This window comes from Lethenteron reissneri, chromosome 10 (assembly GCF_015708825.2).
Source record: "Lethenteron reissneri isolate LAM-NWPU_2019-01 chromosome 10, ASM1570882v1, whole genome shotgun sequence".
In the NCBI taxonomy this organism is placed as follows: Eukaryota; Metazoa; Chordata; class Hyperoartia; order Petromyzontiformes; family Petromyzontidae; genus Lethenteron; species Lethenteron reissneri.
Genome location: NC_083788.1, coordinates 10,634,209 through 10,737,662, shown reverse-complemented (window position 1 = coordinate 10,737,662; position 103,454 = coordinate 10,634,209). Strand labels below are relative to the sequence as shown.

The 103,454-nt window shown below is 51.9% G+C and overlaps 5 protein-coding genes across 6 annotated transcripts; 1 reads left to right on the top strand and 4 right to left on the bottom strand.

The window, feature by feature from the left end:
• Positions 1-332: 332 nt before the first annotated feature.
• Positions 333-14,241, bottom strand: LOC133340589 (cerebellar degeneration-related protein 2-like). Its single transcript, XM_061548939.1, is given in 6 exon segments — positions 333-1,890; positions 1,892-2,444; positions 3,091-3,246; positions 4,044-4,192; positions 7,661-7,773; positions 13,877-14,241. Coding segments are annotated over 6 exon segments (1,692 nt in total). The 5' UTR covers positions 13,959-14,241; the 3' UTR covers positions 333-1,251.
• A 2,945-nt stretch (positions 14,242-17,186) lies between these two features.
• On the bottom strand, positions 17,187-21,131 carry MRPS7 (mitochondrial ribosomal protein S7). The gene is made up of 5 exons (XM_061549030.1): positions 20,999-21,131; positions 19,937-20,140; positions 19,235-19,298; positions 18,957-19,124; positions 17,187-18,460 (listed from the first exon to the last, which is right to left on the bottom strand). Exons 1-5 carry the CDS (start codon positions 21,085-21,087, stop codon positions 18,239-18,241), a joined length of 747 nt encoding a protein of 248 aa, XP_061405014.1. The 5' UTR covers positions 21,088-21,131; the 3' UTR covers positions 17,187-18,238.
• Positions 21,132-24,280: 3,149 nt separating this feature from the next.
• LOC133340553 (uncharacterized) lies at positions 24,281-70,568 on the bottom strand. 2 transcript variants are annotated; one of them, XM_061548853.1, is made up of 41 exons: positions 70,496-70,568; positions 69,113-69,387; positions 67,515-67,537; positions 66,731-66,746; positions 66,172-66,199; positions 64,015-64,102; positions 62,793-62,963; positions 61,494-61,708; positions 60,153-60,247; positions 59,366-59,484; positions 56,177-56,332; positions 55,568-55,785; positions 54,822-54,913; positions 54,198-54,316; positions 53,582-53,752; positions 53,112-53,311; positions 52,132-52,217; positions 51,614-51,735; positions 51,345-51,497; positions 50,736-50,938; positions 50,282-50,367; positions 49,900-50,033; positions 49,125-49,246; positions 48,278-48,422; positions 46,845-47,060; positions 45,992-46,168; positions 45,533-45,679; positions 43,996-44,051; positions 43,145-43,259; positions 41,224-41,318; positions 40,309-40,438; positions 39,044-39,222; positions 38,688-38,778; positions 37,827-37,968; positions 36,938-37,122; positions 34,631-34,780; positions 33,497-33,627; positions 32,824-32,966; positions 30,867-30,964; positions 28,831-29,881; positions 24,281-25,202 (listed from the first exon to the last, which is right to left on the bottom strand). In XM_061548853.1, the coding sequence occupies exons 2-41, from the start codon at positions 69,162-69,164 to the stop codon at positions 25,099-25,101; spliced, it is 6,024 nt and encodes a 2,007-aa protein (XP_061404837.1). In that variant the 5' UTR covers positions 69,165-69,387; positions 70,496-70,568; the 3' UTR covers positions 24,281-25,098. The 2 variants fall into 2 exon arrangements, with proteins under 2 accessions (XP_061404837.1, XP_061404838.1); XM_061548854.1 differs by lacking the exon at positions 70,496-70,568 and adding an exon at positions 69,746-69,812.
• An 11,087-nt stretch (positions 70,569-81,655) lies between these two features.
• Positions 81,656-92,137, bottom strand: LOC133340642 (synaptogyrin-2-like). The gene is made up of 4 exons (XM_061549035.1): positions 92,005-92,137; positions 84,519-84,759; positions 83,892-84,022; positions 81,656-83,367 (listed from the first exon to the last, which is right to left on the bottom strand). The coding sequence occupies exons 1-4, from the start codon at positions 92,110-92,112 to the stop codon at positions 83,173-83,175; spliced, it is 675 nt and encodes a 224-aa protein (XP_061405019.1). The 5' UTR covers positions 92,113-92,137; the 3' UTR covers positions 81,656-83,172.
• A 2,742-nt stretch (positions 92,138-94,879) lies between these two features.
• LOC133340680 (guanine nucleotide-binding protein G(I)/G(S)/G(O) subunit gamma-13-like) lies at positions 94,880-101,794 on the top strand. The gene is made up of 4 exons (XM_061549078.1): positions 94,880-94,987; positions 95,112-95,216; positions 98,863-99,018; positions 101,469-101,794. The coding sequence occupies exons 3-4, from the start codon at positions 98,906-98,908 to the stop codon at positions 101,572-101,574; spliced, it is 219 nt and encodes a 72-aa protein (XP_061405062.1). The 5' UTR covers positions 94,880-94,987; positions 95,112-95,216; positions 98,863-98,905; the 3' UTR covers positions 101,575-101,794.
• Positions 101,795-103,454: the final 1,660 nt, after the last annotated feature.

Here is a 103,454-nt window from a genome sequence, read left to right as displayed (position 1 = left end):
GCTCCCCCCCCCCCCCCACAAAAAAACCTTATAGCTGCCTTACATTTTTTTTATGTTCCGGTAGAGAAGTGAATGCGTTTTGTCACCAAGGTGGTCCGCGGAAATGTTTGCATCGGGTGATTGGGCCGCGGGCCAACACAAGTTTTAAGAAGCACCGGCCTAAAGGTGTGATTTGCACGTCATTTGAATCAATCTTTAAAAACAAATCGTCTTTGCACGCAAGATTCGCTGTACGCATCGCGAGAGTAGGAGTCGGTTTCAACGCAAGCGTCTACGCTCCACGTCACCAGCGTGTGCGATCCCGCGTGCCGCCCCTCCACCGCTGCCACCCAAGCCACTGAGAGAAGTCCAGATATGCATGACACGAGACTCTGCGCTTTTATACATTTATGTTTATAGGCAGTGTACACAGTAATAATTTTTAAAGAACCTCAAATTATTCAACTTAATTTACTTTCACACGACGTAGCATTTGTTTGTTCCTACGCATGGTCTGATGCTGTTCATGTTCATTACAAGTCTGCAGATAAACATTGCTCTACAAACTTGAAGAAATACCTGCATTTTAATTTCACAATAAATTAATACAAATAAATTACTGCTTTGTTAGACATTTGCATTCGTTATGAATGAATTAGTGACCTGGTTGGTTTCAACACTTGGTGGAAACCTTTACCGCACTTTTTTAAGTGTCAAAAATAACAATAACAAGTAACTTGATGTCTGATTTTGGTTCACAACACAGCAGGGGCTGTGTGGGCAGTACGTGTAAAGCAAAAATCTAAAGTCACCACCATCAGCAGCAGCAGCAGCACTGCCTTACAACAGAACCACGCTGCAGAGCTTTCGTTCGGTACGGAGAAGATTCACCCGCCCGCCCGCCCGCCCCGGTATTATTTTTGTTTGCAAAGGAAGGCCTCACTTTTCCAGGAGGGACTTGCCAAATTTTTGCAGTCGGGGCAATGGTTGCCATGTGTAATCCCAAATTAATCATTTGCAGTGTTAATTGTTCAGTGTTGGGATACCTTCTTACATCACTGCTTAGAAATACAGTATAAACTGGATATAACCACAACTAACATGAGCAACACATGCTTACGTTGCACTGGTTGGGGGGGGGAGGGGGATGGGCAACTTCTGATACGAACCCACTACTTCGGATATCAGCTCCCAAGGGCTGTGCTTATATCCAACCTTTCACAGCATCTATCAATGCGCCACCTTCGGTTACACCTGAATGGAGAGACAGCGTTATGAGTGCTGGGGCCTGGGAGTGCCCCTCAAAGCCTTGGCAGCACAAATGTCCTCCCTGGTTTTCCGAATGTGCATGAAAATCTCTTGGAACAGTGCCTTGTACTCGGGCTGTTCGCCCCGCTCCGCCCTCTGGACGTGTTGCACCACCACGTCTGCTGCCGTTCTCTCCGCCGGCTCCCCGCGGGCACCGCCGCCGGGACAAGCCTCGCCCGCGCTCCGGCTGCCATCGCTTGACACGGCGCGTCGGCGAGGACCGGCGGGCGTGTCGCTCCGGGCCTCGCGCTCGAGGGCGCGAGCGGCGCCGTGCTCCGCGCACGGCGCTGCCGCGCTGCCGGCTCCTGCGGCATCAAACGCGGCCCTTCCGCTCGCAGGCTCTTCGCGGCGGGGGAGTTCGTCGGGACCGTGTGAAGCACCGCAATCAGCCGCCGTGCCGATGTCCGCCCAGCTTCCCGGGACGTCCGAGGTTTCGGCGGTTGCCTGGGTGGCGGTGGCGGCGGCAGCGATCTCCCTGTTCCGCCCGACCGAGTGGGCGGAGCCGGTCTGGACGGCGCGGTGCTGCAGGCTCGCATTCCGGTCGTGCATCCTGGCCAGGAGATCCTCGTAGCGAGCCTGCAGGGCTGCGTACTGCTCGCTCACCTTCGCTCAGGATGGACACGGGACCCCTGGCTGTGGGACCTGGCTCGTCCACGGAGCCGTGGGTATGGCGCGCCGCGGTCTTGTCCCCGTCGGTGCCGTCCCCCAGCTCCCGGCAGCTCCCGGCGCTGGACCCCGTGTCGGCTTCGGGGTGTCCCAGCAGGCTCTGCAGCTTGGCGATATCCATGTCGCCCACGCCACGGTCCCCGTTCAGCAAAGATTCGGCCGCCAGTTCCGCCGTCGCCAGCAGCCGCTGCAGGCGTTCGCCCTCGGACAGCCGGATCCGGCTCATCTCCAGCAGCTCCTTCTCCAGCTCCTGGGTGCGCTCCAGCCAGGGCTCCAGGTCGACGAGGCGCTGGTCCATGTCGGAGTTTTCCGCCAGCGCGAGTGCGAGCTCCAGATCCAGGTTTCCGCGCCGCTCCCGCTCGCGAGCCAGGCTGGCGCTGAGAGACTTGACCGAGCGCTGCAGGCGCTGCACCTCGCTCTCCCGCTGGTCGGCGCCGCTGTCCTGGCCGCTCGCCAGGATGTCGGCCGACACGCGCTCCGTTCCTAAATACCTGTCGGTGGCAACAAACGGCGGACGATCATCACCGTTGTCATCAAAATCACATTGTAAAAAAGATCCAAAATAGTCCTCGCGTTCAAGTTCAAGGTCATTTATTAGGTATAGCCCTGTGAGCCGTTCGGCTCTTGAATCGGGTGCAACCGCAACAAACAAAAAACAAAAACACGAACAAAAAACATCTTAAAGTGACTATGTGACTAAGTGCAAACAGAAAATCCAAGAAAAGACAGCAAAATATTGCAGAAAAAAAATCACCGTACACCAACGCTGTGTGCAAAAATCCCAGTGGGATGCAAGTCAAACAACCAACAACAACCACAAGACAACTTAGATAAAGACCATCAGTCTAACTCTGTACTACAACAAATAAACATGGCTAAACCAATACACTTTTCGAAATCACCAAAATAAAGCCATGAAAGCAATGAAACAGTGATCATAGGAACTGTGACGGAATTTTCACAATAAATGGCATAAACAACATGTACTACCAAAACCCTGCAGCCATAGCTGGCTGCATGAGTCACTCCACAACAGCAGGAGCATCAATCGGAGTATGCGCGTGTGCGTTGACGTGTGCGTGTGCGTTGACGTGTGCGTGTGTGCGTGTGCGTTGGCGTGTGCGTTGGCGAGCTTGCCTCCGTATGTCGTGCATCACCGGCACGCCGTGCACCGTGCGTCGGCGCTCGCGCTTCTCGCGCCGCACGCTCGCCTCGCCGGACCTGCGCAGCTCCTCCAGCTGCTTCTGCAGCTCCTCCACCTGCGCCTGCAGGCCCTCCACCTGCTCCGACAGCCTGCGCCGCCGCCGCCGCACACGCACATACGCACGTCACGCGACGGCCAGGTACTCACTCTCTAGGGCTGCGGGGATGAGTCCATCAAGTTGATTCCTTGACTAAAAATTGTCTACAACCGATGCCAAAGGACCAGAACTCAGGTGGCCAAGTTCACAATGTAGTGCAGAAATCATTGTACTGCTGCTCCACCCCAGAATTAATGAAACTGTAGAGCTGGGACTATTAAATTATGAGGTCAATAAATCGACGAAAAATCGTAAATCTACTTTATTTGTGGTTGATTACTTGAACCCCTTTAACAATGAAGGCCGGAAACCCCCCACAAGCCATGCCCAGCGTGATGAGACTGATCATGCCGATGACATCACCGAGCCCCACCCATCACCTCCTGTCAAGCGGCATGTGTGTAAACAGAGGCTGAGACTTTTTTTTTCCCCCAACTACTTGTGTGCCGAGTAACTGAACCGATAAATATAATCGTTAGAGTCATCGATTACTTCACAAGTCGAATTCTTAATCTGGTGGTGGAACAAAACTGAAAACATGATTATCATCATCAGCGACAATAGATCCACTGCTGGACGAAGACCCTCTTCCCAAGTGGTTGTGACTGCGAGATGATGATGATTGCGATGATTAAGATGACAATGATGACGACAACGATGACGACGACAATGACAATGACGACGACAATGACGACAATGACAACGACCGCGCGGTTTTCCATTCGCGTTGGAGCATATTGTGCCACAGCGGTGACGACAGGTGATGATGGTGACGGTAGCGGTGCCTACCCGGCTATCCTTTGCTGCGAGTTGCGTCCCTCCAGCAGCAGCCGGCGGTTGGCGAGCTCGAGGTCACGTGACGCCACGTCCAGGTGCTCGTACACCTGCGCGTGTCGCTCGCCGTTTTCGCGCAGAAGCTCCAGCTGCCGTGTCAGGTGCTGCACAGGCGATTGGTCAAGCAAGGGGGGTGGGGGGGTGGAGGAACAGTAGTCAGATTGGGGTCACTGTGCCCCCGGCTTCACCCCCCCCCCACGTCCCACCGCATCTCTCTCACTCATACAGGCTGCCCGCCCACTTGTGGATCGTGACTCTTGCTCTCACTCGGTACTTTTAATAATAATTAATTTATAGTATTTGGCTGTTAGAAATTTCCACATAAGCCACTTCGTTGAGCTATCATTTGTGATAGTCAGTGGGCCTTACCTGGTAAAAAATAAAAGTTTAGTTTAATAATTATAGTTTAATTACCCAGGAAGCCAAATCCGAGTATGAGGACCCTTTCTTTAGGGGGGGTCCTGCATTTTGTGTTAAGAGTTTTTAGCCATGTGGGAGGAGACCGTAGGGCAGCGAGGAACAGATGAAATGAATCCAAATTTGCTGTACACCACCTTCTCTTGGGCAACCAGGGAATAGGAATCCCGACGCCCCAATAGGAAAGGAGAGTCGCAAAAATGTGCGTGATCCATCCGAACCCTCGCTGCCTCCACAATGCCAGGTCACATGCGCACGCGACACCACCGTTGCCGTCTTTCAAGTCACGTAAATGGATGGTCGTGGTTCTTAACCGCGTGGCTTTCACAGGGAGCCACAAGCACAGACGGAGGCTACAGAGGAGATGAGCCCGAGCTCATCGTGAAACTCCGGCTGCTCGTTAAGTGACCATTAACGAACTGCTCAGACCAGAAAAAATAATAATTCCCCACCCGCCAGGTCACCGTGGCAATGGCGAGGCCGATTCCCCAAGTCTTGCATGATTCTCAATTATTCATTTGCTAACACAATGGTTTCACTGAAAGCCGAGCGAGGTCGTTCATAATGAATGCTTGTCCTGGCCGTGACGACTGAGACCATTCGCTTGAGAGAACCGCATAATGCCGCACAGATTATTTTATTAAAGCGATCCGTAAACTCACGCTACGCGCATCATGTCATACATGTAAGTATCGGTGATTTACTATTTATTAAAATTGCATGTAAAAGCTATGCTCATTGGTGCCTTTTCAGCTAATGCAGGAAACAACATTTTCATTGTCAGCTATGATTAATCCACTATTAGAGGAACGCCTCCCCCGTTCCGCGATGCAACGATGCACCCAGGACCTGCACATGAGCAGCTCCCACCACTCCCAACTCCACGGGAGACCTCCTCCTTTAGCTGCCACATAGGTAGTTATTCTCACCCACTGGCCATCAAGCAAGGTTGGCTACGTACGATGCGAAAGAAGTTCAACATACATATCCCTTCGAGAGATGTGTCCTGCCAAAACCCACTTATTTTAATTAACAGTCAAATATTATACCTTTACTCTGCATGCTTCTAAAATCCACGCTATGCTCTCTATATATCCCGGTGTAACACCAAGCTTGCAAAGAAGAAGAAATTTGCTCCATCCTCTTCATCATTGTCCACATTTCTAATCCATATATTATAGCAGGCGAGACGCCACGATTGAAAACTTTCCTCTTCAAGACACCCTGTGGTGATGCTTTTTATTCAGTTCGTCGGCTCTCATCCACCTTTTCATTTCAGTATTTTCATCTTGGTCTCCCTTCAATAACGAGGTACGTGTATTCTCCTGTGCATTCCAGTTGTGTCCCTTAAACAGATATCGATGATTGTTTAGCGAACTTTGTGCCGGACAAAACAATATGTAAAAAAAAATTTTGATTCTTAAATCGAATCGAGACCTCTAAACGTCTAAACGTGAACATTTATCGAGCCACTGGGTGGTACAGGCTGAATAACTGCATGCCTAATCAGGGCCATGGAGAGGTTCCTGGAGTCTCAAGGCCTGGGGGCTGGAGGCTATGTGAGGCCCCCTAAATCAAAAGCAACAAAAAGAAAACAGGTCCGTTGTCAGGGCTCTCTTTTGTGTGAAGCCTGGGGCAAATTGCCCCTTCTGCGGCTTCCTTCTCTTCTGCCTCCTGTGCGCCGAACAGTTGTGCCAACACGCAATCAGGACGATGTATTTTGTAGGATGGGGCGGCTCGTTTTTTTCCGCAACAAGCAACCAATCTGAAGCAGCTTCAGCTCAAACTTGTTTCTGCAAACGTGACAATAAATCCCCCTAACCTTCCGCACAACGACGGACTTGGGCGCTCTTCCCAAAGCCGAACGGACACCGTGGGGGACGCAGGAGCCTGGGAAAGGCCGCAATCTCCACGGTGCAACCTTCACCTTGGCCCCCCCATCGCACGAGCACACCGGTGTTCACCAATCAGTGCCCTTTGACACCCGAATTGTTGCCGTCTGAAGCAATAAAATGTCATAAGCGATAAAAAACCCCGGTGTTTGCACTTCACGTTTGACGGCTCGCTTATCGCCGACGCGACTGTACACACACACAGACATGCACTGCTTCCCGCGCGGCTCCACCAATGCCTCCTCCCCTTGTGAGTGAGGGTAGAACTCGCGCCGTTGAGAAGTTTTACTGCTGCACCGAGCGCTGGCAGGGTGCCGCACGCGGTAAATATGAAAGCCTTGGCAAGTTTGGGCGATTTCCATTTAATGAGTTTGTCATCTTGCGGGAGAAAACTGTCGTGTCAGGAGAAAACCTACCCGTAAGGTGGTACTTCTCTCAACCAGGCTCGAGACTGCTTAGCCTCCCAGAGCTGATGATATCGAACGCACTTTGCATGCTTTGCTCAAAAGCACATCACGTGTGCACTGTATACATACTCTCCACTTGTACCTGGTGAAAACCGCATCAGTGAAGGGGATGGTAGAACAGTAAGTAGGTTTACGAAACCATGTGTTTGGGCTGAGAGAGTGATCTAATCACATTATGAGTGGACTTTTTCTAGGTACTCCGGTTTCCAGCCGCACATAAAACTAGCCAAACATCCCAATGCAGGACCCTCCTCCTGAGTAGGAGTCCTCAGACTAGCTGCTTATTAGATGGTCAATTAAATGTTACTGTTATTATTATAACGAACCAAGAAGATACCTCAAGAAGCACTTTTTGCAATTTTACTGGCTGCAATGTTCATTGAACATTTCTAGAAATATGTTTTAAAACACCTCATTCGAGACCCAAATATCACACCTCCTGGCTTTAACATTCTTCCTACACCAACTCTCTCCTAAAGCCCTCTTGTCATGGCCAGCAGACTTCGACATTGGCATCTGAACATATTGCTGCCATCACCCGCAAGAATAGTGCAAAAATAAAACGAGAAATCACGAATCCACACAATGTGGTAGATTTTGCCATGTGAACCGACACCTTTATCACGGCACACCTGGGCTTGACAGACACACACACGCAGCGCGACAAGACGCACAGCACAGCAGACACACGTACGGCGCGACAGACATACGCACGGGGCGGCAGACACGAACAGCGCAACAGACACACGCGTGACAGACACGCGCACGGCGCGACAGACACATGCACGTTGCCCACCTCGATCTCCAGCACGTGGTCCTGGTTGGTGATGTACAGCTGCTGCAGGGAACACTCCAGCTCCTTGTTCCTCTCGAGCAGCGACTTCCCAAGCTCGGCAGCGAGCTGCAAGTCTGCACACACCAGTGCATGGAACACACGAACGCAACACGCATGCACACACACACACGTCCCGTTAGCGCCCGCAGGTGTTTCACAACTGAGCGCGAGCGCGCAGTAGCGTCTACCCATGATGCTTTGCTCGGCATCGCCGGCTCGGCGTTGGGATTGGAGCCTCTGCGGGCCAGCACGTCCCGTTAGCGCCCGTCGGTGTTTCACATCTGAGCGCGAGCACACAGAGGCGTCTACCCACGGTGCTTTGCTCGGCATCACCGGCTCGGCGTTGTGATTGGAGCCCCCGTGGGACTGAGCATCGGTCCCCGGCGGGGGTTTAGCGGCGTCATGCGAAACAGACATTTCACCGTGCGGAATGCGCTCCTCTGGATCAATACAGCCTCAGTGTGATTTTATTAGCAGTGAGGCCAATAATGAGTGAGGTTGTGTTTGCAAGAACAAAGTTGCACTCTAGATGAGTTGTATGCCAACGAATAGCAGCCAACTTCACAAACTCGGGGAAAGTGGCTAAATTCGTTTAACTCACTAGCCCAGGGGTTGGAAATCCAAATAATTCGGTAAATAACTCAATATTTTAAGAGCCGCAATGCATGTGAATAACGTCACGAAGCAGTCCTTAAAGAGCCGCATGCAGCTCCGGAGCCGTGGTTTGCAGACCCCTGCACTAGCCGACTCACTTTCACCGCACACAGGGAAAGCGTCGCTGACGAGCAATGCAGTATCGCTGGGTATTTCACTCGAGCGCTCGTTAGTGGAATTGGCCACACGTGCCAATGCAAGAACCTGCTTGCTGAAAATGGCCTTTGAGGCTCAGTGAGACTTTCCTGTATTGCGAGTCCATAATGCAGATTCTGGTTGAACGTGTTGCGTTGGGAAGGCAGAAACTGTTATGTTTACATCCACGGCAGTTGGCAAAAGAGGACTCCTTCAAACATGGAATTGGCCAAAGCCGACACAGCACAGGCACCTCGTGAAAAAAGTGTCTTGAGACTTGCCGAGCCTTTCCTTGATAAATATTCTCGAGGATTATAAACACTAGTTCGGGGATTACTGAATGAATGGACTAATATTCAGGCTGGTATGTTAAGTAGTTGCACAATCACGAGAACGGTAATTTAAATCCCACAGGATTTGTCAAATAACAAAACGAAAATCCGTCTTTACAAATGGCCAAGCGCGCTTGGATATTGCACTGGAGTGACTACGACTGTCCCTGCAGATGCTGCAAATAAACAAAGTTCTGGTTCGGTGTTGGTGTTTGAGGTCTGGGTTTGCAGTTAGGATTCATGGTTAGGGTTTATGCTTAGGGGCAGTAGTAGGTAAAACTGTTTTTCTTGTCCCACATCTGCGGGGACAGTAGTCCTATCGCATTACATGAACACAAAGCCAGTTAAATACACAGTGTTTTCTGGAACGCCCCAGTGCCGTTAAGCACATGTTACACAACGCTCGCAAATCAAATGTCAATTTGCCAAAAGTGCCCAACAATTGGCAACTTCCAAAGCAGTACCCCCGCATGACAACGGTATATTATCATAATCATCCATGATCAATCCACTGCTGGACGAAAAACCTTCCCCGAAACAGTCACAATCTCGCGTTGTTTTATCACGCATTGCTCTCCGAAGCACCTGCGCAAAGTGCCGATTCCATCGCTCCATCTCCGTGGAACGCATCGCCCCCCTCTCAGGCGTTCCCCCTCCCTCGGCTGCCGCTCCATCGATTTTCAAATTGAGACTCGGGACTGTATTTCAGCTGCCAAGGTCCACCGAACTAAACCGGCTCTTTTACAAGGAAGACCACAAGCCCAAGGACGTCGGCAGTGATGGCAGTTACCGGATGTCACACGGATCGGAATGTGCAAACGAACACGAGCAAAAACAACAAAATATTTACACGAAACCCACGCCAAAACTTACTGCAAACAGGATACAACATTTATAAAGAACGTTGTGCTTTGATATAAATCCTGTCACACTTGTAAATAAGCCGTGTACAACAGCCTCGGGCATAACTGAGTTTAGTTAAAGCGTTCATTGAAATTGTGACAGGTAATTTGGCAGGAAGGCAATAAAACCGTTACATTTATATGTGGTGTGATGTATGCTATCCCACCTAGACTTTCTATACTATCACAGCTAAGATTGTCACTCTTTCCACAATAAAACACATTTCTCAGGTCAGCTTGGTAATATTGTCAAAAATGTGAAATATATTGTCATAAAGTTCAACACAATAGCACAAGCTCTGGGTGCAAATCAATCCCTGCCATTGAACAAGGTTATTGTGCAGCGTTGTGCGACGCATAGGGGCCCAGTCGGTCACCAGGAGGCCCCAAATCAACAGATAAAACTTTAAAAATATATATATTAATAAAAAAAATACCTGCGGTCTACTATGTACCAAGCACAATTAACTTATCTGTGGCTAGCTTATAAATTTAGCAGCATAACGCTGTGAGACAATCCTAGACCGATGGAACTGGCATGAAAGCAAAACGCATAAGTTAATTGTGAGTATTGTACCTTTCAATATATATATTTTATTAATACTGTACTGTCACTGTGGTGAGACTGTCTTCCTCTAAACCCAATACACTGTGCAACTAAGATAACATAGTTATAGCCTACGTACTATTGCATACGGGTCAAACACATCCGGAGCTATTTCAGTAAAAGGGAGTCGGGAGGAAGGAGAGAGGAAGCAGTCGTAGCTTGCATACCCCGGTTGAAAATAGATCCTTGCGTCCCTGTACGTAGAACTTCCTTCGTACCGTACGTAGCCAACCATGCCAATCGGAGGACGTGGGCCAACATTGTGTGTACACTGTGCGTGCTCGCGGCTAGGCAGGCAGTGGTCTCTTCGTGCGGTTTCGTTTTGTGCGCCCACATTTTTTTTGGCACGCATCTACTACCAACCACCGCATAAAGCGAGGGAGGGAGGGGGGAGGGGGACCTGTACAAGATAATATATCTAATTCAGGGCCAGTCATTGTGACCGCGTCGAGTTATTTGAGATATGCGCCTGCCTGTCTCTGCCTAGCCCTAAAATCCGGAATGCACCCTCGTCACTAGCGAAGCATTCAACAATGACCCCAATGACAAAGAGGGGGGGGGTGGCCAGCAACACACGCCCGGCCGCCTTTGTCTCCCGAGTGGCGATGTTTACTACGCATCGCACCAGGATAATCATTTGAGGCCGAGTCGACCTAGGGTAGAGCCCAAGGACCGGTTCAGATAATCGCCAGCGGTGTTGGTGGCCGTGATTGGGAATGGAACACGGGTGGCCGAATTCGCTCCCCACCACCACCATCACAACCAAGGATCTTTATTTAAGTGAGATGACACTGGATGAAACCGATGAGCTATGAAGCAAACGATATGGGGGTGCAAAAAAATGTGAGAAAATGCCATAAGGAAATGCACTAAATATAGATACACAATACGTACATTTAGTCCGATTTATCGCGCTTAGGCGAGGCAGCAAATAGCAAAACAGAGCACACCACGATAACGCCACAACAGTAGATGTCCATCAATAGCACGGCACATTAACGTCGATCTATCGATAACGCCACAACAGTAGTAGCCCCTCAATAGAATGGCACATTAACGTCGATCTATCGATAACACCACATCAGTAGTAGCCCCTCAATAGAACGGCACATTAACATCGATTTATCGATAACACCACATCAGTAGTCCCTCAATAGAGCGGCACATTAACATCGATTTATCGATAACACCACATCAGTAGTCCCTCAATAGAACGGCACATTAACATCGATTTATCGATAACACCACATCAGTAGTCCCTCAAAAGAGCGGCACATTAACATCGATTTATCGATAACGCCACACAGCAGAAGTCCCTCAATAGAACGGCACATTAACATCGATCTATCGATAACACCACAGCAGCAGTAGCCCCTCAATAGAACGGCACATTAACATCGATCTATCGATAACGCCACATAGTAGCAGTCCCTCAATAGAACGGCACATTAATATCGATCTATCGATAACACCACAGCAGTAGTCCCTCAATAGAACGGCACATTAACATCGATCTATCGATAACACCACATCAGTAGTCCCTCAATAGCGCGGCACATTAACGTCGATCTATCGATACAATGCCGATGCGCGCCATCGATTGAACGGCCACCGACGATGGCACCAAAGCGACCGAGAGGAGACCATGGGAGCTGGATGAGGTGCGCTGCGGCAGGGGGAGGGAGACGTTCATCCAGCAGGGGATCGAGCATGATGATGGTGGTGGTGGTGGTGATGGTGGTGATGGTGGTGGTGATGATGATGGTGGTGGCGGTGATGGTGGTGATGATGGTGATGATGGTGGTGATGATGGTGTTGGTGATGATGATGGTGTTGGTGATGGTGGTGGTGGTCATGATTGTGGTGGTTGGTGATGATTGTGGTGGTTGGTGATGATGATGGTGGTGATGATGGTGGTGGTAATGATGGTGATGATGGTGGTGATGATGGTGTTGGTGATGATGGTGGTGGTGGTAGTGATGGTGGTGATGGTGGTGATGATGGTGATGGTGATGATGATGGTGTTGGTGATGGTGGTGGTGGTGATGGTGGTGGTGATGGTGGTGATGGTGGTGGTGATGATGATGATGGTGGTGGCGGTGATGGTGGTGATGATGGTGATGATGGTGGTGATGATGGTGTTGGTGATGATGATGATGTTGGTGATGGTGGTGGTGGTCATGATTGTGGTGGTTGGTGATGATTGTGGTGGTTGGTGATGATGATGGTGGTGATGATGGTGGTGGTAATGATGGTGATGATGGTGGTGATGATGGTGTTGGTGATGATGGTGGTGGTGGTAGTGATGGTGGTGATGGTGGTGATGATGGTGATGGTGATGATGATGGTGTTGGTGATGGTGGTGGTGGTGATGGTGGTGGTGATGGTGGTGATGGTGGTGGTGGTGATGATGATGATGGTGGTGGCGGTGATGGTGGTGATGATGGTGATGATGGTGGTGATGATGGTGTTGGTGATGATGATGGTGTTGGTGATGGTGGTGGTGGTCATGATTGTGGTGGTTGGTGATGATTGTGGTGGTTGGTGATGATGATGGTGGTGATGATGGTGGTGGTAATGATGGTGATGATGGTGGTGATGATGGTGTTGGTGATGATGGTGGTGGTGGTAGTGATGGTGGTGATGGTGGTGATGATGGTGATGGTGATGATGATGGTGTTGGTGATGGTGGTGGTGGTGATGGTGGTGGTGATGGTGGTGATGGTGGTGGTGATGATGATGATGGTGGTGGCGGTGATGGTGGTGATGATGGTGATGATGGTGGTGATGATGGTGTTGGTGATGATGATGGTGTTGGTGATGGTGGTGGTGGTCATGATTGTGGTGGTTGGTGATGATTGTGGTGGTTGGTGATGATGATGGTGGTGATGATGGTGGTGGTAATGATGGTGATGATGGTGGTGATGATGGTGTTGGTGATGATGGTGGTGGTGGTAGTGATGGTGGTGATGATGGTGATGATGATGATGATGGTGGTGGTGATGGTGGTGATGATGGTGATGATGGTGGTGATGATGGTGTTGGTGATGATGATGGTGTTGGTGATGGTGGTGGTGGTCATGATTGTGGTGGTTGGTGATGATTGTGGTGGTTGGTGATGATGATGGTGGTGATGATGGTGGTGGTAATGATGGTGATGATGGTGGTGATGGTGATGATGGTGGTGATGATGGTGTTGGTGATGATGGTGGTGGTGGTAGTGATGGTGGTAGTGATGGTGAAGGTGGTGGTAATGATAATGATGGTAGTGATGATGATGGTGGTGATGATGGTGGCGATGATGATGGTGATGATGATGGTGGTGGTGATGATGGTGATGCTGATGATGGTGGTGGTGATGGTGGTGATGATGGTAGTGATGATGGTGGTGGTAGTGATGGTGGTAGTGAAGGTGATGATGGTGATGATGGTGGTGGTGATGATGGTGATGATAATGGTGATGATGATGGTGATGATGATGGTGGTAATGATGATGGTGATAGTAATGATGATGATGGTGGTGATGGTGATGCGCTCCCTCACTCACCACGCTCCAGGTCGCGCTGCTCCATCCATCGCTCCTGTCCCGCGGCGCTGCTGCTACTGCTGCTGCTCTCGAATGTCTCCATCGGACAAGATCCCCTGTGGGGGTCCCCTGTGGGGGTCCCCGCGGTCCCACTTTGCTGCCCGTCACATGAGACGACGGTCGGAGACGATCAATTACATTTGCCAATTTCGTTACAGGTCCCAATGAAACGCACTCGCGCGATCTTTATTGTTACGTCAAACTCTGCAGCGCCGCTGTGAATGAAATAATGATCGAACCCCGGGGGTTCTGGGCCCGCTTCGCTGAGACTCTGGTCCGATGTGACCCCAGTCCGATGATACTCTGCTCGTATCTGGTCCCCCTCTGCCCTGGTACCCCCCCTACCCTCTCGTATCGGTGCACAGAGACCCCGCTCCGCCGTGGCCCCGATCCCCTTGCGGTCTCGCCGTAGTTCCGGCACGGCTCTGTTGCCGGCGTGGGCCTCCTCCCCCTACACACACTGTGGCCCCGGTCCGCTCGGCGTGTCGCTGTGACCCCCCCAGGGGATCGGCCGCCACCCCCCACGCGACTCCGACCTGGACCCTGAGGGCGGCGCAACGTGGCAACGGCCTCCGCCCCCAGCGCGGTGACGTCAGCACGCACGCATCTCCCCCCCCCCCCCCCCGGAGCGAGATGGGCGATGACGTGATCGCGTAATAGGAGCTACCCTGCGTGATGATGTCATCACGCACGCATCCCCCCCCCCCCCCCGGAGCGAGATGGGCGATGACGTGATCGCGTAATAGGAGCTACCCTGCGTGATGATGTCATCACGCACGCTTCCCCCCCCTCACCTACCCCCCCGGAGCGAGATGGGCGATGACGTGATCGCGTAATAGGAGCTACCCTGCGTGATGATGTCATCACGCACGCTTCCCCCCCTCACCTACCCCCCCCCCCGGAGCGGGATGGGCGATGACGTGATCGCGTAATAGGAGCTACCCTGCGTGATGATGTCATCACGCACGCTTCCCCCCCTCACCTACCCCCCCCCCGGAGCGGGATGGGCGATGACGTGATCGCGTAATAGGAGCTACCCTGCGTGATGATGTCATCACGCACGCTTCCCCCCCCGCCTTTCTCCGAAGCGGGATGGGCGATGACGTGATCGCGCAACACGAGCTACTCTGCGTGATGATGTCATCACGCACGATTCCCCCCTCCCCCCCCCCGGAGCGAGATGGGCGATGACGCGATCGCGCAATAGGAGCTACCCTGCGTGATGATGTCATCACGCACGCTTCCCCCCCCCCGTTTCTCCGAAGCGAGATGGGCGATGACGCAATCGCGCAATAGGCGCTACCCTGCGTGATGATGTCATCACGCACGCTTAACCCCCCCACCGACCCCCCCCCCGTTTCTCCGAAGCGAGATGGGCGATGACGTGTTCGCGCAATACGAGCTATCCTGCGTGATGATGTCATCACGCACGCACGCTTAACCCCCCCCCCCCCGTTGCTCCGAAGCGAGATGGTAGATGACGTCATCGCGCAACAGGAGCTACCCTGCGTGATGACGTCATCACGCACTTGCGCGATAACCGCTGCTTGGGTGCGTCATCGCCCTTGTCGGGCAGCTGTGGCTGGATGAAGGCACCTGGGTGGGGAAGGAGGGGCTGGGTGGGGAGGGGAGGGTGGGGAGGGGCTGGGTGGGGAGGGTGGGGCTGGGTGGGTAGGGGAGGGTGGGGAGGGGCTGGGTGGGGCTGGGTGGGGATGGGGGGAGGGAGGGTGGGGAGGGGCTGGGTGGGGAGGGTGGGGCTGGGTGGGGAGGGGAGGGTGGGGAGGGGCTGGGTGGGTAGGGGAGGGTGGGGAGGGGCTGGGTGGGGAGAGTGGGGAGGGGCTGGGTGGAGAGAGTGGGGAGGGGCTGGGTGGGGAGGGGCTGGGTGGGAGGGGTGGGGCGGGGTGGGGAGGGGCTGGGTGGGAGGGGTGGGGCTGGGTGGGGAGGGGCTGGTCACCCCGTAGTGCCCTTATAAAACTCAACGTTTAACCTACTCACGCCGGCTTGTGCCCACCCTCACAGTCGGGCATATTTGCAGAATACACCACGCCGCCGTTGACCCTGGCCATTGACCGAGCAACCCAACGTTCCTACCAGCTCCCTCCGCAGGAATGTGTTGTCTTCACGTTTCGACAATGACGCCAGCAACACACGGCTAAACTATTTTTTTTTTATCAAAACAGCATCCCGCAGTGTAACTAGTCACAAGTCCACGCCTGTGTTTTTATTAGTCATGGGAATGATTCGAGCCATATATCTAGTTAAGTCACATTCCATCATTGTATCACACATAACGTTTTCTAAAAACGGCAGGATGTACATGCATGGTGTGTGTTGATTATCCCTTGAATAACCCAACCGGTAATGTATATCCATTGTAATTTATATGCATACCTTAACCACCCCCCCCCCCCCCCCCATTGGCTCACAAGTGACATCACATTTATATCTCTGGCTGTTGCCTGATGATGCTAGTTGTAATTACTGGCAAAACGTCGTACTCGAATTGTAAATGTTGTGGGTTTACTCTCCAACACACCGGGTGTGCCGAACGAGTAACGAATTGGCATGTTCTGTTTACGTGACAAACCTTCGTAATTGGCTGTGTCGGGTGGTGGCGGGATTAACGACGCATCTATATTTCCGTGATCTAACCCAAACACCTCTTATGGATAACGTTGGTCGCGAAAGCCTGCTACGTGTTAAACCAAAAAGGCAATTGGAAAATCTGCTCAAATATTTAATGCTTCCAAAGTACCATCACTCCCCACTCCTCTTAACATTCGACGCCTAATGCTGCACAAATAGTCATGTACAACGCTTGTCGTAATCCACTGTTGAATGAGGATCTGCCAACCGCACACCATGCAAGTCGTGGGGGTTATTTCACCATACTACGCCACGCTGGTCAGTTCAGACCATTGAAGGTGGGGAGCGTAGACTTTGGAGTATAGTAGAGTACAAGATATTGTTGCACCACCCCCCTGTTTTAAACATAGCCCTTGTACTCTCATCCAACGTTAAATGTTACAGGTGCCTTCTGGATATCTTTAGGTAAACTAATTTAAGACTCCATTGGAAATCTAAATTAATGTCAAGTTCATCTGTAACTGAATAACTAAATACATGTCAATAATATTAATTGACAGATGCTGAATTTTTGTTGTTCTGCGTGTGCACCAATGCCATCGCAGCAGCAACATCAGCAGCATGAAATAATCTGTTTAACCGAATAAGATGGATACTGCACCTTACAAAACACAAAAAAAAGATCTTTAAAATTTTCCCGCGTTTTATTTTGGTAGAAATTTATAATCCACAATATAACTTGAACGCGTGAAAACAAAACGCGGAACAAGGTTACATTAAAGTACACAAAATATCGACCGTAAATACAGAGAGGGCACAGGGCAGTCGTGTTGCTGCTGATAACTATTAGGAGCAGAGCGATTATCTCGCCGGCAATCCACTCTATTATCGCGATTCAGGATTGCGATTCGATTATATATATTTTTTTACAATGTGATGAACGTAGCGGCATCGAGCAACTGCAGGGGATGATCACGTAAAACTATTACATGCATGTAGGAATCGAAAACACCTCGATTCTTAGACACGTTATTCGATTAAATGAATCGCACGTTCAGAGAACCGATCATGAATCGGTGCACAATTCCAACCCATAACCACCACGCTTTGGGACGGGCGGCTCCTGGACAGTACCGCATGGCCAGGGTTGCCACCCGTCCTGGTTTTCCCAGGATCGTCATCGTTTTGAGGTGGCTGTCCCAGATAATGTCTGCGTCTCCCCGTGACATTAATAGTCCCAGAATTTTAGCAGTTGTAGGCAATAATACACCACTCACATAGCTCTCCCCTCTTCCAATATTGTGAAATATTCCGCTTCCCATGATAGGTCCCGTTTTTTTTGGAACTCTCAGGTGGCAACCCTGCGCACGTCAGTGTCTGTTCCCATCGTTCAGGTCGCCGCACAGCCGAACCCCGTGATCGGCGCATCCTCAAGCGCCAAACTACTGGAGTTACCATCATAGCTAAGGTCACTTGCCACAACTGTCACACGTGCAGCCTGCGTGTCAAGCCACTGCCGGATGAGGGTCTACCCGCATCATGGAGGCAGTGAGGCTTATTTAACCGGACTTCACCGTGCACTGTCAGCGCAGATTGATGAAGATGGGGGGGGTGTACAGAACAATGGACTTTGCTGCACTGCTCCCTTCTTCCCACAACACTCGATGGCGGTGGCGGTGCAGAGACGGAGAGAGGGTATTGGTGGGCGGACGAGTGGTGCTCGCATTGGCACCTTCCCTACCACCAGCGGTAGTGCGCGAACGCGCGGTTGCCTTCGGCCATGCGGTGCAGGTCATGCTTGCGCTTGATGACGTTGCCCTCGTTGGTGAACGCTCGCAGGACCTCCACGGACAGCCGCTGCTGCATGAGCGAGCGGCGCGCCTTGTTCTCGCGGCACTCCGTGATGAGCCACTTCATCGCCAGGAATCGCCGCCGGTTGTCCTTGAGCGGTGTCGGCACCTGTGGGAGTGGGAGAGGATGGAGAATGATCATGGCACAGAGGTGGGATGCGACGGAATGATTGATGTAAGCAGCTTCCATCTTTTGTGCAAAAAGAACGTGGTAAATTACTTAAATCGGACGAAAGCTTGTAAATGTGGATGTATTCTCAGCTTGTATCTTATTTTTGTTCCTACACCCCAGCACTGCCTCCCCTTGTTATACTACAATGTTTTCGTTATTATTCAGAACTCTCGCAGTTTGTAGCACATCACACAACTACTTCTGAAATCACATCAAAAGGCCTCTGTTGCATGCTACGGACACAATCTATTACATGCCCTGCAAACAGTATTCAGTACATGCAAATCTAACTGAACATTTTAAATTCTCAATCCAACATTGAGTTGAATTACGTGTATACAAAACATTATTGGTTCTCATTATGAGTCACTTGTGACCAGGTTCTCAGTGGTGTCAGCTCGGTCCTCTGACATGGTATCAGTCGAGCGCTCACCTGGTAATTTTTTCCTCCCTTCTTGACCGTTACGAGGCCGATGACCGGTTTGCAGTTTTCCATGGCCGTGTGGAAGATGGTGTAGGGGTTGCACTCAATGGCGTCTCGCTCGGGCTCCGGCGTCTTATAGTATGTCTCCAGCTGCTTGCGCTTAATCAGCTCCAATGTCTGCACACAACGGGGGGAGTGCCATTTGAATCGTCGGCGCTTCCCGCTGGCCTCGAGTCTTGGCGTGCGAGCGTGGTCATTTCTCCGGACTGTGGCTGTTGCTCCCTTACCTCTTGCATGATGGATCTGGCCAGCACCTTGTTTCCACCCTTCATCAGCATGTTGATGAATTTGCTGTGGATCAAAGTGAATCGCAGATGTCATTAAACAGAGGACAGAGCGTTTCTCCAGTTACACACTCTCATCAGAAAAAGGCAGCACAGAGCTCTCCAGATGAGGTTTTGGGGCTTTGAGATATTTATGCCCCAATTTTCACACGATTATAAGTGAAATGTCCCTAGAGTGATGAGAAATCTTGTTACACAAAGCAATTTGGATTTACATAACATCTCCATGGAACCGTATCTCAACACACAACAATTGGGAATACTTGTTATGGAGCAGGGTGTCCCCTAACCCAGGGTGGTCCCTAAACCAGGCTAGTAAGGGCAGGAGCCCAGCAGTCTTGAATGGGGGGAGTGTGAGGGGTGGCGCCACACCAACATTGTTGAAACCTATCGATTTAAAGAAATATAGTGCACCAAAACAAATACAAGCACACAATTAGTTAGTAACACTGCCTTCTTGGAGGAAAACAGACACGCGTTAAATACTTTCCCCCATTAATTTTATGCGTTAAATCATAAGTGTACTCGCTATTTCTTTATACGACATCTTATTTTGTCAATCTCGCCTATACTGTCTCACCCGTACGGTATATGTCTTCTCTCTACCGGCGGCGGAGGCAGAACGTGACGGTGGTGCTTGCTCACCTGACCGTGTCATCGTAGAACACGGAGCTGGTGAGGCTGGCCGGCGCCGCCTTGATGGGCCTCACTGCCTTGAGCTGGTCGAGCTCCCGCTCCTCTGCGCTCAGCTCCGCAGGGGGCTGCTGCTGCTGCAAGCGGCTGCGCTCTCCGATGGGGTCTGGCGGCAGGTAGTGGGGGTTGTACTGCGAGCCACGCACCTGCATCAGCCTGGCCGGGTGGGCGAAGCGCACGGAACAACAAACTCCGCTTTAGAGATCCAGATTTTAAACCAGCGGTTCCCCAACCTCTGGGTGGGATTATTGAAAAAAAATGCACAAATCCACTTTAATCCGATTGCCTAACTAATGTCGGACACCGCTCATGAACTATGTGGTGACATTGTGGCATTAGTAAGGGCAGGAGCCCAGCAGTCTTGAATGGGGGGAGTGTGAGGGGTGGCGCCACACCAAAAATGTTGAAACCTATCGATTTAAATAAATATAGTGCACCAAAACAAATAAAAGCACACAATTAGTTAGTAACACTGCCTTAACGGAGGAAAACAAACACGCGTTCAATACCTTCCCCCATTAATTTTAAGCGATAAATCATAAGTGTACTCGCTATTCCTTTATACGACATCTTATTTTGTCAATCTCGCCTATACTGTCTCACCCGTACGGTATGTCTTCTCTCTACGGTGTCGTCTGTACTGTCAGTCTCATCTATACTCTCTCGTCTGCACTCTCGTCTGTACTATGCATCGTCTGTACTGTACATTGTCTGCAATGTCTCATCATCTTTACTGTCTGTCAAGGATGTACTGTCTGTACGATAGTGTCAGCCTCGTGTGTGTATTGTCAGCACGAGGCTGTCAACCTCGCCTAGACTGTCTCCTCTCCACTGCCTCGCCTGCAACAGAACCCCGCAATTCGCCATTCAAATCCGACACACCGAACAGAGACCCGACAGAAAGTCATTCAAGGTGCAACTGAGCACGGGGTGGGGGGGGGGCTGTCCCTCCTTTCCCTCCAGGCCCCAGGAAGTTCCTCACACAGGGGGGTGGAGGTGGTGGGGGGCACTCACACGGGCGGGCACGGGCCAGGGAGACGGCGGAGGAGGAGCGCGACCCGGCCGAGAGCGGAGACGCGTGGCCTCAGTGAGGACGCGGCCATGATGCAGGTATCTCCTCCTCCTCCCCTCCAACTACTTCCGGGTCGCGGAGGTCGCGAGGTCAGCTCCGCCCACCCGGCCCCGCCCCGCCCACCTGGTTCTTTCGGTAAAGTCACGTAGAATGGAAATAATAAAATAATAAAAATAAAACATAATAAAAATAATTCTCACGACGTTTCGGCCACATCGCAAGCAGCCGTCCTCAGGTGAAGAACAGGTCTGTCGAGACGACAGAGTCTGAATGACACACCCCAGGCTGACACATTCAGACTCTGTCGTCTCGACAGACCTGTTCTTCACCTGAGGACGGCTGCTTGCGTTGTGGCCGAAACGTCGTGAGAATTTTTTTATTATGTTTTATTTTTATTATTTTATTATTTCCATTCTAAGTGACTTTACCGAAATAACCAAGAAGATGAATCCCTGCAGTCACGAAAGCTTTAAATCGAAATCTGTGACGACTGTTCCCCGCACGTGGTTTGGCAGCGTGGCGTTTGCGATGTCAACGAATGCACGCGACACGATGATTTGATGTGAACGCGCGGGTGCTGTCAATTAAACGACGTGTTGTTGTTTGTTGTTCGGGGAGACACGAAAAAAAATAGAAAGAGAGGGAAGAACTGACAGCGAAATGGCTTGACCGGCATTATGACACCGGTGCAAGAAAGATGTGGTGGCACTACAGCTCTTGAGCATATTGGCACAAGACAGGAAAGTGGTAACAAATGACGAAATGTGCAGTGGACACCTTACGGGCTATCTGCCTTATGGATCGTGATTATGTTGATAGCTGTACTATATAGTATGTAGGTTGTGTAGACATATCTATAGTCAGACACGACTGACTTATTGTATGTAGGGTGTGTAATATATGCCTACAAAATAAATAAATATAATTGGGGGGGGGGGTCGACAATTGTTGAAACCTGTAAGATCAATCTTTTACCCCCACGTCTGGGGGGGGGGGGGTCCACTTTCTATAACGTTTTGATTCAGGCCTTCTGAAAGGTTCTTATCATTCAGTTGACGGATAAACGGAACGTCGGGCTTTTATAATATAAATACAAGTGCGTGCAGTATACACGAGAGGCTGACCACTCTCTACGATGCTGCAATAGCGTTTATTTCTGGGGTGTTTATACACGGGCAGAGACGTTTCCAACTCGAGGCATTTGTTTGCAATTCGTCACCGTGACCTGCCCGACTTTGATCCAACGGCTCACCGCTCGAGCCACTGCGCACCTAACAAGTGCGCCCCACTCAACGGAGGAGAGAGCTCATCTCAAGGTCACGAGGAGTGACCTTGAGATGGGGGGGGGGGGTGGTGTGAAGGGCGTTGAACAAACGGGCTGGGGTCGTAACTTATCCGCCCCCTTTGTGTTCCTCTCCCCCCGTCACCTCCCTGAGCTTCGATCGAGGCAACCGCTCGCGACGACCAAGCTACTCGACGCAACAACCACGACTCTCGTTTAGTATTTGGGCACGCGGTGATACAGCAAATCTGGCTGTGACGGTCCCACCTGATGACGGAGACTTGTGTTGCCTCCGAAACGTCGTGATTTTTTATTATTTTATTTTTTATTAATTTTAATTTAATTTTTTACCTACGTGACTTTACCGAAAAAACTAAGAGTACGCGCGGTGTGGGGGGTTGGTGGCCCTGCACAAGAGACGAGCGAGATCGTGACTCGGCAGCCAGAGCGGACGCGTCTTCAACTCCCACCCACGCGCTCCACGAGACTGCCCATTCAATCAACAAGAACAACATAGGGCTTTATTTTGGTGATTTCGAAAAGTTTTTTGGTTTGGCCATGTTTGTTTGTTGTAGTACGGAGTTCGACTGATGGCCTTAATCTAAGTTGTCTTGTGGTTGTTGTTGTTTGACTTGCATCCCACTGGGATTTTTGCACACAGCGTTGGTGTACGGTGCTTTTTGTGGAATATTTTGCAGTCTTTTCTTGGATTTTCTGTTTGCACATAGTCACATATTCACTTTAAGATGTTTTCTTGTTCATGTTTTTGTTTCATGTTTTTGTTTGTTGCGGTTGCACCCGATTCAAGAGCCGAATGGCTCACAGGGCTATACCAAATAAATCAAACTGGAAACAACAACCGCCGTTCACCACGAGGTGGCGAGGACGGACACCGCGCAGCGCTTGTGCCGTGCTCGGTGCGCAATGTTGAGGCCACGCGAAGTGGTCCAAGGCGAGCTGGCAGGAGCGTCACGGAACCGAGACCCAGGTGCCATGGGGTGACTGTACCAAGGCTGTAGCCATGGAGTCAACATTGGGGGGGACCAAATGTTCTAGGGGGTCTGGGGACCCCCCCCCTAAAAAAAAAATCTAAATTTGAAAACGAATTTCCTCCTAGAATATTAAAAAAAAATCACTAACACGTATGATGGATTTTATTTTTTTTACAATAATGTCCAATAGTGTATTGTATTACATTGCTCTGTTTTTTCTTTTTTACATTTTCTTGTTTCTTTGTATGTAATGGCAGAAATTAGGGATTAATAAAGTACAACCATAACCACAATCATATAAATAGAAATCTATTTTATAGCATAATATTGGGGGGCACATTTTGGGCATATTTGAATTTGGGGGGGGGGGTGTCCCCCAATATATACCATAAATACGGCCTTGGACTGTACGTATGTAAAACTTCTTTCGCACCGCACGTAGCCAACCGCATCCATCGGAGATGACTGAAAGATGCACCACCTGTGCCCCCGCCTCCTTTGCTGGGCCAATTCAATCGCAGCCCCCGCTGACGCACCGCAGACGAAAGGGGACCGCGCACGCGCAAGCGACTGCCCCCGCCCACACCACAGCGTGAGGAGCCCCCGGCCGCACCCCATTGGCTGCGGATTCAAAATGTCACGTGTGGGTCGTCGCGCGCAAACTGACACGCCTGCTTACACAAAATGGCGGAGAGAAAAAGCGTGCGTTTGCGTGAATTTCGGAAACGCTTTCCAAACACGCGTTTGCCCTCGGAGGTATTTAGCGAGGATGATAGTAATAGTGGTTGCGATCGCACGGGGCGTGAAGGGGGCAGGTCTGTAGGCCACGACGAGACAACGGTGATCGGATAGCGGCCCTGCCCGGGAGGTCACGCCTCGGCCAGCAGGGTCGTGACACCGCGGTGTGTTCTGACAGTGCCGGATCTTTGTGTCCAGGGGAAACCCATTGATCAGTTTCGATGGTTTTTATATCGGTTGAGTCATCAATCGAATCACTTTACAATGCAGTTGAGTTCATCGTGGATCATCTTTACAAGAGTTGGACAGACATGCAGACGAACGGGCAGAGCTCATAGATTAACGTGGTAACGGTTAACTACAATTACAAAAAACGTACATTGAGTAATGGCACCAAGGTTCTAGACGTAAAATAATCTACTACAAACATTCTCATGCTGTGTAACCTATGTGTATGTACATTAGTGAGATAAAACAGCAGACCTGGACTGTGTTCCCCAAAGACGACAGACCATCCCTTGCCTCTCCCCGGTTGCGTGAGTGTGACATTGTGAGTGTCATAATATCCTGCGTGTGTGTAACATTGAGAGTGTGATAATCTCCTGCGTGTGTGGTCACCCAAAGGAAGTGGTGATTTGTTTCCCAGTGGCGATTGACTTCCCAAAATTTTGCGTCGAAAATCACTTCTCAGTCCCATCCACCCATTTGTCCATTCATACGTAGGTTGTTCGTCCGTCTGTCCATTCATAAGTCCGTCCATCTGTCCATTCATCAGTCCGTCCATCCATCTGTCTAGGATGAACGTTGGCAACTTTGGTCACCACCGTTCAGAGCGACTCTGAAGTGTTAAAGGGAATGACGACGACACGGAGATGCGAAGTGAGTGCCGTCGCGCCTGTCCATCCGTTTATTCGTTCGTCCATCCAGCCATCCGTCTCGGATGAACGTTGACGACTTTGGGTCACCACCATTCATAGCGATTGCGAAGTGTTACAGGGAAGGGCGACAAGGAGACGCGAGGCGAGTGCCGTCACGCCGGCCACGCGGCGCGGGCGAGCACAAGCGAGAGGGCGCACGTCCACGTCACCGCTCCCACGTGTCGAGTAGCTGCTCCAGAGTCCGTCGAGGTGGCACCTGCGAAGGAGGAGGAGGCGGCACACACACGGAACCATGCAGTGATCGGGCAAACCCACCCACCCCAGAGAATAACCAAGCGCCGATAGTTGCCTGAATGCCAAATCCAAAACAAAGAGCACTAGTATTGAAACTGACCAAGCAATTGTACTGTACATTGCAGGAGTAACTGATAAACTAGCCAAATTTTGGGGGAAAAAAACATCTGAGTCAGATTTGGCAGGATACATAAAATACAGAAACTAATTTGTGGTACTAAAGATGTATTACCAAAGCTATCAATATAAGATGTGTACTGGATTCATTGCTCTGTGGCAAATGCTATGTTGGTCACACAGGACGAATGATCAGCACGAGACTAAAAGAACATCAAAGGAATATTAAATACTCCAAAATACAACTGTCGGCAGTGGGAAAACACACGTGCCAACAAGGACGCTCAATTGATTTTGATAATGTTGAAGATCTGTGCTAAACTAGTTACTACTGGCCAAGACTAATTATATAATCTATCGAAATTGAGATAAATAAAATAAAATTAACTGTTCGGATAGCTACGGGCTTGGTGCTGCTTGGAAGCAAATCATTCAGTAATAGTACTACACTGTTTAACTGCATGTCTATACAGGTGATTAACTGTGAGCAGACAACAACAGGTACTGCGATTTTCATGGACACAAAAATCGTCAGAATGTACAAGCATGGTGTGCATGCATAATGCGCATGCATAATGTGGGTCTTAATGGGACATCAGGTTTGTGAATCTGTGGCAGCCCACAAAGTCATGGTGGTTTTGACGCCCTTGGTTTGTAATGAATTGGCATGTTTTGTTTACGTGACAAACCTTACTAATTGGCTGTATCGGGTGGTGGTGGGTCTAACAACACATTTGTATTTACGCGATCTATCCCAAAAAAACTCTATTAAGGCTATACGATGGATCTTTGTCTTTGTTTCAGATGGTGCGGGGTTGGTGTATTATACCCTCTCTGTGTCTCACGTCTTGGCACTCTAACGCTCTCTGTCTTGCACCTCTTTTGCCACCTAGTCCGCGGCAAGGTCAGGTAAAAGGTAAAAATAACGAGCCTACCTTTACCCTACCTTTTACCCTTACCCCATACTAATTACCCGATTACAGGGTAATTACCGGGGTACTACTACACATGAAAAAGGTTATTAACAGGTAAATGCGAGGTAGAGCGCTGTATTCCTATAGAATACTCTCGAATCGGGCGTTGAGGCTGTCGACGACACTGTCCTCAATAACCTCATCCCAGTCGTCTTGGTCGATGACAATCTCATCAACAACCTGATCAAGTTTGTCATTGCCGTCGTCCTCGGATGAACGACAGGCAATAAGATCCTGCGCCGCTCCGGCCCGGTTAGACGGGGACCTTCAGGCAACCAGCCGTGATCCACGAGCGCAAGCACATGGACTTGATAAAGAGCGTCGACAACGGCGACTGGCGAACGCACGTGAACTCCCGCCCGGCTCCGCTATTCGCGCGTTCGCAGGGAGTTGACATCGCCGGCGCTCCCAAGTAGTCGCAGGCCATCTTGTAGTGGGCGGGGAGCAGATATTTGCGGGGAGACCACCGCTGCATTACGTCAATGAAGGCGCTGGCGGTCGTGATGCCCGTGCTCAGAAAACGATCGACTCCATCGCCGTCGTCTATGGAGTTGCCGACATTGCTGAACAGGGTGCTGAACAGCGACCCCTCCTCCATATGGGCAGCGACTGCCGTTGGCGGGATCGCGAGCACGTCCGAGTAGCGATGCTGCAGGACAGAGCGGATCATGGCTTTCAGTGTAGCCAGCTCATCTTGGTCTGTCGTTTTTGGCAGCTGTGGATTCAAGTAGGATGCCACAATGGCGGGTTCCTGAACCAGGAAGTCGTGGTACTGCACCAGCTCGGCCTTTATCCCCGTCGCGGTCAAGGACTCATCGATCGCTCTAAGGGTGACTTCACCGCGATCGCAATGACGGATCACGTGCTCCATCGTCACCGGCACGAGATCCAATGTCGACTTGCGGTCCGCCGACAACGAGGTCATGACCTGGCACGGCATTCGCAGGAATGCTGTCACGCCCTCGATGTTTGCCCACTGCAGTTCAGAGAAAGCACCGACGCCGATCACATCCTGGAAGCGCGCCATGATAATGTCCAATGGGACACGCTTTTTGATGGCGTCGTCGCCCATGTCAAACGTCGAATTCCACCTGGTCGGCGAGTCCTGGTGCGTCGGCTCTCTGTTGGCGAGCTTGGCGATCTCGGCCTCGCGGCGGTACTACTGCCAGACGACTTTGCTGCGCCTGATATTGACGAGCGCCTCGCGCAGTTCGGCGTTGGTCGACTTGATCGGTTTGAGAACTTGGATGACGCCGATCTGGACCGAATGATCCGCGCAGCGAATATGGTGGCGAACCTGCAACTGCTCATATCCGGCATCCGCGTTGACCAGGGCGAACGTCTTGACAGCACTGATCACATCGGAGCCATTGTCGCTGGTGACAGCGAGCAGCTTGGTCGAGATATTGTGCCCAAGGCTTTGGAGGTGCTCAAACAGAGCGGTGCCAATGCGCTTGCCGACACCCCTTCCGGACTGCACATTGAGGATTGTCAACAGCATGGATTTCGACCCACCAGATTTGCTGTCGATCCAGTGCACCGTGACCATCCAAAATCCCTTCCGGTTGCGGTTCGACCACCCATTGATGGTGAGCGAGATGGCGAACGTTCAGGTTGGAGAAGAACGCCCCGACGATGGGCAGCATGATGGCGTGATGCTCGACAATCCTGCGAATGATGGTGCGGGTCGACGGGCCCTCGTATCCCTGCGTCAATGTGTGGACCAAGTTCTTGAAATTGTCGCTGCCCGCGGCTCACAAAGAGATTGCACCTTGGATAACAAAATCAACCACCGCGTTCTCAAACATTACCAGGAGGCGATCTGGGATTACTGGCCGGCTGAGCGTTTGCTGCGTTAGGCGGCTCGCCAACGTCGACGTCCCGACCTCGCTGCCTGGGGCGAGCATGTTGTGCTTCTTGAGGTGGGCTTTCCACCCCAACGCGTTCGTGTGGGAGGAAAACCACTTGCGGCAGTGCACGCACTGCCGCTTCCCTTGCTGCACACGGGGATCACCCTCCATCCAATCGTGCGTGTGCTCCCACGGGAACGCATGCCGCTGCCTCTTTCGATTGCTGTTCGCAGCGACCCCGGGAATGCCATTGCTGGCATCCTCGACCTCATCCTCTACCTCAAGAACGTGGTCCGTCTCCATCTGGTCCGACATCAATGATTCCAATTTAAAATGGAGGCCACGGACTGCGCCACAGAGCTATTAGCGAGCGGTAAACAAGGTATTTACCAGGTAATACTTAGCACTACCTTTACCCTACTGGGTAATTCTTCTGCGCTACCTTTACCCTACCCTTTACCTTACCCCTTGGCATGGTCGACACCTTTACCTTTACCCTTTTACCCGGTAAAAAGGGTAAATTACCTTACCTTGCCGAGGCATATTGCCACCCTAAACGCGTTCTTTCACTATCTCTCCTTTGTCTCTGTCTCACAGTCATGCACTCTCTCCCCTCGTCCTCTCTCCGTGTGTCAACGTCTCCACTCACTTTGTGAGACGTGAGGAATAAGCATATAGCCAACGCCAGGTTCTTTGGGCTTGGCGGCCGTAGTGGTGGGGGTCCTGGCAGTCGTGGGGGTGCTGGAAGTGATGGGCGAGTTAGAACTCGTGGAGCTGCTGGAGCCGTTGCTGCTTGTGTTGTTTGTGTTGTTTGTGTTGCCAGAGCCAGAGGTGGTGGTGGTGGTGGAAGAAGCTGTGTTGGAACTCGTGGAGTTGCTAGAGCTGCTGATGTTTGTGTTGTTGTTTGTGCTGCCAAAGCCAGAGGGGATGGTGGTGGTGGTGGTGGAAGGAGCTGTGTTGGAACTCGTGGAGTTGCTAGAGCTGCTGATGCTTGTGTTGTTGTTTGTGAAGCCAGAGGGGATGGTGGTGGTGGTGGTGGTGGAAGAAGCTGTGTTGGAACTCGTGGAGTTGCTAGAGCTGCTGATGTTTGTGTAGTTGTTTGTGCTGCCAGAGCCAGAGGGGATGGTGGTGGTGGTGGTGGAAGGAGCTGTGTTGGAACTCGTGGAGTTGCTAGAGCTGCTGATGCTTGTGTTGTTTGTGAAGCCAGAGGGGATGGTGGTGGTGGTGGTGGAAGGAGCTGTGTTGGAACTCGTGGAGTTGCTAGAGCTGCTGATGTTTGTGTAGTTGTTTGTGCTGCCAGAGCCAGAGGGGATGGTGGTGGTGGTGGTGGTGGAAGGAGCTGTGTTGGAACTCGTGGAGTTGCTAGAGCTGCTGATGCTTGTGTTGTTGTTTGTGAAGCCAGGGGGGATGGTGGTGGTGGTGGTGGAAGGAGCTGTGTTGGAACTCGTGGAGTTGCTAGAGCTGCTGATGCTTGTGTTGTTGGAGATGGTGTTGGAGGTGGTGTTGCTTGTGTTGCTGGAGGTGGTGTTGTTCGTGGCGGGAGTGGGGGTGGGGGTGGGGGTGGCCATGAGGACTGGGGTGTCTCCCCAGACTCTTGCGACTGAGTTGAGCTGCGACTGATTGAGCAGTTGAAGCAGCTCGTCCGCGATGGTGGCGACGCTCTCCACGCGCAGAGATGACAGCACGGCCGGACTGAGTGCCTACAGTGAGCACACACACACACACATAGCCTCAACAGACTGTTGCGTCAAGTGCTGCTCGCAAGCACCTATGAAGGCCGGCACAGCACACGAGCAGGTGGTTGGCTAGCGGCGATGTTGACACACCGCACCAGGTACTCATTTGAGGCTGAGTTGACCTAGGGGAGGCCCAGGACCGGTTCAGATAACAGTTACTGGTGTTGGCCGTGAGCGGGAATCAAACTCGGGTCGCTGGGTTTGTAGCTAACCGCTATGAAGACAAAGATCCCCCGTATAACCTTAATAATAATAATTAAAATGTATAATGCACATTCCATGCTAGGATCCCAATGCGCAATGCATGAAAAGCAGGAAACAAAAACCAAAGTGAAGAAAGAAGTCCAGTTTAAAGAGATGGATTAAAAAAAAAACAGACTTGAATATATCTTCTTGGTTCTTTTGGTAAAGTCACGTAGAAGGGAAACAATAAAATTAAATAAAAATATAAAACAATAAAATTCTCACGACGTTTCGATTGCAACACAAGCAATCATCATCAGGTGTGAAAAACACAGCAAGAACTTTTTTTAAAAAGTGGCGTTTTTTTTCTTAACGTTAGCACCAAGGACAGCGATTTTGGCAGTTGTTCAGATGGACGAGTTCGAACATAGATGAACTCGTTGGTCAACAATGTGCCCTCAAACTAAGCCAGAGGCAAGTATAAGAAACAATCATTTGGACATGATAATGGACATTTTATCGTGAAAAAATGGTTTAATTTTAGTATAAAATCAGCAGAGGAGTGGGATATTACGTTTAATTCCTTATTCAAAAGTTGACTGATACAGGAAAAAAAAGTCCGAGGATTGTTATCACTATTTGCAATGCGACCAGGAATGCAAGGGGATTTAGCCAGAGCAACGTTGAAAAATAAGCGCAGTCCGGCAAAATAGAAAAGCCAAGACCCGTGCGATGGTGAGCGTGCGAGCGTGAGCGCGTATCCCACCACGAGCGTGTTCGGCGGGGTGAGGAGGAGGACCACCGGTTTGATGACGCCGACTTGATCGCTTTGCAGGGTATTCCACTCGTCCACAGACGCTGCAGCTGTTCCCCAGGAAAAAAAAATTAACCCATAAAAACTAAGTTTTTCACAATAAATCCTTTATATGCGTGGCAGCTAGAGTCCTCTCGTCCTCTGGCTTGAAATGGCTGTCACCTATGGGTCAGATGATTGCCTGCCACCATTAAGAAATTGGTAATTAAATATATATATTTTTTTCCTAAAAAGTGTAAAGTTATGGAAAAAAATTTTCACGAAAATAAATTGTCACGCACAACGAGTCTGTGTGTAAAATGTCAGCTCGATTGGATCACGGGAAGTGGGTTAAAAAACGACCGAAAGATTTGCACGGTCGTAAGCGCGCAAGCAAGCAAGCAAGTGAACTTAATATAAAGGATTTTAAAAAAGCACCAGGAACCACGCTTCGTCAAACCATCCCTCCCAGGTCCTCTCCCCCCCCCCCCCTTCACAAAGAAACCATTCATCTCGCTGGGCTTTCGGCCGGTGTTAGATTTAGATTTTCTGCCACTGGTATGACTGGAATGTGTCCCGAGAGGACGTCCACCGTGGAGATGGAGTGACGAGATCGGTTCGTGTGCAGGCGCTGGATAGATCGCTGCATCGCAGGCTTATGTCGGGTGACGTCGTTTTGGAGAGGCCCCTCATCCATGGCTGATGAGGACTTATACCATCTTCGCTGACATTTTACAATGTAAAATTCCAGTTTTAAAAGATTTCGTAGCTAAATAGAGTAAATAAAACATTAAGATGCTACGGCAAGACACGTATTGCATAGTCGATTATTCATATCACTGCTCGAGTACACGAGCAGACAGATTAATTGTTGCATCTCAAGAGTGTGGGAGATTCCCGATTACAAGTCGGCCAGTCCCTCTGCCCTCTCTCTAGCTGCTGAAGGAGGCTTATTGCCTGAAACGTCAGCCTACTAAATATCATTCTATTACAAGGTAGCGTTGATGGTGAATGTGGTGAGATTGAGTCTTCCTTTTTTAAACAATTGTTATCGGCGTTTTTTTGTTGTTGTTCCAATAATATCAGTTGTAATGTCACGAGATGCAGTATGCACATGGGATCTCGTGTACGATGATTTGTATCCCTCCGTGTTAGAGGAAAGGCCCGCGGAAGGAGATGGCAACAAAACGACTTCTGAAAGCCCTTCAAGCCACGTTTATTTATCCACATGCGGGAAGGACGCCGCGCTTTCCCAAACGTCCCGCTACAAAAGATCGCCACACGACATCCAATCCGAAATGGTTGTCATTCTCAGAGATGGAGTTTTGCCAAATTTGGGTGAACGATCACATTGAGCGTGATTTGTTTGCGCAGTCATTGGCGACCGGGCTGAGAACCATCGTCTCACCGCACTCAGGTCCCAAGCCAGAATTCTCAGCAGTGCCGGCCGGCCCAGTGTCTCTGACCCCTGAACCCTAACCCAGGCAATACGTGCGTGTGCGCGAGAACTAGGGTTGCCACCCGAGGTACAGAAACCACCAGGACGCACCACGTGAACGATAAAATCTGGTGATACAGGAGGAGGGGAGAATCAAATGTAAGCGCATCGTTTTCAGTGGTGTATCGATGCACCACCGACAAACAATTGGGGGGGGGGGCAATTACTGTGCCAACCACCTCAACAATAGAATGATCTCGATGTAAAGCTTTCGTGACTGCAGGGATTCATCTTCTTGGTTCTTTCGGTAAAGTCACGTAGAATGGAAATAATAAAAAATTAATAAATAGAATTTTCATTATTTTTATTATTTTCGTTCTACGTGACTTTACCGAAAGAACCAAGAAAATAGAATGATCCTGGGCGGGTAAACAACCCAGCGAAGGTAGCAACCCCAGGTGAGCTCCGTCGCGAGTTCACGCCGGAGCTCACCTAGCAGGCATCCGGCCTGGTTGATCGTTTCGGGGGTCCAAGCCGTGAGGTTCGAGCCCCAGACGGTTTTCGCCACGGAGAAGAGGGCCTGCAACTGCGCGGGGCTGAAGGTGTCCACGTTGCCCACGCTCTCCGCCGCCAGCCTGCGCGCACGCGCACACAACCATCTCGCCAACGTCAAACCACACCACCAACAGGGCCCACGGAGAGAAGCGTGGGGGCCCCAGTGAAGTAAATGCTCACGGCGGTTCGACGGCTGGAAGAGCCCCCCCCCCCCACAATCCCTTCCATTCCCATCCTTTCCCATCCCCCGTCTTCATTGTCAAAAGCGGCAAACTTTTCCCGGGCCTAGATTGTACCCCGAATGTAAATTATTTTTTTCATACGCATAGAAAATTACCACTGTATTGGTTTTCCTCAGTGCAGTACAGTGTCTAATTAATAACGCTACTAAAATTATCTTAAGTCTCCACCTTCATTCGGACATGTTTTGCTTTCGTCAAAGTCGGTCGTGCGTTGGCCTCTGGTTGCTAGTCGTAGCCATCGTCACGCTCGATGATTTCCATCCAATTAAAGACTCGCCGTCGTCGTAATGGAGAAATAAAATAGGCGCTCAGCTGACAAATATTTCCCACGTCGCTAAATGTTCGTGGATGAAAGGAAACTTGCTCACTTGTAGGCGTCTTTGTTGATGCCCGAGAGGTCCGGAATTCCTGCCAAGAATGTCCCCAGGGAGGAGATCTCGCGGGCAGTGAGCGAGGACACCGCGCGTCCAGCCAGGAAACCCTCGGCCACGGCCGCCAGCTGTCAAAAAGCGCAGCAATCGCAGAGTCGCACGTCATTGATTTTATTCCTACTATTGCGCTAGTTTACCCAGGAAAACCTCACTGAGCATCAATAGTGTTTTTTATTAGGAGGTTCCACCCATGCTTTTCCACGTATAGAAGGGTACTGTTCCTACTACGTACGATCCCAATTGAGTAATTCGCGGGTCACTTTTTCAAACGTTGCAATGTTTTGGCCGATGCCAGTTGCGTTGTGTTATTTATCGCCTAGAGAGATAACCGCACTACGCGGAGGGAAACCTATTTCAGAAGTGTGGGAGAACATACACAGACTCCACGCAGAAAGGTGCCTGAGTTGGCTGTCGAACCCAGGCATCGAGCCGTCGCGATTCGGTGATACGGTACGTCGATGGATCGTACGACATGAGGTCCACGATAATCGTATCGCCTGGCTTGCAAATGCGCGTAAGATCGCGATTATTGTTGCTCACGTTGATGATTTCACGCGTAATTTCCCGACAGAAATATTTCTTAAATAGCAATGGGGATGACAACGTTCAAAGTTAAGCGTTTACTACCCGTGAAATTAGTGCTTTGCAAGATGTGTTCATGAGTGAATGAAGGCGCGGTGTTCGAACGGTAAAGGTGCAACCCTGAAATTGCTTGCTCACACCACCACTAGTGGAAGCGCCTCCCGCTCGTGGGAGCTCTTAAAGGGCCCCCCGTCTAGAGGTTCTTTGGCCTACTCTTCCACGCTGGCCAGACCACTTGAATGAAGTGGGGAACGCCCCAAACTTTACCCCACCACCCATGACCTGCCCCATCGACTAACTTCGCCAAAACCATTCGCAACAGCTGGGTGGACGACAAGAGGCTGGGGGACTTGAGAGACGTTCCAATTGTTTAGCCTGCCGCTCCGGGAGACTGAAGCGGCGGATCGCCCCGAATCGCAAACCCCATTACGGGCCCGCGAGCTGTGCCCGGGGGGGGGGCGGAGGAAGAGGGCATGTGGATGGTCGCACCTGGTCCTGGCTCCAGCCGGGAATGGTGGCGAGCACGGACACGAGGTCGAGCTGGATGAGGTCGAGGGCCCGCAGCTCGCTAGGGCTCAGCGCCAGAGCCAGGCGGCGCAGCGCCACGGCGTCCACGTTGGTGCTGGGCGCCCCCAGGGCCTGCACGGACATACACGCACGCACACGGCGCACACACGCAGGCACATGGCGCACACACGCACGCACACGGCGCACACACGCACGCACACGGCGCACACACGCACTTTCGCACGATTAGCGAGATTTGTTGTCATTCCTCCCCCACCCGCACTTCCGATTAGCACGGTTGGCTACGTACGGTGAGAAAGAACTTCAAAATATGATAATTGGTTTTTTTTTACCCTTCTATCTGGCAACAAAACTGACACCTTTTTTTTTACAAGGAGCCATGTTTGCATAGACCACAATACCTGCAGCCATAATGCAAACAAAAAACATAACTCCGATAATGTATGCACTGTCCTTGAAGTTGATTGGTCGACACCCGAGACAGCTTTCCTTAGAGCCTAGGGTAAAAAAACAATTATCATATTTTTTACTGGCAAATGAGGTTCCAATGGTGTAAAAGTTCAACATACATAATACGCTGTTAACTCTGACGTGTTCATTGATAATATCCTAATATCTTTTGAACTCTTGATATCCTTCGAACCCTGGTTCCCTTTGAAATATACAGTGATACCTCGGGTTCACGAACGCTTCGGTTCACGAACAACTCGGTTCACGACCAGAAAATTTCATAAAAATATGCTTCGGTTCACGAACTCCGCTTCGGTTCACGAACAGGAGCCGCGCCCATTTTTATGCTAATTCCAGGCTGTCACATGGTCGTGATTTATTGTAACGGGAGCGAGCAATGCAAAATCAGCCGAGGGAGTACCCGCCTCCTCCTCGGGGGCTCGCGACACGTGGTGCGCCCGCCTCTTCTGCCCTTCACGCGCAGGCTACACGCGCGCGCGCACGCACGCACGCGCGCGGACGCACGCACGCGCACGCGCATGCACGCGCGCGCACCCCAGAATGAGCGGAGAGGCACACATGCGCCAGCTGTGACAGTCATCCCTCTTCACCTAAAAATAAAAAAACCCCGAGCGATGGATTTTTTTCCACGTATTTTCGTCAGCGTTGACCACAGCCCCCCGAAACGATCTCTCCTTGAAAAATCCATTATGCAAAAATGGAATGAGTGCCATGACTTTTTTGAAAAGCACCACCCCAACATAGCTGTCACGAACAGAGTGTTAAATCTCATGAATGATAATGTGGTCTCTCAAAAAAGGTCAGAACGGATTAACCGGATTTACATTGAACCCTATGGGAAAATGTGCCTCGGTTCACGACCAATTCGGTTCACGACCAGAGTCATTTCACGAATTAAGTTCGTGAACCGAGGTATCACTGTAATACACTTTTCCTGATATCCTTTAAAGTTTTGATTCCAACTGAACCGTGATGCCCTTTGAACCCTAATACCCTGGTACCCTTTGACCCCTAATGCCCTTTGACTGATATCCTTTGAACTCCGACACCATTTGAACCCTGATACCATTTCACCAATGCCCTTTCAACCCTTCTAACCTTTGAACTCTGATCCCCTCTGAACCCTGATCCTCTTCCATTGAGAGTGTATTTAGAAACATGCGTTTAGATTATTTATCTGTTATAAATGTACACGTGATAAGCCACTTCGTCGAGTTAACATTTGTGGCCAGGTCGCTTCTGAAAAAATAAGCTAATAGCTCAGTGTGCTTTACCTGGCAAAACAAAAATAGTCAAATTGTATTTTTAATTACCTTTTCTATACTTTGCACTCCGTACTTGTTTTTTATTGTTTGTTGACCCGCCCGGACTGCACATTTGTGGAAAAGGAGCTCTGCAGCTCATCGGATTCCTCCATCTTCTTGGTTCTTTTGGTAAAGTCACGTAGAATGGAAATAATAAAGTAATAAAAATAAAACATTAAATAATTCTCACGACGTTTCGGCCACAACGCAAGCAGCCGTCCTCAGATAAAGAACAGGTCTGTCGAGAAGACAGCGTCTGAATGACTCTGTCTTCCTGTTCTTCACCTGAGGACGGCTGCTTGCGTTGTGGCCGAAACGTCGTGAGAATTATGTCATGTTTTATTTTAATTATTTTATTATTTCCATTCTACGTGACTTTACCGAAATAACCAAGAAGATGAATCCCTGCAGTCACGAAAGCTTTAAATCGTATTCCTCCAGTTATAAAATCCAAATTCCTATGACGAGACTGCCGTGCCCACACACCCCTCACCGTCTTGAGGGCCTGGAGCTTGTCGGCGGAGAAGTAGGTGGCTCCCAGCGTGTCCAGGCTGTCGGCGATGGTGGCCTGCGCAATGCAGTCGACGAGGTCGGCGAGCGACAGCCAGGGCAGCCCGGAACCCAGATCCAAGAGGTCGGCGCGCGTGTACGGCGTGCCCGTGCACGCCGCGCGTCGGACTGCAGCCGCACGCACGCACAGAGAGGACACGCGCGCGCGTGTACAGACAACATACGCACGCACGTGTGCGCGCACGTGTACACTCACGCAGATACGACACGCGCGCGCGTGTACAAACAAACACGCATGCATACATAGATAGATACAATACACGCGCGTGTGTACACCCCAACAACAACCGCCATTCACCAATAAGTGGAGGTGACATCGCCGCGGCACTTGTGCTAGGCTATGTGCACTTTAAGGCCACGTGAAGCGTCGAAGGCTCGCTGGTCGGTCACGGGACAGACCCAGGTGCCGTGGGTTGACTGACTGAGATGACTGGCAGACACACACAGACGCAAATGCGTACGCACGCACACGTGTACACACACACACGAATTCACACAAAGCACAAACACCCACGAGCAATCAACAATGTAAGCACGAAACGCACACGCGTGCCCGTGACTTCATTACCGTATCGCACCTTACACGCGTAAAACCGTACAATGCCCGGCCTTCGAGGTGGGCGAGGAGTGGTGGCCAACGAGGGCGCAAGAGCTGTGACGAGCACGGGAGCTGCTGCTTGATTGCCATGAATAGATTCTGCTGATGTCGATGACGACGGACGATGTAGGTGCGCGGGGGCCATCGTCGGTGAAGGCACCAGCAGCACGATCGAGAGCCCAGCAGGCCGAAATGTGGCGGAATGGTCGCTCACCCCTGGCTTTGATGGGCCTCTTGACGAGCCGGACCCCCAGGTTCTCCACGCTGCGTCCCCTGCGCAGCCGCACCTGGGTTCTCAAGCGTTTCTCCTGCACGTCCCTGAGCAGCAGGTCTTGGCTCCCCTCCCGTATCACGTCCTGCACGATAACGACGCTCGGTAATCGGCATCATTAACCAAACTGGCCGTAAATTGCCCCCCTCTCTCCAACAGTGCCGGCCCCCCGCCCGTCTCGCCAGTGGTGGTGGTTGTGCACGTGGTGCGTGATTCAGCACTGTGGAGGCAGCGCAAGGCTTGGTGGATCGCAGCACTGATGCCGTCAAACTCATGGGCAGTCCAGGAGGTGCCACCCCCCTGGCTCGCTGAGAGAAGCCGGTACTGCAAGTGGACTCACCGCCACGTGCTTCCATCTCTACAGGGATAGAGTGTTGCCCCCTCGCACGAGTGGGTTTCCTCCGGGTGCTCCAGTTTCCTCCCACGTGTGTAAAAGCTCAACATTAAATTGGCGAACTAACGTCTTCAAATAAAAACCCCAATGCGGTAGGAACCCCCCTCCTGTGTGGCTCTCTTGGATTAATAATAATTTTTGCCGATTGAATTTCTTCGACAACAGTGCTGCCCCCTCTTCCAACACTGCTGTCCCCTTCTCATAAGAAGTGTGTTAAACTAAGGGCGCATTATTAACGTCAAATTATTCTAATTGCAAGTGGTGCTGGCCCTGCCCCCCGGCCCGGCCACCCGGTCCTGCCGCCCAGTCCCTCCCGTCCGGCACTGCCGTCCGGTCCCGACAACCGGCCCGGCCGCCCGGCCCTGCTAATCGGCCCTGCCACCCGTGTCGTGTTCCCGGCGGAGCCTCACCGTGGGAATCGAGTCGAGCATGCTCATCTTGAGGACGGTGAGGAGGTCGCTCAGGCCCTTCGCAGTCTTCCCGCTCCACCCGACCGCGTACCTGTTGGGCCAAATGTCAAGTCAGTTGCAACACTTCACAAAGGAAACTGTGGACATATCAGTTGGTGAAACTTGTGGGCAACGCAATCGAACCTGCGACTTCTGGATCGCACGTTCACGGTTCTACCGATCGCAGCTTGGGGCATAATTGTAATAGGAAAAAAAAAGTATGCACATGCAACAGAGAGTCGATCGGCAGGCGCCAATAGGACAAAATCCATAGGTGATGGGGGTGGGGGTGGGAGGTGGGAGGGTGGGTGGCACACCCGTAGCGCCGCGTGAGGAGTGGCGGGAGCGCGGCGACTTGCTCGCTCGAGTAGTGGCCGCATGCGCTCACTCCCTCCAGCACGGACGAGTCGGCGCCCTGCAGCTGGGACACCGAGAGGCTGCACGACATCCAGCCCAGCACGGCCACGTCCTCCGCCCTCAGAGCCTCGCTCCTGCCCTGTGGGAGCACGCCCGGGACGCGACAACAGACAGCGGCGGCCGCCGTTCGCCACTTAGCGGGGGGGTGACGTCGCCGCAGCGCTTGCGGTGACGTTTTGTGGCCACTTGATGCGTCGAAGGGTCATTGACATGTCACGGGGACACACTCAGTTTTTGTGGGTTGACCGCCTCGGATGACTGGGTACACGTAACGAAGATCCCCCTATAACCCCACCAGACTGTCGTGCCACGTGCTGTTAGCGAGCACCTGTGAAGGCCGCCACGGCGCACGAGGCGGGGTCGTGGCCGGAAAACCACGCCCGACCGCCTCTGCCTCTCCAGTGCCATTGATTACACACTGCACCAGGTACTCATTTGAGGCTGAGTCGACCTAGGGGAGGCCCAGAACTGGTGCAGATATTCGTCACTGGCGTTGGTAACAAGCGACAATGAAACTCTGGTCTCCGGGTTTGTAGCTCAGGTGCACTGACCGCTGCACCACACGCACACAAGCCCTGTGGGCAGTCGGACACACACGTGGGCACACGTGGGCACACGTGGGTACACGTGGGTACACGTGAACACACGTGGGCACATGTGAACACACGCGAGCACACGTGAACACACGTGGGCACACGGTTCTACGCCCCTCTCTCGCCGGAGTCTTAATCGCTCTCCAGACACAGGAGGCAAAGGTCAATCTCAGAAATATATACTCTTAGTTTTTTCGGTAAAGTCACGTGGGTAAAAAAATGAAATTAAAATTGATAAAAATAAAATAATAAAAATCACGACGTTTCGGAGGCAACACAATTCTCCGTCATCAGGTGGGACCGTCACAGCCAGATTTGCTGTTACAGAGAATTGTGTTGCCTCCGAAACGTCGTGATTTTTATTATTTTATTTTTATTAATTGTAATTTCATTTTTTTTACCTCCATGACTTTACCGAAAAAACTAAGAGTGTGAATCCTTGCAGTCACGAAAGCTTCAAATCTAGAATCAATCTCAGAAAGTCCATCTTTTTGATTAATTTAAGTCGACCCCAGCGCTTTGACGCGAGTCAACCGCGGCGGCGTCGTTGTCATTGTCGTGCGTCTTCTCACGAGGCAGTGCAAGGTGGCGTTCAAGAGCCGTTTTGGGCGACTGTGGTTGGGAGGGAAGATCTCGGGGCTTGAGCCCCCCACGCGTCTCAGCACCTCCCGGCACTGCGGCATCCTCCTCATCTCGTCCGGCCTGCACTCGTCCGCCACGCACAGAGGGGGGGGGGGGGGGGGGATGGTACCACCTCTATCACCAGGTGCGCTTTGAGGCCGCTTGAAGTGTCGAAGGCTCGCTGACAGGAGGTCACGGGACAGACCCAGGTGCCGTTGGTTGACTGACTGAGATGATTGACAGATGCACCGTGACCACCACCACCACCGTCACCCTCACTACCACCCGACCACCGCCACCTTTAAATTTGCCATAGCCGCAAGGGGCTGGACAAAATTCACGAAAGTCATGGCCGTCCCACGTACACACTCGGGGTGGATGAGCCGGAGAAGATCGCACGGTCGACACAAACAGGTCACATTGTGTTACTTATTCCATTTAGCATTTATACATTTGCAGAAAATTTGTTTCACAATAACTCTGTTCTGGTCCCCCCGCCCCACCCCCCCGAGTTTTTGTATAGCCCCCTAACTCCCACCACTCCTTCTCCCTGTAAACACACTCACGCTGCAGGGATGTGGGTCCTGGACGCCCATTCACTCAGGGCTTCATGTCACACTGGGTATGTTCCAGAGCGCCGCTTGAACGGCTTGGCTGGGGAGTGGGGATTCTCGGCGTAAGGCACTACCACTAGAACACAAGGTGCGCTTGTCCATAATAACCCTACGTCATCGCATCCAATCTTCCTCCCGTACTCCTACGAGGATTGCCCGGCCCGGCGTCCCGGACAGTCCCCGGGTGAAAGCAAGCACTGGTTGGCACGCTGCGGGGGGGGCATCGGGGGTGCGTGCGCTCATCAGCCTCACTCGACGTAGGCGAGGACCCCGCTGGGCATCAGCAGGGCGTCGGTCTCGCTCAGTGTCCCCGGGCCCGGCGCCACCGCCTCCGCTATGCACTTGAGCTGGAAAATGGCGGGAAAGCGAGTTGAGCAACGACGAGGCCGAGAGGGGTGGTGGGTGGGTGGGGGAGAGGTGTTGCCCCAAAATATTATAAGCCACCGATTTATGATACAAATATTTTCCTCAAGTCTCTGTCCCAAATAAGGATTTGGTAAAGTGTGCGCGTAGTAAACACCGTGTCGCTGTGTTACAGGCCATGCCTGGGCAGAGTTGCTACGCTAGACAATGCATTACAGGCGGATGGGAAGCGATGGGACCCCCAGGCAACATAATTATTGCTGCCACTACTGCGTACCGAGGGCACCGATATTTCCCTAGATGGGCTCAGTCAGCGGCGTCGGTTGACACGAGGGTTGCCGCGTTAATCGCTGTTCACGACGTGGCGCTACATATCTCAACGTAATTACAATGTTTAGGTCGAAGCAGCATCGGTGTCGTCCATTCGTGCAGATTGCGTCTCTCGCAATCGCCGAGGAACCACAGGTGCGAGTTGGTAGGCAGCAGCCAGAGAGGCGGTGAGCCAATGCTACCGACAATTCCCGAAGCTCTGTAGTCCTCTACACATTAAGATGTTTTCAGGCAATCAATGAGTGCACGGAGGTAAACGCACACGCGTGAGGAGGGGGCATCACTCCATCCTCCTCGCTGTCTCCACAGCACTGAACTACAGGCCACGTGCGTAGCCATCACTGCCCGGCTATGAGTGGTGATGCGGCGATTGTTGTCGTGATTTTTATTTCACCATGACCCTGTAATTGAGTTTCACGTGAATTCTACGTCCGTGCTATTTCTGTACTTCCAGTGCGAGCAGGGTCACTTGACGCTTCTCCAGACAGAGTTCACTCACAGCAGGGCCTGCGTAACGCCATTGACGGGGCACAAGCTGTCCACCACGCGGATCGTCGTGAAGAAACGAAATTAACTACGAAGACGTCCTATGCTCTATAGTATGAAAATTAACAATAGGTTTTACCTTTTCTGTCAATACAAAGGACGTTAAGATGTTCAAGCACCAAATGGATACTTTTTTCAAGGAATCCAACTTGCATTAAGCACACACAGCACTTCTGGTGAACATGCAAACAGACGTGGCTCTGATGATTATATATGATGCGTTGTCTTTGAAACTGATTCGCCTACACCAGAGACAGCCTTCTTTATGGCCTAGTCACCAAACGGCGAACAATATAAAGACAATGCACTGTCAGAGCATTTATACCTCGGGGTGAGTAGCTATATCATGTGACTTTTTTGCTAGTATCAAAGTATACAAAATAAGAATAGGTTTCACCCTTTTTGGCATTAAAACAGGAGGTGTTAAGATGTTGAAACACCAAATAGATACATTTTTACAGGATTCAAGTACTGCATTAACCACACACAGCACTTGTGATGAAACATGCAAACAGACACGCTCTGGTAATGTATAATATGCGACTTGTCTTTGAAACTGGCTTACACCGATCGCCATGTCGTCAATTAGTCCGGTGAGTAACTTGTCGATGAAATCGAGCACATCTTCATACCTGTCAACCCCTTACCAGTGCCTCCTAACTTATTACAGACCAATCCAGAACTTATTGGTTACCCCGTGCCCCCTATAACTCTCAACGTTCATCCTACAAAGTCCCATCACAAGGGAGAAACACAAACAAATAGACACACGTTTTTTTGGTTGTTGCCCGTATTGAAACGGCTGTACGCCGTATGGACCTGAAAACTCAATTTCCCTGTTACAAGAATACGGGTTAGACCGTATGGGTTGACACGATGTGTGTGCATCTTCTTTGCATCCAACTTTTCGTTCCAAGGCTGGGGAGTGCAGTACCTGGGAGCGGGTCATGTGACCCTCGCTGCCGTTGACAGAGGTGGCGAAGTCACGCGCGTCCACCTGTCCAGACAGCTGATTGCAGGTGAAGCCCCTCAGGAGGCTACCAAACTGCCTGTAAAATGATTGAATAATAATTCATAAAACATGTATTTTAAAAGCGCCTTTCCAATTGTACGTAAAGAAATAAAATAAAACCACACTAAAACTATTAAACCGCTATTTTTATTTTGCCAGGGTAGGCCCCACTGAGCTACGGAGCTACTTTTCAGAAACGGACCTGGCCACAAACGATAGCCCAACGAAGTGGCTTATCGCGTGGACATTTATAGCGGCCAACTACTCCAAACGCACGTTTCTAAATGTGGAGGGAAAACCCGGAGGGCACGGAGAAAAATCCATATGACCACGTGGAGAGAGACACACGCAAACTCCAGATATACAGCAGGTGTCAGGGTCGGGATCGAACCCACGCCCTCCTGTATACCAGGCGAGGTAGTTAACATCTCCTAGCCACCGTGGCACCCACTCACAAGTACAGATAAAATCTAAGCGAATGAGAAAGCCGATAATCACAATATCAGTGACTACGTTCAAATCGCTATCGGTCAAGTGCAGGTTTCAGCCGCCAGTGATTGAACCGGGTTCTCGAGTGTGGCGAGTTGATGGTCTCAGCCCGGTCGCCAGTCACTGCACAAAACAATCACCAAGTTCACGAGGGATCTACATTACTATCACCATCACTACCACCATCACTATCACCACCATCACTATCACCATCACTACCACCAACATCACTATCACCACCATCACTATCACCATCACTACCACCAACACCATCACCACCGTACCTTCCGGTCTCAGTCCACGTGTAGCCTCTCTTCATACTTTTAAAAATAATCATCGACTGAAATGAGAAGTAACATTTAATTAGTAACCTTAAGATGATTTTTTTTTCTCTCAAAATAACAAGTTGTCTAGCTGAATGTTAGAGAGGCACGGCGTGCGATGTAGCGACATCGCGGACACCACGTTGATGTGGGTGTAGTACCGGCCCTAGAGGGGCTCCGTGAGCGCTGGTTGATAGCGCTGGATGGCACCACGCTTGGCGTGCAGTGCCAGCCCCTACAGGATAGGGTGTGGGTGTGCCGGGGTTACTCAAGGCCATGGCACTCCGGTTGACCCGAGAGGACACGTGACCGATTAAATCTACAAAGGGGCCCCAAGTGGGGGCTAGGGGGTGGTCACATGGTCCGGGTCCAGATCCTGCTCGAGGATTCTGGAAGGTAGGCGTGGCCAAGGGTGGAGCCAGCCATGCCGCAGAGAATATAAGCCGGGTCCCCCAGAGGGACCGGCGTTGTTGGTCATCTTGAAGAAGCCTTCGTCTACGTTTTACGTTCTACCGAGTCTCCAACACGTGGACCTGAACCCGAGCTGCGGTCCGGTCCGTTGTAGCAGTTACGTTGTAATTAGTGTAGTTAGCCTGTTGGTCACCACCTGACTAACTACACCAGTTACGTTGTAATTAGTGTAGTTAGCTGATGGTCACCAGCATAGGCTGTTATTCTGTTAAGGGGCAGTTACCCTGTGTGTTGATGTAAAATAAATGTGTTACCTCCAAGAGTAAGTCTGCGACTCAGTTGAACTCACTACAACTTTCATACAATTGCAATTTGGAGCATAGGCAGAGTCGACAGCACTGACAGCTGGGGGAATGTAACTCCAGACCATGGAGGAGGCAGAAGACAATGAGCGACTCCCCACCGAAGTGAAGACGGACTGGGGGCTTTGAGTGAACAATGACGCTAGTGAGTATAGTGGGGGAAGCGGGTGAGTGAGCGGGTGAGTGAGCGGGTGAGCGAGTGGGTGAGTGAGCAGAGGAAGCGGGTGAGTGAGCGGGTGAGTGACAGGGGAAGCGGGTGAGTGAGCGGGTGAGTGAGTGGGTGAGTTGGCACGGGAAGCGGGTGAGTGAGCGGGTGAGTGAGTAGGTGAGTGAGCAGGGGAAACGGGTGAGTGAGCGGGTGAGTGAGTAGGTGAGTGAGCAGGGGAAACGGGTGAGTGAGCGGGTGAGTGAGTAGGTGAGTGAGCACGGGAAGTGGGTGAGTGAGCGGGTGAGTGAGTAGGTGAGTGAGCACGGGAAGTGAGTGAGTGAGCGGGTGAGTGAGTAGGTGAGTGAGATGGGGAAGCGGGTGAGTGAGTAGGTGAGTGAGATGGGGAAGCGGGTGAGTGAGCGGGTGAGTGAGCGGGTGAGCGAGCGGGTGAGTGAGCAGAGGAAGCGGGTGAGTGAGTAGGTGAGTGAGTGGGTGAGTTGGCACGGGAAGCGGGTGAGTGAGCGGGTGAGTGGGTGAACAGGGGAAGCGAGCGGTGGATCGGAAGTGCGTACCGCACCTGTGTCTCCGTCCACTCCTTCGAGTTGATCTGACCCAGGGGCACGGACGAGGGCAGGGTCCGGATCGTGTCGAGGGGCAGGGCCCACACCAGCCAGCCCGGTGTGTCCTGCACAAGGGCCACCGGATCTGTCGAGACCCTCACCGCCTGTTGGCAAGCGCACGCTCACATCGTCACATCGCCTTCACTCGCATCGTCACATCGTCTTCACTCGCACCATCGCATCACCTTCCCGCTTGCTTGTGGTTTCTCGCACCTCCGAATGATGGAGTGAGCAGCGTTACAAATGAACAAACGTCAAAGGGGAGGAAATGCTTCACTCTGGGAGCAGCTGTTAAGAATCCCCCCCACCATCCCCCCCCCATTGCGTGCTGACAAACCGTCAGCGAGCACCCAACAATGAAGCCAGCAAGGGGCACGGCACCACCCGGAGCGGGAGTGCAACCCAGGGCCCCCCACCTTCTCCATGATGGCGGCGGCGACCGAGGGCGGCATGGCGCTGCCGACGGCGGGGTCCTGCATCCCGGACAGCGTGAGCAGGCTGCGCGCCTCCGAGTCCGGCAGCGCCAGCACGGCACTGCTCGGCAACCCGGACACCAGCGTGCCGAGCTGACCGATGGCCGCGCTGTCACCCAACTTACGACGGCGGACGGTGAGGGGGGGTCGGGTGCAGATCGATGCAAGCGTCAGCGCGTCAACACGCGGGGCACTCGAAGGTAAAACAAAAACCCACGATGCTCTCGGCAGGTTGGGATCCATTGATTAGAGCTGTCGCGGAGAGACAGGGATATGTGGTGTGGCGCATTTCCACCAACACCCCGACAGCTTTTACATGGTGGCTACAAAACGCAGGGTTATGGATTCACTGAGTCACTGGTTCACACGTGGTCACACGGGTTCACACCGGTTCACGGGTTCACACGGAGGTTACAGGCTAACATGGGCGTCATAGGTTCACACGAAGGTCACAGGTTCACGTGGGGTCACAGGTTCACACGGGGTCACGGGCTCATACGGTGTCACGGGTTCACTCGGGGGTCACGGGATCACGCGAGGTCCCGGGATCACGCGAGGTCACGGGTTCATACGTAGTCACGGGTTCAAATTGGTGTCATGGGTTCACACGGGGGTCACGAGTTCATGCGGGGTCACCGGTTCACGTGGGGTCAGACGTTCACACGGCTAACACGGGGTGTCACGGGTTCACATGGGGGGGGGGTCACAGGTTCACACGGGGTCACGGGTTCATATGGGGGGGGGGGGTCAAAGCCTAATTGGGGAACAGACCACCGCGTCCGCTGGTGCCACTCACGTAGACTCCCATGTCGACCAATTTATTGACGAACTGCTGGGCCTGTGCAAGACTCCACCCGCTCTGCTGCCCCAGGGTGGGCAACGCAGTCAGCACCGCCTGCCCGCTCAAGTTGGTGATGGCGGCGGGGCTCAGGAGCAGGGCAACGGGCCCCAGCTGTACCAGCTGCGCCGCGCTCAGCTGCTGCCCGGCACCCGCGAGAATCGCCAGGGCGATCTGCGGCACAGAGAGGCGGCGAGGTGACGCGGCGGGGGGGGGGGCATGTTGTTTTTCTGAATCTGTCCCCTCGGGCGTGATTATCAATCCACTCGCAATCGGTGTCTCGCGGCGGTCGTGCGTCCTCAGTGTTGGGCGCTGTCTCTTCGTATGCCTGCGGGGCTTTCTCAAACGTCCTCCGGTTTTCTTCCCACTTTTGTCAAGAACTCGCCAAAGTTGGAGTGCTCCGTCTGTGCGGAGCTTTGAGTGTTATCCCTTTGTACGCACGGTGGGGGTGTTTATAAAATGGGCTTTTTGGCTTTCTCACTGAAGGAATTGGCCAAACGTCCTGACGCCGGACCTCCTTGAGAGAAAGAGAGAGTCTTGATATGAGGTTAGGTTTTCCCGGATACACAATGTTATTGTGAAAAACATTTTGTAAACCTCTGGGCCAGCTCCAGAGCCTGACAAATGAATAAGTTGTTTCATATAAAAACAACGAGCACATTTGCTATCCGCGCCATTCGTACGGCGAATGGGCTGTGGGTGCGCGCGGGCAGCTTTTGTGAACGATGCCATCCTGAGTGGATGACTGCAGAACGACAGTTACGAGCACGGCCTCCCACTTCATCTGTCCTCATTGCTACTCCCTTGTGCGTACCGGTGCTTTACACAAAAAAACACGACACCTTCATTGCATTATTTTTTTCCCCGACGAGTCCCGTGCCCGGAGGATTTTTAGTTTTATTCGACTCCGGCCACCACCACCCTCGCCCCCTCACCATCCCCGACGCGGTGGGGATGGGGAGGGGGTGAGGGTGGGCAGCGGTGGGTGGGGACGGTGGCACCAGTACTTTCTGCTGCTCATAATCATCGTTTTTGGGTGAGATCGCGTTGTTTATAAACGTGTCGTAACCCTCCACCACCCGACGCGGCCAATCAGCAAGAAAAAAAGTGTCACGTTGACAAAAGACAAATAGTTCACTGCCTTAGCCCACCGGTGTGTTGAAGCGTGAAACCACAACATTTACAAAAAAATGTTTTTGGTTTCACGCTTCAACACACCGGTGGGCTAAAGCAGTGAACTATTTGTCTTTTGTCAACGTGACACTTTTTTTGCTGATTGTCCATGTCGGGTGTTGGAGGGTTACGACACATTTATAAATAACGCGATCAAACCCAAAAACGTTGATTATGAATAATATTGGTCGCGAAAGCCTGCTACGTGTTAAACTGACCTTCTGCTGCTGCTGCTGCTGCTGGGCACTGGCGGAGCCGGCGCTGGCGCTCTGGAGGCACGCCTTGAGCTTGGCGACGAGGACCGCGTCCGTCGGGGGCACGGTCGTCACGTCCGGGTAAACGCAAATCACGGAATCCGGAATCCTGGCGGGCACAGGGGCAGTTGGGCGACTTTGGCCGTTGCGATTCAGACACTGTATTCCTCCGGGTCTAAATCGAGATTCTCATTGTGATGCACCATAGAGGTGCGAGTAATCCTGAGTACGATCGTGCGGTGGCTTCTTGGCGTGGGGAGAGTACGTCACCCAAAATAATTTGCATATCAAGAGGAATTTTACATATTTATGGGAAATGCAGATATGGGATTAGTCACTACTTGTTGAATGTGTAGGAGGTGGGCGGGGGGTTTCAAAGTTATATTATGCCCGTGCATTATGCAGGATTAGCAGCATCAAAGGGAGGGAGTAGGGTTAGCATTAATAAAGGGAAGGAATGTCAAGGCGCTCTTCCCCCTCCAACCCGGCTTAAATATACGCTGCCAAGCCTGGTGGTGTTTCATTCAGACGCTGTCTTTCCGACAGACCTGTTCTTCACCTGAGGACGGCTGCTTGTGTTGTGGCCGAAACATCGTGAGAATGATTTTATTATGTTTAATTTTTATTATTTTATTATTTCCATTCTACGTGACTTTACCGAAAGAACCAAGAAGATGAATCCCTGCAGTCACGAAAGCTTTAAACCAATTAGGACTAATTCAGGGGAATCTAGGCCCTCGTGATTTTGCCCTCCCGGTCACCCTTGGCCCCCGGTGCCCGGACCACCGGGCAATAGGGCCGCTGGCCTCACTTGTCAGCAGTGAAGTTGCGGTTGAGCATCGCGCCCAGCACCAGCTTCTGGAGGTCGGAGGGCAGATCGCGCGCCGCCCGGAACGTGTCCACCACCGCGTCCGTCGTGAGCGCCGCGTCCAGCTGTGCGACGCGGCCAGCAACGACGGCACAAAGTCAGCGAGGCCACCTGGTGGCCTGAGACCCGCCCGGCCTCAGAGCCAGTGGGGGTCCTGAGACCCAGGGGTCATTGGGATCCTGAAACCCCCCGCTTGGCAATCGGTGTTCTCAGACCCCACCACCGTGGGTCGTCCTGTGACCCCCACGGCAAATTGGGTTCCTGAGGTGTCGCAGCAATAGGGGTCCTGACTCGGAGATCCTACAGCTACTGGGGTGCTGAGACCCCGCCCCCCCTATGGTCATTGGGAACTTGATCCCGAGAAGCGCCGTTGCTGGTGTAAACTAAAACTAGACCCTACATTTTTATTTGACTAGGTAAGGCCCCACTGAGCTATGTAGCTCTTTTTTCAGGAGCCACCTGGCCACAAATGATTGCTGAACGAAGCGGCTTTATCATCACGTGGAAATGTATAGCAGCTAAATACTCCGAATGCACGTTGCTTCTAAATGTGGAGGGAAAAACCAGAGGACCCAGAGAAAAATCAACGTGAACACGGGGAAAACATACACACTCCAATTATACAGCAGATGTCAGGCTTGCGATCGAACCCAAGACCTCCTACATACCAGGCGAGGTAGTTAACATCTCGCCACGGTGGTGTAGGCGACGGAGTTACCTGCTGAGCGTCGGTGAGGAAGCCCTGCAGGTCAGAGCGGCTCGCGAGCAGCACAAAGTGGCCGAGGTTGGCGGGGATCCATCCCGAAACGGTGCCAGCAGGGACCCCACAGCGCGGGGCCTCTGTGGGGAGGACTGGACGAGAGATAGAGAGCACGCGATGGGGAGTTGGTGATGATGCAACGGGAGCATTGTGAGGACAGATGATGCGAGCGAATCGACGGGGGATGGAGACGGACAATACAGCGAGACCGGCGGCGGACAGAAGGCAGTGGAGAGAGAGGATGGCACGAGACGAGAAATGAAGCCGGTGGTGCAGATCGGGGCGAGGTCGCTGGCGGCGTTTGCAACTGAAGGCCAGCGAACTCGCCGGAAGGTCGTACCGGAGAGGAAGCGAGACATCCACAGGTAGGACGCACGCCGTGCGTCCACGCTCAGGGAGCTGTAGGCTCCGTCCAGGCCTCCCACGCTGCACGCGGCACGAGACATCGAGCCATCGAGTTTCAGGAAACGGTCTTTCGATTGTCGCAGACGGGGGCCCCCTTTCACCGGGGGAGGTTTGGCACCGCGCGCGGGAATTCAATACGAGAGACTCGTCGGAGTTCGGTGCCGTTGAGCAGTTGGCCTCTTCGAACTGTTTTTTGTGTTTAGTTTGTTGCCCCTTCCCCCGCACCTCCGATTGTCCCGGTTGGCTACCTCCGGCACCAAAGAAGTTCAACGCACGTACGTAATCTACCCAATAACCCAGGGGGAGACGACCGCTGGTGGCACAGCACAGACACCCGCCGTGTGCCTGCGCCCCTGCTTGACCGACTGTCGCCGCGGAGCCTCACTCACATGGCCTGGAAGGCGGAGCAGTTGAGCGAGGGCGGCAGGGAGGCGAGCTGGGCCACCGTGGCCGTCGGCAGGAGCTGGGCGAGGTACCGCGAGAACCACACGGACACCTGGGCGTCGGGCAGGGTGGCCAAGCTCGGGCCCAGCGTCCCCCACACCTGGCTCATCATGCGCGCGCGAACCTCCACGCTGGGCTGCGACGTGCTCTGCGCACACAAAAGACAAAGATCTCCCTCCATGTAGCCTTCGACAGTCTGTTGGGGCTTACACATCGCACCAGGTGCTCATTTGAGGTTGAGTCGACCGAGGGGAGGCCCAAGACCGGTTCAGTTAATCGTCACCGGCATTGGGCGTGATCGGGAATCTAGCTCTGGTCACCGGTAGCGCTAACTGTTGGACTACTTCTGTAACCGCGTGTTCGATTCCTCCTCCTTCACGGAGGAACAGAAAAGAAGTTGGCAGGGCCCTTGCTCAGCAGCGGGAATTACCAGACAACAACTTGCCGGCTTAACGGTGTCTTCATTGGCACCGCAGCGGGCGATGGTGCCGGGACACGTGCCTCAACCCGAAAGGCTCCGGGGCCGTGGCCTGTGCCTAGCCTTCGTGGCTCACCGCGTTGGTGTAGCGCTCCATGAAGCTCGATAGCTCGGCCATGCCGTGCACATTCGCCAAAATCTGGTCCACGACGGCCGTGCTGTTCAGCAGCCCAGGCACCCCCGCCAGGTCACCGAGCTGCGCAGGGCTCAGCTGCTCCAGCACCTGCAACTGGGGAGAGCAGCAGTCAATGGGGAGGGGGTGGCAGGGAGGGGGGTTAATTGTGAACACGCGCGTGCGGCGCAGAGGAAGGTTAAAGGTCACGAGGCGTCACCGAGTGCACGTACGGGTTGAAAGGTCGGCAGGATCTCCGTGAACTCGGAGAAGGCGGCTTGGCGGCTGAACTTGCCGAGGTACGTGGAGAGGAAGGTGCCGCTCGTCACGTTTTCCAAGGGGCAGCCCTTCGCCACTGCGCGCCACGAGAGAGAGCGAGGTCAGGACAAGACACACATCGATTTCTAATGGATTACTCTGAAGGTCGAAAGCCACCGACACGCCACAGGCGGACGGATGACGTCACCGACCCTCGCCTGCCACCTCTCCGGACAGCGGCACAAGTGGGAACGGGGGGGCGAGACTTTTGTTTTCCACCGATTTTTCGTGCTCACCGATTAGTCGAGTAAAATTGAACCGATGATCGTGATCAGAGAGAGAGTCCAGCTCGTACAGCCCAGCTCGGAGAGCACGGCTCTACCCATCGGTAAACATATACACACACGGCGGCCTGAGGCTGGGTTTGGTGGGGGAAGTGGGTCGGTGGGTCGTGCTGAGGCCTGACTCAAGGCCACGGGCACGGAGCTCTCACCTTTCAGGTACTGCTTCGTCTGCAGGTAAATGCTGTGCTGGGTGGATGCGGACATATTGTCGTAGGAGTTGTTCAGAGCAGCCATCCTGTTGGGTGGCAAAAGGCGACCGTTAGCCTCGGTTAAACGAGACGGGGCAGCCGAGGCTCTCGTCAATTGGCGAGGTGGCTACGCGGCTTAGGAAGCTAAACGGGCGCATCTCAACCCCCTTTTTCCACTGCCACATTCGAGCCAAGCCGGTGTGGGGCATTGGACGGCAATGGGTTTGGTTTTCCACGCTGGGCATTTGCCAGAACCGAAACGATGAAACCCTAAATCTGACTTGGGGCCAAGCAGGGCCTGGGGGCGGGGTCAATCAACTCGTTGATCGTGTTGCGACATCATCGGCACGGCACTGCTTCTGCAGTGGAAAAAAAAACTGGCACCTGCTGAGTCGCACTGGGCTGGCCCGGCACGGCCAAGGAGCAGTGATTTTTGGGGAAATAAAGGTAACTGCCTGAGATTAAACTGGATTTTCAAGCATCATGATCTCAAGTCACCAATGACTGCACTCATCAACTTGCTTGAAAAACTGAAAAATCTGCAAAAGCAGCAAGGATTGATATAGACATTTTTAATTATGTTGAGGGTTATAAAAAGGAACAGGTGGAGTGCAGCTTAATCGGTAGTGTGATTGGCTGCTGATGCATCTATAGGCAGTGTGAGAGCTCACTGTGATTGGCTGCTGATGCATCTATAGGCAGTGTGAGAGATCACTGTGATTGGCTGCTGGTGGCTCTGTAGGCAGTGTGAGAGATCAGTGTGATTGGCTACTGATGCCTCTGTAGGCAGTGTGAGAGCTCACTGTGATTGGCTGCTGATGCCTATGTAGGCAGTGTGAGACATCACTGTGATTGGCTACTGGTGCCTCTATGGGTAGTGCCTGTGCACAGGGCAGAAACCCAAGAGTCGTGCCCCTGATGAAGACTGAGCTGCATCTCACATGATGAGGTATGACGAGCAGGTGAGTCCGGCTGGGAAGAGCTGGGTGCTGGGCGAGAGGGCAGGCAGCAGGGGCCCAAGGAGATGGCCCATCCACGTGCTCAGCTCCACCTCTTTCATCTTGACGAGGTGAGGAGTCAGGTGCCCCCACAGCCCCGTCACGAGCTCGGATCGCACCTCGTCGCTCAACTGCCCAGCACCCTGCGCAAAGACAATGGTGGCGGTGGTAGTGGTGGTAGTGGTGGTAGTGGTGGTGGCAGGAAGAGGAGGTGGAGGTGGCAGGAGGTGGAGGAGGAGGAGGCAGGAAGAGGTGGCAGAAGGAGGTGGAGGAGGCACCAAGAGGAGGCAGGGGGAGATGGAGGAGGTGGAGGAGGCAGGAGGAGATGGAGGAGGCAGGCAGAGGTGGAGGAGGCAAGAGAAGGAGGAGAGGGAGCGAGACGGGTGCGGACGGCGTGGCGACGCTACTCTCACCTGGCCGATGCGCTCTGTGAACGCGACGAGGTCCGACGAGGGCCACGGCAGAGTGCTGAACTGCGCCAGCGCCTGGGTGGCGTCGGCCCGCGTGCCACGCGGCCCCAGCGAGATCAGGAGGTCGGCGAGCTGCAACGCGGTCAGCTTGGTGGACGACGTCATCATTGCGCTCTGCCGCGCGCGCACGCACCCACAAACGCACGAGTGAATGGGCAAGCACGCGCAAAACAAAGGCAAAGATCACCCTACGTTATAGCCTTCAACAGACCGTCAGGGCAAGTGCTGTAAGCGAGCAGCGCCTATGAAGGCAGGCACAGCGCGCAGAGGGGGCGATGTTGGGGGGACCACTGTGGCTCCGCAATGTTTCGCAAGGATCTGTTTCAGATGCAATATTCTTTTTGACATCTCACAAAGCATGGTGGTCCATCAGAATTCTCCGAGAGCTAACGGTGTTCTATTGTCCCAGAGATTTGGGAATCGCTGGCCTAAAGGATCCTGCCTTGACTGGTCTACACACGGGCCTTGATCTAAAAGGCTCTGGGGCCTTGGCCTGGACCTAGGCTTGCGGATCTCGGCCTCGTGGATCCGCGGCCTCGAGTCCGAGATGGCCGCTCACCCCGTTGAAGCTGGGCAGGAGCTGTGTGAAGTCGCTGAAGTTGGCCTCCCGGTAGAACAGGCCGTAGTACTTGAGCAGCAGATCCTCACTCGTCACGTTCTTGCCGCACCTCTCGGCCACTGCCGCCACGCACCAAACACAGGACAAACAGCGCGATGTCATTTGAAGGCTTTGGATGACCTCGCAGGAACCTGTGACGTCCACTGTGAAGCAGACAGGCGCGAAGCATAAATGGTTTCTAAGCACTGCAGCGTTAACCGGCGCAGCCGCTGGGCTCGAACCGTGGACATTTGCAAAGAGTGACAAACACGCTACCGTTTCGACAAGTTACCGCCCAACACTCCAGCCTGACCACGCCAGGGTGGCGGGTAGTGGGTTGTGGGTAGAGAGTGGTGGGTTGGAGGTAGTGGGTAGATGGTGGTGAGTAGAGGGTGGTGGGTTCTGGGTAAAGGGTAGCGAATGCAGGATGGAGAATGGAGGGTGGTGGTTTGGGGGTGGAGGGTGGTGTGAGGAGGTGGTGGGTGGTGGGTGGAAGGCGGGTGGTGGGTAGAGAGTGGTGGGTAGAGGGTGGTGGGGGGAGGATGGTGGGTGGCGGGTTTCCCATCTCGAGTGGGCGGTGGCCACCTGTTGGCTGCAGTAGCTGCGTGATCTTGCGGGCGACCTCGGTGCGCACGGGCACAGGCAGGCGGTCATAGAGGCTCTCGAAGCTGTCGTAGCTGCGCACGGGAGGCAAATGTGATACTTGGAGACACAGGGCACAAGGGAGACACGGGCACACGGGAGATACAGGACAGCAGGCCTATTAAGCCTATGTGGCAGTCCAGGCAAATGCTTCAGTGGGCCGGTCTATTCCAGGGAAATTGCCAATGTGATCAGAACAGCAAAAATGTGTTTTATTACCTCTAGTGTGTACGCTTCATTGCTTATTTATGCTCTTAGTTGGCATTAAGTCCCCATATATTCGGCAGCGCCAAAGATTATTCCTCACAGGCCCATTTGTTTTTTGGACCCAGCCCAAATGGGACCAATGAGATCACATGGCAAAATAACGCAAACGCGTCGTCACATCGCAACATCTAGCTACTCGTATACAGTTTGTCGCACAACCTATGAAAAAAATTACAAAAAAATTTTTGCCCATAGATCCGATGTGAGTTTATGAGTGTCTGGGCCGACTTTGAGTCACGGTCCATCACTGCAGGACAGAAAGATGGGAGACACCATAGTTGACCCCAAGGCCACCGCGAGATGGGCCAAACTGACCGCTCGCCGCCCCTTGTCCAAACCGTGACCCTGACCCCCACGCGCCCGGCGATGATCCACGCAATTGCCCCCCCCCCCACCCCCCTGTTCGCGGCCGCCCCGCTTACAAGGCCTGGAAAGCGGAGCAGTTGAACGAGGCCGGCACGGAGGCCACCTGATGGGGCTGGATGGCGACGAGGAACGGCGGAAGGCGGCGCGAGAGCCACGCGCCGCCCCACTCGGCCTCGCCTAGCGTGGGGAAGCGCGGCTCCAGCAAGGCCCACACGAAGGTGAGCACCAGGCGCTTGGAGTCGAGGTTCAGGTCGGACAGCGTCGAGGGATTGGCCTGCGTGGAAAGGCGGGTGGTGGGGGGGGGCAGCCCACGTTGAAATTATTTTGCACCGTGAAGTAAGCCGACCGTGCTACTGCAACACATTTTAGAAGCGACCTGGCCACAAGTGACAGCTCAACGAAGTGGCTTGTCGCATACAAATTTATCGCAGGCGAATACTCTAAACGCGTGAATATTGATTCTAAATGAAGAGGGAAAAGCAAAAGGACCCGGAGAAATATCCACACGACTACGGGGGCAAGAGAGACAGAGACATGCAAACTCCAAATATACAACAGGCATCGTCAGGGTCTGGATCTAAGCCACGACTTCCTGAATGCCAGGCGAGGCGGGTAACACGTCGCCAAAGCGCGAGCGAGGGGTCGGGAGCTCGAGCGTTTCTCACGGTGGCAATGAGCTTGTCCAGGAAGGTGGCCACGGACTCGTAGGACAGCAGGGAGAGTTCAAACATCTTGATGACGAGGCTTGAGTTCCCCAGGAAGCCCGGCTGGGCCGCCAGCACGGCGAGCTGCTCGGCCCCCAGGTAGCCCAGCGCTTCCAGCTGCAGGACGACGAGTGACACGAGAGCACGAAGGCGACGCTTAATGCCGCAAGGGGGTTACAGGGGCTAGCAGCCCGGTGGATCTGGAATTTCACTGAGGGGCCCGGAAATACCCGCTAAACGCTTTACGACGGCCGAAACGCAACACCGTGGCGCGCGGTGAAATCCTACAGGCGACGCGGCCCTGCGGGAGCGCGTCCCGCCCGCCGGCCGCTCGTTGCAGAGGTTCGCGGGTGGAATGCGGCGTGGGTCGCCCTAGTTAATACCGCGGGTGTGTTGATTGTAGCCGTAGGCCGCCATCCGATTCACAACGGCTGCTGCGCTTTCCGATTATTTTTCTAATTTGGGCCACGATGCTTCGCCGGCCCCCCAATCGATTCCCGTGCCCCTCCAACCCCACCCCCTTAGCCTCCTCCCAGCCCAACTGACGGTAAAAGTAAAAAGCCTTCGAATAATGGCCGCAGATGATGCAGGCCATAGTCTCAAAATTATTTTGCACGCCAAATATCAGCGCTGGCGGCAGAGAGACCTCCATGTGTTGGGATGTCCCTCTGATGAACTCCGTAAGCGGCCGTGCAGTGTGGCGTAGTGGCACGCCGTTCACCTACAGGAGGCTACCGAGTCCTTTATTTAAAATTTTCCTGCACGGTATGCATGCCGCAGCCTGTGCCCCCCCTCCCTCCCGTCCACCCACCCTCACCCCGCCAGAAAGACCCACGGGTTGAGTGCCGCCGTCTTAGGAGGATCGCGGTGACTGGACCCCTTCAGCCCAACACTGACACTGGAACCTACGTCGCGTCATGACGTCACCTTGTCAGCGCGCCGCACAATGCCGGGGCGCGAGGAGCCGCAGGCAAGCGGGGAAAGGCGGCAGCCAGGCAGTGAGCCGGTGCCCGCAAGTACCCCAAGCTCTGCGGTCCCCTATATATTAAGAATGTTTGCGGCCGAGTGTTGACACGCGGGAAGAGACCGGAGCACCCGGGTGGGGGAGGGGGGACAAACGCACGCGTGCGAGGGGGAAACACTTTATCCCGTGCAGACGAGGCGAGGCGGAGTCCACATTTTGTCGTTGTTGTTGTTGTTGTCCTGCCGACTCCCGGGGCGAGCCGGCGTACGACGCCCCACGGGAATGGGATTCTCACGACGATTTGCACGACGATCCACCGACACCCCATCCCCCCTGCTTCGCTGCCTCCACAATGCTGGATGACAGGCCACGTACGCGCATCACGGCCACCACGGGCGTGTTTTGGCAGCGTTGGGGGTGACATTCACGAACACGCGCGTCACGCACCACCCCCCCCCACCGCCCTCTTGGCACCACCTGGGTGGAGACTTCCCTTGCCCGCGGCACAACGCTTTGTGCCGCAACTTGACCTTTCCTCTCCGAACAAACAAGCAAATTGATTAAATAAATATGACACAATTGCTGACATTTGTTTTTTTGTGTATATATATAGAATCACGGTTGCTGAGCACAAGGTGCCAAAGGCCCAAAACGCCCAGTGGCCAGCAACAAGCAGCGCCACCGTAGGTGTAACAGTGAAGAGCGGTAAGCGCGCTGCTCGAGTCGAGCGCAGTGCGGTAATAGCTCGGGGGGTGGGTGGGGGAAGAGACGATGGGAGCGGAATTCCAAACTTCCGAGGGAATTCCAGACGGGAGAGTTGTGACGGGCGGTGTGGTGCAGAGGTCGCAACCGGGTACCCAATACCTGTACCCTACCCGATACCCGGTTACCCGTACCCGGCCGGGTACGGGTACGGGTAGCCGTTTGCGACCCTGGTGCGGCCGGGTACGGGTACGGGTAGGCCGTGAGTCACTGGTGAGTAACTGTTTGTCACTCATTTCCCAACGTCTTGTCTCTTCTCACAATTCAAGTTCCTAGAATCAACCCACCCACGCCTGCAACATGGCTTCATCCCAGAGATTGCAATCAGGTACCTGATACCCGTACCCTACCCGTACCCGGCCGGGTATGGGTAGGGTACGGGTACGGCCGGGTACGGGTACCCATTTGCGACCCTGGTGCGGCCGGGTACGGGTATGGGTAAGGAATCAAAACCGGTTTGCGACCTCTGGTGTGGTGGTGGTGGTGGACGAACACGGTTGAGGCAGTTGAGACGAAACAGTCCGTGCGACTGGCTGGCCGAGCCCCTGCTGACACGGGCGGAAGGGACTAACGACCGTCGCCGACGAGGAACGGCGGCGTCGGTAGCCGCGGCGGCAGGGGAGCGAGCGGCTGCACGTTCGGATCATCGATCGATCACCCGAGACGCCTGTGACGTTGATCGGAACGCCAGCGCGCTCGTGCGGGTTGAGTTGCGGAGTGAAGCGGCGTGCGTGCGAGCGCACGCCGTGTGAATTTGCTCCTCCGCTGTCGCACGCCGCGCGCTCACGCCCTCCCCTCGCTGCGGGCGGAGGCAAAATGCCTTCGAGGTGGAGGTGGCCGGCTGGCTCGAGAGGTCACAGCGCTGAGCTCGCACCGCTCAGAACCCGGGGTTCGAACACCAGGCTCTCGGCCACGTGTGTTCTCAACTGTAACTGAGCCAGCCCCCCCCCCCCCCCCCCACCGCTGAGATAACCTGGGTTTGAATCCAGGTTTCAGCTGCCCAAACCTGGCTGAGTTGTGATGAAGCTGTAGTGAGCTTGTGGCCCCGTTGCTAATGACTGCACACCACAAAAATGCATCGCGTTCAATTTGGTTTTGCATTTTGCCGCAGGGGGCAGGTGAGTGATGAGTTGAGTGGGGCGGCAGGGTTAGGGTCGTGGGGGACAGGTGAGTGGGGCAGCAGGGTTTTGTTCGTGGGGCATGGGTGAGTGGTAGCGGTGAGTGGCAGCGGTGAGTGGCAGCGGTGAGTGGGGCAGCAGGGTTAGGGTCGTGGGGTATCGGTGAGTGGTAGCGGTGAGTGGTAGCGGTGAGTGGTAGCGGTGAATGGTAGCGGTGAGTGGTAGTGGTGAGTGGTAGCGGTGAGTGGTAGTGGTGAGTGGTAGTGGTGAGTGGTAGTGGGTGACGACAGTGGGGGCAGCGCTCACCGGCTGGAACGTGGGCAGCAGGCGGCTCAACTCCGCCAGCTCGGCCTGCTCCCCGAAGAGGCCGAGATAGACGCGCAGAAGCTCCTCGCTGGACACGGCGATGCTGCACCTGGCGGGGACTGACACGGGGTCACACCGGGGTTAAGCAAGGTCACGCCAAGGTCGTGTAAGGTCACAGCGGTTCACACGCGGTGGGGGAGGGGGGGGAGGGGGGGAGGGTCACACGGGGGTTAAACAAGGTCACGCTGATGTCGTGCAAGGTCACAGCGGTTCACACACGGTAGAGGAGCGGGGGAAGGGTCACACCGGGGTTAAGCAAGGTCACGCAGAGGTCGTGCAAGGTCACAGCGGTTCACACACGGTGGAGGAGGGGGGAGGGTCACACCGGGGTTAAGCAAGGTCACGCAGAGGTCGTGCAAGGTCACAGCGGTTCACACACGGTGGGAGTGGTGGGAGGACTGACACGTGGACATGCGGTGTCACGCGGGGAATTGTCGCGGGGTCGTGAGAGGGGTCACCCAAAGGGGCAACGCGGGGTCACGAGGAGGTCACCTGGCGTCACGTACACGTTACGTGTGTGTGTGTTGAACTTCTGTCGCACCGTACGTAGCCAACCGCGCCCGCGTACGAAGTTCTACTCGGGGCGTAGAAGCTCCCGGGGGCGTGGAGCGGAACGTCGTGCCTTGAGGCCGAGCGTCACGCGGCTGCCCCCCGATTCCCCCGCTGAGCTGGGTGGTCATCGGGGTCCCCTGGGCAAAGGGGATCAAGGGGGACCTGCGGTACGAACCCGTGGGCTGGTAGAACTGCAGGCTCATGTTGACCACGGCCCTGCGCACGTCCACGTCCAGGCCGCTGTAGACCTTGCGGCTGAACGCTCCCACTCTGCGGCACAAAGTAGGTGTGCGTGTGTGTGGTGTGTGTGTGCGGTTTGTGTGGTGTGTGTGGTGTGTGCGTGTGTGGTGTGTGTGTGGTGTGTGCGTGTGTGGTGTGTGTGTGTGGTGTGTGTGTGTGGGGTGTGTGTGGTGAGTGTGGTGTGTGTGGTGTGTGCGTGTGTGGTGTGTGTGCGTGTGTGTGGTGTGTGTGTGGTGTGTGTATGTGTGGGCATGTGTGGTGCGTGTGTGTGTGTGGTGTGTGTGTGTGGTGTGTGTGGTGTGTGTGTGTGGGCATGTGTGGTACGTGTGTGTGTGCGGTGTGTGCGTGTGGTGTGTGTGTGGTATGTGTGGTGTGTGTGTGGTGTGTGTGCGTGTGTGTGGATACATCCTTTAATCAATGAGGCCGGTCTTCTAACATACAAGTCCCAAATGGCAACCCCGACTTGTTAATGGGATTATTTGCGACACTGTGTCAGCAGTTGGTGCACAAACAACAAACAACAACAATAACAAAAAACGCAACACGTCTGTCAAATACCTTTGTTGAGAACACTGCGGCCTTGAAAGGAAAAATACATGGTAGGGATATTTTATATATATGTATAGGATTTAGCCCTTAATGTGAATATTGTGCAGCATTCGTGAGATGCAATTTAGCACGAATGACACTAGAAAAATTTTATTTATTACATTAATTTATATAAGGGAATGGATTTGGAGCTCAAAGTGGAGGCTCGTCCACCAGCCATGGCATGAGGAAGCAATTGCAGGGCTGCATCTTTGCCTCATCGATTAGGTCAGGTAAAGTTCCCGCCGTAGGCTAAGAGATGTCAACTCCCTCGCCTGGTACGCAGGAGGTCGTGGGTTCGATCTCGACCCTGACGCCTGCTGCTGTGTATTTGAAGTTTGCGGTGCCTCCCTCACCTCTCTCTCCCCGTGGTCGCGTGGATTTTTCTCCGGGTCCCCCCCCGTATTTCCCTCCACATTTAGAATCAATGTCGCACGTTTCAGGGTATTTGGCCGCTGTACGTTTCCACGCGATAACGCCGCTAATTTCGCGGCGCTATCATTTGCGCTGGCCAGGGTCGCTTCTGAAGAAGAGCTACATAGAGCAGCTTGGTGGGGGGGGGGGGGGGGGGGGGGTAGGTGGGGGCCTTACCCGGTGAAATACACAAACACAAAAAAAACAGTTTGGTAGTCGCTTGTTTTAGTTTAAACACTATAAACAATGGCACGTGTCCAGCCGAGGCCCTCACATGGTGGCAAACTTGTTGCAGCTGACGGCGAGGGGCACCGAGAGGGCCGTGTCCGCGTCGAGGCCGGGCAGGAGCGGCCCCAGTTGGCTCGCGTTGAACCACAGCGCCACGTCGGCGTCGCCGAGGGCCGTCACGTTGACGCGGAGGATGGCCCAGGCGCCCTGCAGGAGGGCCCTGCTCTCCGGGACGCCCAGCCGCAGTAGGCTGTGCACCACCTGAGTGGGAGTGGGTTGGTCGGTGGGCGGTTAGGCGAGAGAAAACTGAAGCACAAAGTGCAGCGCCCCCCCCCCCCTTCACTGCCCCCCCCCCCCAAGTAGGTTCAAGCGGTTGTCGGATTCGTGAATCCATTACGGGCGAATTGAATGTCAGCTCAGATTCAAATTGCAATAAATGTGTAGTGAATGTCACTGTGTGGTGCCGGGCTTACGAAGCCACGGCGGATAATGTGTTGGCATGAAGTGTAGCCCGCTTACTGGACGTAGTACCAGCCCTAGTGGGGCTTGGGTGAGCGCTGGTCAGCACGGAGGCACCGCGTACAGTGTGCGGTGCGGGCTCCCGGTGAGGGAGCAAGAGGGAGCGTCAGCCAGCCAGGGTTACGTTAGGGCATGGTACGCTGGCTGACCTGCCGACACGTGACCGGATGATATTGGAGGGGGGCCACCGGTGGACGGGGGCCGCTGAGCGGTCACGTGGTCTAAAAGAGCTCTTTGGGAGCCTTCGGGAAAGAGCTCGAGAGATCTAGAAGGTGGGCGGGGCGAGGGGCGGAGCCAGCCCCAGCCTAGGCCAATATAACGAGGGCCCCGTGAGGGGCTCGGGGTTCTTCGTGTTGCTGGTGATGAAGATTCACGTCGGGTAAAAGAAGCCTCTAGCCACGCGGTCCTGGACCCAGCTTGTGGTCCGGGCCAGGATAGCGAACCGTGTCTAGTTCTGCCGTAGCGTGGCTAGATGGGCGTTCAACACCCGAGTGTAGGTTGCGTTGTGTTATGTTGGTGAAATATCTCCCAGTGATGATTGGTTACATGACAGATGGAATCAGGACCAGTTGAAATCATCGTCACCGGCGTTGGCCGTGAGCGGGAATCGAACTTGGGTAGCCGGGTTCGTAGGGCAGTGCGCTCACCGCTCCACTCACAGACACGCACACACTCACACCTGCTGGGTGATAAGAATCATCCCCAACCTTTGATTTAAAATACAGAGGGGGGTGGAGTGCGTCTTGAAATCTGGACAATACGCTAGTTATCGGTAGTTATCGTTGCATCGCAGCAACGTTCAGTGACACGCGACGCGGACTCGAACCTCATTATTGAAGCTTTCGAGGAAGTCGGAGAGTGGTCCCAGCGAGTAGCTGGGCTCCTGCGGCTTCAGGCGGGACACGAGCTCCCGCAGGGCGGGGGGCTCCCGCAGGAGGCCGGCGCTCGCCACCACCTTGCCCAGGGTGTCACTGCTCACCTGCGCCAGCACGGAGTCCTGGGGGGGAGTTGGGGGGGGGCACGGGAGGTGGTGGAGGAGGATAGGGACACGGGGAGGAGAGGAGGTGGATAGGGACACGGGGAGGTGGAGAGGGACACGGGGAGGGGGAGATGGACACGGGGAGGAGAGGAGGAGGATAGGGACACGGGGATGTGGAGAGGGACACGGGGAGGGGGACACGGGGGGAGGAGGGGGACACGGGGAGGAGGAGAGGGACACGGGGGGGAGGTGGAGAGGGACACGAGGAGGAAAGGGACACGAGGAGGTGGAGAGGGACACGGGGAGGAGAGGGACACGGGGAGGAGAGGAGGAGGAGGAGAGGGACACGGGGGAGGAGGAGAGGGACACGGGGAGGAGGAGAGGGACACGAGGAGGAATTGGAAAGGGGCAGCAGCTGGGGGTTCAGTGATGTCACAGAAAGAACCGGCTCTGCTGCTCTAAATCGCTCAGCCCCCAGGGTCCCTTGCGCTGCGCGTGGGGACTCCGTGTCCACAGGCGAGCACGAGACGGAATGTTGCGACGGGCCACGTGGTTGCGCGAGATGGATGGTGACGACACCGGGCTGTGAGGGATGGCGATGGTGTGGATGGCACTTTATCCAGCAGTGGATAGCTCTACCTGTCAACCCCTTATCAGTGCCCTACCTTATTACAGACCAAATCAGACCGTATTGGTCACCCCGTGCCTCTTATAAATCTCAACGTCCATCCTACAAAGTCCCATCATCGCAAAGGAGAAATACAACAAAAAAATTTGTTTTTTTTTAAATATTCAACGTCCCTGTACAAGAATACTGGTAAACCGCATGGGTTGATTTAACATGTAGTTGTAGGCTTTCGCGACCAATATCATCCATAATACGTGTTTATGTTTTTTGGGTTAGATCGCGTAAATATCAATGCGTCGTTAAACCCGCCACCTGTAATTTCTATGCATTCATTAATCATCTCCCCCCACCCCCCCGCTATTTACGCGATCTAACCCAAACAACTCCTGCATTCTTACACATGGGTTGCCACGGCAGGGGATAGACCATGGCCACACTCACGGAGAGACAGGCGAACTCCCGTGCCGAGAAGGCCCTGAGCGTTGACACGCTCGGACGCCCCCCGGTGATGAGCGCGCTGAGGCTGCTTCTGGCACACGGACAGCACACACGGCCAGGGTCAGGCCTCGGGGTCAGGGTTAAGGGTTCGAGTTAGGGTCAGTGTTAAGGTTAGCGTGAGGGTTTGAGTTAGGGGAAAGGTGAGTGGCTAGCGTTAGAGTCCGAGTCGTGATCAGGGTCAGAGTTGGGGTCAGAGTTCGGGGTTAGGATTAGGGTTAAGGTTAGGCATTTAGGGTCAGCCTTAGGGTCAAGGTTCAGGTCAAAGTTAACCTTAGGGGTTATATTTCGATTTCAAGCTTTCGTGACTGCAGGGATTCATCTTCTTGGTTATTTCGATAAAGTCACGACAGACCTGTTCTTCACCTGAGGACGGCTGCTTGCGTTGTGGCCGAAACGTCGTGAGAATTATTTTATTATGTTTTATTTGTATTATTTTATTATTTCCATTCTACGTGACTTTACCGAAAGAACCAAGAAGACTTAGGGGTCATGTTCAACAACAGGGTTAAGATCAGACCACGTGCGGTGGTGCACATCTGCGATCAGGCGCGTCGGAGGCAATGGTTGGTGGGTCACAGTCGCTGTCTGTGAAACGCGCCGACCCGCCCGGCAGTAAGGCGGCGTGGGTACCGGAGTCAGAGCCACTTGGATTCCTGAATCCGTCTGTGTGGACCTGTGAGTACTCTCCCCTGGCCGCCCGTGGCGCGGTGTTCTCCAGCCATTCCACGCAGCACGAAACGACAACCCCGTGTCGTGAGAAAAAACTAAATTGGAAACTGCGCCAAGCATCTCAGCGCGAGACCCTCCCGAGAAGCGGTCTTGAGACTCGGTGCGGCTTGCCTGCAATCGATAAACCAGGGCCGGATGAAGGTTCGTGTAGGCCCCAGGCACTTCTGCTTCGTGGGCCTTCAGTGATAACTTCTACAGCTGCCACTGCTGCTGGTCCAATATTACTACCGCCGCTGCCACTCGCAGAGAGCGACATTGGTCGTGTCAGCTGATTCTAGATTTGAAGCTTTCGTGACTGCAAGGATTCATATTCTTAGGTTTTTTCGGTAAAGTCACGTGACTTTACCGAAAAAATCTAAGAATGTGTCAGCTGATCTTTAATTGTTCTTTCGGCCTGCGGCGGAATCAAAGGGGTTCTGTGGTGTGGACTTGGGGGTCATGGGGACAGCATTTGAGTGCTTTGTTGTTTATGAATGCCTAGCGTTGGTAGATAACACAGTTGTATCACTTTCACGGGAAGGACAATAACATGACGAGGTTTGTCGTAATGAGAACACCGTCTTCTCAGAGGTCACTCACAACAGCCCCACCCAGTGGGATTGTCACGAGACGCCACTGCATTCGCTAAAGCTGATTTTTTTTAAAATATAAAACTGTCTCTTGCCCTGCTCTCTATTAACAATGAGATTGTGCGGGGAGGGGGGGGGGCACCATTTGAAGATGTTGTTTGCTGATTTTGCAATAAAATAAATCTCGAAAACGTAATCTCCGGTGTCAATTTCACTCTCACCTTATGAAAAAAAAACATTGACATGACTCTGCCTCTCTGTATATACACAGTGCCTATTCTTGCTATATATAAATACATCTTTTTTTTGTTATTCAAGAAGATATCCTGGTAAAAACTAATTGTTATCATACAAATCAACAAAAAACATGGTCACATTTTTTTCGTAGTCCCTAAGCACAATGCTGACTGTACCTACTGGATATTACGACCTTGAGATAAAAAAAACTAATTACAAAGTTACTATGACTGCGTTTAGCGTGGAGTAGTGGGCGCAATGGTTCACACACTGCACTATGGACCTGGTGACCAGAGTTATATTCCAGGCCACGGCTAACATCACGTGGCAATCTTGATTTGAAGCTTTTGTGACTGCAGGAATCCATACTCATGTGGCAAGTGCTGTCATTAAATCTGAATCTGGCATGTTACCCCATCGCACCCAACCCGCACTGACCGGCGTGGTGAAGTATGGTCAAACATCATGTTATTATAATTATTCTAAGTAAGGATGCTGTATATAAATGATGATGATGATCACGTGTCGTGAGATGTGTGATGATGCTGGTCTCTGCGTCACTCACGTGTCCACAGCGGTGCAGTTGAACACACCTGGGGGGCAAGGGGCGGGGTGGAGGTTGTGAAACACGAGGGGGGAGGGGGGTGGAGTTGTCAACTGCGTTCTGTGCTCTTAACGAATAGCACAGATGCCGAGCCAGGGCGCATTCCACATTCCCACGGCGGGGCCCAGTCTGTCTACGCATTTCTAATCAACACAATGTATCCATCCACTTCCCTGCACCACGCGTTATCAGCGATGGAGGAGATGACGCTTGCAATCGATGATGATGAAGAATAGAATGATGGTGTCGATGTTAACTATAATGATGACGATTGTTATAACGATGGCTATGACGATGGTTATTAGACGATGATGCGAATGGTCGCCGATGTATTTTATACAACGATGATGACGACGACGAGGAAGATTATGATTGTTTGGGAGCCCCCCCGTTGTCTGACTCAAGGAGTAAAATGATCCCGTGTCAGAGTAAAGTTCGTGGTGTGGACGAGAGAGGAGAAGGCTGTGTTTGAATGAAGGCCGTGGTGAGCGAGCGGTGGTGAGGAGGACGGGTCACTCACCCGTACTGGGCTGAGACTTGGGCCACACCGACACAGACAGGGAGAGAGGGAGACATCAACCAGAGCAGCGGTTAGAGGGGGGGGGGCACTGCCTGTGTATCCGAGTCTCATCAGCAGTCTCTCATCACCACCACCACCACCACTTTCCCATCAACACCTTCCCATCACCATCACCGCCACCATTACCAACCCTCCACCATCACCTTCCTATAACCATAACCACCACCATCACCACCACCATCACCACCTGCCCATCACCACCTTCCCATCACCACCATCACCAACCATCCACCACGACCATCACCCACCATCTATCTACCAACACCTTCCCATCACCCATCATCATGCCATCACTGGGCTATGCACGTAAGCATTTTAGCATTGCACAGCCTCCTTGCCAAGCAACGGCTGGATGAAGACCGCCTCCCTACGCTGTGTCCGTCGGTCATGGGGGGGGGGGGGGTGCTGGTTTTTGACCATACTTCACCGCGGTGGTCATTGCGGGTTTATGAAGGCGAGGGGAGAGATAGGGTAGGGGGGTGGTGATTCCGCATGCAGATGTCACTCACCACTGATGGCAAGCCGTGGCTGGAATTGGAACTTAGGGCGGCACGTTCAGAGCGCCCTCATTCCACATGCAACATCGTGCCAGCGTTCCACGTTTACTCGGCAGCGCGCTAACCGCTGCGCCACCGGTCCCTGACCCCCATCGATTACTCTTATTCTTGCCATTACATTTACACCCGCACCACGTGCACAGGTGTAAGGCGAAGCGGTTCCTTACCTGGCCACGCACGAATATTGTCCCTGAACGGGATAAAGACAAAGACACCCGGTTAGCCCTGGACTGCCGGGGAGGGGAGAGTGGCTCAAGCGTCGTCTAAGCAATGCATGACGCTCGTGCGAACGGAGTTATGTGGCCGGCGTAACACCAGCGCCCGGCCGCCTTTGTCTCCCCAGTGCCGATGCAAAAATAAAACACGAATTTATATTTGCCGCTGATTTCATAGCGCATTGAACTCCGTCACCCGCACCACCACCGGACACATGAACAACAGCAGAGTCAGCGTGCGTCGACTGACCGAGATGACTGACAGATGCACCAGCTGTGACCCCCACTGAGATGACTGACTGATGCACCAGCTGTGACCCCCACCGAGATGACTGACAGAGGCACCAGCTGTGACCCCCACCGATATGACTGACAGATGCACCAGCTGTGACCCCCACCGAGATGACTGACAGAGGCACCAGCTGTGACCCCACTGAGATGACTGACTGATGCACCAGCTGTGACCCCCACCGAGATGACTGACTGATGCACCAGCTGTGACCCCCACTGAGATGACTGACAGAGGCACCAGCTGTGACCCCCACTGAGATGACTGACTGATGCACCAGCTGTGACCCCCACCGAGATGACTGACTGATGCACCAGCTGTGACCCCCACTGAGATGACTGACAGAGGCACCAGCTGTGATCCCCACCGAGATGACTGACAGATGCACCAGCTGTGACCCCCACCGAGATGACTGACAGAGGCACCAGCTGTGACCCCCACCGAGATGACTGACAGATGCACCAGCTGTGACCCCCACCGAGATGACTGACAGAGGCACCAGCTGTGACCCCCACCGAGATGACTCACAGAGGCACCAGCTGTGACCCCCACCGAGATGACTGGCTGATGCACCAGCTGTGTCCCCCACCGAGATGACTGACAGAGACACCAGCTGTGACCCCCACCGAGATGACTCACAGAGGCACCAGTTGTGACCCCCACCGAGATGACTGACAGAGGCACCAGCTGTGACCCCCACCGAGATGACTGACTGATGCACCAGCTGTGACCCCCACCGAGATGACTGACTGATGCACCAGCTGTGACCCCCACCGAGATGACTTACAGAGACACCAGCTGTGCCAACAGACACACGCAAAGACAAAGATTCCCCACCCCGATAGCCTGAACAGACTGTCGGGACCAGCGCTGTTAGCGAGCGCCTATTAAGGTCGCACGGCGCACGTGTCAGGAGGTGATGCGGCCGAGACCGCGCAACTCCCGAAAGTCCGGGGTCCTCAGTGCTGCTGTCCACAGCCCACTGTGGGATGTGCCTATTTTAGGCTGAGTATACCTAGGGGAGCCTCGGGCCATGATCATACGGATATAGCAATTGCCATCGGTAAGGATGAAAAGCATGATGGCCTATGGTCTTCATCTTCTTGGTTCTTTCGGTAAAGTCACGTAGAAGGGAAGTAATAAAGTAATAAAAATAAAACATAATAAAATAATTCTCACACGGAGACAGCTGTAGACAGCTGTAGAGCCCAGGTCTCACACGGAGACAGCTGTGGAGGTGTACGGAGACCCTGGTCCTCACCTGGAGAAGGAAGCAGCAGCAACAGGAGCAGCGGCGCGAGACGCAGCCCCATCGTTCCCCTTCGCGAGACGACGCCGACGAATTGACGGTCCGATTGGCGCACCAAAGGCCAACCTCGCCCGGTCACTGCTCAGGCGATGTCCCCTCCGCGTGGCTCGCTCGGCACCCCATGGCAAACGGCCGTGACCGGCTCTTGATCGAGTCGGGTCAGTGGTGCGATGGGGGGAGAGTTCCTTGATTCCAATTTGATGAGCGGCACGAGCTGCCCCGAGTTTCTAAGTCCGTGCAACAACAAGAAGAAAAAAATACAAAGATCTCCCGTGTAGCCTGTAACAGACTGCTGGGGGCAAGTGTTGTTAGCGAGCACCTATAAAGGCCGGCACGGCACACGAGGGGGTGTGGGTGGCCAGCACCACGCCCGGCCGCCTTCGTCTCCCCAGTGGCGATGTTTACACACTGCACCAGGTACTCATTTGAGGCTGAATCGACCTACACACACACACAGACAAAGACCCCCCGTATAGCCTTAACAGACTGTAGGGGCAAGTGCTGTTAGCGAGCACACACACACACAAAAACGCACCACACAATGACTCCCCCCCCCCCCCAAATCGAACTCCACCAACCGCTCACCCAGCCAGCGACCACACGAGCGAGCCGGTGATGAAGACGCGACGGGGAAATGCAGAGAGCCCCCACCCTCTCCTCCCCCCGCCCCCCTCTCCTCCCCCCCCCTCTCCTCCCCCCGCCCCCCCTCTCTTCCCTCCCCCCGCCCCCCGAGGAGAGTCGCTCGCCCACTCGAGGTTCGCGACGCGAGCAAAAATCTGGTCGGTGCGCGAGGCGAGGAAATAAATAATGAAACGGGGTTAGAAAATGTGCACCGGACGCCCCTGGGGAAGGAGTGGTGGGGCCGGGGAGGTAGGGGGGAGGGGAAGAGAGGGGTGGGGAGGGAGGAGATGAAGGGAGGGAAGGGGGGTTCTTGGGGGAGTAGACCAGCTCTCACCTGTGGACAGGTGTAGAGGTGGAGGGAGATGCTCTCACCTGGGGACAGGTGTAGAGGTGGAGAGACCAGCTCTCACCTGTGGACAGGTGTAGAGGTGGAGGAAGATGCTCCCACCTGGGGACAGGTGTAGAGGTGGAGGGAGACGCTCCCACCCGTTGACAGGTGTAGAGGTGGAGGGAGACGCTCTCACCTGGGGACAGGTGTAGAGGTGTGGAGACCAGCTCTCACCTGGGGACAGGTGTAGAGATGGAGGGAGACGCTCTCACCTGGGGACAGGTGTAGAGGTGTGGAGACCAGCTCTCACCTGGGGACAGGTGTAGAGATGGAGGGAGACGCTCTCACCTGGGGACAGGTGTAGAGGTGGAGGGAGATGCTCTCACCTGGGGACAGGTGTAGAGGTGGAGAGTCATGCAACTCAGCTGGAGTCAGGCCTCTCCACCTGAATCCAGGTGCGAACAGGTGCGAAGCCCTTCGCCTCAAGCGACATCACGTGGTGTGAGGATATTCAGACGCCCTGCTGGGTGACACCACGTTCTACTGCACAGGATTGTCAGCATTGCCGTCATAGCTACTCGGGGTGTGACGACGTCATTGTCAAAAGCAGTTGGGAACAAAATCTGAAAAGGCCGGGAGGTGCTTGCAATCACAGGGACAGGAAGAGGCACACGCGCTAGGGAGAGGCGTCACGCTGACTACATCATCATCGTCGTCGTCGTCATCATCGACGATCATCACAATCAGTGATGATCAATCCACCGCGGGATGAAGGCGTTCGCCGAGAACGTCGTCATCTCTGATGGGGCTTTGCGTCGGTGGCAGTCGACCTGGATCCTGCGCACGAGATTACTCCATCGCATCCGTCTCTCAAGACGCGCCTCGCTCTTTGGCTTCCACTCCATCGCTGTCCATCACCATTCCTGACCGTCATTGATCCCTTTTGGCCACGTGGCCACGTTTATCGACGACCGTAACTGTCTGTCACGTGCGATTTGTTCTCCCCAGGTTAGCGCGTAGCAGGCTTTCGCGCCCAATATTATTCATAATAAAGGTTTTGTTTTAATAGTAGGTTTTTACCCTTTTAACTGGTACAAAACTGACACCTTTATTCAAGGCATCATGTTTGCAATGACCACAACACAAGTAGTCAAAAAAGCAAACAAAAAGAAGCAACTCTGATAAGGATGATAATATGCACTGTCCTTGAAGTTGATTGGCCCACACCCGAGACGGCTTTCTTTAGAGCCTAGTCCCCATTGGTGTAGGGCCAGATGACACCAGAAGGCGTACAACTCAAACACAGTGCAATATCAGAGTATTGAGAGCTCGGGGTAAGCATTTACACTATGAGATCTCTTTTACCAGTGGCAAAATATAATAGTAGGTTTTTACCCTTTTAACTGGTACAAAACTGACACCTTTATTCAAGGCATCATGTTTGCAATGACCACAACACAAGTAGTCAAAAAAGCAAACAAAAAGAAGCAACTCTGATAAGGATGATAATATGCACTGTCCTTGAAGTTGATTGGCCCACACCCGAGACGGCTTTCTTCAGAGCCTAGTCCCCATTGGTGTAGGGCCAGATGACACCAGAAGGCGTACAACTCAAACACAGTGCAATATCAGAGTATTGAGAGCTCGGGGTAAGCATTTACACTATGAGATCTCTTTTACCAGTGGCAAAATATAATAGTAGGTTTTTACCCTTTTAACTGGTACAAAACTGACACCTTTATTCAAGGCATCATGTTTGCAATGACCACAACACAAGTAGTCAAAAAAGCAAACAAAAAGAAGCAACTCTGATAAGGATGATAATATGCACTGTCCTTGAAGTTGATTGGCCCACACCCGAGACGGCTTTCTTTAGAGCCTAGTCCCCATTGGTGTAGGGCCAGATGACACCAGAAGGCGTACAACTCAAACACAGTGCAATATCAGAGTATTGAGAGCTCGGGGTAAGCATTTACACTATGAGATCTCTTTTATCAGAGTTGCTTCTTTTTGTTTGCTTTTTTGACTACTTGTGTTGTGGTCATTGCAAACATGATGCCTTGAATAAAGGTGTCAGTTTTGTACCAGTTAAAAGGGTAAAAACCTACTATTATATTTTGCCACTGGTAAAAGAGATCTCATAGTGTAAATGCTTACCCCGAGCTCTCAATACTCTGATATTGCACTGTGTTTGAGTTGTACGCCTTCTGGTGTCATCTGGCCCTACACCAATGGGGACTAGGCTCTAAAGAAAGCCGTCTCGGGTGTGGGCCAATCAACTTCAAGGACAGTGCATATTATCATTCTTATCAGAGTTGCTTCTTTTTGTTTGCTTTTTTGACTACTTGTGTTGTGGTCATTGCAAACATGATGCCTTGAATAAAGGTGTCAGTTTTGTACCAGTTAAAAGGGTAAAAACCTACTATTATATTTTGCCACTGGTAAAAGAGATCTCATAGTGTAAAGGTTTTGTTTTGTTTGGGTTATATCGCGTAGGTATGAATGTGCCGTGACTCTCCACCACCCGACACAGCTAATTAGCAAGAGATCTGTCACGTTAACAAAACGCCAATTAGTTACTACTTCAGCCCACCGATGTGTTGGAGAGCAAATCCACAACATTTACAATTTGAGCACAGTGACGTTTCGCCGGTAATTACATCAACCAGCATCATCGGGCGATTTGCCAGAATAGTGAAGCCGTCCGCCTGCTTCCGGTCTTAAATAGAGCAACAGGAGGAGATCGTCACTGAACCCAATCAGGTGCAGAGATCTCCCCAGTGGCGATGTTTACACGCCGTACCAGATAATAGTGTGAGGTTCAGGACCGATAAAGACAATCGTCACTGGCGTTGGCCGTGAGCGGGAATTGAACTCGGGGCTCCGGGTTCGTAGTGCAGCGCAGCACAGCTAACCGCTCCACTACCGCTGAAAGCTGATCTCACCTGGGGACAGGTGTAGAGGTGGAGAGACCAGCTCTCACCTGGGGACAGGTGTAGAGGTGGAGAGACCAGCTCTCACCTGAGGACAGGTGTAGAAGTGGAGAGACCAGCTCTCACCTGGGGACAGGTGTAGAGGTGGAGAGAACAGCTCTCACCTGGGGACAGGTGTAGAGGTGGAGAGACCAGCTCTCACCTGAGGACAGGTGTAGAAGTGGAGAGACCAGCTCTCACCTGGGGACAGGTGTAGAGGTGGAGAGAAAAGCTCTCACCTGGGGACAGGTGTAGAGGTGGAGAGACCAGCTCTCACCTGGGGACAGGTGTAGAGGTGGAGAGACCAGCTCTCACCTGAGGACAGGTGTAGAAGTGGAGAGACCAGCTCTCACCTGGGGACAGGTGTAGAGGTGGAGAGACCAGCTCTCACCTGGGGACAGGTGTAGAGGTGGAGAGACCAGCTCTCACCTGGGGACAGGTGTAGAGGTGGAGAGACCAGCTCTCACCTGGGGACAGGTGTAGAGGTGGAGAGACCAGCTCTCACCTGAGGACAGGTGTAGAGGTGGAGAGACCAGTCTCACCTGGGGACAGGTGTAGAGGTGGAGAGAGCAGCTCTCACCTGGGGACAGGTGTAGAGGTGGAGAGACCAGTCTCACCTGGGGACAGGTGTAGAGGTGGAGAGACCAGTCTCACCTGGGGACAGGTGTAGAGGTGGAGAGAGCAGCTCTCACCTGGGGACAGGTGTAGAGGTGGAGAGAGCAGCTCTCACCTGGGGACAGGTTTAGAGGCGGAGAGACCAGCTCTCACCTGGGGACAGGTGTAGAAGTGGAGAGAACAGCTCTCACCTGGGGACAGGTGTAGAGGTGGAGAGACCAGCTCTCACCTGGGGACAGGTGTAGAGGTGGAGAGAACAGCTCTCACCTGGGGACAAGTGTAGAGGTGGAGAGACCAGCTCTCACCTGGGGATAGGTGTAGAGGTGAGGAGAACAGCTCTCACCTGGTGACAGATGTAGAGGTGGAGAGACCAGCTCTCACCTGGGGACAGGTGTAAAGGTGGAGAGACCATCTCTCACCTGGGGACAGGTGTAGAGGTGGAGAGACCATCTCTCACCTGGGGACAGGTGTTTGAGAGCTAACCGCTCCACGACCGCCCCCCTACATCACTTACACACACACAGACACCACGTGCACCGCTCACGCAAGCAAGACACGTGTTGTGTGTGTGTGTGTCTACGCGTCATGTCACTCGGGTAGCGAGTGGCCCAGTCGCTCTGACCCACGTCCCCTGTGGCTGTGCCCCCCACCCCTTGCCGCACGAGGCCAATGAAACTCGTGGGGCAGGGGGCACCGGCGGACACGAGAGGGCTTGGCGCAAAGAAGTTCGGAGGCGAGGCGTCGCTCGCTGCGCAAAAGGGCAAGGGGAGAAGACGCCACGCGCATCGCTCTGCACGTAATGCCACGGCGCGCACGAAAACCCAAGACGCGAATATCCCCGCACCCTCCCCCACCCCCTTTTGTAGCTTTTCCGGGCAGACTGCTGCCCGGTGGGTGGCCAGCACCACGCCCGTCCGTCCGCATTCGTCTCCCCCAGCGCCGCCTCCATGCAACACCGCATCGGGGGCCGCGCGTTCCGAGGTCCGAGGCGACCCCCGGGTTACGCGCGCCCAATGGATCGATTGACAATTCGGCATCGGGTTTTGGCAGCGAGCTGGAATCGAATTCAAATCGCCGGGTTCGTAACGCGGCGCGCGTTGACCACCGCGGTGCACTGCCGATGCCTATAGAGGATATGTAAAGGCAAAGGTCACCCGTGTAGCCTGCGACAGGCTGGTGGGGCAAGTGCTGTTAGCGAGTATAGCACCTATGAAGGCCGGCACGGCACACGGAGGGGGTGGGTGGCCAACACCACGCCCGGCCGCCTTTGTCTCCCCCAGTGGTGATGTTTACACACCGCACCAGGTACTCATTTGAGGCTGAGTCGACCTTGTATATATAAATACAAAGATCCCCCGTATAGCCTCAACAGACTGTTTGGGCAAGTGCTGTTAGCGAGTAGCACCTAGGAAGGCCGGAACGTCACACGAGGGGGTGGGTGGCCAGCATTGACAACAACAACCGCCATTCGCCACTAAGTGGCGGTGACGTCACCACGACGCTTGTGCCAGGCCAAGTGCACCTTGACACATCCATACACACACATGGAGTGACATCGCGGGCACCATGTGGATGTGGGTGCAGTACCGGCCCTAGAGGGGCTCGGTGAGCGCTGATTGGCAGCGCTGGATGACACCACGCTCTGCGTGCAGTGCCGACCCCTACAGGATAGGGTGTGAGAGTGCCGGCCATGGGAATGGGGTGACTAAGGGGCATGGCACTCTGGTTGACCCCGAAGGACACGTGACCGCTAAAGTCTACACAGGGCCCCCCAGGTGGGGGCTTGGGGTGGTCACGTGTCAGGGCCGAGATCCTGCTCGAGGGTTCTCGAAGGTGGGCGTGGCTAAGGGCGGAGCCAGCCCAGCCACAGAGGATATAAGCCGGGTCCCCCAGAGGGACCGGCTGATGTTGTTCATCCTGAAGGCATCTTCGTCGACGTCCTACAGAATCTCCAACATGTAGACCCGGACCCAAGCTGGGGTCCGGTACGTTGTAGCTAGTTATGTTGTAATTAGTGTAGTTAGCCTGGTGGTCACCACCATAGGTTAATGTGTTAAGGGGCAGTTACCCCTTTGTGTTGGTATCAATACATGTGTTGCCTCCAAAGAGTATGTCTGCGACTCAGTTGAACTCACTACACACACACTATACTTGTGATCAAAGAAATTCGCGTGGCTATGTATTGGGTCCCGCATGTAATGGGTGGTTTTTTTGGAGGGGAATGTTATGGGGGGGGGGGGGTTATGAGAATCGCACTCTCAAAACTCGGATACAGGGCGCAGTGCAAAGTTGTCAATCGCATATCTCCACGCTGTCCACGTAACGAATGTAACGTGGACAAGGCAGGCCGAGTTGACGTCTTGCTACAGCGACGATTGTAGGATGCCAGAATGGGCTGGCGTGATTTTCAGTGCATCGTGGTGTGTTTGTTTTCTTCTCACAGTAGTCTTTGAAATCGCTTTAATAATGTGGATGTAATACACACGATGCACGATAGAAAGCGCTATACAATTCACATTGCATGCCGTCATTGCCCCAAAATGTGGCCTTCATGGAAATAACGGGGTTTTACTCAAACGTAATAAGGGCGCGTGGTGTTAACTACCTCGCCTGGTACACAGGAGGTCGTGGGTTCGATCCCGGTCTTGACGCCTGCTGCTGTATATTTGGAGTTTGCGTGTCGCTCTCCCCGTGGTCACGTGGGTATTTCTCCGGGTCCTCCGGGTTTTCTCTCCACGTTAAGAATCAACATCACGCGTTCAGAGAATTCGGCTGCTGCACATTCCCACGCGATATGCCACTTCGTTGAGCCATCATTTGTGGCCAGGTCGTCTCTGAATACAAACTTTATCGCTATGTGGACCTCACCTGGTCAAATAACATCGTAAACCAAAATAGAAATCGTAATTACTGGGGCACCCCAAACTCTAAATCAGCCCAATCTTTCTAGGAGACACGTGGTGTACTCAGATGCACGTGTGCCCACACGCATACTGCCCAAATACAAAGACCCCCCCCGTATAGCCTTAACAAGACTGTTGGGGTAAATGCTGTTGGCAAGCACCTATGAAGGCCGGCACGGCACACGAGAGGGTGACCGCCTTTGTCTCCCTCGAGGCAATGTTTACACATCACACCAGGTACTCATGTGAGGCTGAGTCGACCTAGGAGAGGCCCAGGACCGGTTCAGACAATCGCCACTGGTGTTGGCCGTGATCGGGAATCGAACCCGGGTTGCCGGGTTCATAGCGCAGCGCTAACCGCTCGCTACACGACAGCAAATCGTCGAATCTCCGTACCACCAGCACTCACTCTCACACTCACCCGTCGTGAACCGCAGGGACAGAATGCTTTTTGATTCACCCTCTTCTCCACATTTTTATTAGTTTGCATATTTTTTTTTATTGTTGTCGTCGTTTCAAAGTGGCAGGAGCAGATGTCGACATCCACCACAAACCAAACGCGCGCTCGCGCGCACGATCATCACATTCGATCGGAATGCGAATCTAAAACACGTCACAATCATAACATTTCATATATATAGAGATTTGTTTTTGCTCTCCCTCCCACCCACGCACCGTCACATAACACCTATATGTATATCTATACAGAGGCTAGTCGCGCACACGTTCGATGTTGACGACGAATATCAAAAGATCAGTACTCGACAAACGCCTGCACTCCCCAACAGCGGCGCGTGCATCCACGTGGCTGGCTACGCAAGAGATGGGTGTAATCGAAAAAGCATCGGGGTGTTTTTTTTGTGAATAAACCGCGTTTCTTCACGAGAAACGCATCGGTTGTGGTTTCAATGTCAACAGCTCTTCACCGGTGGCTCGAGCGACGGCACGTCACTGCAGACTTGTCGAAGTAAACCGGTTATTTTAACAAAAAGGTAACCCCCCCACCACCACCACCATTTGACATGCCATCTTCGCCCCTATTATAGGTATTGCTTGTAAATGTACAAGCGTTTTTAATATCACGTCCACCTGTCCATGCATGTCCCTTACTCCAGATAATATGCAGTCGACTAAAATAAATACTTCACTGCCCCTTCACCAATTCACCACTGGCCGAGAGGGCCCCGCCACACCGGACGGAACACGTGGCACATTTGACCATACTTCACCACGCTGGTCAGTGAAGGTTGGTGGAGGCGGGGGGAGCATCGTGCAGAAGAATTCTGCTGCACTGCCCTCTGCTGCCCATAAGGTAGATTGAATGTACCGAGTTAAAACATTCTGGTCGGTGAATAGGGTGGGCGGAGGAAAGTCGATTCAGCCATTCATGTGCTTTGCGTGAGGATCAAAACGCCAGGTACCACCGTTGGTAAGAATACAATGCTCGCCGGTTATACAAAGAGATTTGGCCACTGGCATGAGAATGTGGAATTTCCACCACCGGTCCGGTGAGCCACCTGTGAAAAAGGACGCCTCCGGTCTACATTGGTTTTGTATCTGCAATGTACGTGAGCAAAGGCGTGGGTGCCACCTTCAAGGGTTTCACGAAACCAGCCACAGCTAACCAGAATCAACCCGGCGTTCAACGTAGAGAGCCTTACGGCTGTCAGCGGCCCAACATCCCAATGTTCTCAGGTGATGCACAGTATCGATGCAACCAAATCACGACTCCTTCACACGTCGGACCCTCCCCGCGTATTGCCTGGCACTGACGGGCGAAACACCGATGGCTCCGCAAACAAAAAACATTTCTGCAGCCAATCAGAAACGGCGAACAAATAAAATCACCAACACCAAACCTCTCTCTCGATCTTCTATTTTATGATTTATAAAAGCCCCGTGGGACCCAAACCGATCGCGATTGGCGTCAGCCGTATTTTTCAATGTCCGTGCTAGCCCGCAACACCCCGGTGGTGATGGTGCAGCAGTCACTTGAACCACATCCCTTCAGACTTTAGAGGACAAACGCCATTCACGTCCCACAGCCTCCCCTCTCACCACCACCACCCCGAGCAAGAACACCATCGTTGAGGCTGTATCTGCTAACGTGAGAAAAACAGAAAAAACCCGATTCCCGACAGGAGCAAAACGCAGTTATGGACTGCCATCAACGGTGAAGTTGATATACCTCAAAAGATTGGTTGTGTTCCTTGGCATTAAAAAAAAAAATCTGTAAACCCGATGACTGTACTCGAGAAGATAACACGCGCTTGCCTCCGATTACACACGCCCTGTGTGACCGCATCAGCGATGCACGATGGACATCCACGAGGGGACAGGAGTATGGACGGACGACGATTGCGGAGACACCGAGATGACGACAAGGGGACGAGTGGAAGAGATGCGAAGCATTGGATACAAACACGTGCGTTTCCAGTTATACCGTTCGACTTTAAACACGACACACACCTATGGAGTCTTCATATTTTATTCTAGCGAAGCGCAGGAGATGAGAAAAACAAAAAAAAAATTGCAACGCAAATCCGCTGCTGCTATACACACTGGTCTTCGGCACACCCCCCCCCCCCACAACGTTGTCACAAGAGTTGTTTGACCATACTTCACCATGCCGATACGTGCGGGTTGGTAAAGGAGGGGTGGGAGGGGTGTGCACAAGACTAGCGCCCATATCTCACTCACCACTGACGTTAGCCATGACTGGGAAGAAGACTCAAGGTCGCTGGTTTCAAAACACAGTAACGAACGTACCATCCGCGCCCTTTATCAAAAGAAATAACTTACATCGTACGTGATGACTTCATTGAACGCACTTTGGCCGAAGCGAATGAGCAGGATTTGTATGCGTGCAGGTGAAATAATTTCCTCGTACTTCTAACTGTAAACCATACGAGCAGCAGGTGACGGGACACTACGAAACGATGAATGCAGAGAGAGAGATAATCGAGACACGCGTACATATGCACGGAGAGAGAGAGAGGGCCTTGCACGACCACGACCGGTACTCACAGCACCACCACCACCAATCACGAAGACGACGACACGGCACGACTCACAACCACGCCAGCAAGAACACGGCTCCACGGGGAGGAGACCAGCAAGGGGGGTGGGGGACTGCCACTGACGGACGAACACCACAACACAACACCACCACACGGGGTAGCCGGCAACGCGCACACTGTGCTACGCAAGTGACCCTGCAAAATTCTGAAATAAGCGGCCAAAGACTGATAACGGGGAAGGGCAATTGGTGTTGGGGCATAGCACATTAGCCAATCAAACGTTAGGCATACCCACTATCACGAGACCCATCCCTAACCAACCAGCAAATGTCGTAGCTATTACTTACCAAATCCCGACCCAACTCGCTAGGCAATCTCCATTTTATAGTTCTCCAAATTACCACAATCCTACCCAACGACAAGTACTGCACTATCCATCCTCTCAATTACTCCCATCCTACCCAACCAGCCATGAGCACGAGCCCAATCCGCCTAGCCAACCATACATTAAGTCGTAATCCTTCCGCTCTACCACACCCTACTCAAGTAGATACTTGTATTAGTGCCTCCACCCCACCCCCCATTAACCACAATCCTACCCAACTCGCTGCTGGTAGTGTGCTCGAAAAATCCCTACCTAACTGGCCATCCGGCCACGATCCCCCCCTGAGACCCCCAATTCCCGTGCTTCATCAGCAGATCTCTTTCACATTTTTGTTTTCCGCTTTTCAATTTTGGTGTTCACAACGCCACCTGCATAGCACGCGAGTCCGGGCTGCCGCATTGTACACACAAGAAACTCTTACAACCGCCCGCCTGCACATTCTAAAGTGCACTCACACAAGAAACATTTATACCCACAAAGCAAACCAAAAAAAATGCACTTAAGAGAATAATTCGCACGTACCAGATGTGAGGTTATGCCTCTGGTCGTATTTTAAGATGGCACGTGGACACACACAGGTTCTACTTCATCAATCTATGGTTTGATTGTGCAGTGAAGTGGACTAATCTTAAACTTTCAAATCTCGAAGTCTTGGTTAATCCAAGTGGCACCTACCGCTACTGTGTTCCCAGGTGCCGACACCTTACAGAACACGACAACCTTACCAAGTTTACAGAACCTGCATAAACAATCCAAAGTTTGGATGACACGCAAACCAGACATTGGCAATAATCACAGAGTGCAAATATAAAACGTACATTCAAAATTAAAATGCATATAATTATTGATAATTAAAATGTCATCGTCAAGAGGAAAACAAATATTTTAAGATTTGAAAAAAAAACCGGCACAGGTTTGCTGTTGAAACAGAGGATCAAAATGAAAACCATGCTTTGCCAGCAGCCCTTGATAAAGAAAAGGCGAACAAAGTTTGCAAAAAACACAACGAAAATTACCATGAAAAATACATGGCACTGCAACGAAATCCAGCCGCTTATTCTGCGACAACCATAAGAGTGGCCGCGCTGCTGACACAAAGGGGGCCTTCAGGTTTTCCCGGCTAGAAAGTTGCGACAAAGTCGCATCGCTGCAAGCGGACACTTTCGCTCAGCAGACTTGGAACGTGCATGTCGGTGTACAGAGCTGGCACGGCCGAGATCCTGCGTTGGCATCCGGGTTTCATCCGGCCGTGATTAAACCAGACTGCGAAGCGCAACGAGTTTGAGAATCTTGGTAAAGTCACCAACGACAGCAGGAGGGGGAATAATAAAAACACCACCCCATTGTACAAATTTGGCATTGCGCTTAATTGTTCTGTCCGACCGAGGAACCGACAGGTAATGCGACGGAAATACTCGCTCAATTGCACAGCTGAAGAGAACGGTCCTCACGGCTGCGGCGAGATAGACCCTTGGTGGACAGGTTGGTGTAGAAAACCGACGATGTCATTCCTGGGTTGTTGCTCGGCCAGAAGTGCGAATCATCGCGGAGATTTTTCCGAACTGTGAAACGCTTCACTCGGAGCCCAGATGGCTTCCGCTCAATTTTAATGTAACTTGTAAAAAAAACTAAATTACAGGCAAATAGAATGTATAATTGTGTATATATTTATGGACTCTTTTTATACATCAAAATACTGCCTTGTGCCAGCTTGGAACATTTTTCATCCCCATCTTTGGGTGGTATACGTCATAAGTGATATAGTAAACAGTATTTGGTTTTACTTTCTTTTGTAATTGCTCGCTCACGCCACTGGTGGCAGAAGGGCTTCCCCCACTTGAGAGTGCTCTACAGCCCCTCTCGTGCGTATTTGGCCTACTCTTCCATGCTGGCAAAAGTATTACTTTTGTACAGTAGAAAAAAAAAACACAAAACTCATCCACCCTGTAGTACATTTGGCAAAGAGACTTAACATTGCTTAGTGGTATAAAGAGTATCTAAACAACCACCAATCCATATAATCTGCTGTGCTGTAAATTCCATGCGCGCATTGGCACCAGAGCCCACGTTTGCAATAATGATGTAAGCCAGGGCAAGTTTTATTAAGAGTTGTCGTTGGCTTTTTAAAATAAAGTGTTTCGATTTGTTTTGAATCCTGCAGTTTCGATTCATGTTACAATGAAAACCAATAATCGCACGTTTACTGCAAAAAATCACGAAAACTATACACAGTGTTTTCTGTATCACCACATTGTATAAATCTCAGATGGGGTTGCTGGACACGAGGCAAAGGTTGTAAAACTACAGCTGGGGACAATGGGCCGAGCGAGTCCACCAATCGACTAAAAATTGCAGCAGGCTTCTAAAATTTTGCGTTATCCAATTATTCGAGTAATCAAACTGATAATCGGCGGAGTTTTATCAAACACTTGAATGGGATAGTCCAGCTCTCGTGAAAACAACGACTGAGGTGTATTAGGTGATATAAGAAGTTCAAGAGGGGGCACTGTTTTTTGAGAAAACATCCCCCGGATGGCATATAACCAGCACCATCACCACCTTCCACAGCTTCATGGCATGGGAGTGTCTGAGGATCCCCATATATCTTGGACTGCGTCAGTCCTCCATTCACGGCACCGCCACCCCCACGCTGCTGTATTCTGCGCAAGGCGTGCTCCCGGTGAGGGTCTGACACACCTGACGATGACAACAACAGGGATGACCCCTTGTACCATGTTAAAATTGTGAGCCGAAGAAAGGGGGTGGTGGGGATTGACAGGTAGGCGCGACACCCCAGGGATCAGGTACCCCTTTTCCACTGTACAACCGAGACATGCCGGGGCCATGCCGAGGCAGCCGGACAAGACTCAGAGGAGGTGCCAGATTGTTTTTTCCACTTCAGAATCTGATCCGTGCTGCCGACGTCACACGCAACGCACGAATGCTCACACACAACGTACTGAACAACACAACGTGTGACAAAACTTATGACCTCCAACCCAGGGGCCGCCTTGCTTGGCTGGTACTCGGGCAGATTCGCACGTCTTGTGAGGCCAGGCTTTTGCAGTTGAGGGCCCTGGCTCCGATGTACCAGTGGAAACGGGGTTAGAGGGTTAGGGAGGGTGGCATGGGTAAGGGGAGTGGGGCCCGGCCAGCTGGGGGGCCCCGTCAGTACGACGGGTCCTGGTAGCCACGTGCAGTGCCGGCCTCGGTGAAGGGGCCCTGCTGGTAGGAGTCGCGCGAGTCGACGCCGCTGCCGGCCGTGTAGGGCGCGTATGGCGTGCCGCTGGGGTCCGCGTAGGATTGGGAAAACGGGTCGGACAACACCTGGTAGCGTTTGTAGGCGTTGTACGTCAGGGAACCCTGCACACGTTACACGGCAATTGAAAAACACACACGATGGTTTTTCACAATGACGTAAAATTTCACGACATTAAAATCACTTTGAGTTTCCCATAATTTTTTGCCTTTTTACTGGAAAGCTTTTGCAATGTGGAGGTCGCCGGTTCCATCTCCCAGCATGACAGCTGCAACATCTGGGAAGTTTCTTAAATCCCGCCGCCTTTGTCCACTCAGGAGTATAACGGGAAAACCGCAGATAGCGGCACGGGAGACTGCTTGTGGTGGGGTATAACGTGTGTGGACACATTGTGCAGAACAACACCACACGGTGAGCCACGACCCAAAACCACATCGGAAGCGATACCCAGCACAGCCTCGAAAACCAAAGCAGCGGCACACTCCCTAGATCGCTCTCGTGTGTCACGCAGTGGTGGGGGGGGGGGTGGGGGAGGTCACCGTGGCGGGCTTGAATTTTCGGGAGTAAAAAAGCACTTTCATCTGGGTCACGGTCATGACTTCTGTGCAGATGTCACGCGTCTGCTCACCCAAATGAAGATGGAGAAGAACGCGAAGCTGATGGATGCACGCGCCGCGTCGCCGTTCTTTTGAAGCGATGTTTTCGACCACTGATTGGTCAAGAAGCAGAAGCCCACGAACCACATGAACGTCCACAGCACTGCACCACACGACAACAACAGCACATGGCCGAGCCGTTAACACCTCTGGCAAGCAACCCCCACTGTTTCCGCGCCTCAGTTTATACTCGCACAGTTGCCACCCGCAGGCCCCCCCCCCTTCCTAAGACGAGACAGGTGCCACGGCAAGTGCGCACCGAATCATGCGCGCGTCGTTGTTTCAGATTCATAGATTCCACGTGCACCGCACGAGAAGAAATTAAGTGGCGAACCATGACCCCCCCCATATATTACGTGACAAATCAAGCGCACAAAAACATGACGTAGATTTACGGCGTCCAAGTGCGACGACATCTTTGCAAGAATGTGCTGCGCAGAGAGACGGTGTTGGCGGTTCGTGGCCATAAATCTATCACCCTGTAGGACGCAAAGTCGACTAACGCAGCATCTAAATGCGAAGCATTTTGAGAATGGGCCGTGCTAAAGCGGCGGGCGATGAGTGCACAGGTGCCGTCGGTAGGGCGTGGGAACGCTGACCGGAAAAGACGACCTCGACGCGCAGAATGTTTTTGCGGTCCAGCGGGCCCGCCATGCTTGGCACGTACAGGTCCAACACAAGTAGCAGTGTGGCCGCCAGGAAGGCGATGACGCCTATGGCGACGCCGTAGCGGCACGCGTCGCCGTTCATGTTGAAGATGCACTGGGTCGGGGGCCCTTTTGCATCGAAGTTGGCGTAGCCCTCATTAGTGATGCAGGCGAGCACAACCACTGCGAAGATCTGCAACAAGCGGGCGGCCACGCGCACGCACACACACACACACCAACCAGTGTTAATGTAATCAGCATTTGTTATTTCACTTAGTCTATTCGACAACCTGCGACCGTCCGCACTTCTGATTAGGACGTTGGCTACGTGCGGTACACGAAAGAGGTTCAACATACGTACATACCGTGAAATTTTCGTCAAGTCTTAACCTGTGGCTCTCATGTTGTTATTCTCCTAGTATCGTTGGTAAAGCAGTCAAACATTTAGTAAAACTCTTAGTCATCAAATGTTGGTGTGAGAGGTGAGTAACCCCCCCCCCCTTCCCCCATTATTATTAGGTCAGCCAATTATGGAAATATTACATAAACATTTCTACCCAATTCTCGTTTTTTTGTCTTCAGTGTGCTGAATTATCTAATGTTTCGAGATTGTCTACAAGTCTTCATTCAGGTTAGTTAATGTCATCTCGCCTTAGTCATGCTTTGTTCTTGAGTGGGTAATCGTAGGCATCACCATGCCTGACGATTTTTATCCTCCCAAGTCATTGTTGACTAAAGAAATAAAAACTTTTCGTGTGCACGCTCGTGCAAAACAAAGGTCGCCATATAGCCTTAACAGACATTAGGGGCAAGTGTTGTTACCAAGCACATGTGAAGGTTAACCCAGGCACACGAGAGGGCTGGACAGGCCAGCGTCATGCCCGGCAGCCTTTGTCTCCCGAGTGGCAATGTTTACACATCGGATCAGGTACTCATTTGAGACCAATTCGACCCAAGTGATGCCCATGACCGCTCTCACACACACACACGCGCTTCACTAATTAAACAGACTACATGCCGGGTGCGGCGCATGCCACTTCGGAGGTTCTAAATTGTGGAGGACGCGCAAAACATTTTTGAGTGCTAATCTCACCGGGGTCTGCAAGGAGATCATTGAGGTGGCAGTACAGCGAGTGGGGTTAACCTACAATGGTAGAATTTTATCATCTCGTATACGTGGACATCGTCTGGGTTCTCCGAGTTACCTCCCACAAGCAAAATACTCATAAAATAGAATTGTGCCTAAATACCACAATGTGGCACGATCCAGAAAAAAGTTTTGCGAATCATGTAAGTTTTTTTAGACATAAATAGTTACATTATTTACTACTGTTTACAAATGTCAACAAAGCCTCTCCCACAGCATTTGTTTAAACCAAGTATGCAGTTACGCCAAAGGTAAATGTGTGAAATGTACAATGATTGATGGAATTAGATATCCGAGTAGGTGTATGTGTACAAAACCACACCCAGAACAAGCACATGACATTTAACGAGGGTTTGTCGTCAAAATTAAAAGGTTGACTTGAAGGTGAAGGAGAAGATGTGGGTGTTGAGTGTCAGTTGTAAAAGGGTCCCCCTCCCACCGATTACCAAATCACCCTGAGTGCATCTCGTCATATCTTAGAAGCGAAGCAGGGATACGCTTAGCTGGTACTTGGATGCATAACCCCCACATGCAGCCTACAACAACCGGACGTGTTGTCGCAGACTGCCGTGCTACGCGGTGGGCAGCTAAGGAGAGCGCAGCAATGTCCATCGCTGTATCGTACTTCTATGCTCCCACATCGACGCTCTCCACCTTCACCAACCCACAGCAACCAGCATGGTTAAGGCGTGGTCAAAAGCCCACATTGTGAGCGGGGCAGCCTGTGTTATTGTGGGATTGCATGGTGGGCATCAGAAGGCAGTGCAGCGAAATCAAGTGCTGTACACAGCAGAGCTTCTTAACCTTTTTCAATCCAAAGCACACATTCAAGCTAGCTCAATCTTGGTGGCATAGCGAACCACAACATCACTGTGAGCCCGGGTGGGTCAGTCGGAATGTGTTGTAGTCGCGACAGAATTTACAATCCCCTGGTCGCTTTGCAAGCGTGACACGAATTTGCCCAACTGCGCGAGTGTGTTCGTGTCTGCGCGAGTGGCTCTGTCTCCATGTCCCTGCGTCTCTCTCTCTCCATGTCTGTGTGCGAGTGTATTCTTGTCCGTGTCTCTGCATGTCACTGTATGTCTCTGTGTCTCCGTGTCTCCTTCCCTATCTGTGTGTTTTTCCAACTGCGAATGCGCGACCGAGGGAGTTGAGAGGGCCGGGGGTGGGGGCTGACGTCTGTGTGCCGTGTTGCACAGACCAAGAGAGGGGAGGTGGGACACGAGGGTTGTCTTCTCCTATAATTCCAAATGTAACACGGCACACGTTTGCAAAACACTGCTGCTACACGACTTCACCAACCTACACTGACCAACGAGGAGAAGCGTGGTTCAATAACCCCCACAACACTCGCGGCGTGAATCAGAATCTTGATTTAGACTGGAGGAATCGGATGAGCTATGAAGTAATTTTTTCAGAGATAAGTACTGGGGGGGGGGGGGGGGGGTTAGCAAGTCACAACAACAAAAACAATAGCAAGCCCTCATCAGCAGCAACACATTGACGAAAACGTCTGCTCATGGGCACTTTGTACAAAGTGGCCCTCCATTACAGGGAATGAGTCAGGAAAGCCTGTGGCATCATCAGCCTTACGGGAGGCCGAGCTGGTACGGTCACATGAGAACAGGTCACATGAGAACAGGTCACGCGGGACACCCGCAGAGAAGTGGGGGGGGAGGGAGGGTGCCAGGAACTCTCACATCACAAGACACTCACATGAGCCACCCCCACTGCTTGTGGCGCAATGCCCGGGTGGTAGTAGCAGCACACACCTCGCCGTCACTCGATAGATTTATATATTTCTCTCCTGCAGAACATTCTTGTTCTAAGAGAGGACACCCCCCCCCCCCCCCGTCACTAGAGAGTGATGCTGAGAGTTGTGTCTGATAAACAGTAAGCCCCCACCCTCCACCCCCGAGACAAGTTTCATCACGGTGAAATTCCTTTTCCTCGTCTGTTTACTTGTGAACCCAAAGCACATGACTTGCTAGCAGCCATATGGCTGCCACTTTCTAGAATTGTCAAACAGAAACCATCCTTGATTTCCCCCACCCTGCAACTACATTTTAAATTAGTCGTGGACACACCACCTGACTCTACAGACATCATGTAGTTATTCTCTTCGTATAGGCGACTCAACACAGTCAAACTTTTAAACCTTTCCCCCTGCTCATTCCCCATCGCATTCGCTCATGTTTTTTTCCCATATTAAATGTTGCACTCTTGAGACGTGTCGTTAGGTTATGGAAACATTACAAATTTAAGTTGTCGATGTTGTTAAATCGAAGAGGCAGAAGTTGATTTCTCAGTGGAAGTAGAGAGTCGATTTGTTCTATTTGTAGACTCGGAAAGCGATAGCAGGGCTCATAGCAGGGTTAAAGGGCTACTGAAGCCGTGCATTAGTACAAGTTGATCAATGTCCTGGGTCTTAGAGCGATGGATATAACCGATGATGAAATATAGAAAACACACAAAAAACAGGAACACACATCTTGGTCGCTTTGCAAGCGGAATTATTTTCACGCAATTTCCCTTTTTCAAAAATAACTATGATTCATACTTCATACTAAATCAGACAAATGTCCGATATAGTAGGAGTAATTATAGTACGAGGGAGGAACGGATACGTCCAAAGGATGCGGGGGCCGCTAAATTAATAAAATAATTATGACAAACACGACATTAGTTTTCAAATCAAACTTCAGACCCAGGCGTGCTAGCAGACTTTGACAATGGTCACATGGCACCCAGTGTGCTACCACGTCGACCATGCTGTGTTGTACAGCATGTCTGAAGCAAACAAAACCGGTCCTGGAGACTAATTTGACATTCAGGGGGATAGGATGTGTGCAATTACAACGATGGAGGTGCCACGATCATAATGATGACGTGAACCTTAATTTTTGGAGCTTTCGTGACTGCAGGAATTATTCTTTGGTTTTTTCGGTAAAGTCACGTATAAAGATAAAAGAATAAATTAAATAATAGCATATGCTATTATTTAATGTGACTTTACCGAAAAAAACAAAGAATGACGTGAACCGTTCGCAAGCAACGTCGAGCGGCGGCGCTCCGGGTTGTTTATTAACGAAAGCAAACACAATTAGTGCGCAGCTCGAGTCGACGTGGCTCTTTCTGGAGGCGATAGAGGCGTCTCTGTCGCAGGCGTGGTGGTGGGCATTGGACGTTCGCAAAAAACTCTACCATTTTATTGGGAGTGAAATTCGAAATAATAATAATTTCAACTTGTTACGCGCACAGTTATTCGTTCACTCCTTTTAGATGCACTGCACTTCCGTGAGGATTCCACGCACACCGACATTCGATATAATCACATCGGGAGAAAGAGAGAGGGGAAAAAAAACCCAACATAGTGCCTGCCACAGATAACGAAAACCACGGACGGACAGACACGAAGAGGCCAAGGCAGGCCTGCCCGGCCTGGCTGCCCGCATCAAGAACGCGGCGTTGCCACGTCGTACTCTGCGTAAATCACGGTGAATCCGCGAGATGAAGTATCAATCAAGGCCGTGGGACTGCCGCTTTAACCCACAGCGACCACGTCCTTGTTTGGGTGCAGATTCCCCCCCCCCCCCCCCCCAGAAGAGAAAACATAAAAGGCCAGGCCTTTTAATGATGATGGTGGTGGTGTGTCAGAAAATAAGGGAACACGCCCGGGTTATGTTACGCCGCCAAGATGGAGCGATGAAATCGGATGGTACGGTATCTTGGGGTGGGGCCTTCATCCAGCAGTGGATCGATAATGGCCGACGATGATCGATAACTACACCGACACGTTCCTCATAACCATCAACCATTGTCGTCAGCACAACCCACGGCACGCTCGTCCATGAATGATCACTCCACGACCTTCAACGTCGTTTGTTAATCATCCAACGTCCACGAAGTTGTGCATCATCCATTATCGCCAGCCTCACGCGACACGATAGTCACAAACAGCAACAGTGACTCATCAACACAAACGTGTCAACAAGTCCATCATCCGCAACATCTGCCGACATTAAAAAGAAAATCATCCGCCCCGCTTTAATGCCGTGATATCTACAGATCGAGAAACGCAGGCTCGTCGCCAAAACACCAAGTCAATCAACAACACAAGCATGCCCACAAGTGAGAATACGTTTTCCCCTTTTTCTGGCAACAAAACAGGTGTTGAGATGTTAAAACACCAAACTGAAACCTTTTACGAGGAATCGTGTCTGAAATTAACCACAATACTTGTGGTCAGAATGCAAAAAAAAACATGGATAATAGGGGTTTCCCCTTTATTCTGGCAACAAAACAGGTTTTAAGATGTTAAAACACCAAACTGAAACCTTTTACAAGGAATCATGCCTGCATTAACCACAATAATTGTGGTCAGAATGCAAAAAAACCACTCTGATAATATATGCATTGTCCTTGAAACCGATTGGTCCACACCAGAGACAGCTTTCTTTTGAGTCTCGTCTTAAACACCGAGAGAGTGTAAAAAACGTAACATAGTGCGAGCCACGGATAACGAAAAACTGGGATGGACAGACGCGAACAGGCCAAGGCAGGCCCGCCCGGCCTGGCTGCCCGCATCAAGAACGCGCCGCTGCCACGTTTTAGTTTCTTTTATTTACTAGGTAGAACCCTGTGAGCCATGCGGCTCTTGACTCGGGTGCAACAAAACAAAAACATGAACAATAAACATCTTAAAGTGACTACACGCAACAGAAAAAAAATCCTGGAAAAAACAGCAAAGTCTTCAAGAAAAAAACACCGCATTTCAACGCTGTGTGCAAAAATTCCAGTGGGATGTAAGTCAAACAATAACAACCATAAGACAATGTAGATTAAAGTTATCAGGCCAACTCTGTACTACAACAAACAAGCATGGCCAGACCGAACCGTGCTCAAAATCACCAAAATAAAGCCACAAAGACAATGGAACAGTGATCATAGGAACTGTGATTCAAATACAACAACAAACGATATACATAACATGTACGACCAAACCCCGTAGCCATAGCTGGCTGCCTGAGTCACTCAATAACACGTTCTCTGCCAAAATCACGGCGGTCCCGCGAGATTAATGATCAATTAAGGCCGTGGGACCGCCGCTTTAACCCACAACGACTGCGTCCTTGTTTGGGTGCAGATTTCCACCCCAAGACGAGGCTCAAAGGAAAGCTGCCTCTGGTGTGGACCAATCCGTTTCAAGGACAATGGCAATATATTATCAGTGTTTTTTGTTTCAATTCTGACCACAAGCCATGTGGTTAATGCAGACGTGATTCCTTGTAAAAGGTTTCAGTTTGGTGTTTTAACATCTCAATTCCTGTTTTGTGGCCAGAGAAAAAGGGGAATACTTATTCTCATATTTTGGTACTGACAAAGGAGGTCCCATGATATACCCACAACAAGTGCATCATCATAATCCACCATGATCACCGCCATCATAACAAACAAAAATGCTCACCACCCTGCCCCGGACATCGCCACTATTTAAAGCCATGGCCTCGCAACATCATCTTTGCTGTAATTACACACGGGCCCTTCGAAAACGCCACGGGGTTTGTTGTTGTTGTTGACGAGCGTAAACGCGCTCGACTTAGCCGTGTGACAGTGGCCCATGGAGGCAACGTGGAAAACCACGCTGACAAACGTGGGCCGTGTAACGAAAGTATCGTTAACAGCCGCCAAATGTAATAAACATCACAGGGCAATACAATACACAGTACTTGTAACGTTATGTATAAACGTGATAACATCTTCAGGGATTGTATATATTTTTTGACAATTTTTTTTTACTGTAAAATGACAATATACAACTAAATGTGACGATAGGTTTGCTTTAAAACGCTGTAAAAAAAATTGGACGGTCTACAATTGACGAGACATCTACAGCGCTCCGGGATTGAGGGAAATGTTTTCCGGCTTAAGATGCCTACACAGAGCCTCGCCATCGCTTCCTTCAATCCTTTAAAGACTTTCTGAAGCAGTGGTTGAAAGTCTACGTTCGTGACCCGAATCAAAGCTACGCTGGAAAATATCACGATGAAACCATTCACACCCGAGGTGGCGATTTTGCAGTGTTAGAAAATAAAAATCCGTACAGGCAGGACGGGTGACCCCCACCACCCTCGTGCGCGCACCGTGAGCCGACCCACAGAGCCACCTTCCGGGCAGTCACTCAGGCGAGACCGAGGCGCCGGCCTAAGCACTCGGTCTTTCCCCTCGCACCGCTACGCCGCCGCGTCAACGCCATCCCCTCTCCTCTCTTCATGCATCTACCGCGCTCACCCAGCTCAGCAGCCTGAGGATGGTGAGCGGCTTCTTCAAGAAGGCCACGATGTCGAAGACGCCACCCGCTCTGCCCGCGCCGAAACCGCTCTCCTCCGCTCCCTCCATTTTAAGCCAAACGACGTCTCTGGGCTTTGTGGCGTGACGTCACGACGTCGCTGCGCGTGGTCTCGTGACGTCACCGCGCAACGCCGTCTCGTCGGCGCGTGGGTTCGTGACGTCATCACGCAACGGCTCGTAATAATATTTATTTATATCTGGAGGAATCCGATGAGCGATAAAGCTCTTAGGTTGTTTCGGTAGTCACGTAGGTAAAAATAAATCATGAAATAAAAAAATAATAGAAATAATAATAGAAATACAATTATTACAATAATAATATTATTTATTCTATTTATTATAATAAATAAATAAAAGTATATTATTATTTCTATTATTTTTTTAATTATTTATTTTTACCTACGTGGCTTTACCGAAAAAAACCTAAGAGTATGAATCCTTGCAGTCACGAAAGCTTCAACTCTAGAATATAAAGCGCTTCTCTTTTTTAAACACAAATCTCCAGTAGGTGGCAGGTCAGAACGTTACAACAACAAACAATACAAAAGCACAATAGGAGTGCAAAAGTATAGGAAAGATAAATAAATCACTTAAAAATGAATATTAACAAAACTAAACAATGTTTTTTTTGCATTCTTACCTGGTTAAGCTCACTGCGCTCTTAGGGACCGTCCATAAATGACGTCACGCACCTAGGGGGGGGGGGGGTCAGACATTTGTGACGATGTGTGACGAGGGGGGGGGGTTGAGAAATGCGACGTCACATAAAAATGCACAACTTTAAATACATATAGAGAACACGTTCTACTTAATTGAATATATTTTTTAATAAATGTTTTCTCCTACAACATCAAAGTGCAGCGGCACATTAAATACGCACTACAATGACAATAGTTTTTATCGATTTGAAGCATGTTTTTCCATACGGCGTGCAGCCGTTTCAATACGGGCAAGAAACATTGATCTGTCTATTTCTTTGTGTTTCTCCCTTGTGATGGGACTTTTGAGAATGAACGTTGAGATTTATAAGGGACACGGGATGACCAAAAAGGTCTGAATTGGTCTGTAATCAGGCAGGGCACTGATAAGGCGTTGACAGGTATGTGCTCTGGATGACCGCAGTCCCACACTGGACAATTTTAATTTTCCATTGTGTGTGTTAGGTACCCGCATCTGCCATGGTCACGAAGATTATTTTTTTTATAACCCAACTCCAGCGAATTTCCATGGCGCGGGGCTTCAAAACGGCTTCACACCACTCACCACAAAATCTACAAACACTCTAACCCCGCAAGCATCGCAAACAGCCACACAATAGATTCGAAGCTTTCGTCACTGCAGGAATTACTCTTTGGTTCTTTCGGTAAAGGCACGCAAAAAATTAAATAAATAAATAATAGAATACGACGTTTCTATTGTAACAAAAGCAACCGTCATCAGGTAAGAATGAATGAGAAAAAAACCCATAGTAAACTTAGAAACACAATGCAACGCAACACAAAGAACCGGCCAACACACCAGCCAACACCCCACCAGACTGACCACGCTCCTCCAAAGAATGACAAACAGAAAGACAGCGACACTGTGTTCCACTATAAGATAAATACGGCCCCACGAGGGGGTAGTATGGCTATCAGCACGCCCGGCCGCCTTTGTCTCCCCAGTGGCGATGTTTACACACCGCGCCAGGTGCTAATTTTAGGCTCAGTCGACCTAGAGGAGGCCCATAACCGGTTCAGATAATCGCCACCGGTGTTCGTAGCGCGGCGTAGCGCTGACCGACTGTGGCACCGATACCCGCAACAGCGACCCACAACAACAGCCGTCATGTGCCACTTCGTGGAGGTGACGTCAACCACGTCGCTTGTGCCAGGTTAGGTGCACCTCGAGGCCACGTGAAGTGTCGAAGGCTCGCTGGCAGGAGGTCACAGGACAGACCCTGCAGGTGCCACGGGTCGACTGAATTCGATCACTGGCAGATGCGCCAGCTGTGCTCCCCACGCCCTTGCTGCGTTTTATCCGCCTGGAGCTCCGCACATTGTTGTGAGCGTCGCTCCTCCGGCCTCCGCCGTGTTGTTTGGAGGGCGACTGCCTCCGACTGTCCAATAACGTCCTTCACGGACCTCCTCCATAGAGGCCGATCTTGACATGGCACCACTGGTATCAGTACGTCGGCAAGTCTACGCAGCTTCGCATCCTCCTGTACCACATCAGCCCATCTCTTTTCTAGCCCGTGCCGTGCCCGTCAAGCCCCCTCTATTCATCCAAAACAGAAGGCTCCACGTTTCGCAAGCATAGATAAGGGAAGGGTATAACTGTGCTCTTTGGTTCTTTCGGTAAAGTCACGTAGGTATAAAATAAAATAAATTAAATCACGACGTTTTCGGGCGCAACACAAGCGTCTGTCATCACGCTTGTGTTGCGCCCGAAACGTCGTGATTTAATTTATTTTGTACCTACGTGACTTTGCCGAAAGAACCAAAGAGTACGGATCTCTGCAGTCACGAAAACTTCAAATGTAGAACTGTGACCGAGAAGAAATGAAACCACCGCTGCTACCTAACCACATCGCTTCCCACACACGCGCGCGCACACACACAGGCAGATGTTCGGTCGGCTCAACACAACCGCATCTGTCGCACAAATCTCGGCTTTATTTCGCTGTGAAAGCTCTCGGTGCGTTATCAGATTTGGGTTTCGTCTTGTATTCCGCAGGCCCATAATCCGTGCATTACGAATATTGTTGTCATAATCCACCCCCCCCCCCCCCCCAAAAAAAAAGAAATCCACATCAAAAACGCCACCTCTCGGCAACCAACGAGCGATCATCTATCCATCCGCCTGACTCCGCCCCGGACCACGAATCGTGATAAAAGCCAGCAGTGGAGAATTCACGTCGCATAGCAGCACACCTGGGCTACAAGTGAGTTTGTTGTGTTGTGAGTGTGCGCTACGTGCTGGGTTTTTTCTTTCTTCCACTCGTGCGCTGCGCCACCCTTCTTAATAGGTGCTCACTGACAAGCCCTTGTCCACACCTGTGCGCGTAGGCTTTACGCGGGGACCTCTCTGTCTTCTGTGTGCTACCTGATCACACGCATCCATCAAACTCGCGTCTCGCCACTCAGACACGTGGACGAGACCGCGTCGTGCAGGTAAGTCTCGATGAACACGTGGAGTTACGCGCGCGCACACACACACTTCTGCGATATACAAGCGCCTACATTAATATCGTTCACGATATATGGTTCACGATAATCGTTTCGTTAGTTCGACAAAACGGTATCGTTAAATCGTGATTGTCGTTGCTCGTTTCATGAAAACGAATATGTTTAATTTACTGGACAAGATACGCATTTGAAAAATATGATTCCAGTTTGCAATGTATAGTTATGACCCCGTGAAATGAGTGCCTCTTTAAACATAGTCCAGAGTTATTGATGGCATGGTGGTTATTATTATTATAAGAAGTCATCGTATTCGCAGTCCGGATACTCTAATTGCTTGAATATATACTCTTTGGTTCTTTCGGTAAAGTCACGTGGGTAGAAAAATAAAACAAAATAAAAAATAATATTTCAAGACGTTTCGATCGCAACACAAGCGGTCGTCCTCAGGCGGAAAAAAATAATCCAGCAGTGGAACTGCTGAACCAGCGAGAGAGCTGTTACAACAAGAGGTTATATATACATTTTGATTTAAAGCTTTCGTGACTGCAGGGATTCATATTCTTGGTTCTTTCGGTAAAGTCACGTAGAAGGGAAACACTAAAATAATAAAATAATAAAACAATAAAATTCTCACGACGTTTCGACTGCAACACAAGCAATCATCATCATGTTATATATACTTAAAGATAACGGTCTTCTGTGTCACGGCGGGGTAGTGGTTAGAGCGCCACGCTACGAACCTGGAGTGACATCGCGGATTTCACTGTGCAGTGCCGACCCCTACAGGATAGGGTTTGAGAGTGCCGGCCACGAGAATGGGGTTACTCAGGGTCATGGTACTCTCAGGTGGGGGCTTGGGGTGGTCACGTGTCAGGGCCGAGATCCTGCTCGAGGGTTCTCGAAGGTGGGCGTGGCTAAGGGCGGAGCCAGCCACACCACGGAGGATACAAGCCGGGTCCCCCAGAGGGACCTGCTGATGTGGTTATCACAATCTACGTGGCTTTACCGAAAGACCCAAATAATATCCTGAAGAATCTACGTTCTACGTCCGAGAAGAGTCACCAACACCTGGACCCAAGCTGGGTCGTCCATAAATGACGTCACGCACCTAGGGGGGGGGGGAGGTCAGACATTTGTGACGATGTGTGACGAGGGGGGGGGGTGAGAAATGTGACGTGTACATCAAAATGCGCAACTTTAAATAAATATAGATAACACGTTCTAGTTTAATTAAATAGACTTTTTGATAAATGTTTTCTCCTACAACATCAGAGTGCAGCGGCAATTTAAATACGCACTACAATGACAATACGTAGTTTAAAGCGATTTGAAGCATGTTTTTTGGAGGGGGGGGGGCAGAGCTTTGTGACGTCATATTTGAGGGGGGTCTGACTTTTTGTGACGCCGTGTGACGATGGGGTGGGGTGGGGGATCAAAAATCGTTCAAAATCGAGTGACGTCATTTATGGACGGCCCCCTACTCCCAGTGTAATTAGTGTAGTTAGCCTGGTGGTCCACCACCATAGGTTCTTATCTGGTGAAGGAGCAAGTTACCCGTTTGTGTTGGTTTCAATAAATGTGTTGGCTCCAAAGAGTACGTCTGTGACTCAGTTGAACCCAGTACAAGCCCAACCGACCCGAGTTTGATTCCCACTCGCAGCCAACACCAGTGACGGGTATCTGAACGAGTCCTGCGATTAGTCCTGGGATTCACCTAGGTCGACTTAGCCCCCAATGAGTACCCGATGCAATGCGTAAAAATCTACACCAGGGAGACAAAGGCGGCCGGGCGTGGTGCCGGCCACATCACCCTTCGTGTGACGTCCCGGCCTTCATCGGTGCTCGTTAACAGCACTTGCCCCAACAGTCTGTTGAGGCTACACGTGGGATCTTTTGTCTTTGTGTCTTTGTCTTTGATTTGTGCACCTGAGCGCGTCTTTGTGTCACACTGACAGCTCTGTGCGTCACAAGGCAGTAACATATTGTAAAGTCGCAATGGTTAGGGAAATAACTCATGGCAGACTTGGAATGCAGTCGGGTGAAGTTCAAGTTTAAAAAAAAATGCCTTAGCTTTTAAGTCCCCCATGCCTACTGGAGGCACTAAACCCATAAACATTACGACCGCAACGCACAATTACAAAGCAAAGCGCATCTCACATCGCGAAATTTGACATCATCATCCGAGTCTATCGCGTGTTAACAAATAAATCCAAAGGAAGTGGCGATTCCACGTGGCTGGATGCCCGCTTCTCGACAGAACGTAATGCACAGCGCGTGATCGGAGCGAGACACGTGGAAGCCAACTTGTGAACGATACCCTTGTGAACGGCACGTTTATTTAGCACAGCGTCCACGTGCTATGAAAAAGGTAACATTGCCCGAAACGTCGCCTATTATGTACGTTTCTTCTTTTAAGGCCACAGTGTTATTGACGAACGTGTTGAGTTGTTATTAAATCCTTTATATTAAGTTCGCTTGCTTGCTTGCGTGCTTGCTTGCGTGCTTGCTTGCTTGCTTACGACCGTGCAAATCTTTCGGTCGTTTTTTAACCCACTTCCCGTGATCCAATCGAGCTGACATTTTGCACACAGACTGGTTGTGCGAGACAATTAATGTTCGTGAAAATTTTTTCCTAAATTTTACACTGTTTAGGGAAAGAAATTAAATATTTAATTACCAATTGCTTAATACTGGCAGACAATCATCTGACCCATAGGTGGCAGCAATCTCAAGCCAGAGGACGAGAGGACTCTAGCCGCCACGCATATAAAGGATTTATAGTGAAAAACTTAGTTTTTACGGGTTATACTTATTTTTACATTTAGTTCGGATCTATTTGGAGACGATGTGGAACTGCTGTTGTTGGGGTCAAGCGGTGTGGCGCAGTGGTTAGCGCACGGGATCGTGAAATACCGCATAGGACACAAGCCATCACCCGCTGTTTTAATTCGAAAACTTGGGGATGCGTCTTATAATGTGGCGAATACGTGGTCTTCCAGGAGACAAGCAGTTAACACACGCCCATTATTGTTTCAGCTCACCTGTAAGTTGAAGAATAATACCGAAACAAGCCTTTCTCCCGTGAAACGCTTGTACGCGTGACAAATAGTTGCTTTGGCTGTGTCGTGTGGTGGAGGAGGGGCTTCACCAGGTGCCGGATTATCCTAGTGGCAAAAGTAGCTACTACACGTGTAGTAGCTATGGGCCCCGCACTTTCAAAGGCCCCGCGCTAAATGCTTTCATGCTATCAATTCCGGTGCAGTGATTCTGCACTTGCTCTATTACTATAGTACTATACCGCCTTCAACTTTTACGAACGACTGGGTGTTTAAGGTTAGCGATTTGTCGTCTTATCTGGCTGGATAGCAAATACACTAATACAATTACTTTACTATGCAAGAAAAAAATCTACGTGTTTTCATGTTTTTTTTTCCGGGCCCCTTTATAACAAATGCTAGCTTAATCCAACACTGGTCTTCACAACAACTCACATTTGAACCAGAACGTTACGTGGCCCGTCCCAAAATTCAAAATACGAATCGTTAACGTTGGCTGCGAAAACCAAACGTCTCTCGCGTCTCTCCCATTGCCGCAAACTCCTCCTCGTGCAATTCTCTTGCCCGGCTGAAAGCGCGACGAGCACAGAGGGTCCGTGAGCTCCACGTGGAGCCACCATGGAAGACGAAGACGATGACGAGATGGACGAGCCGCGGATGCAGCTGGAGGTGGAGAGCCTCCAGTATCAGCTCGAGTACGCACGGGAGCTCTCATCCGTCACCATCCCCGCGTGCGTTCTCCTTCACTCCCGCGCGCACACACACACAAAGATAAACAAAGATCCCCCGTGTAGCCTTAACAGACTGTAGGGGCAAGTGCTGTTAGCGAGCACCTATGAAGGCCAGAACGGCACACGAGGGGGTTGGGTGGCCAGAACCACGCCCGACCGCCTTTGTTTCCCCAGTGGCGATGTTTACACACTGCACCAGGTACTCATTTAAGGCTGAGTCGACCTAGGGGAGGCCCAGGACCGGTTCAGATAATCGTCACTGGTGTTAGCCGTGAGCGGGAATCGAACCCGGGTCGCCAGGTTCATAGCGCAGCGCGCTAACCGCTACACTTCCGCGCACACACATACACATGCTCACCTGAGCATTCAGTTGCATTACAACCGACTGGTTTACGCGTAGACGTCTCTAACCTGCCGCGCAACCGACTGCCTACGGTCTTGGCAACACTTGGCTTGCTCCGGATTACTGAAAAAGTCAAATCGATTGGCGTGACAACTTGATTTGATTTTTCGATTTAAAGCTTTCGTGGCTGCAGGGATTCATATTCTTGGTTCTTTCGGTAAAGTCACGTAGAAGGGAAAGAATAAAAATAAAACAATCAAATTCTCACGACGTTTCGATTGCAACACAAGCAATCATCGTCAGGTGTGAAAACCACAGCAATAATTTTTTTTTAAAGTGGCGGGTTTTTCTTCTTAACGTTAGCACCCTTCTACGTGACTTTACCGAAAGAACCAATATTTGATTTAATTTGTTCGGCCGGATGGTGGAGGGTGTAGCTGACAATGTATTGTCGTGAAAACGAAAAGCTATCAAGTGAATTTAGTTTTTATTTGCAAATAATTCAGATAAGTTCATACACGAGACAATGAAAGTCACACGTGCTTTTTTTTATTGACGCGTTACAAGATGTGTCACGAATGTGGATACAAACGTCTGATAAAGTTACTTAAGTATAATCGTTGTCAATGCCTGTTCTCCAACACAATGTGCTGTTGCACTGTTAGCTACATCGCTTCTCAAATGACATATCTTTCATTCACAATAGCACCATAGTGATATATATATTTTACAAAGGTACTATGGCTCCTTTAAGTCACCAAGGTGGAATAGTAGTACAGCGATTTGAGCACTGCACACCGAGACCCGAGTTGTATTCCCGTTAAACAATCCACACAACCAAACAGTGGGGAGGTCTGTGAATTGACAAAAGTTGAGCAAATCATTTAAATCACATACAGCAATTGCATTTGTTTGAAAATTAAGGATGTTGCCAGTGTTTGCCCGGCAAAGGCAGTACAAGAATTGGGACGCTACACCCATCAGTCAGCCACGGTTTATCCACTGCTGGAGGTATATCGTTTAATAAATGTTTCCAAACTTGTTCTGTTCTAACTGCAAACATCCCAAGCAGAAAGCCAAAAACAACTGACACATTTCAGGGACTGACTCCTTATATACAACGACATAAGGGCCAGGGCCTGCATGCCATAGGAGTGGCAGTTGGTGCAAAATAAAATACAGCCCCTTGTTCATCTACTGCTGGAAGGCCTCCTCCACCTCCCCATGTCGTGTCGGTCATGCGGATTGTTTGACCATACTTCATCACGCCGGTCAACACAGGTTGGTGAAGGTGGCACCCAGGACCTTGCCCACTGATGTTAACCGTGACCGGGAACTGAACTCGGGTCACAGAGTTCACAGTGCACTTGTTTTTCTTTTAATCAAAAACCAAGGGAAAAGAAAGCCCCTCAAGGGGGTGCATGTCACATCACGTTGGATTGAAGTTTTCGGCTCGGAGGAGCACTGCCTTGACGGAGCCAGCTGGATAACATACAGCAGAGTGTTTCTTGAGGATTCTAAATGTCCTGCAAATACGTAAATTCCACACGGTGTTCTACGCAATCAGCCACTGGCCAGTGAGCTGAACGAGCAAGAGTGCTTTTGCTGCAGAGATTAATCGCAATCTGGTATTACCGGCCGGCTCTTTCCCTATTAACCCCTTCCACAACAGCGTTCATTGTTTGCAACTGGAAGGCCCTTTTGTGAACAGTACACAAAAAAATTGAGCTCATTGATTGCGCTCGCAGAGTGAAACGTCGGACATCAAACCGAACGGCACCCGGCAAAGCCAAAAAAAACAAGTCGGAGAGCGACGACACGGCACGACCACGATAAACTACGCAAGCATTAGAACACAGAGCAGTTGGTTTAGCGATAGAACCAATACAGACTTTTATTGTGAAGATCTCGGCTTACACACACAAAAAAAATCAAATACCAGATGTACACGTACACACATACGCTATGTACAGCATGTTGCGTGCATGTGTTGTATGCGAGTAACGCGGGGGGTGCGTACGTATGTGTTGAACCTTCTTTCGCAGTGTATGTAGCAGACCTTGGTCATCGGAGGGGTGTGCTGTGTGGGTGTGCTGCGTGGGGACAGTCTGGTGGGCTGGGTGCAGGAGGGAGAAAAAACGGACCCCATCCTCAACGCCGAGCTCATGAAGGAAAACCCCTGGGTGGACAAGGGCAAGTGCGTCATCCTGTGACCCCGGAAACCCGGGGGCTCGTGTCGCTCAACCGTTTCACAATGACCCCTTCGCTTTCCCTCGTGGGAATCGCTGTTAAGAGTCATGTCAGTTACCCGTCCTGTGAATTTTTATAACTGTGAAGATTAAACAACGTGATGGCTGTCAGTATTTTACCCGTGAAATACACCCGTTGTATTGCATACGTTCTCTTTCCAAATAAAAAGTTCACATCTCGTTCCCACACCGGTAACGCAGAGCACTTTCATCCGGGCATCGTTTGCTTCGACCTTTGGAGAACAAGATGAGATGCGCGCACGGATCGGTCCTCGTCGTGTTACGAAGGTGATGATATTTTACGAGTTCCACGTCAAACGGTGCTCATCGGTTGTTCAAGTCTTCACGAGTCCTGGAGAAACACGGCGGCGACGCCTCCGATAGGCAAAACGTTCACAGGAGGTCCTTCACGTGCAGGTTGCGGCGCACGGCGTTGGAGAAGCCCTCGTTGAAGCGGAACCACACATCACTGGCGCCCACCGCCCTCCCAATGCGCCGCTCGATGGACTCTGGCTCCGGCACGCCGTCCACTGCGCCAGCCACGTGAAAGGGTAGCACAGTGAGGATGGTGGGGGGGGAAATGGGGGTGGGGGTAGCGGCACCGTTAATAAACGACTGAGAGTCAATAGCCAAAATAACCCAAAAATCCGTTCTATGCCTCCAAACAAACATTTATTTAGTCTATCGGGCCCCTTGGCATTCCAGGTAAATATCCATCCCAGGAGCATTTTTTTAACCAAGTAAACTCTGGGCTGGTTTCAGCCTTCTGGGTCTCATCAGCAAAGTCAATACTTTTATTTATATGTTGAGACGCGGAACAGATACTTGCTTATATATGCTTATACCGATAATCCTCCAACAACACCGCAATATACTTTTTGTGTTGCATAGGGCTGTAGTTTAGTTGCGAGCCCACTGGCCAATGACATCTGCTAATCCCCGTCAAGCAGCATTTGTTTTAAACAAGCCTGACTGCACACGTATAATGCTCCACAACACAACGCATTACGAGTTTGAAAATAAATACAGTGGCTAGACTGCAAGCGGCACCCTCGTCATGTGTGGATTCTAGATTTGAAGCTTTCGTGGTTTTTTCGGGAAATGTCACGTAGGTAAAAAAAGTAAAAAAAATGATAAAACTAAATTAAATCACGACGTTTCGGGCGCAACACAAGCGTCCTTCTTCAGGTGGGGACAATGTAGTGAAAGCGCAACCGCTTAAGTGTGTCTCAGAGATGGCCATGTATGGATGTTGCACTTTTGTTGCACTGTGTGTAGCCAACTGTGCTAATCGTCATGTGCGGCTTGCAACGAGTGAGCGAGGCGGCATAGGTGTGGAGCTGCGGATGCAGTGTGAGGTCGGGAACTACCTGAAACTGCCAGCACTGGCTCCCGTCGTACCACAGGGCGGCCGAAGAAATCTGTCTCGGGCTGGGGTGGGGGCGGGGAACAACGCACACACGTCCAGGAAAGGGTCAACTCAAAGATGTGTGGGTGGAATGTCATCCAGCAGTGCAGTGTCATGCAAAGTAAAAATGAGTCCGGCCGGACCATCATCACCGCAATCCCTCTAGGGTTGACAAAAACAGGTACCAATTTGTGAGACTCAATAGTGTTTCACTTATGGAGAGACTGTGGGATTCCACTGGCTTGGGACTGCCAATAGTGAGACTTTCACCACATTATAAATTGAGCAGGGAGACGCTAGATTTTTTTAATCAATCTGTTGCTGCAGGTTTGAAATATACCATGTGCCCTCCTCCGATTCTGCCCTTACGTTCCCCCAGATCCCCCCCCTTTGCAAAGCAGCAACACCCGTGAATAAGTCAGAGGTAACGATTGTT

What these genes read in the sequence shown, in the direction of transcription:
- LOC133340680 (XM_061549078.1), top strand. Translation starts at nt 98,906, where the DNA reads ATGGAAGACGAAGACGATGACGAGATGGACGAGCCGCGGATGCAGCTG. An exon ending in TCATCCGTCACCATCCCCGC is followed by an intron (nt 99,019 to 101,468) that starts GTGCGTTCTCCT and finishes GCGTGGGGACAG; the next exon opens with TCTGGTGGGCTGGGTGCAGG.
- LOC133340553 (XM_061548853.1), bottom strand. Translation starts at nt 69,164, where the DNA reads ATGGGGCTGCGTCTCGCGCCGCTGCTCCTGTTGCTGCTGCTTCCTTCT. An exon ending in GACGAAGCAGTACCTGAAAG is followed by an intron (nt 51,736 to 52,131) that starts GTGAGAGCTCCG and finishes CGTGGCGCGCAG; the next exon opens with TGGCGAAGGGCTGCCCCTTG. An exon ending in GAGGCCCATCAAAGCCAGGG is followed by an intron (nt 37,123 to 37,826) that starts GTGAGCGACCAT and finishes GTGCGGCTGCAG; the next exon opens with TCCGACGCGCGGCGTGCACG.
- LOC133340642 (XM_061549035.1), bottom strand. Translation starts at nt 92,112, where the DNA reads ATGGAGGGAGCGGAGGAGAGCGGTTTCGGCGCGGGCAGAGCGGGTGGC. An exon ending in TCCTCAGGCTGCTGAGCTGG is followed by an intron (nt 84,760 to 92,004) that starts GTGAGCGCGGTA and finishes CGCTTGTTGCAG; the next exon opens with ATCTTCGCAGTGGTTGTGCT. An exon ending in CGTCGAGGTCGTCTTTTCCG is followed by an intron (nt 84,023 to 84,518) that starts GTCAGCGTTCCC and finishes CGTGTGGTGCAG; the next exon opens with TGCTGTGGACGTTCATGTGG.
- MRPS7 (XM_061549030.1), bottom strand. Translation starts at nt 21,087, where the DNA reads ATGGCCGCGTCCTCACTGAGGCCACGCGTCTCCGCTCTCGGCCGGGTC. An exon ending in CCAGATCCATCATGCAAGAG is followed by an intron (nt 19,125 to 19,234) that starts GTAAGGGAGCAA and finishes CGTTGTGTGCAG; the next exon opens with ACATTGGAGCTGATTAAGCG. An exon ending in AGGGAGGAAAAAATTACCAG is followed by an intron (nt 18,461 to 18,956) that starts GTGAGCGCTCGA and finishes CCACTCCCACAG; the next exon opens with GTGCCGACACCGCTCAAGGA.